We start from the raw sequence: 144,179 nt of genomic DNA, 5'->3' as shown, positions 1-144,179 counted from the left end.
ACTTTCGGGTTCCTCATTCTCCATGTCACGTCTAGGCCCTAGGCTTGGGTCGTGACATTTTCAGTGTAGGCAGATTGATGGGCAAAAACTTCATTTGCTAAATATTCAATTTGCAGGCCTAGACAAAGTTTTGTCTTTCTGAGATATTTTATTTCAAATTCTTTCTTTAAATATTCAATCGCCTTTTGGACCTCTTTAGGGGTTCCAATGAGATTTATGTCATCAACATAAACGGCGAGTATCACAAACTCTGATTCCCTTTTCTTAATAAAAACACATGGACAAATGACATCATTTATATAACCTTCATTTATCAAGTACTCACTGAGGCGATTATACCACATACGCCCTGATTGTTTTAAACCATATAATGATCTTTGCAGTTTTATTGAGTACATTTCCCGAGACTTTTTACATGCTTCAGGCAATTTTAATCCATATGAAATTTTTATGTAAATTTCATTATCAAGTAAACCATAAAGGTAAGCTGTAACTACATCCATTAAATGTATTTCAAGATTTTTATGTACAGCTAAACTGATGAGACATCAAAATGTTATTCCATCCATAACAGGTGAATATGTTTCTTCATAGTTGACTCCGGATCTTTGAGAGAATCCTTGTGCAACAAGGCGTGCCTTGTATCTTACAATTTCATTTTTCTTATTTCATTTTCGCACAAAAACCCATTTTTAGCCAACTGGTTTTACACCTTCAGGGGTTTGGACTACAGGTCCAAAAACCTCATGTTTAGTAAGTGAGTCTAATTCTGATTGAATTGATTTTTGCCATTCTGGCCAATGACATCTACGTCAAAATTCTTCGACGGATTTAGGCTCAATACTTTCACTATCTTGCATGAGGTTTTTTTTTTTTTTTAAATTTTGAAATTTTTATTATCTTGCATGAGGTTAATTATAACATTATATGCAAAAACATTATCCACCGTAATTTTCGATCGATCTAAATTTATCTCATCACCGATAGAACTTATTGAAAGTTCTTCATTCACTTGATTCTCGAGTTCACTGATTTCTTCAAGAATATCAGCAATACTCAAACCTTGATCTTCTTCAGGAAGTTTGTGTGTAGTATCATCTTTATTATTTCTTACGCTTCTTTTTCTAGGATTTTTATCCTTTGAACCCAATGGTCTACCACGCTTCAGGCGTGTTTGGGATTCAGAAGCTATGATACTAGTAGATGGTCCTTTTGGGACATCAATCCGGATAGGCACATTTACTGCAGGGATATGTGACTTAGTTATCCTTTTCAAATCAGTAAATGCATCTGGCTTTTGATTTGCTATTTTTTGTAAGTTGATGATTTTATGGACCTCCTGCTAATGGCGGGAAAAGTGTTTCATCAAACCGACAATCAGCAAATTGAGCAGTGAATAAATCTCTAGTCAACGATTCAAGGTATCGAATTATGGAGGTTGAGTCAAACCCAACATATATGCCCAACCTTCATTAAGGGCCCATTTTTATACGTTGCGGTGGTGCTACAGGCACGTATACCGCACAACCAAAAATTTTTAAATGGGCTATATTTAGTTCATGACCATATACTAATTGTGATGGAGAATATTTATTATAATGTGTCGGTCTGAGACGTACAAGTGTTGCTGCATATAAGATAGCATGACCCCAAACAGTAATTGACAATTTTGTTTTCATTAGTAGAGGTCTTACTATCAATTGTAGGCGCTTATAAATGACTCTGCAAGTCTATTTTGAGTATGAACATGAGCAACATGATGTTCAATTTTTATCTCAATTGATAAGCAATAATCATCAAAAGCTTGGGATGTAAATTCTCCAGCATTATTAAGGCGAATGACCTTAATTGGATAATCTGGGAATTGCGCTCTTAATCTTATTATTTGTGCCAAAAACTTCGCAAACGTCAGGTTGTGGAATGATAAGTGGCACACATGAGACCATCTAGATGATGCATCAATTAGGACCATAAAATATCTAAATAATCCACTAGGTGGATGAATAGGTCCACATATATCTCCATGTATACGCTCTAAAAAGCCAGGAGATTCGATGCCAACCTTCAGGATCGATGGCCTGGCAATTAATTTGCCTTGATAACAAGCATCATATGAAAATTCATCATTTGTAAGAATCTTCTGGTTCTTTAACGGATGTCCAGTTGAATTTTCAAGAATTCGTCTCATCATTATTGATCCAGAATGACCTATTCGATCATGCCATAACACAAATGTATTTGGATTAGTAAACTTCTGGTTTACGATCATATGTGCTTCAATTGCATTAATTATTGCATAATATAAGCCAGATGACAAAGTTGGTAATTTTTCCAAAATATATTTCTGGCCTGAGACACTTTTGGTTATACCAAGATATTCAGTATTTATTTCAGTTAGTGTCTCAACATGATATCCATTTCTGCGGATATCTTTAAAACTTAACAAGTTTCTTGGGAATTTAGAAGAGAATAGGGCATCTTCTATAATAATTTTTTTCCTTTTAGGCAGAATTATAGTAGCTCTTCCGGAGCCTTCAATCATTTTGGAATTGCCAGATATCGTAGTAACATTAGCTTTTCTTCTAAGCAAGTTGGAAAAATATTTCTCATCTTTAAAAATAGCATGAGTTGTTCCACTATCAATTACACTAATATGTTCTTGATTGATCATTGATCCAAATAAAATTTGAGGCATTTCCATATTTTCTTCAAAAGGAAAGAAAGTAAATATTATAATTAATACATGATTTATTATAAAAAATTTTATTTCCTTACATGGATCTTGAAAAATACAAACATAATATTTAATACAGACAACAACAAAGAGAATTATTTAAATATCATTGGGCTTATCAACATTCATATTTACTTCAGAAAAATTAAAGAAATCAGCTATATCTAGATGCATGGGCTCAATATTGTCCTCAGAAATAAAATTTGTCTCTAGATTATTTTCTGCCCTCTTTATCGATGCCTGATATAGCTGAACCAAGCATTTTGACGACCGGCAAGTCCGCGACCAGTGCCCCACACCTCCACATCTATGGCATACACTTTCTGAATTTTTCTTGGGTAAAGCTTCTGGCTTTTTACCCTGCCTTTTATACTGCTGATCATTTCTCGGTGCCAGCCGAGCATCATGATTATAATTTCTTTGTCGCCCATGACCACCACCATGACCATGACTGGGGCAATGACCTCTTTCTCGTTAGTTATAATTTTCTTGATTCACTTTAGGGAGCGGTAAAGAACCAACGGGCCGACTATCAAGATTTTTCATTAATAATTCATTATGACGTTCAGCAATAAGTAAGTGAGATAATAATTCATAATATTTTGTAAAGCCTTTTCCGTGATATTGCTGCTGCAAGAGCATATTCGCGGGTGGAAATGTGGAGTATATTTTTTCAAGTTTTTCTTGTTTTGTGATTTCATCTCCGCATATAGTTAACTGAGCTATAATTCTAAATAAAGCAGAATTATATTCAGTTATATTTTTAATGTCCATTAGTCTCAGATTCAATCAGTCATGACGTATTTGTGGAAGCATGACCAACTTCAGGTGGTCATATCTTTCCTTTAAATTTTTCCACAATTTCAGGGGATCTTTTAATGTAAGATGTTGTAATTTAAGACCCTCGTCAAGATGGTGGAGGAGGAAAATCATAGCTTTTGCACGGTCTTGACTAGATGCCATGTTATCATCTTTGATGGTGTTTGCCAGACCCATCGATTCAAGATGAATTTCGGCATCTAATGCCTATGAGGAGTAGTCTTTTCCAGAAATATCCAAAGCAACGAATTCAAATTTGGAAATATTTGCCATTTTCTGAAAAGAAAATTAAATAAAATTCTTATCACCTTTTGTTACCTTGAAATAATAGCCGGAGCCTCGTGCTGATAACGTGTTGTGAAATATTCTATCTTTAACAAAATAAAGTGGAGAGAGTAAGAGAAAAGAAAGGAAAACAGAGGAAGAAAAAGAGAACGAGAAGAAAATGTAATCGGTATTTACTTTGTTTTCTTTTTTATTACCTTATATTCTTCATGTCAATATGACATATATATATATATATAGGAGAAAATTAGTGGATTGCCCACTTTATTTAAATAATTTTGTGGACATTCCACTTAACAATTTCAACATTTTATATAAAATAATATATACATAGTTGGTCAAAGATCACTAATTCTACAAAGCACATGCTCATCCTAACACGTGGATCAGAAAGACAAAATATTTTTTAAAAGCAAGCTTTGAAAATCAAGTATCCAAAGTTTAATGTCTCATCACTTCAAATTCAAATTCTTTCGGATCCAATAAATTAAAATTACACTATAAAGTCTTTGGAACACCTCAAACTATACAAAAATGAATTTAGAAATGTCAAAATTTATTCAATGAATATTTTAAAAAAATTTAACTCAAGTCAATTCATTATCAAAGGTTAATCTGAAAATCCAACTCAGGCTAACATGTCAGAATTATCATACCATGACCATGAAAAAATTATCCTTGGCAAGTGGATTCTAGAATACTAATCAAAATCAAATTCTAATAACACGAATTTTCTTTTAAATCAGTGATTTGGGTTGAAGAACTCTGGATTAGACTACTTCAATTTCTCACAATTTTTTCATGTTTAGATCATAAAAATCTACTCATGATCACAAATTAAACTCAAATAAAAACTTAGAAACATTACCTTCATGATTAAGATTGAAAAAATCTCTTTTCTATTTTAAAACCTGTGTTTCAGCTTTTTTTCTCTTTTACTCCTTAGTTGTTTCTTTTTTTCCGTTTGACTAAATTACTAATTAACCCTTGAGTAAATTGGGTTTATTATATAACCTTTCAGTAAATTTAGGTTACTTGTAGCGATCCTCATAAACGCTTTATGATTTTGTGTATTTTTTCTATTTTATCCCTTTTGTAGGTTTTAATGTGGTATTTGTGGTCTGGGGATGGGTGATGTACGTCTGGGGCTAAATTGTTGAAGCGGTTGAAGCAAGTTGGTTCTATTCGAAAATATATGAAGGAATTCACATCGTTCTGGATGAATATTAGAAATATGTCATACGGAGATATGTTGCACAATTTATTTTTGAAATGCCAGGTTGGGCACAAAATGAATCACCCATTCAAAAAGTCCAAGATATGTTAAGTGCAATTTCTATTGTTGATGCCTTGGTCGACATTCGATCAACCAGTGTCACTTCTGATCCTACTCCTTCATCTAAGACTAAGATAAAGAAGAAGGACAAGGACTGGAAGAAACATAGTCATAGACATGACAAGAATGACAAGGGCAAGGAAAAAAAATGAAAATTGCTTCATCTAGTCAAAGTAAATAGGCTGGAGAAAACGTTTGCAAGACTTGCCAAAAATCAAGCCATCAGGCAAGAAACTATCCAAAGCAGGGGAAAATCAATACTTTTTTGGCCAAAAAGGAAAAATAAATAAAGAAACAAAGGCATGAAATTGCAGCCTATGTCAATCCATTGTGTTTATTAATGTCATGCCCCGATAGGGTACCCTAGGCATGACCGACACTCAGAAACCATCTCTGGCCTCTGAGAGAACCACTTGGTCTCATCACACATTCATTCATCAGCGAAAGACTTAAGTGAAAATAAGAATACTTATGTGGGCTCGCCATCATCAACATCAAATGAAAGAAATAATCCTTAAAAAAAGTAATTTTAAAGGAGAACTACTCCAATTGCATCATCAAACTCCGTCTATGAATTCTCTAACACTATCAGACGGTGCCAATGACATGTCCATGGATACCTAAAAAGAAACATAATATTCAATAATAATAAAAGGATAAAAAGTTCCTCTGAATACAAGGACTCACCAAATAGCTGGAAAGTAATGATCTTCAACGATGCAGGTCGAATGACGTTAGTACATGGAATGTACGAGTATGTAATATGGCAGGAAAGTAAGGACAAATATCAAGAAACTCTTGTCAAGAAGACTCGGCTCAGAACTCAACATCATCTCAACATCAATAGGTAATGCAAGTTTAAAAATAATAATAATAAGCAATACTTACTTAGTTGAGAGTTTCTCTAACCGACAACCATCACTTATGATCTAGTGATGATACAACGAAGCGATGTCGTTGCTACATCCATCCAATACCTTGCTAGGTTAAATGACGTCATCATCTTGGATTCAATAATCAAAGTCCTTTTTTGGGACTTAAGAGGCATAACCTCTATCCTATGATGGCTACGTAGTTTTGGGGTTTGAGTCAATTAAACTCTTACCCAACTCGGTGCTCAATACTACTCCCAAAATATGTGTTTATATTAACTTCATTATCTAGTCTCATAAGACTTTAATCTAAAATATCAAACTGATCTCAATGCATCATCATCATCATTACCTCTTCATCAAATCATTATACTTCAAAACATCTTACTCAAAACATCATTTAACCCAAAGAATCAAATTCATTTAAATTCAATTCTTTTTCTCTTTCAAAACTTAATAAAATACATATAGTATTAATTGAAATCACTCTTTTTGTCAATGAATATTAAAAGACAACATTTTTACTCAAAACATGCATAAAATAATATTCATGAACATCAAATCAATTAGGGTTCATGGGAAAGTAGCCACGAACAATAATTCCAATAATATGAGAGATAAAAATAATAATAATCTCAATGCATAAATATATCTAACTCAATAGAAGAAGAATTAACTCATTTAGAATTCAAAAATTAGGGTAAAACTCAACTATAAGTCAATTACGATGAATTTAAATATTTAGCGCATGGATGAACTCAATCCAATGCTATGAATAGCCTTACATACCTAAAATTCGAAGCTTTACTCCGAATAGAAGAACTCAATGACCACTCTTGAACCCCTAGCCTTTTCTCCTTGCCGGAGCATTTTGTGTTCTACCCGGAGTATAAGAATTACTGAAATAATATTTTTACATTACTAAAAACTGAAACTATATTTGATAATGAGTAAAAAAGTGTATAGAGAGAAGAATTTCTTGAAAAAGTTTGATGAATAAAATGAGAAAATAAGGTGGGTATTTATAGGTGTGGAGGAGGGACCTAACAATAAATAAAAATAATTATAAAAGATGATCTTGAAAATTCATTAGAGGATTGTGATCTAATGGATGATGTCAAATAGAGGACTATTGATGTCATGGGTGATGTCAAATGGATCTAGATCTTTCCGTGGTTGGTGAGATAAACTTTTTTTAATTGAAAGCCCTTTTTGGAGCTGCGTTTGAACAAGATAGCTTTCTAATTAGAATTTGGTGTCTCATATGAATTGTATATCTAGAAGTATACTTTCATTTCATTCAATAATGGACCGATTTGAAGCATCCTATTATGAGATATGATTTTTCTTCTACAAACAATCTATTTTGTCATAGCATCATGTCTTACAAAAATTAATTTATTTGACCTACGTATCCTTGAAATTTATCGGTAATGCCGTTGGGGTTATTCATAAATTTGAATTACCTAATTTGGACTACTCTATGAAAAGTTACGCCCAAAATACAAAAGAAGTATCATTTTCGTCGAGAATTAAAACACCACATACAATGTTTTAAGGGGTGTTACAATATCTCCCCTTTGGGGTCATTCGTCCTCGAATGAAGATGAAACTAGGGGACATGAATAACGAATATCATCAAGACATCAATTTCTCAAAAACTCCAATGTTCAAACAACACATATTGAAATAGTCAATGACTCAAACTTAAGAATACACATTAACTCAATGGTAGAAGTAATGAATATTACCTTAAACATCATCCTCGGAAGGCACGAATAGATGAGGGTATTTAGCCTTCATATTTTCTTCAATTTACTATGTTGCCTTTTTAACAAATTGATTTCGCCATAAAATTTTGACAGATGCCATTTACTTAGTTCTTAATTTGCGAACTTGACGATCAAGAATCTGGACTGGAATCTCTTCATAACTCAAACTCTCTTTCACCCCAATGCTCTCAGCCGGGACAACAAGTGAAAGATCTTCCAAACACTTCTTAAGCATAGAGATGTGAAACACGGAATGAATAACTGCTAATTCTAGGAGCAACTCTAATTCATAGGCTACGTTACCAACCATATTTTCAATCTGATAAGGACCAATGTAGCAGGGACTAAGCTTCCCTTTCTTTCCAAATCTCATCACACCTTAATGGGTGAAATTTTTAAGTATACCCAATCATACACTTCGAACTGCAAATCCCTCTTCCTAACATCAATGTAGGATTTTTGGCGACTCTGAGCAATCCTCAACCTCCTTTGGATGATTTTCACCTTCTCCATAGCTTGGTGAACCAAGTTTGGTCCAATAAACTTAGTTTCACCAACTTCGAACCAACCAATTGGTGATCTACATCTCCTTCCATATAATTCTTCATAAAGGCCATTTGAATACTCGAATGAAAACTATTATTGTATTCAAACTCAATAAGAGGTAAACGATCATCCTAATTACCTTTGAAGTCGATGACACAAGCTCTCAACATATCCTCCAAAGTTTGTATCGTATGCTCTTCCTAGCCGTCTGTTTGCGGATGAAAAATAGTATTAAGGTTCACTCTTGAACCCAAACCCTTCTAAAATGACTTCCAAAACTAAGCAGTGAATTGAGCTCCCCTATCTGAGATGAAAGACAAAGGAACTCCATGTAGTCTAACAATCTTTCTAAGATATACTTTGGCATAATCCTTTGTGGTGTCCACAACCTTAATCGATAAGAAATAATTCAATTTGGTCATCCTATCCACAATCACCCAAATAATTCGACAAGAAATGATTCGATTTGGTCATCCTGGATGGATGGAATACCTGAAATTATGGGCTTCTTCCATAATTCTCTCTCGAATACCATCAACACTTGGAACACATAATCTCCCTTGATATCTAAACACTCCATCTCCCCCTTTGGTTAAAGCTATTACCTTCTACTTGTGAACCTCGTCTTTCAGTTGAAGGAGAATAGGGTCCTGATCTTGCTTTTCTTTCACCTCTGCAACTAGAGATGATTCAGCTCTATTCCAGACTATTGTACTGCCCTAACTAGATTTAATAAGTTGAACTTCCAAATGCTCAAGTCTATGCACTTCCTTTGCCAACTCCTTATTTTTCTCTTCCGTACTCCCCATGGATAACCTGCTTAGAGCATCGACAATTATGTTTGCTTTACCTGTAGAGAATGCTCATATCATAATCCTTGAGAAACTCTAGCCATCTCATCTGCCTCAAGTTCAGCTTTTTCTGACTGAATACATACTGCAAGCTCTTGTGGTCTGTGAATACATCCACAATACACCATAAAGATAGTAATGCTAGATCTTAAGAGCGAATACCATAGCTGCCAACTCAAGGTCATGAGTGGGGTAGTTCCTCTCATTAGTCTTAAGCTATCTGGAGGCATAGGCAATGACCTTACATTTATACATCAACACACATCCCAACCCATTTCTGGAAGAATCACAATAGATTACAAAACCATTCATTCATTCGAGTAGGGATAGTACTGGAGCAGTAGTCAATCTAACTTTCAACTCTTGAAAGCTTTTCTCACAAACATCAGACCATTAAAACTTAGCCTTTTTATGGGTCAGCTTAGTCAATGGTGAGTATATAGATGAGAATCCCTCAACAAACCTCCTATAGTATCCAACCAAACCTACAAAACTCCTTATATCGGTTGGAGAGGTAGGTATGGGCTAGTTTTTAACTGCCTCAATCTTTTGAGTATCAACTCGAATTCCATCACTAGATATAATATGTCCTAGGATCGCTATAGACGCAAGCCAAATCTCACACTTCATAAACTTAGTATACAACTCTCTCTCCTTAAGAGTTTGAAGGATAATCCTAAGGTGGTTAGCATAATCACTCTTACTTCTAGAGTAGACCAAAATATCATCGATGAAGACAATCACAAATGTATCCAGGTATGGCTTGAATACCCGATTCATGAGGTCCATAAAAGCTGTAGGAGCGTTTGTCAATTGAAAGGACATAACAAGAAACTCAAAATAGCATGTTTGGAAAGCCGTCTTCGGGATGTCATATTCTCTCACTTTCAACTGATGATAGGCTGATCTGAGGTCTATCTTAGAGAAACATGTGGAATCCTAAAGTTGGTCAAATAAATCATCTATCCTGGGGAAAAGATATTTGTTTTTTATAGTGACCTTGTTTAGTTGTCGATTATCAATGCACATTCTAAAGGACCTATCTTTCTTTCGCATAAATAGGACAAGAGCGCCCCAAGGTGAGACATTTTTCCTAATAAATCCCTTATCTAAGAGGTCTTTCAACTATTTTTTCAACTCTTTCAACTCAGCGGGAGCCATCCTATAAAAAGGAATAGAGATAGGTTGTGTATCAAGAAGGACATCAATACCAAAGTCTATCTCTCTATCAGAAGGAATTTTGGGTAGTTCCTCAGGAAAGACTTTAGGAAACTCACTCACAACAGGAACTGACTCAAGATATGGAGCCTGATCATTTATATTTTTGACTCGGACTATTGATATATGCATCCCTTAGAGTTAAACTTTCTATACTTAAGGTAGGAAATAAATTTACCCCCAGGCACTACAGAACTCCCCTTTCACTCTAAGATAGGCTTATTTGGAAATTGAAATTTGACAATTCGGGTCCTACAATCAACTGAGACATAACAAGCATAAATCCAGTCCATGCCAAGAATCACATCAAAATCAACCATGTCTAACTCAACTAAGTCAGCCATGATATCTCTATGATAAATTGACACCGTACAATCTCTATAGACCCTCTCAGCTAAGATAGACTCACCAATAGAAGTAGATACGCTAAAAGGCTCAAGAAGACACTCAGGAAAGATCTCAAATTTACTAGCCAAGTAAAGAGTCACAAAAGATAATGTAGCACCCGAATCAAGTAATGCATACACATCAAAAGAAAGAACTTGGAGCATACTAGTAACAACATCGGGTGCATTCTCTAGTCTTGGAGACTACCCATAGCATATAGACGGTTTGTTCCCCCACCTGCACTTGAAGCTACACCTCTTTAATTACCTTTATTCTACAGAGTTGCAGAAGAAAACTGATCTCTACTACTTCTGTCTCCTTATCTCTTTGAAGGATACTCATTCTAGAAGTGACTTGTCTTTCCATATCTGTAGGAAGTATTGGTTCCCATACGACACTCTCCCAAATAGAGCTTCCCATATCTAGCACACGATGGCTTTTCTCTAGAAACTTGAGCCATACTTAATTGGGACTGAGAAACCTGAGCTCAGAACTTTTGGCGACTCAGCAACCTATGATTAGGTGTAAAAGCATTTGTTGAAGAAGGTGCATAATTAGAAGACCCCTTCTGAAAAAAGGACTTGTTACCCTTCCCTTGGTTCTGCTCATTCTCATGCCTAAGATACTTAACATTCTTACTTAAGTGTTCCTCTCGGTCCTTTTTCTTGTCATACTCAACTTGCTGAGCATACACCATCAATCTAGAAAAAGCCATGTCAGAAATCATTATCATTGCCTTATATTCTCTCTTTACATGTTTGCCTAGGCCAGATACAAACTTCTTCATCTTGGACCTCTTATGAGGAATACGTTTTGAGGAATATTTGGAAAACTGAATAAACTTCAAACTATACTCCTTTACAGTCATGCTCTCCTGGTTGAGGTTCACAAACTCCTCAACTTTTGCTTCCCGTAGTTCTTAGGGAAAGAAGTGGTCAAAGAAAGCACTTTCAAACTCATCCCAAACTGGAAGTCTAGCATCTTCGTTGTGAATTTGATCCCACTGGTCATACCATATGTTCTCCATATCCTTGAGCTGGTAGGAAACCAACTCAAAATGCTCAACCTCGGTAATATGCATCACTTTCAAGATCTTCCACACTTATCAATGAAATTTTGAGGATCCTCCTCAACCTTAGACTCTGTGAAGACTGACGGGTTCATCCTTAGAAAATCTATAATCCTTGTGGTAGAAGTCGAATCTTAAGAGCTAGAAGTTGGTGAACTATGGTTACCCATCTGGACAGCTACCAGTTGAGTGAGCATGGCAATATCTCCTCTAAATTCTACCTTCGAAGTAGGAGTGGTATGAACAGTAGGTATTTGGGGTACCTTAGTAGACTTTGCAGGTCGGCCCTTAGTTCTCGGTGGAGGCATCTCTGACTGTGGAACCTTAGTGTTGGCAGTGTTCCTCTGACTGATTGTACATTTAGGAGGCAAGGTCTATAATGTATAAACTGTCACGCCCCGAGAGGTTACCCTAGACATGACCGTTACTCGAAAACCATTTCTGACCCTCAAGTGAACCACCTGATTCAGTCATACTATCATTCAATCGCATTTACTCAAAGAAGGGTTCAATCATAATATATTACTCACAATATGGGGGCCGAATGCCAAACATCTATCAACTCAACAAATGGCTTTAATAAAACTTACTCAAAAGAACAATCTAACATTTCCCATACTCTACTCTATGAAGCCTCTATCAACAACCTAGGGGATGCCAATGACAAGCCCATGGCTACCAACAATCAAAATAAAAGGGATAAAACAAAAACTATACAGGAAACTCAATATCCTCCGGAACTAGGAGGACTCACCAACTAGCTGAGAGGGTGTGGATCTTCAATGATACGTCGGTTGATGATCTCTAGTACCTGTCTCTGCATCATGAAATGATGCAGGCTAAATGGCATCAGTACATGGAATGTACGAGTATGTAAAATGGCTGAATGAAACAACATCAGAAGGAACCAAATCAACTCGGAATCTCAACTCAAGAGAAATAACAACTCAATCAAGTATCCTAAGTCTAAATAAGAATATGGTTTAGACAGGACCAACCACATACCATTCAACTCAATACGACTCAGAGTACTATTAAGACCTATATGGGAGTTTCTTTTATCCGACAACCATCACTTATGAGCCAGTAAAAGTACAACAAGCCGATATTATTGCCGCGTCCGTTCATACTTTGCCAGGGTATGAACAAATCAACCAATTATGGATCCAATCCAACCAAGTCCTATAATGTCAGGATAAGAAATTTGGGGAAACATCCGACTTTAATGGTTTGATCCCCTCTTATATTTGGCGACGTAGTTATTGGGTTCGAGCATGGACTATAATCTTGCCCAATTCGGTGCTCGATACTCCTCCCAAGACTCAATGCTCATAAAACTCCATCCAATCAACTCAATCAAAACATATCGACAAGTCTCATTACAACCTTGTTAACTCATCAACTCTATCACAATCAAACCTCTCCCAATCATACAATCCGGTCAATCTCAATCATATTGCTTAAAGTAAATTTAAATGCACATTTATAGCAACATGTAAACATAACCAAACATTTCCTCTATCCATTTAATCAATCTTTGATACTCAACATAATTTCAAGGCTTTAAATCAACAATTTAAGATAAGACTCATTGAGACATAGGCCTATCAAGAAACTCCATTCCTATGGACATTTGACCTCAAAGAAAGAGTAGGGAACATGGGTGGACTCAACCCATGCTTTGAGTAGCCTTACATACCTTAGAATAGATTCTTGAAGAATCTTGTTGTTGGGTCTTCAATGGCAACTTTAATCTTGAAGCTCTTAGAACAAATCTTTGTTAGAAATTGAGAAGAAGAAGAAGAAGATGAAGAAGAGAGACGGATTTCTAGGGCTTTTTAGAGAGAGAGTGGGGCTGAAAAATATGTCTCCAAATGCTCGAGGAGGATACATATATAATTTGGGACAATTCCCAAATTGCCCCTTCTCAAAAGTTCTGAAAAATAGGCTAAAACGCTCCTGGCGCGATAGTGGCGCGTCGTGCCATTGCAGAGCTAGGCTGATTATGCCTAAAAACCTGTACAACTTTTAGTGGCGTGCCGCACCAAGGACCAAACTACTGAGGCATATTTTTGACACGATAGTGGCGCGTCGCGCCCTTACAGTGCCAAGGCTATATTTTCTGGGTTCTGGAAATTTGGCTTGAAAATCCTGCACACCTCGCAGTGGCGCGCCACGCCAGGGGACAAACTACTAAGGCTTGTTCCTAGTGCAATAGTGGCGCGTCGCATCCCTGTGGCGCCAAGCCCAGTTTTCCAGCAATTACAACCCAGGCCTAAAATCCCTGCCGTGCTAGTTTGTCTTAGGATTGCCATATCTTTTGACTCCGAACTTAAAAATTTACATTCTTGGTGGCGTTGGAAAGAAGACTCGACGACCTTTAATTTCATAGGTCATGAGCCACCCAGATTGTCGTCTTTCAAAAGATAAGGTCGTTAGAAGTCAACCCTTTATGCGAACTTGTCACGACCCAACTCCGTAGGCCATGACTGGTGCCCGAGTTGGGCACCCATACGTACCCTTAGCCCTACTTAGTACATTAATCGAATAAACATAAGTAATGATCAGAAGGGATCTCTAAACAGATATAATGCACGAGGGCCGATAGGCCATCACGAAACACAAAAAAAACCCAAAACATATATACAAAACCCACATCTCATGTATACAAATCTTTACAGAATGATATCCTAGTCATATGATGGGATAGGGCCCCGCCGTACCCCTGAACAACATATATATATACAATAGAAAGTGTTAGTACCAAAATAGGACTCCGAACAAAGGAGCACTGTCGACCAACATGGTGGATGTCCTAAGCGAGCGGATTAACAAACCAATCATTTGTACCTGCGGGCATGTAACGTAGCCCTGAAAGAAAGGGGGTCAGTATGGAAAATGTACCGAGTATGTAGAGCATGAACTGTAATAAGTAAAGTTATTTCAAGAGCAGAAAGTGCAAAAATGAGCAAAATATCCAGAAATATCAAATGCTTATCAAACCACATATAATGGGTTGTAATAAGTAAAGTCATTACCGCAATAGAATGTACAAAACTGAGCAAAATGTCCGAAGATATCAAATACTGATCAAAACCTCAGATAATATATGCAGAAAAACATATGCCATATCCGGCCCCATTATGGGACTCGGTGAACAAATGTGGTCGCCCTCTTGTCATTGGCGCCACAGCATAGCATAACATCAGAATAGGGAATATCTCCGTAACAAATCATATCATATCATATCAGATGGCCATATCAAATCATATTATATCACATCATATCATATCATAAGCATATGTGTACATGGCACAACATAACTCCGTGGCATAACATACACCACCCCATGTACATGTCATACCTGCCCCCTCACGTCGGGACACGACGAACAATACTGAGAAGTATGCATGATAACATATCCTGGCCCAGGCTCAATGAAGGAAGCATTGAGGCATCCACGAGTGGAGTAGTGAGAAACTATATGCAATTTAAATCATATTTAAGACTCAATGGAATAATCAGAATGAGCTATCATTTAAAATCGAGACGAGACTCATGTCAAGTACCTTTCGAAAGTTACCCTGGATTATATCAGAATAAATCTTCTAGAATCATATAAACGTATCAAAGCATAATAAAATACCTTTTGGAAATCAAGGAATTGGCCATCCTAATGGCTCTAGGAATAGGAACCTCTTTGAAATTATATAAAAGTCATATTTTTGTTTCATAAATACCATACCAAAACAAAGATTAGCTTTACATACTTATGTCAAAACATGAAAATCGAAAGAATATGCTTTACATACTTATGTCAAAAACATGCCAAAAGAAAGAAAGGTTCGCTTTACGTACCTCTTACGGATTACTCTTAACTATGCTCGCCTCGTCGTCTCTTGAACCTATTTAACATGAAATTAATACTAAGGTTAATAAAATTTCACTTTCCAATTTCCAACTCTACACCCAAGTAACCATAGGAATCATTTCCTTATCTATGTCTCTCGACTAGTTTATTACTAGCTCCGAATCTACCGAAAATCGGGCAGCATCTCCCCTGTAACTTGAACATCCCCGAGTTTTCAACTCGGCCACCATGTCAAAAACCATACCAACAACAACAACCAGCAGCATGTATACAAGTAAATCACTTCAACTTTACACAATACAAGCTCTATACAACTCATTCCAAACTACGATACCAAAATAGAGTTTTTAACCTTTATTTCATAAAATATGTAGTCATACCAAACGGAGGGTTGTGTGGCTGCAACCAGAAGCACCCATATCCATTTTTGAGTACTTTACAGCCCTGCAACACGCAATTAAACCACCACCAAACTGCAGCACCACAACAACAACACACTACGCGACTTCGATTTAACTACTACGACTTCCATTTAGTTTGTTTCCAACGTCAAACATCCTTATACATTTTTTTCCACTTCCAGCATATTTTAAGACATGTAATATACTTCATAACATCATCATAAAGTCCAGTTCAAAACAGAAAACTTTACCTTTCCCGAAATTCACCAAAACTCGCCAAAATTTGCTTCGGAATTTCCTTTAGCGCAGCTGAAACTTATGGGCTGTTTGGTAACGTTTTGGGCTGACTCAAACCCTAAAATTTCATTACTAACATCTTCATAACATCATGTTATAGCTCATATAATTAATTCTCGGCACGGAATCGGAAAACTTACCTTTTTTTCCTCCCAAAACCGTAGCTCTTTCTTCTTTCTAGCCTAAGTTTCTCTTCTCTTCTCTTCTTTCTTTCTCTTGTCATTTCGTTTTTCTTGTATTGAAATCTCTAGATGAGTGTGGAAATTAATGAGTCATAAGACTCATATATATATATATATACAACTTTAGGGGTGACACATGTCATCTCCTAAGTGGTGACACGGGTCAAGCCCTAAGTGGTAACAAATGTCAAGAGCTAAGTGGTGACACATGTCAAGGTTTCATTGGTCCAACACACCCCTTTTTTTCCAATCATGGGCTGCCATGTGGCATGTGGGGACCACATGAGTCTTCTTGAAGACTTTGTGAAATTCCCATTTTACCCCTAGCCTTCCACAATATTACCATAGTCAACTTTGCGAATTTTCCTTTTTGCCCTTTGCCTTTTCCAATATTTCCACACTATTAATGATCATAAATAATATTCATATCCAACTTGTATATTAAATAAATTTTAGAAGATGTTCATTCCCTTAACTTTATCACGGCTACCTTAAAACATCCAACCGTATAAAATACGGGATATAACATCCTCCATGAGAAATTCCAATTTAGTCATAAGAATTTTGTATCCAACAAGATCAACCATAGCCTTGCCCTTGACTTATTACCGTTATCCCAAAATGCCCTAATGTGCAAAATACGGGTTATAACAGAACTCCTCCTCAAACTTAGCCACGATGAATCTTTTGGATTTAATTTGGTCCTAGAGGTCCTTCATGACCCCACATCACCTCGAACGCTGCTCAATTTCTCAAAGACTCATCTTAACTCATGCAAATGCTCCTCAACACTCGATTTCGACCCTACCCGAAAACAAGAAGGGTCCAAATCTTAGGGAAAAATTTTGAGGGGTGTTACATAAATGCACAAATTAGAAAGGAAGTTTTGTAGAGTTAAACTCTATCGCACGAACTCAGATTATAAAAAAAGTGAAATAATTTCTAATGTCCTATAGCCTCCTGATTGTAAGTGTGGTGCATGACACACCTATCATGACCCAACTCTATAGGCCGTGACTGGGGTTCGACCTGGACACCCGTATACATACTTATCAGATGTAGTCAATCTGAACTATGAATAATATGGTAACTTACATAAGAACTCTAATGGATCATAACGTCTTCATATAAATATATCCCTATCATTTGTCTCTTGAGGAGTCTCCACGCAAGCCGACCAGACTGCCATTTCATATTAATATTCACAACACATCGTATAGATGCAGCTGAACAAAACTTATATACAACCCACACACATATGTGTACAGACTTCTAAGAGTATCAACGGTATCATATGGCGAGACAGGGCCCCCACCGTACCCCTGAATAAATAAATATATACATCAAAAAGATTAATACCAAAAATTTAGGCTCTAGTATAATGGAGCACTCCAAAATAGCTGAGTAGAAATCCTAAGATGACGGATCCCTGAAATGCGTATCTGTACCTACGGGTATGGAACGCAGCCCCCCGAAGAGAGGAGGTCATCACGGAATACGTACTGAGTATATAAAGAATAAAATACCACAAATGAGGTTACATTTGGAATAAGGATTCAAGAGACAAGTATAATAATTAATAAATCAAGGTACTTGCATCTTATGAAATGAAGTCATGCATATTATCATCATATATACCCGACCCATTTTGGTACTCGGTATTACAATTATACCAGTATACCATCATATTTATATATATATATATACCGTACCCCACCCCCTAGCAAGGGACTCGGTGAATCGAGTAGTGTACCCTTATATTGTACCTAGCCCATTATGGGATTCGGTGACATAACCATATCATTGCATCATCATATCATCATATATATGTATTATACTGTACCTGGCCCTCTAATAAGGGACTCGGTGAAGATGTAGTAAAGTTGTGCACGATAACATACCCGGCCCGAGATTCTGTGAAAGAAGTAATAACAACATGCACGAACAGAGTAGTGAATAACCATATGCAAATTAAATCATCATTTGAGACTCAATAGAATAAGTAGAATAAACTCGCACTTGAGTATTAAAGGCGATAATCATATTAAATACCCTTTGAATGTCACTATGGACCATATCAAATGGAGCCTCAAAAATCATAGACATGTATCACGATATTCGAAACAACTTATGGAATTAGAGACATTTATCATTGTAGAGTCTTTAGGAATAGGAGCTTATAATCCAATTACCATTCAACATATAGAAGGCTCAAGGGCAATAGCTCAACTACTTTAAGAGTTTTACTGTCAAGAAGTGAATAAGAGTCATGAATCATAGTTGAAGCTTATGAATGGAATTACCCCCAAAGCTCATATCACATATCACTTATATCTATGACACGCCAAAAAAAAGAAGGATAGCTTTACATAGTTGTTACAGATCAACCGTATCCAAGCTTGTTTTGTTACCCCTTTAGCCTATTTAATATGAAAGTAACACTATTATAAGTAAACTTCGACTTTCCAGCTTATAAATCTAAAACCAATCACGTATAGGAATTTTTTTTTCGTTCACACTTTTTGATTAGTATATTGATTAGTTAAGAACTTAACGGAAATCAGGCATCATTTCCCCTACATAACTTGTCTAATTCAAACTTCCAATTAACCTCCTATTAGTAAAGAAACACCAACAACAACCACCATCCGTATACAATAAAACTACTTCAATATCATTCAATACAAGTTCTAAACAACCCACCCAAAACTACAACATCAAAATACAATTTTTGATTTTTATTTCGTAAAATTACAACCACACAAAAAGGAGCATAACGTGGCTACGAATAGCAACATTTATACTCATCTATAACTATATTTCTAGCCCTTCAACATACACAAATTACCTTCAAATACAATACTATAATAATGACAACACTAATCAAACTTTAATCCAACTAGAACAACTTTAATTTTGTCCATTTACAACGTCAATAATACCCATGTAATTTTCTTACCTCCAACCCCACTTAATACATAATAATCTCTCCATTACAATATCATTAACTCTAGTTTGAAAAGAAGAAACCCTACCTTAGCAACTTGGCTTCTCAACATGGCTGAAAGTTGACGGCTTTAATTAACTCAATGTTGCTGCTCCTAAGATCACCCCACGTTGTTGTAGACTTTCTAAGGGTGGAATTACTTTGTAAAGATTACGTTCGGATCACTAATTTAGGCTGCAAGTTTAGCTAGCCATGGCTGAAGTTCTAAGTCTCTCTATCTCTCTATTTTTCTCTAAGTTAGGAAAAAGACTAATGAGCTAAAAATGAGCTCTTAGTCATTATTTTAGGTCTATATACACCACCCTTGAGAGTGACATGTGTCATCCCCTAAGGGTGATACATTTTCATCCCCTACACATGTCCATCCCCAAGGGTGACATATGTCTAGCTTCTACACGTCCATCCCCTCCATGCTCAAACCAGCTGCTGCCATGTGTCTTGGTGGGGTCTACTTTAGTAGTTGCATAACCTACTCATTCCAAGTAGGTGCATCACCTACTTACTCTCTTTTGTATGTTTATAATCTCGTCTCACTTTAAGAACCTAAGTGATCCTTGCTACTTAAGCTCGACATGTACTCAAGTAGCTTAATTATGTTAGACATCCAAACAGGTAGCTTACGCAAGTAGGTCGATTTCCAAGACTCATTATTCGGCCTCCAACTCCTTTCAAATCCTTCCAAACCTATTTTCAACCATCACTACTCAAACAAAACTAGTTTATGCAAAATATGGGGAATTACTTCCTCCCCTCCTTCGGATCATTTGGTAACATCATGGATAATTGATCACATGACAACTTTTAGAGAAACTAAACAAATGTTCCCATGTACAAAAGTGCGGGGTATAATAATACCCACACGCAAGACTCTACTAGATATGACTTCATAGATACCCTAGGACTCTTGAATTTTGTGCTCTGATATCAAGTTTGTCATGTCCTGAGAGGGTACCTTAGGCGTGGCCGACACTCAGAAACCATCTCTAGCCTCCGAGAGAACCACTTGGTCTAATTATTCATTCGTTCATCAATAAAAGTCTTAAGTGAAAATAAGAATACTTATGTGGGATCGTCATCATCAATATCAAATGAAAGAAATAGTCCTTAAAAAGAAGTAGTCCTTAACTATAAGTCAATTACTATGAATTTAAATATTTAGCGCATGAACGAACTCAATCCAATGCTATGAATAGCCTTACATATCTGAAATTCAAAGCTTTACTCTGAATTAAAGAACTCAATGACCACTCTTGAACTCCTAACCTTTTCTCCTCGCTGGAGCATTTTGTGTACTACCCGAAGTATAAGAATCACCGCAATAGTATTTTCTACACTACAAAAAAATGAAACTATATTTAAGAATAAGTAAAGAAGTATATAGAGAGAAGAGTTGCTTGAGAAAGGTTGATGAATAAAATAAGAAAATAAGATGGGTATTTATAGGTATGGAGAAGGGACCTAACAATAAATAAAAATAATTACAAAGAATGATCTTGAAAATTCAATGGAGGATTGTGAACCTATGGATGATGTCAAATGGAGGATTATTGATGTCATGAGTGATATCAAATGGATCTAGATTTTTCCATGGTTGGTGAGATAAACGTTTTTTAACGGAATACTCTTTTTTGGAGCTACGTTTGAACAAGATAAATTCCTCATTAAGATTTGGTGTCTTCATATGATTTGTAGATCTAGAAGTATACTTTCATTTCATTCAAGAATCAACTGCTTTGGAGCATCCTATAGTTAGATATGAATTTTCTTCTACAAACACTCTATTTCATCACAACACCATATCTTGCAAAAATTAATTTATTTGACCTACGTATCTTTTGAATCTTAAGATATAATGAAAGTTATCGATAATGCCGTTGGGGTTATTCAAAAATTTGAATCACCTAATTTGAACTACTCTATGAAAAGTTATGCCCAAAATACAGAAGAAGTATCATTTTTGTCGAGAATTTAAATACCAATGTTTTAGGGGGTGTTACAACTAAACACACTATCCTGTATTAGTGCGATGGACATAGAAGAAGAAGATGTGTTGTTTCCTACATAAGTGTCGCTGAATCGGTGGATGAATTATCATATACCTATGATACTTTAATGTCAATTGATATGAAAATTTGGGCTAAAAGCATGATCACAATGGTAAACATTGGTGCTACTCACACTTTTGTGGCCTCAAAGATTGTGAAGAAATTTGGGCTGAACGAAACATATTATGCAAAAACAAATGAAGGCTATTAATTCTGCAACACATGTAGGCTATGGTATGGCGTTGGATATGCCTCTAAAAATTAGGCACTAATCTAAAATTCAACAGCAAATCACCCATAAATTGATGGACGGACTAAAAAGATCAATCAGTTGCTCCGTTGAAGATCCGCTTCGTTGAAAATCCATGCCCACTCCCAGCTAGCAGTGAGTCCTCCTAGTTTCAGAGGATATTAAGCCCTTTTTGTATAGTCTTGATGTCATTTACTTTGTTTTGATTGTTGGTAGCCATGGGTTTGTCATGGGCACCTTCTAGATTGTAGATAGAGGCTTCATAGACCAGAGTGTAGAAATGTTGAATTGTTCTTTTGAGTAGCCCTTTTTAAAATTTCTTGTCGAGTTGATGATTGTTTGTCCTTTGGCCCTAATTTATGAACAGTATATCCTTAATTGAGTTTTCCGCTAAGAGAATGTGATTGAATGAATATGTGACTGGACCAGGTGGTTTGCTCTGAGGTCAAAAATGGCCTTCGAGTGCCGGCCATGCCTAGGGTACCCTTCCGGGGTGTGACAAATATGGTATCATAGCCCAGAGTTTAAGAGTCCTAGGGAGTCTATGAAGTCGTGTCTTGTAGAGTCTTGCTTATGGGTGTATTGTGCACCACAGTTATAAGCAGGAGGTTATAGGATATTAGGAATTGGTTCCCCTCTTTCATACTCTGAATTTGTGCGATGGTGTTAAACTCTATGAAACTTCTCTTCTAATTTGTGCGTTTATACGTTACAGATAATGCCTTTAAAACGTACTGCCAGCCAGAGAAATGCCAAAAATGCAGAGATGCCCCAGTCTGAGGTACGCCTGATAAGGGCTAGAGGCCGACCTGCGAGGTATGCGGAGGTGCCTCAAGTGCCTGCTACCCCACCTGCACCCACGTTAGAGGCAGAATTTAGAGGGGTGATTGCAATGCTCACTCAGTTAGTAGCTTCCCGAAATAGGAACTAGAGTTCGCCAACTCTTAGCTCTAGTCCTCAAGAGACGTCTACTGCCGCCAGAATTCGAGACTTTCTAAGAATGAATCTGCCGGCATTCACGGGTTCGAAGGTTGATGAAAACCTCCAAAATTTTATTGATGAGATATGGAAAATTCTGAAAGCTATGCATGCTACAGAAATTGAGGGGGTTGAGTTGGTGTCTTATCAACTCAAGGATGTGTAAAACATCTGGTATAACCAATGGGAGCAAGGTAGGGGTGAGGATGTTGAACCTGCTAGGTGGAATGAATTTGAGGGAGCCTTTATTGACCACTTCTTTCCTCGAGAATTGAGGAAAGCAAAAGTGGAGGGATTTGTGAACCTGAAGCAAGAAGGTATAACAGTTAGGGAGTATAGCCTGAAGTTCATCCAACTGCCCCGGTATGCTCCAGAAATGATCCCAGATATGAGGTCAAAGATGAGGAAGTTCGTCTCCAGATTAGGGAGGCATGTGAAGAAGGAGTGCAAAGCAGCATTGTTGATCTCGGACATGGATATTTCGAGACTAATGGTGTATGCTCAACAGGTGGAGGATGAGAAGAGAAATGACAGAGAGGAGCATCTGAGTAAGAAGGCAAGATCAGCTGGACATGAGAATGAGCAGAGGCAAAACAAGGGCAACAGGTCCTTCTTCCAGAATAGGCCTCCCAATTATGCCTCATCTACCGCAAGTGCACCTATACCGCAGAACAGGTATGACCAACAAGGACAGAGTCGCCAGAATTTCAGACCCCAGGTTTCTCAATCCCAAGATAGCATGGGTCAAGGTTCGCAATGGAAGCCACCATGCGTCAAGTGTGGTAAGCTCCACTTAGGAGAGTGCAGAGCGGGGAGGGCCGGTTGTTATAAATGCGGCCAAATGAACTATTTTCAGAGAGAGTGTCCAGCATGAGGAGACAGGGCCCAGTTCTCTACTACTGCACCACCGACTAGGGGTGATCAGAGGGGCACTACTTCAGGTACGAGGGGAGGTACAAACTGTTTATATGCCATAGGTAGTCGCCAAGATCAAGAGAACTCTCCAAACGTTGTGACAGGTATGATTCGAGTCTCTTCTCTTGATTGTTATGTATTGATGGATCCAGGTGCCACCCTATCTTTTGTGGCTCCTTACGTGGCTAGTAAATTTAATAAAATTCCTGAATGCCTTTTTGAGCCTTTCAGTATAGCTACTCCGTTCGGTGATTCTGTCTTAGCTGAGAGAGTCTATAGAGATTGTACTATGTCAATTCATTATAGGGATACCTTGGTCGACCTAGTTGAGTTGGACATAGTTGATTTTGATGTGATCCTTGGCATAGAATGGCTTTATGTCTGTTATGCCTCTATTAATTATAAAACTCAGGTTGTCAAGTTCAAATTCCCAAACGAAGCTGTCATAGAGTAGAAGGGTAGTCCTGTTATGCCTAAGGGTAAGTTTATTTCTTACCTTAGGTCTAAGAAGCTAATCTCTAAAGGGTGAATTTATCACCTTATTAGAGTGAAAGATGATATTATTGAGTCCCCATCCCTTGAGTCGGTTTCGATTGTCAACGAGTTTCTGGATGTCTTTCCTGAAGATCTGCCTAGAGTCCCTCCTGATAGGGAGATCGACTTTGGGATTGATGTTCGTTCTGATACCCAGCCTATCTCAATTCCTCCCTATAGAATGGCTCCAGCTGAGTTGAAGAAGTTGAAGGAGCAGTTGAAAGACTTGTTAGATAAGGGGTTTATTAGGCCGAGTGTCTCACCATGGGGTGCTCCAGTCCTATTTATACGAAAGAAAGATAAGACCCTTAGAATGTGTATTGATTACAGGCAGTTAAACAAGGTCACCGTAAAGAACAAATACCCTCTCCCTAGAATAGACGACTTATTTGATCAACTTTAGGGTGCCACTTGCTTCTCAAAGATAGACTTGAGATCCGGCTACCATCAGTTGAAGGTGAGGAAATATGATATTCCAAAGATAGCGTTTCAGACCCATTATGGCCACTTTGAATTTTTGGTCATGTCCTTTGGGTTGACAAATGCCCCTGCAGCTTTCATGGATCTCATGAACCGGGTGTTTAAACCATATCTTGATATGTTTGTGATTGTATTCATAGATGATATTCTGGTCTACTCCAAGAATGAAGAGGATCACGCCTATCGTCTTAGAATCATTTTACAAACTTTAAGAGACCATGTATTGTATGCAAAGTTCTCTAAATGTGAATTTTGTCTTGCATCAGTGGCCTTCTTAGCCACATTGTATCTGGATATGGTATTCAGGTTGATGCTCAGAGGATTGAAGCTGTGAAGAATTAGCCCAGACCCACATCCCTGACAGAGATAAGAAGCTTCTTGGGTTTGGCTGGCTATTGTCGAAGGTTTGTAGAGGGATTCTCATCCATATCATCACCATTGACTAAGCTGACTCAAAAGAAGGCTAAGTTCCAATGGTCCGATGCTTGTAAGGAGAGTTTCCAGAAACTGAAGGCCAAGCTAACCACTGCTCTTGTCCTGACCTTGCCCTATAGAATAGAGGGCTTTGTGGTCTACTGTGATGCATCCAAAATTGGTTTGAGTTGCGTATTGATGCAAAGGGGGAAGGTGATAACCTATGTGGTATTCGCGCTTAAAATCGTGACCTTGAGCTAACAGCTGTGGTATTCGCACTTAAAATCTGGCACCATTACTTGTATGGAGTGCATGTTAACGTATTTACCGATCACAAGAGCTTACAATATGTCTTTAACCAGAAGGAACTCAACCTGAGGCAAAGGAGATGGCTCGAGCTACTCAAGGACTACAACATGAGTATTCTCTACCATCTAGACAAAGCTAATGTGGTTGCTGATGCTCTTAGCAGGTTGTCCATGGGTAGTACTGCCCATGTGGAGGAGGGAAGGAAGGAATTGGCGAAGGAGGTACATAGATTAGCCCAATTGGGAGTTCGACTCAAAGAGAACCATGAAGGTAGAGTTAACATTCGAGATGGGGCTGCGTCTTCACTTGTAGCAGAGGTAAAAAAGAAATAAGATCAGGATCCCATCCTCCTCCGATTGAAGGAAGTTGTTCATAAATAAGAGGTGATGGTTTTCACAAAAAGGGGAGATGGTGTGTTGAGGTACCAAAGTAGATTGTGTGTACCTGATGTCGATGATGTTCGAGAAAGGATTATGGCCGAAGCGCATTGTTCTAGATACTCTATTCATCCAGGCTCCACAAAAATATATCATGACTTGAGGGAAATCTATTGGTGGAGTGGGATGAAGAGGGATATTGCGGAATTTGTTTTCAAGTGCCCGAATTGCGAACAGGTGAAGGTTGAGCATCAAAGGCCATGTGGTTTAGCCTAAAACATAGAAATTCTGGAATGGAAGTGGGAGATTATCAACATGGACTTTATCACTGGTTTGCCAAAATCCCCAAAGCAACACGATTCGATTTGGGTAATTGTGGATAGAATGACAAAATCATCTCACTTCTTGGCAGTTAAGACTACTGATACCGCAAAAGATTATGCAAAGTTGTACATTCAAGAGATCATCAGACTGCATGGGGTTCCCTTGTCTATCATCTCAGACAGAGGAGCTTAATTCACTTCCCAATTTTAGAAATCCTTTCAGAAGGGACTGGGTTCGAAAGTGAACTTGAGTACGACTTTCCACCCCCAACAGATGGCCAGGCAGAGCGCACCATCCAGACATTGGAAGATATGTTGAGGGCATATGTGCTTGACTTTAAGGGGAATTGGGATGACCACTTACCTCTCATAGAGTTTGCATATAACAATAGCTATCATGCAAGCATTCAAATGGCTCCTTATGAAGCCTTGTATGGGAGGAGGTGTAGATCACCCATTGGGTGGTTTAAAGTTGGTAAAGCCAAGTTGATTGGGCTCAATTTTGTTCATCAAGCCATGGAAAAGGTGCGAGTTATTCAAGAGAGGGTAAAGACATCCCAAAGCCACCAAAATCTTACACCGACGTGAAGAGGAGAGACTTAGAGTTTGAGGTGGGTGATTGGGTATACCTGAAAGTGTCACCCATGAAGGGCGTCATAAGGTTTGGAAGGAGGGGTAAACGTAGTCCCCGATATATCGACCCTTACTAGATTTCGAGGCGGATTGGGAGTGTTGCCTATGAGTTGGAGTTACCCTCAGAGCTAGCCTCTATTCATCCGGTGTTCCACATTTCAATGTTGAAAAAGTGCTTGGGCGATCCCTCGTTGGTAGTCCCCATTGATAGTGTTGGAATTAAGGATAGTTTGTCTTATGAAAAGGTTCCGGTCCAAGTTCTTGATCGCCAAATTTGCAAATTGAGGAACAAAGAGGTCGCCTCAGTCAAAGTTCTGTAAAGGAACCAATTTGTTGAGAAAGCCACATGGGAAGCGGAGGAAGCCATGAAATCTAAATATCCACATCGATTCGTGCCTACCGAGGAGAATGTTGAAGGTAATATCCATTTCCTTGACTTGAATTCATTTGTGCATTTTGGGTTTTGATTAATAATTATTTGAGAATTTGATTGGTTGAATGACTAAAAAATTTGAGTATGATTTGTACCCTGAGTCCATTCCTGGTTACTCGTCATTCGAGGATGAATGATCCTAAGGGGGAGAGAATGTAACACCCCTCAAAATTTTCCCTAAGATTCGGACCCTTCTTGTATACGGGTAGGGTCAAACCCAAGTATTGAGGAGCATATACATGAGCTAGGATGAGTCCCCGAGAAATTTAAGGATGTTGGAGGTGATGTGGGGTCACAAGGGGGCCCTTAGGACCAAATTAAATCCAAGATATTCATCGTGGCTAAGTCTAGGGATGAGTTTGTATAAGGGGTCAACTTCTAACAACCCTATCTTTTGAAAAACGACAATCTGGGTGGCCCACGACCTATCAAATTAAAGGTCGTTGAGTCTTCTTTCCAATGCCACCAAGAATGTAAATTTTGAAGTTTGAAGTCGGAAGATATGACGATCCTAAGATGAACTAGCCCGGCAGAAAATTCATTTTTGGGCCTGGGTTGCATCTGCTGGGGAAATAGCCTTGCGCTGTAAGGGCGCGACACGCTACTATCGCATCCAGAACATGCCTCAGTAGTTTCGTCCTTGGCGCGATGCGCCACTAAAAGTTGTGTAGGTTTTTCAACCCTAATTTCCAGAACCCAGGAGCAATGGCCTTGGCGCTGTAAGGGAGCGATGCGCCACTATCGCGCTAGTAACATGCCTCAGTAGTTTGGTCTCTGGCGCGGCGTGCCACTACGAGGTGTGCAGGTTTTTGGCATAATCGTCCTGGCACTGCAATGGCGCGATGCGCCACTATCACGCCAGGAGCATTTTTGCTTATTTTTCTAAACTTTTGAGAAGGGGCAATTTGGGAATTTGTCCCAAATTATATATGTATCTCCCTTGAGCATTTGGGGACATATTTTTCATCCTCCACTCTCTCTCTAGAAAAGCCCTAGAAAACTCTCTCTTCTTCTTCTTCTCCTTCTTCTCCATTCTCAACAAAGATTTATCCCAAGAGCTTCAAGACTCCAAGTTCCCATTGAAGACCCAACAACAAGGTTTTATTCAAAGTCTTCACTAAGGTATGTAAATCTAAAATGTGGGTTGATTCCACCCATGTACCCTATACCTTCTTTGAGGATAAATGCCCATAGAAATGGAGTTTCTTTCTAGGGTTGTGTTCAAATGAGTTTTTGTTGTCTATTAGAGTGATTCTTGCTATTTTGATGAGATTTAGTCAAGAACTTCCAAAAAGAGTCTTTGCGTAAGTATGAGTTGATGAAGATGAGTTGTTAAATATGTTTTATTGATTTTCTTAGCTATGTGGATTATGATAAAGGATGCTATTTTCTTAAAAATGATGCTTATCTTGAATTGTTGAATTAAAGCCTTAGAGTTGTGATGAGTTTCAAAGACTGATTAAATGGATAGAGGAAATGATTGGTTATGTTTACATGTTGCTATAAATGTGCCTTTAAATTTCTCTTGAAAGATATGTTTAGAGATGATTGATTGTGCTAGAGTGGATGAGTTGACAAGGTTTAAATGAGACTTGTCGATATGATTTGATTGAGTCGATTGGATGGAGTTTTATGATCATTGAGTCTTGGGAGGAGTATCGAGCACCGAATTGGGTAAGAGTAAAGTCCATACTCGAATCCAATAACTACGTCGCCAAACGTAGGAGGGGATTGAACCGTTAAATTCGAATATTATGTTTATCCCAACATTATAGGACTTGGTTGGATTGGATCCATGATTGGTTGACTCGTTCATGCCTTGGCAAAGAATGAATGGACGCGGCAACAACGTCGGCTTGTTGTACTGTCACTGGCTCATAAGTGATAGTTATCGGATAAGAGAAACTCCCACATAAGTCTTGATAGTACTCTGAGTCGAATTGAGTTGAATGGTATGTGATTGGTCCCGTCTAAACCGTATTCTTGTTTAGACCTAGGACACTTGATTGAGTTGTCATTTCTCTTGAGTTGAGTTCCAAGTGGGTTTGATGTTTCCTTTATGTCATTTCATTCGGCCATTTTACATACCATTACATTCTACGTACTGATGTCATTTGGCCTGCATCATTTCATGATGCAGAGACATGTACTAGATATCATCAACCGGCGCTCCGTTGAATATCCACACCCACTTCCAGCTAGTGGTGAGTTCTAGTTCCGAAGGATATTAAGCCTTCTTTGTATAGTCTTGATGTCATTTACTTTGTTTTGATTGTTGGTAGCCATGGGTTTGTCATGGGCACCTTCTAGGTTGTAGATAGAGGCTTCATAGACCAGAGTGTAGAAATGTTGAATTATTCTTTTGAGTAGCCCTTTTTAAAAAACTTTATCGAGTTGATGATTGTTTGGCCTTTGGCCCTAATTTATGAACAATATATCCTTAATTGAGTTTTCCGCTAAGAGAATGTGATTGAATAAATATGTGACTAGACCAGGTGGTTCACTCAAATATCAGAAATGGCCTTCGAGTGCCGGCCACGCCTAGGGTACCCTCCCGGGGCATGACAAAATGGGTGAAGTCAGTTACTGGTTTAATTTGGGGGAAAGACTAAAGATTCACCCTATATTCTATGTGAGCTTTCTGAAGCCTTTTCATGAGGATGTTGAGGATCTAACAAGGTCAGCAATGAGATGAACCTTCCTATTGTGCAAAAGCAGTTTGAGAAATAACTTGATAAAATTTTGGATCGTAGAACTTTGGGTCAAAGTAAGAAGAATTGACGAAGAGAGTTTCCGATTTAATGGAAGAGAAAGCAAGTGTGTGATGCAACTTGTAAAAAAGGATCATCATTGTGGTAGTTTGACAATGTGATTAGGATGAACTTATTACATTCTGCCTCATCGAAGACGATGAGCTTCTCTAGTGGGGGAAGTTTGTTAGCTCATAAATTTGATGGTTCGAGTGGCTCAGGCTTGACTAGGGATTTATATGATGAACCTAGATAAGTCCTAATGACTTCGGTCAATATCAAGTTCAATTGAAGAAAAATCTTGACATTGATGTGGCTAAGGCATGACAAGGACTGGACAAACCTAGGGCAAGACACGAATGTAATCGTGGTATGATCGTGGCTAAACAAGTTCGTGGACTAAGTATTAGAAAAGACAGACGACTCAGAATACTGAAGTAATGGCTAGCAGTATGGGGCAGGGCATGTGCATAGTGCATGCACGTGGTCACTTTCAAAGCTCCACGCACAAAAGCGAATTTGGGCACCAAATTTGAAGGTTGCTCGCATGTGCCTCACGCTTGCATGGACAGTTGGGGATGTCAACTGGATAAGATAGGATCATGTGCCTGGCATATGACGAGATTATATGGCCTATTTATTGGTATAGACAGACTTGTCACAGGCATATTGGCTTTTGATCGAATTTATAGGTTAAGTGTTTGTGTGCTTCTTTGTGGAACGAGTTTGAATACAAAGTTGAGAAGCAATTCATGTACGTGTCTTGTGTTGTGTTTTGTATGCATCTCTAAATGTTGAACTAGATTGAGGAAAAAAAGAATGGGGCTGAGTCTAAGGATGCTAGACTATCTAGCGGAGTCAAATCGGAAAAGATTGACCCCATTACAAATATTATGGTCTTAAAACACCATAACTATGGGGCATATCGTTACAAATAAGTAGCATATTATCTTTAGAAAAATAAAATATTAATTTTATATAAAAAATAATTAAGAGATAATTAGAGGCGGAGTTTTTCAAGCCTAACAAACTTCAAAAGAGTACAAAATAAGAATTGTAACACCTTTGATTTGAGTGAAAACTGTTGGCAAATGTCATGAACATGTCTACAATTAATACTCCTTAACTCTCCTTCTCCATTTCCTTCTCTTTTATACTTTACTCTTCTCAAATCTTTTGCTACCTGTGCAAAAAGAGAAAATTGAAACTCTCTTACAAAGGAAGCTATTGGAGTGCATCTTTCATCGTAAAGTAAGTGACCTCCTTCCATCTTTGATGATTGTTTCTATTTCAGTTAATAGCTGATTCACGATTTATGAGGGTTATCCTTATATGGTGATCATATTTCTTTTTATTATTTCAATTTTATGGAATGTTCCTAAAAGGGACTTAAAAATTTAATAAAATTATGATTTGATTTGGAAAAAAATTCCTTTTATGTTAATTCTATTCCCCTTCTCTTCAAGAATGACAAACGATAAGATTTTTATCGTCTTAACATCAAGCTAATATTTTTTTAACAAAATTCTCGATAAATAATTGAGTGAAGGCGTTTGTTGCGGATAATTTAAGTCAAAATTGAATTTTCTCTTATAGCTATAAATTAGTAGGATGACTTAACGATCGTGAATGTACAATTTTATTTTTATTTTATACTTTTGTAGCGATGTTCATGTTTTGGACCTGTTTATGAGTATCTCAACTATTTCACTAGGTGCCTAATATTTTTTATCGGAAAAACTATCAAACAACTTCATTTACTAATACTTGACAAAAAATATTATCTAGTGAATTTCAATCGGTCAACTTTACCCTTAAGGGTGGAAAAATCAAACCCAACCCGCTTAGTTCATTTAAGTTTGGGCGGATTATTGACCCGACCATTTATCAACTCAACACATTTCAATCCATTAAAAATTGTCTTAACTCATAAAAATTCTTGTCAAAATATTTTAGCTTAACTCATTAAAAATCTTGTCAAATTTTCTTAAAAAATATATAACCATAATAAAGAGAAAAATAATTCCATTAATTACTAAAATATTTTAATAGAACAAGTAAAAAAAAATATAGTAAAAATTGAGTTGGGTTGGGTTGGATCCAGATTCGGTTTATGGCCAATTTTGACCAAATACGTTTTGACCCAAGCAAATTTAAATTAGGTTAATTTTTGAGTCGTTTATTATCTTGATCCATTATGACCCGTCTAAATTTGTCCTAACCCTATGGATTGCCACCCTTACTTACCCCTATCCCAGCATGGCCACTTTCCTCTTCTCTTTGTTATTTTCGCTTCTTCAATTTTGGATTTTGCGACAACAAATTTATCACCTACATTAAATTCATCCCTTGTCATAAAATAATTATGGTGTACATATATTATGTATGTATCAAATTAAATTCTAAAGTAAAAAGAATTCAGCATTTATTATATATACATAAAAATATTATTCTTGTAAATATAATATACGTTTTCGGTGCAGGAAGTTCAAATCGAATGAATCTCTTTCTATACCCTAACTCCATTCAAAAATAGATTTTGATTTTCTATATACAATATAATGTCCTCTCTTTGTTGTTTTCTTTTCTTCGATTTTGACTTTTGTGACTACAAATTTATTACCCACACTAAATTCACCCATTTTCATAGAGTAATTGCGGTATGATGATGTTATGTAAGTATTAAATTGAATTCTGATAAATTTATCTCAATAACTTCTTTTGGTTCATTTGATTATCAGAATTATCTTTTACACATTTTTTTATAAACTACTTTTTCCGCACGTGCGTTGCACGTGGACCCTCATCATGTAGTACCTAATTTATAATTATTTTGACATTGAAACTTTGACACCTCTATTTTAATTTCAATGCTCATTTACACGTTTCTTATAAACTAGTTTTTCCGCATGTGCATTGCACGTGGAACCTCATCATGTTGTACCTAATTTATAATTATTTTGACATTGAAACTTTGACAACTCTATCTTAATTTCAATGCTCATTTCTTTTCCGTCCCTACACCCTCACCATCATTTCTAACATATAGAGTCATAAACATAGAGGCAAAAATAAATTAAGTTTTTCCCTTCAGGTTGGTTTTTAACTTATTTTAAGCAACCTATAAGTTGAAAACAACTTATAAGCTAAACAAAATAAGTTGGGGTAGATGAGCTAAGTCAAACAGAACCAATTATTTTTTGGGGTTTATTTTAATCACAAAATGACTTTAAGTTGATTAGTCAAACACTCAAAAAGCTGAAAAAGCTTATAAGTAACTTATAAGCTAATCCAAACGGGCTCTAAGTCCGGCTTACGAATTGCAGTATCATACTACCATCAATATTATAGATATTCCTCCTATTTTGATTTGTTTTTCTTACTTTCCTTTTTAATTTGTTTTAGAAAAATGTCTCTTTCTTTTTAACAACTTTTTTATTCTAACATTCCGCATGACATGTTTAAGACTATAAGATTAAAAAATTTAGTACATTCTACATATCTTTAATTTAAGACCACAAGATTTAAATATCTTAAATTGTACACAATGATGGAAAAAATTGTGGAATACTCAAATAATTAAGGGACAATTTCTAATATATACAATAAACTAATTAGTTTACAACAAATATAGTCATGTTTTAATTACACAAAAAATAGCTAAAATCATAGAAAATATACAGTGACTATACACTATAGCTTGCCAAAAGTCATACAATATAGATTACTTATATATGGGTTATACACTGAATATACATTATGATACACTCTATACATGAAATATACACTACGTATACATGAATATACACCAAATATATATGAATGTACAAAGAAAGATATTTTTTGATAATTTAAATGACCGAATGACCATCTAATAATTATTCCAATAATTAAATCAATAAACCGATAATAAAATGGTAGCAGCTTCTGAACCCAACTACTAAAATCTGTGACAATGAGAAATAAAGAAAACCAAAAACTGGAAAATAAAATAATCAAACTTCCATGTATATGTATATAATTCAGCTAAAACATACGGTGCAAAAAGGATTTTTCTAATGAAAAAAAAAACATAAAATCAAAGAACTTGTTGTTCAGATTTGGAAAAACGTTGGAAAATGTAAAGGAATTACATACAGAAAACCATTAGCATACCATTGTCAAAACTATTTAATCAAACAATATAAAAGAAAAGCTTGAGACTTTAATAATTTTTCTCTGAGTACAATTTTGTGCACTGATTTAACTGAAATCGAATAAGAAAATTTCCGCCTATGTAATCCAGTAATTTTTTTTACATCTTATCTAATTAAGAAACCTTTATATATTAGTCTTCTGTAACAATATTTTCACCAGTCAACAATTATAAAAAGTCAAAAAGGATTAAAGTAAATCAAAAATGGGTATTCCCTTTGCTGCTGAACACCAACAAACTAATAGATATATGATATCGTGAATTTGTATAGATAACATGTACTCCGTTCTTTATAACCATAGCTTAATTGATAGTCTTCGAAAAGATAAAAACTTGAGTATAGTTAGTATTGGTATATGAACTTTCCACGAATGTTAGAATGCACGTATGCCGTGATGTTGAATCATCTCTTCTCACTTCCTTTGATGTTCTTGACAGTATCTTAACCAACAAATTCCTTTGATGTTCTTGACAGTATCTTAACCAACAAATTCCTTTGATGTTCTTGACAGTATCTTAACCAACAAATATTATCTAAAGGCATGCCGAGAAATTCATACTTTGGTGTCAATAAACACATTGATAAAATTAAAAATCTCACGATGGCGTCAATCTTTAACCATAAAAATGGGTCTCAATATTCAGTCATATTCTTCCCTGCATATTTTGGTGCATGAGATCCCCGAGAAACAATCACGCAAAAACCCACTTCATTCCATATTGTCCAATAATAAAAATAGAAATGAGAGGAACAACAAAAAAGGAGGAGTGAGATATCTGTTTGTACGAGGAAATTTGCATACACATTTAGAGGTATAAATAAATTCAGCATTAGTAAGAGTGGAACTTTGTAAAGGAGCACAACCCTTCGTATGAGAGAATATATGTGCGTTTGACAGTGTTGGAAACGTTACAACTTTTTATTTCGGGTTATTAACAAGTGCAGGAGGTTTTTTTTTTTAGTAGGATATTATTAATCTTTAAAAGGGTATTTCGATAATTTAACTTTTAAGTTTAAGAATTCATGCTTTTAAGGTAATATAGATAGATTACTAATTGAAGGGGCTTTTTGAATATTATAATCTTATGCATATCTTTAATCATTCATTATACTAATCTTTTAAATGAATATTTCTCTATTATGTTTCATGTCCTTCAATTATGTGTTTGTACTCAACACATTTAAGTTTTCTATGTTCTGTATTCAATGTTTATTACGTTAGAGAATAATTAATGTTAAAGATAATGGGGAAAATCAATTATGTCTGTATATCTTAATTTTTTAAAATGACTACTGCTAATCGAGTGGCAGTAGTCATATGAGTATCGATTATTTTTGTATTATTCATCTGAAACCTCTTGAGCATCTCTTTTAATGTACTTTTGTTGTATCATCCTTTGTTTGTTTTACTTTTAACCTAGGAAGAAATTTAATTAGTTCTACCAAATGCATTCTCCATTAGCCTTGCAAATTCATTGCATAATGTTTTGTTTGTAGCACCAATGATAATATCATCAACATATACTTGAATGATTAATAGACTCTTACCTTGCCTCATTAGGAATAATGTGTTGTCAATTTTACCTCTTGTGAAAAGAAATTTTGACAACCTCTCGTACTAAGATTTTGGTTCTTGCTTCAACTTATATAGCACCTTGTCCTACTTTATATATGATTGGGAAACTCATGACTCTCGAATCCTGGTGATTATTTGCATATAAAAGTCAAGAGAAAAGGCTTTCAAATAATTAAGAAGGCCATTGCTTCTGAACTAATATTATAACTGCCAGACTTTGATTTTACATTTACGATGCACACTGATGCTTCTAATTATGTTGTTGCTGGTTTGCTGATATAGGGTGATCATCTTGTTGTGTTCGAGAGTAGAAAATTGAATCCTGCAGAGCAAAGATAATTTGTTCATGAAAAGAAAATAGTTAAAGTACTCCATTATCTTCAAATCTGAAGGGTGTATCTTCTAGGGACAAAGTTTATTGTCAAAACACAAAATATGGCTAATACATACTTCAAAATTTAATAGAAGCAGAGTTCGGAATAGGCTAGATGGAAAAAATATATTGGCTAAATTCATGTGGATACATAATCTAGGCAAGAAAAATCAAGAGTCTGATATGATAAGTCGCAAAGAGGTATATGCTAGATGGAAAAACATATTGGCTAAATTCATGTGGATATATAATTTAGGCAAGAAAATCAAGTCGTTGATATGTTAAGTTGTAAAGAGGTATTTGTTGCAGTTTATGCACTTACTACACTTGAATCTAGTTTTCTTGATAAGATTAAGTTTTGTGACGCATTCTATTCATTAGATGTTAAGTTAAGGATCAAGTGAAAGAGGGCAAAATTTGACGATATTGGATTGAGGACGATCTACTCTATTTCAGAAGGGACAGAATCGTTGTTTCTCAAGGTGATGGGCTGAGTAGAAAACTCATAAAGGAAATGCATGATATTATTTATGCTAGACATTCGGGTGTTGAAAGGATGATGGAATTATTATCCCAAAATTATTTTTAGCCAAAGATGAAAGATGACATTGAGGCCTATATAAAGTCATGTCTAGTGTGTCAACTTGAAAAGACTGAATAGAAGAAGTAAGTTGGATTATTACAACCTTTATCTATAGCTGAGCTTCTATTTTGATAGACTTTATTAAAGGATATCTAAGAGTGGATTGTAAATCATCACTGATGGTGATGGTTGGCAGGCTCTCAAAATACAGTATCTTTATTGTTGGTCCTACTTTATGTTCTTCTGAGATAGTTGTTGAGTTATTTTAAAAGTATGTTGTGAAGAATTTTGGTGATCTATTGGACATTGTGAGTGATCGTGATGCTAGGTTTACTGATCAATTTTGGACTGCTTTGTAAATATTATTCATTATTCATTATTATTTTTAAACTAAGTTTTATAGTCCGTAGACCATTGTATTGATACTTAAAGTACACAAAAAAAGGCCAACAACCTAGTCCACTGGGTCAGGCCCAACACCTGACTCTAATCCAAAAATGGAAACCTAATTTATACAAATCTCTAAAATCAAATGAGAGTTTGTTGTTTCTTCCTAAAAAATCTCTTCTGTTGTTTGAAAATACTCCTCATTGTTTGAAAATGCTCGCTTGTTGCTGTTTGTGGAACTCCAGGATGCAAAAGCTTCCCTTTTGGATGATCTTTGTATTTATGCCATGGATTTTTGCTCTTTCTTCGGCCATACCATTAGCTCAACAATTCTGGTATGCTTGATTTATCCTTCTTTGTTCTTTACACTGCTCCCTAACCATTTGTTTGTTGTAAATGGACTCTAGTACTTGAGACTCTCTTCTCCTTTCCTTGTGATATCTAATAAAATTGATTGTGTCGATCCAGTATATATTGCTGATTATTTTGTGATCTCTGCTGAAAGTTATTGCGTCTTGTTTGTGTGCGCTACTCATCGTTGATAATGTATGGCTTTATCTTGCATTTTCTTATCCTTAGATTAGGTAATTGAACCTTATCCATGTTGAGTGCACTTCTAATCCTAGTAGGAAGGTTATGAAAGGAAAGATACTGCATTACCAGTTGTGTTTCAATTACCTCATTAGCTAAGTAATCCGCCACGCTATTTCCTTCTCTAAAAATGTGAGTAATCCGAGCTTTAGTATACTCCATTCTTATACTTATATCCCTCACTATTTCCACTAATTCTCAAGGAACCCTCCATTTCTTCTGAATCATTTTTGTGAGGCTAAGAGAATTAGTTTCAATAGTGAATTCCTCCCATCCCTTCTCTTGGCAGTAAACAATGGCTTCACGAATGGCTAGAGCCTCTGCCTCAGTGTTAGTGACCAATCCTACTCCTTTAGCTTTAGCATAAACAAAAATTCCTGCATCATCTCTTATGCAAAATCCAAATGATGTCACAATCCAAAATTGGGTGTGATGACACCTGTCCTTTCCCAAGTAATTAACAAAAGCGGAAGTTTTTCAACTAAAATAACCCCCAAGACTATTGTCACATGTACAAGTCGCTAAAACAAGACTGAAATGAAAAATACAAGTCTCAATATGTCTTCAACTCTCAAATAGAGTAAAGTATAAAAGTACAAAAAATCAAAGAGTCCGCTGGATATCAATAACTATCTCTCTCAAACTCCTTGAAGCCTCAAAATGATCAGAAAGACGGATGATCAAAGTCTGGACTCAGAACCTACCCAAGTTTAGAAGCAAGGGATGAGTACAAAATAACATGGTACCCATCAAGCTAACTAGCTAAATGAAGTAAATATAGAAGGATACATGAACTTCTTTCTAACCCAACCGAACCTCCATAACTACAACCTGCATGGAAAATCAACCCAACCTAACAGCTCATGCTAAACAGTTTAATAATGCTCAAATCACAGCTCAATATCATAAGTCATAGTGCACAAGAAATTAGAAGTCACATGTAAGTATCAAGTATGTCACACACAAATATGCATAAATGTATATTTACACTCAATGATCATGTATGTGTGCAATCGCCGACAAAGACTTTGGTATGATAATCTTACCGAAAATTACATCAGCAACACCATCTCTGATCAAAAATGACCTCAGTCTCATAATCTCGCCAGAAATGACCTCAATAATATATTCTCACTGGAAAATGACCTCGACAATATAACCTCACCGGAAATGACTTTGGCATAATAACCTAGTCGGAAATAATCTTGGGTTGATAACCTAGGCAATATAACCTCACTGAAAATGACCTCGAACTAATAACCTCGCCAAAAAATGACATCGGCATCATAATCTCGCTAGAAATGACCTCGGCCTCACAATCATGTACTTCTCATCACAACGTTTCAGAACTAATGCAATCAGCATGCTCACATAAGTAATGACGAATAAATCAATTCAAATAATCCTAAATCATAATCAGACTATCAAGTATTTCATAAAAAACAATAGATATCTAGATCACGGTATATAATACTCAAATCTGTACAATAACATACATCATCTTTTATTAACTTCGTCGATCAATTTAGATTAGTTAATAACACGATTCAATCCGTAACCTCATCCCCATTACTCCCCAACATATATACAAAGGAAAATTTGGGATTCTAATAGATTCACAGAGTTTTAAGAGTCCACTTGCCTTAACCAAATCATGATCAATCAATTCACGTGAGCCTCCCCCTTTTGAATATACTCTAAATCGCTACAATCTAGTCAAATGGTGTTTGACAATCAGAAACCAACTCTAACGACACTAAGAATTCGAAATTCGGGAAAAATAGGTCAAAAGGCTCAAATTCCGATTTTTGAAAATGAGGGTTTAAATTCGGGATTTTTTTTACATGGGAATGTTCCTCATATCCTTAGGAACTCAATGGTGAAAATTGTTTCAAAAAATAAGATCAAATCAGGTCATAATCAACATTTGAAGAATTTCTCAATGTTCTTGAAAAATGGTCATTTTACCAATTGAAATCATCAATTTCCATGTTTAAAACTGGAATTCATCAATGGGTAATGAAGGTTTGAAGTTAAACGAGCTTACCCAATAGTTTCCACGAAAAAAAATCCTCTTTCAAACCACCTATCTCATGCTCAAGAACTCCAAAAATGGAGTAAAAAGCTAAAATCCCATCTAAAACCCTCTCAGGCGTCGCTTAAGTGACATAGGGTTCGCTTTAGCGGACATTCACTTTAGAAACTAGTGGTTCGCTTAAGCGAACCCCGCTTAAGTGACCCTACTCTCTAAAGAGGGCTCTCTTCGCTTAAGTTGAGTTGCTTAAGCGGCACTTCCTTCACTTAAGCAAAGGCACCAGATATCAGCAAACTCAAAATTCACCATTTCTCAAATGTCTCCGAAATGACCCTTGAGGATTCGATCAAAATCCCGTATACATAAACCATATATGCAACCCTACTAAATTTGACATTCCGGACTCAAATGAACTGTTAGAATTTAATTTCAAGCTCTTCTTGACTCGAAACTTGATAAATCGCAACCAAACCTTAAAAGACCAAAATGCCCTTAGAGCTTCCGAAAAATACACAGGAACTATTCTTAGACCTAAAATTACCCCTCTGAATCCAATGAAATTATCAAAATTTAATTCTAAGTACCCAATCCTCGAATGTTGACCAAAGTCAACTTTATGTCTAAAAGCTTAAAGATTTCCAACTCAGCACCTCAAATCCAAGATATAACCCCGAATCTGATTCCGTCAACTCTCTTAGACCAATTTCAATATTCCAAAATTAATGGAATCGATAGAATTGCGTTCCGAGACCCGAAACTCTGAATGACCTCAAATACAACTTTTAAGCCATTCCAACCTCTAAACTCAAAGTTTATCAAAAGTTTAGGTCATTACATCAACCACTACTTAAAACCATGTTCGTCCTCGAACATAAAGTAAAAGAAAGTACCTAAAGCCTCGAAAAGTTGTGGATATCGGGGCCGCATATCATCCTCTGAATCTCAAGTCGCCTTTCTGACTGAGTAGTGCCTCCACTATACCTTTATTGAAGCAATCTCGTTGCTCCTAAGCTTACAGACCTATCTATAAAGAATGGTTATGGGCTCCTTCTCGAAAGTCAAATCTTGTCCAACCTTTACCGTATCAAGAGAGATCATGTGAGACTCATCCAAAACATACTTTCGGAGCATGGAAACATGAAACACTAGACGCACCACTGATAAGCTGGGTGGCAAGGACAACCTGTAAGCCACCTCTTCCACTCGCCCTAAAATCTCAAACGGGCCAATAAATCAAGGGCTAAGCTTGACCTTCTTCTCGAACCATATCACGCCCTTTATGGGCGACACTTAGAGCCACACATATTCACCCTCTATAAACTCTAAAGGTCGAACTCTCCTATCTTCATAGCTCTTTTGCCTACTATGGACTGTCAAGAGCCTACCCTGAATCATACGAACCTACTCTATAGCATCTCTAAGCAAGTCTGTGTTTAAAGAGTCCATCTTTACTGAATCGAACCACCCAATAGGAAATCAACACCACCTACCATATAATGCCTCGAATGGGGCCATCTGAATACTAGAGTGATAACTGTTGTTGTGGGCGAACTCTGCTAAGGGAAAATATTGATCCCACCTTAGACCAAAATCAATAACATAGGCTCAAAGCATATCCTCAAACACCTGAATCGTCCGCTCAAACTGGCCATCAGTCTGTGGGTGTAAATCGGTACTCATATCAAGCTCTGTACCCAGAACATGTTGTAAGGCCTTCCAAAAGTGTGAGGTAAACAATGAACCCCAATCTGGAATAATAGATATCGATATACCATAAAGTCGAATGATTTGACTAATATACAACTGGGCTAGCTTTTCCGCATTGTACTTCACCCGAATAGGAATGAAATGGGCAGACTTTGTTAGTCTGTCAATAGCCACCCATATAGAATCATAACCAACTTTGAGACACACCTCCGGGCTTCTGGTGCTCACACTTGACCTGTTGATAGGTCAAACACTTGGACACAAACTCTACGATGTCTCTCTTAATCCCACACCACCACCAATGCTGACTAAAGTCATGATACATCTTTGTCGTGCCTGGATGAATAGAATATCTAGAGAAATAAACCTTCTCTAGTATCAATATGATCAAATCGCCCACCTTGGGTATACAAATCCAGCCCTCAATCCTCAAGACACTCACTTCATCAAGTCTAGCCTCCTTGGTTTCACCCTTCAACACCTTGTATCGAATGAGATATAGCTTCTCATCTTTAAACTGTCTCTCCCGAATCTGCTCAACTAAGGAAGAGTGAGCCTCAATGAAAGAAATAGATCCTCCAGTCTCCTCATAAATCCGCAATCGAACCAAGTTGTTGGCTAACCTATGAACATCTCTAGCCAAGGGCCTCTTATCAACACTAATCGCCATGAGACTCTCCATATTAGGAGCCTTCATACTCAAAGTATCGGCCATCACATTAACCTTTCTCAAGTGATACAAGATAGTCATGTCATAGTCCTTTAGTAACTTAAGCTATCTACGATGTCTCAAGTTCAGATCCCTCTGACTGAAGATCTACTAAAGACTCTAGTAATCAGTGAATACCTCACAATACACACCATACAAGTAATGATGCCAGAGCTTTAACACAAATACCACCGTTGCTAACTCTAAGTCATGGGTAGGGTAGTTCTTCTCATGAGCCTTCTATTATCTAGAGACATAAGCAACTGCCTTCTTTTTTTGCATCAAAACTCCACCCAAATCAACAACAAAAGCATCATAATATACAGTGAAATCCACACCCTCCTCGAGTAAGGTCAAAATTGGAGCAAAAGTCAATAAGGTCTTGAGCTTTTGAAAGCTCACCTCACACTCATCAGACCAATGAAAATCTACTACCTTCTGAGTTAGTCTAGTCAAAGGAGCCACAATAATAGAGAATCCCTGCATAAAGCATAGGTAATACCCATCCAAACCCACAAAACTCCTAATCTCGGTAGGGGAATTAGGTCTGATCTAGCCTCTAACTGCCTCAATCTTGGTCAGATCGACCCTAATACCTTCTTTGGACACCACGTGTCCTAGAAATGCCACAAAATTAAGCCAATACTCATATTTAGAGAACTTCGCATATAACTTATGTTCCCTCAATTTCTGAAGCACAGATCTCAAATGACAAGCATGATCCTCCTCAGTCTTGGAATACACCAAGATATAATTGATGAAAAAAATTACAAATAAGTCCAAATACGGCCTAAACACCTCATTCATCAACTCCATGAATGCTACTGGGGATTTGGTCATCCCAAAGGACATAAACAAAAATTCATAGTGGACATAACAGGTACGAAAAGCTGTCTTGGGAATATTCAATGGACTAATCCTTAGCTGATGGTACCCAAATCTCAAGTTAATCTTAGAGAACAAAGCCGCTCCCTGAAGCTGGTCAAATAAATCATCAATGCGAGGAAAAGGATATTTGTTCTTAACTGTCACCTTGTTCAATTGCCTATAATCGATGCACATTCTCATAGACCCATTCTTCTTCTTCACAAACAAAACTGGTGCACCCCAAGATGACACACTAGGGTGAATAAACCTCTTGCTTAACAGATCCTGCAATTGGTCCTTTAATTCGTTCAAATCTGTCGGAGCCATTTGATAAGGTGTAAAAGAAATGGGCTTAGTGCCCGGATCCAAGTCAATATCAAAGTTAATATCCCTATCTAGAAGAACTCTCGAAAGATCAGTAGGGAACACATCGGCGAACTACTTAATAATGGGAATAGACATCATAAGAAGTGACTTAGCACTAGTATCCCAAATAAAATCCAAATAGGACATACACCCTCCATCAATCAATCTCTGTGCACACATATATGAGATGATCTTAAATAATAAGAACCACTAGTTCCCTTCTACTCAATCCTCAATACATCAGGTATTGCTAAAGTTACAGTCTTAGCATAATAATCAAGAATAGCACGATAAGGAGAGAGCCAATCCATACCCAATATCACATCAAAGTCTACCAACTTAGTATAATCATGTCTACCCAAATATTATACCCGGCTAAAGAAATAAGATGGGATCGATACATTTGATCCACTACTAAGGGCTCACCCACATGTGTAGAAACATAAAAAGGCACGTGCATGTGATCACAAATCAAATCAAATCTAGATTCAAAATAGGTAGACACATAGAAGAATGTAGATCCAGGATCAAATAATATAGATGCAAGTAGATGGCAAACTAGGGCGATACCTGCAATAACGCATTAGAAGCCTCAGCCTCGGGTCTCCTCGAAAAAACATAGCACTAAGCTTCTATACCACCGCCTGCCTGAACTGTACCCCTACCATGCAGAACCACAACATCACTACTAGAGGCCCTACCATCTCTACCTGTCTGATCTCTGCCCAAACTCTAGCTGGATGTGCCTAATCTCTCTCTAGAGCCACTGAATAAGAATGATGGGGGCCCAAATGAGTCTGTAGAGGGCACTGGTGCATTAAGTGACTCGAATCTTCATAATTAAAATAAGACCTCGGAATAGAGGACTGGTGTGATAAACCCAAAGGGATGCCATAACCACCTCGGCCCTAACTCTGAGATCCACTAACTACCTGCCCACTCTCGACTGCTGACATAGAAGCATGAACACGTCTATGGCACTAAAACTGACTGCCGCCTTTGTGTGGACCCCTACCTCCATATGAGGTACCTAAAATTTGACCACTAGTAGAGGCCCTCTTGTGGTCTCTAAATACCTCTTAGACCATCAATTCCACCTCCTTAGCAGTGCTCATAATAGATTGGAAGAAAGCCCCCTCATGGGCCAATCTGAATATATAAGACCAAATGGAGAAGGTTAAATCCTTCACATATCTACGTACTCTCTCCGCCTAATCTGGGATCAATGTTGTTGCATGTCTCGATAACTGACAAAAACGTATCTCATACTCGGCAGCTGACATACCACCCTGAGTCAAACTCTCGAATCTCAATCTTCTCTTCTCTCACACACTCCATGGGATGAAATGATCCTCAAAAGCACTAGAAAAAACTCCCCACACCACTTGTGATGAGAATGGCTCTGATGATTAGTTTTTCAATTGAAGGGGATGAAACTGGTTTAGACCTCATGAATGTCCTCCACCACTCTCTGGCCGACCCACGGAGTTGGAGTGCATGAATCGAACACCCCAGGCATTAACTATACTCACTGCCTCCAATATCTCATGAGACATTATAAAAAATTCATGAACATCCTTGCTTTTACTTTCCTAGAATTGGGGTATGTTTCATCTTTTAAAACCTCTCATAGCACTGTTGATCTGCTATAGTCATAACCATATCTAGAGCAACTTGCGCACCAACAGCTAGTGTGGGAATAATTAGTTGCTGACCTACCTAATTCTAAACCATTGGGACCTGATGCTCCTTTAGATTTTGTGCACTAACCCTAGTTTGTGAACCATGTGGGGTGCCTGCAGCACCCTGAGTGGAACTCTCCAACATACCCAACATCCTTAATAAGGTCTCCTAAAGAAATGGTGATGTGGGCTCTGGAGTAACTTGGTCCTCAACAATCTCCACATATGGCTCTGGGAAGGACTCTCTAGCACGAACTTGGGCAGGTCCCGCTCCTCAGGCAAGACCTCTACCAGCAGCTGCTCTACGGCCTCATCCTCTAGCTTGGCACCTACCTCTACCCTTAGCCAGGTTCTCAACAACTACCTTCTCTCTACTAGTAGACGTAGATCTGGTCCTTGGCATTTATGAAAATAACATGTGACACTCAGAACTAGCGATAACGACTCAGTATAATAAGAAAGAATGAATAAAGGAAGTTTCCTAATAGACTTCAAAGCTCAAAGCCTCACAAAGATAAGTACAAACATCTTTGTACCGATCTTCGAGACTCTACTTAGATGTGGTTTGTACATGTGAGACCTATGAACCTAGGGCTTTGATAATATTTTATCACAATCCGAATCCAGGTGTGATGGCACCTATCCTTTTCCACAGAAACAGTCAGCCTAAAATCCAACAATTACAAAATTAAAGTGAAAAATAGTTTAAATAGGCAAGTAATTAACAAAAGTAGAAGTTTTCAACTAAAATAACCCTCAAGACTAGTTTCACATGTACAAGCCGCTAAAATAAGACTAAAATGAAAAATACAAGTCTCAATATGTCTTCAACTCTCAAATAGAGTAAAGCATAAAAGTACAGCAAATCAGAGAGTCTGCTGGATATCAATAGCTACCTCTTTCAAACTCCAAAAAGACTCAAAATGATCAAAAATATGGGTGATCAAAGTCTAGGCTCAGAACTTACACAAGTTTAGAAGCAAGGGGTGAGTATAAAATAACACGTTACCCAGCAAGCTAACTAGCAAAACTAAGTAAATCTAGAAGGATACACGAACTCCTTTTCAATCCAACCAAACTTCCATAACTACACCCTGCATAGAAAATCAGGCCAACCTAACAACTCATGCTAAACAGTTCAATAATGCTCAAATCACAGCTCAGTATCACAAGTCATAGTTTACAAGAAATCACAAGTCATATATAAGTATCAAGTATGTCACATACAAATATGCAAAAATGTATATGCAATGATCATGCATGTGTTCAATCACCGATAAATACCTCAGCATGATAATCTTATTGAAAATGACCTCGGTAGCACCTTTTTTGATCGAAAATGACCTCGTACTCATAATTTTACCAGAAATGAACTCAAGAATATAATCTCGTCGAAAATAACCTTGGCAATATAACCTCACCAAAAATGACCTTCATAATATAACCTCGCCAGAATAGCCTTGGCCTAATAACCTAGCCGAAAAATGACCTCGGCATCATAACCTCACCAAAAATGATCTTGACCTCACAATCATGTACCTCTTATCACAGTGTTTTAGAATTAATAAAATCAGCATGATCACACAAGTAATGAGGAATAAATCAATTCAAATAATTCACAATCATAATTAGACTATCAAGTATTTTATCATATACAATTAGATATCTAGATCACGGTATATAATACTCTAATCTCTATAATAACACATATCATCTTTCATTAACTACGTTGATCAATTTAGATTAGTTTATAACACGATTCAACCTGTAACCATAATTCAACCTGTAACCTCATTTCCATTACTCCCCAACACATATACAAAAGAAAATTTGGGATTATCATAGATTCACTGAGTTTTAAGAGTCCACTTGCCTTAACCAAATCACGATTAATCAATCCACATGAGCTTTCCCCTTATGCATATACTTTGAAATGCCACAATCTAGTCAAAAGGTGTTTCACAATCAGAAACCAAGTCCAACAACATTAAGAACTCGAAATTCGAGAAAAAAGGGTCAAAAGGCTCAAATTTTGATTTTCAAAAATGTAGGTTTAAATCCGAGAATTTGTATACATGGAAACGTACCTCATATTCTTAGGAAATCAATGGTGAAAATCATTTCAAAAAACAAGCTCAAATCAGGTCAAAATCAACATTTGAATAATTTTTCAAAGTTCTTAAAAATGGTCCATTTTTTACCAATTGAAATCATCAATTTCCACATTAAAATCCAGAATTAATCAATGGGTAATGAAGAAAATTGAATCCTGTGGAGCAAAGATAATTTGTTCATGAGAAAACAATAGTGGAAGTACTCCATTATCTTCAAATTTGAAGGGTGTATCTTCTAGGGACAAAGTTTGCTTCCAAAAAGAAAAAATGGCTAATACATATTTCAAAAATAAATAGAGGTATAGTTGGAAATAGGCTAGATAGAGAAACATATTGTCTAAATTCATGTGGATATATAATTTAGGCAAGAAAATCAAGTCGTTGATATGTTAAGTTGTAAAGAGGTATTTGTTGCAGTTTATGCACTTACTACACTTGAATCTAGTTTTCTTGATAAGATTAAGTTTTGTGACGCATTCTATTCATTAGATGTTAAGTTAAGGATCAAGTGAAAGAGGGCAAAATTTGACGATATTGGATCGAGGACGATCTACTCTATTTCAGAAGGGAGAGAATCGTTGTTTCTCAAGGTGATGGGCTGAGTAAAAAACTCATAAAGGAAATGCATGATACTATTTATGCTAGACATTCGGGTGTTGAAAGGATGATGGAATTATTATCCCAAAATTATTTTTAGCCAAAGATGAAAGATGACATTGAGGCCTATATAAAGTCATATCTAGTGTGTCAACTTGAAAAGACTGAATAGAAGAAGTAAGTTGGATTATTACAACCTTTATCTATAGCTGAGCTTCTATTTTGATAGACTTTATTAAAGGATATCTAAGAGTGGATTGTAAATCATCACTGATGGTGATGGTTGGCAGGCTCTCAAAATACAGTATCTTTATTGTTGGTCCTACTTTATGTTCTTCTGAGATAGTTGTTGAGTTATTTTAAAAGTATGTTGTGAAGAATTTTGGTGATCCATTGGACATTGTGAGTGATCGTGCTGCTAGGTTTACTGATCAATTTTGGACTGCTTTGTTCAATTTTTTAAAAAAATATTATTCATTATTCATTATTATTATTAAACTAAGTTTTATAGTCCGTAGACCATTTTATTGATACTTAAAGTACACAAAAAAAGGCCAACAACCTAGTCCACAGGGTCAGGCCCAACACCTGACTCTAATCCAAAAATGGAAACCTAATTTATACAAATCTCTAAAATCAAATGAGAGTTTGTTGATTTCTTCCTAAAAAATCTCTTCTGTTGTTTGAAAATACTCCTCATTGTTTGAAAATGCCCGCTTGTTGCTGTTTGTGGAACTCCAGGATGCAAAAGCTTCCCTTTTGGATGATCTTTGTATTTATGCCATGGATTTTTGCTCTTTCTTCAGCCATACCATTAGCTCAACAATTCTGGTATGCTTGATTTATCCTTCTTTGTTCTTTACACTGCTCCCTAACCATTTGTTTGTTGTAAATGGACTCTAGTACTTGAGACTCTCTTCTCCTTTCCTTGTGATATCTAATAAAATTAATTGTGTCGATCTAGTATATATTGCTGATTATTTTGTGATCTCTGCTGAAAGTTATTGGGTCTTGTTTATGTGCGCTACTCATCGTTGATAATGTATGGCTTTATCTTGCATTTTCTTATCCTTAGATTAGGTAATTGAACCTTATCCATGTTGAGTGCACTTCTAATCCTAGTAGGAAGGTCATGAAAGGAAAGATATTGCATTACCAGTTGTGTTTCAATTACCTCATTAGCTAAGTAATCCGCCACGCTATTTCCTTCTCTGAAAATGTGAGTATTCCGAGCTTTAGTATACTCCATTCTTATACTTATATCCCCCACTATTTCCACTAATTCTCAAGGAACCCTCCATTTCTTCTGAATCATTTTTTTGAGGCTAAGAGAATTAGTTTCAATAGTGAATTCCTCCCATCCCTTCTCTTGGCAGTAAACAATGGCTTCACGAATGGCTAGAGCCTCTGCCTCAGTGTTAGTGGCTAATCCTATTCCTTTAGCTTTAGCATAAACAAAATTTCCCCTGTCATATCTTATGCAAAAGCCAAATGATGTCATGATCCGAATTCGAGTGTGATGGGACCTATCCTTTTCCCACCATACAAGTCAGCCTAAAATCCAGTAATTACAGAAATAAAGCGGAAAACAGTTAAAATAGGCAAGTAATTAACAAAAGCGGAAGTGTTTTCAACTAAAATAACCACTATGACTGATTGTCATATGTACAAGCCGCTAAAATAAGACTGAAACGAAAAATATAAATCTCAATATGTATTCAACTTTCAAATAGATTAAAGCATAAAAGTACATGAAATTAGAAAGTCCACTGGTTGCCAATAGACATCTCTCTCAAACTTCTGGAGGCCTCGAAATGATAAGAAAGATGGATGATCAAAGTCTGGGATCAGAACCTACACAAGTGTAGAAGCAAGGGGTGAGTATCAAGCAACACGGTACCAAACAAGCTAACTAGCAAAACTAAGTATATCTAGAAGGATACACAAACTCCTTTCTAACCCAACTGAACCTTCATAACTACAACCTGCACAAAAATTCAGTTTAACCTAACAGCTCATGCTAAACAATTCAATAATGCTCAATTCACAACTCAATATAAGTCATAGTGCACAAGAAATCACAAGTCACATATAAGTATCAAGTCTGTTACCCACAGATATGCAAAAATATATATGCACACACAATTATCATGCACTATTCAATCACTGGCAAAGACCTTGGCATGATAATCTCATCGAAAATGACCCCGACAATGTAATCCCGCTGAAAATGACCTCAGGAATATAACTTTACCGAAAATGACCTCAGCCTAATAACCTCGGCAATAAACCTCATTGGAAATGATCTCAGCCTAATAACCTCACCAAAAATGACCTGACATCATAACCTCGCCAGAAATGGCCTCTGCCTCACAATCATGTACCTCTCATCAAAGTGTTTCCGAACCAATGCCATCAGCATGCTCACATAAATAATGAGGAATAAATCAATTCAAAAAATCAGCAATCATAATCAGACTATCAAGTATTTCATCAAATACACACATATATCTTGATCACGGTATATAATACTCAAATGTTTACAATAACACACATTATGTATTAACCACACTGATTAATTTAGATTAGTTCTTAACACGATTTAACCCGTAACCTAATCCCCATTACTCCCCAACACATATACAAAGGGAAATTTGGGATTCTAATAGATTAATGAAGTTTTAAGAGTCCACTTGCCTTAACCAAATCGCGATCAATCAATCCAAGTGAGGCTTCCCCTTCTGAATATACTTCGAATCGCCACAATCTATTCAAATGGTGTTTCACAGTCATAAACCAAGTTCAACGACACTAAGAATGTGAAATTCAGGAAAAAAGGGTCAAAAGGCTCAAAACAGTGTTAACTTGTCTATCTCTAAGGTAGAAAACGATTTACAAAATTTGTCTATTCCAAAAGAACCTTTTGAAAAGATTTACCAATTATGTAATTTTTCACTTTTTAAAAAATATAATATTAAGACTTGTGAGTCTACTATTGCTATCAATAATTGCCTTGAAACTATCAAGTTATTAATTGTTGCTGATATTAACAGATACCAGAAGGAGTTTAAGTTCCTTCATATTGGTCTTGTTCAAGTAGCTGTTAAACCTCTTTTCCGTAAAGGTTTAAATATTCCTATCTGTCTATTACTTAGAGATGATAGACTTCTCAACTTTGATGATTCTCTGTTAGGAGTCCTAGAAAGTAACCTAGCCAATGGCCCGGTATACTTTAACTGTTATCCCAATTTCTCGGTTGATATCCATGATCCAAACATTATGGATACTTTGACACTTAATGTCAAAACCAAGAATATGAACAGTAAAGCCGACACTAGAGAAATAGTTGTAATATATAGGGTATATTACAAGGTAATGAAAACCACTATAGCCCCAAAGGCTATATCCACTAGCGTCAAAGGAGTTACTATGCTCATGGAAGCAAACCAAGAGCATAGTACTACCTTCGTCCCCAGGCTTCTAAAATGGGACGACATCTTGACTGACGAAGAGTGGAAATTCGATTCCATTACCCATCCTTTGCCTATCCAACCTGATAGATCTCAAATCGACAGGGTAATTCAATTTCCAGATGGGTCTATTAACCTTAAGTTTTTAAGATCCAACTCTTACAGCCAAGCTTCTTCAAGTAGAAGAATGTCTTCGGCTAGACCTTCTTCTTTTTGCCCCCGAGAGGGAGATGATTCGTCCAATGAGCCTACTGATCAGGGAAAAGTCCATGGAGTAGATTTCTCCGGAACTATCCCAAAAGTCTATTATGAAATTACTGCTCCTGACAGCCCCACCTTTAGCGATATGAAACCAGGTCATAAGCGAAAAGAATCTCTAGGGGTCCTAACCGCTGATGATACCTTTGTCCTTGACAAAAGAAAGCTTAATAAGTGGTGGAAACTTCCTGAACACCAACAGAAGGTTGACTGGTACAAAGCCACTTACTCCTTAGAACAAAGAACCTCTTTTAGAGACAAATGGTTTAGGGACATGGAAAGATTCAAAACTGAAATTGAATTTTTCAAATGGTTTGAACACTCAGGACAAATAGATGACACCAAATCATCCCTTCAAGTCCTTATTAACAAATGGTATACTAGAGAATAGGTGATAGAAAGTGTCACTCCTCCTCTAGAAGGACTTAGTATTCCCTATAGGAAAAATATCCTCAAAGCTTCTCCTTTCAAAAAACCTATTAAAAAGGATACCTCTCTACCCACAGGAGCTGACATCAACAGCATCTACGAACAAAATAACTACACCAATCAGGTTCTTCACATAGTATCAAGACAAATAGAAGAATCCAAAAGTAGCAGTTTCAAAGGAATTTCCCAGATAGAAAACAAACCTAGTACCTCTTACACTAATCAAATTGAGACTAACCCCATATTTAAGATCCAGAATTTTCTAAGGAAGACTTTCCTAAATTAGAAAATCCTCTTAGTCAATCCAATGACATTCTTGAAAAAATCAATGACCAGCTCTCCAAACTCAATATCACCAAAGGAGACCAAGTCAAAGCCATCACTCTGAATTCTTCTGAGAGTAGATATCCCAATAGAAGGAATTACTACTCTAGGCCCTTCTTTCCTAATATGCAGTTCGAAGAAGATACTCTCCACCCTTCAGGGGCCACAGACGGCCATGGAATTCAAGAATGGAACATTGACGGAATAGCAGAAGGCCAAATCTATAATAGACTCCAAGAAATGAGGATGAATATCACTGCGTATAAAATGAAAGGTTGCACTGATAAGAATGCAGCCGTTCGTCTTGTTGCCGGTTTTACAGGAACTTTGAAATGTTGGTGGGATAATTATCTCACTGAGCAAAACAAGGCTGAAATCTTCAATGCAGTCACTACTAAAAGAACCATTAAAGTAGAACATGGAGTTGAAACTTCTTATGAAACGGTCGTAGAAGATGCGACAACCACTCTTGTTTATTGCATCGCAAAACACTTTGTAGGAGAACCTAAACTCTTCCAAGATAGGAGCCTTGAAATCCTTAACAATCTTTATTGTAAAAAACTGACTGACTTCAGGTGGTACAAAGACTTGTTTATCAACAAAGTCATGATCAGATCAGATTGCAATAATGATTATTGGAAAGAAAGATTTCTCAGTGGTCTACCTCCACACTTTGCCGAAAAGGTAAGATCCAAAATCAGAGATAGATGCGAAGGAAAAATCCCCTATCCTCATCTCTCCTATGGAGATCTCATTAGCCTCATAAATGTCACAGCTATGGAACTCTGCACAGATCTTAAGTTAAGAGCACAACTTAAGAAAGAACAGAAAACCTACTCCTCTGAACTAGGTAGTTTCTGTCAAGATTTTGGATTCCCAGCTTTAACACCCCCTTCCTCCAAAAAATTAGGAAAAAGAGAAAGAACTTCTTCTAGTAATTCTAGCAGGAGAAGATCCTCAAAGAAAAAGGAACATAGAGATAAACCTAAGAGAAGGTTCAAGAAAAGAACCTCTAAAGGATCATCTTCTGAAGATACCTGCTGGACATGTAGAAAGAAGGGACATAGATCTAGTGAATGTCCCAGAAACAAGAAGAAGAGAAACAAGGTAAATCTACTGGAAGTAGATGAAGAAACGAAGAAGAAACTCTTCTCCATCATTGAAGAAGAAGAATCTGAGTCTGGTTCGGACTACCTTTCTGAAGAAGAAAGTGATGATGAATTTTTAAATGTCGCTCACAATAGCCAGACAGAAGAAGATTCGGAATGTAATTGCAATGGAGCATTTTGCATGTGTGATAGCAAATCTATCAATGTTATATCTGAAAATTCGATAGAAACCTTATTTTCTACTATCGAACATATTCAAGATGAAGATGCTAGGAGGAAGTACCTCCTTGAACTACAAAAATTAGTTACCAGGCAAAAAGAAGAAAGACCTGAAGGAACTCCTTTTAGCATGAAACAGATCATGGGAAGATTTGAAACTAAGAAGGAAAAACCTTCTGTAGAATTATTAAGAGGAGAAGTAAAAATTCTCAAAAATGAAATCAGAGAAGTCAAAGCAAGACTTCACAAAATAGAAATTGACAATCTCTCTAATCAGCTTCAAAAGGAGTCTACCAGCCACGAAAAAACTTCAAAAGCCATTCTCACAGAAGATACTGATGATGAAAATATTGAAACAGATTCTCACAAATCTGACTCTAACACCGACGCAAGTTTGAAAGCTATTACTAAAATAAGACCTCAGAGTTCCCATATATTAATAAAACTTGTTATAAACAATGATTTTATTCTTAACAAAATTTCCTTGTTAGACAGCAGTGCTGATAGAAACTGCATTGTTGAAGGATTGATACCTAGAAAATACCTTACTAAGGGTAATACAAAATTATACAGCGCCACAGGTGAGCGTATTTTGATTAATTATAAACTCTCTGATGCCCATATTTGCAATAATGGCATTTGTCTTTCTAATGATTTTGTTATTACAAAAAACATTAATGAAGAGATTATTTTGGGAATACCTTTCATTACTCAAATCAAACCCTATATTTCAGATTTTGATGCCATACGGACAAAAATCTTGGGAAAAGAAATTGCATTTCCTTTTATCAAAACACTTTCTCAAGAAGAAAGTAAACTTCTTCATAAACAAACAGCTTTTAAAATAAATCTTATTTCTCAGCAAATTTGTTTTCTTAAAGAAGATATAAAAATTAAACAAATTGAGCAAATTTTAAAAATCCTGAGAATGGTTTCTAAGATTACCAACCTCCAAAAAGATTTTGAAAAAGAAATTTGCTCCGATTTTCCTAATACCTTTTGGGATAGAAAATCCCACATGATTGAACTTCCTTATATTGATGGATTTAATGAAAAGGCCATTTCTACGAAAGCTAGGCCAATCCAAATGAACCATGAATTAATGGAAATTTATAAAAAGGAAATTAATACTCTACTGGCTAATAAAATTATTAGACCTTCTAAATCTCCTTGGAGCTGTTCAGCCTTTTATGTTAATAATGCAGCTGAAAAAGAAAGAGGATCTCCTAGACTAGTTATCAACTACAAACCTCTTAACACACCTTTAAAATGGATCAGGTATCCTATTCCTAACAAAAGAGATCTTTTGAAAAGAACTTATAAAGCAAATGTTTATAGTAAGTTTGATATGAAATCCGGATTTTGGCAAATACAAATTGCTGAAAAGGATAAATACAAAACTGCTTTCAATGTTCCATTTGGACAATATGAATGGAATGTGATGCCTTTTGGGTTAAAAAATGCCCCTTCAGAATTTCAAAATGTCATGAATTCCATATTTAATCATATCAGTCATATATCTATTGTGTATATAGATGATGTATTAATCTTCTCTGAGGACATTGATTCTCACTTCAAACATCTTAACACTTTTTATAACATTGTCAAGAAAAATGGCCTTGTAGTTAGTGCTAAGAAGATCAAACTCTTTCAAACAAAATTAGATTTCTTGGTCATGATCTATACCAAGGGAATTATAAACCTATCTGTAGAGCCATCGAGTTCTCTGACAAATTTCCTGATATTATCACTGATAAAACTCAGTTACAAAGATTCCTTGGAAGTCTTAATTATATTGATGACTTTATCCCTAAAGTTAGACAAATTTGTAAACCTTTATATGACAGGTTGAAAAAGAATCCAGCTCCTTAGAACAAAGAACAGACTACAGCTGTTATTAACATTAAAAGAATGGTGAAAACCCTTCCATGTCTAGGAATTCCCAATCCTAGTTATTTTATGATTGCAGAAACTGACGCCTCTGATAATGGCTATGGAGGAATTCTTAAACAAAGAAGATCCCCAGAAACACCTGAACAATTAGTAAGATATACATCTGGAATCTGGAATTCCGCACAAAGAAATTATAGTACTGTCAAAAAAGAGGTCTTGGCCATAGTTCTATGTGTCACCAAGTTCCAAGACGATCTTATTAATAAAGAGTTTTTACTTAGAGTAGATTGTAAATCTGCTAAGGATATTTTGCAAAAAGATGTTAAAAATCTTGTCTCAAAACAAATCTTTGCCGGATGGCAGGCATTACTTTCTAGCTTTGATTTTCAGATTGAATATCTGAAGGGAGAAGATAATTCTCTCCCAGATTTTCTAACCAGAGAATTTTTGCAGGGTAAAACATGAGGCCTGGAGCACCAATAGCTAAAGGACCCTTTAAAGGGAAAGAAGTAGCCGTTAAACCTACTACGGCTAAACCTTTCAACATCCGACCTGAAATTACAGGTCCTTCCAATCGATATTCAGCCTTAGCCTAATTACCTCCCATAAATCCTTCTGTATTCCCTCCATTACCTCCAAGCACATCTTCAAACATGCTTGTTATGAAGAAACCTTTTGCTCAAACTCCAGAGCCAAGCTCCATCTCTCCTTCAGGAAAACAAAGATTTTCCCAAACACAAACCAAAGACAGTTATATAATGAAAACTCCTGAGAGTTTTGCCGAAGCAGTAACCCCAACCGCTTCTCCTTCCAAAACCAAAGAAAAGGAAAAATTCAATCTTATTTCTTTACAGGTTATCCCAATCTTGGCCCTGGATAAGGAGTACGAAAACTTTGAAATCAAACATCTCTTGAAACCTCTGTATACAAACAGAAATTATGTGGACACTGAGAGTCCTCTTAAAACCAGATTGTTTTATGAATTCATCTTAGTAGACACTGGATCTATTGAGATAGAACATGAACTAGCAGATAAAAACAATCCTGATAGCATCGCCTATTCAAAATTCACTATTAAAAAGATCTTGACCCCTTTTGAATGGCAGGTTGATCATCTACATACACCCATCAATTTTTTCAGAGAACATAGGCTACAGACTTATAACTGGTGGGACTATAAACAAGCTTGGTTTAACTTTATGTACTTACAACCTTCATCACATACATGGTTTGTAAAGTATAGCCCTGAATTAGCCAGATCCGTCATCCCCAAATGGTTTTATGAATGGTGGCAATGTTTCGGAGGAAATCACCAAACTTTACCAAAATTATTTTTAGAAAAGTTCAATCAATTTCAAATTGATCAAGGTATTTCTACTCTACCAGAACACATTCAATTGTGTAAATATTTTATTCAAAAAAGAATTTCTTACATTTTAAGTTGGACTTTTAAAATCAGTGAATTCGAAAGAATTAAATATTTATCCAAAGAGATCCTTATTAAAGGTTGGTCTCCGGCCCCTAAAGAAACTCAATCAACTTCCGTGAGAAGTTCTTCTATTATTCATAAATCACCAAAGAGTGATCTAAAGAAAAGACTTGAAAAAGCCTTATCAGAATTGGAAAACAGTAATGAAGACGAAGTCCTCCGGCTTCTTGAAGAAGCCTCTTCTCAAAGTGATGACAATGGAGACATGCTAAATCCCAAAGGAATTGCTAGGGCCTATCTAAATCCCTTTGATTAAAATCACTAATTGAGTGTTTTAAAACATGGAATAATTAGTCTTCCAAATAGAGATACAAAGTATCGGAATTATTATGGAAGAAAAGATGAATCTCTAAAAGAGATGGAATATCTTTTGATTTAATCAAAACGGACCCCACTACACTGAAAGTTATTTAACTTATTCGGAAAAGAAGACAGGCTCCCGACAAGCTTTTTTACCACTCAAAAGAAGTGGACCCCTGAAGAAAGACGTCCACCAACCAATGGACCCCTTCTAAAGATGAGGTAATCCGCAGCACCCAATCAGAAGAAGGCCTTTTGGATTCTCATTATCTCTTTGAGTCTATATAAAGACTTGTAATATTTCATTAAAGGACATCAGAAAATTTACACTACAAATTTCTCTTAGTCTTGCACAATCAGTAATCATGTTTGTAATGCTTCCGCTTCATCAATAAATCATTCAACTCTGTTATTCCAGTAAGTTTCACCTGTTGCACTTACTATTTTACTTATTGTATCTACGATCCTTTTTAAAACCTACTCCTTAGCTGATGGTACCCAAATCTCAAGTTAATCTTAGAGAACAAAGCCGCTCCCTGAAGCTGGTCAAATAAATCATCAATGCGAGAAAAGGGATATTTGTTCTTAACTGTCACCTTGTTCAATTGCCTATAATCGATGCACATCCTCATAGACCCATTCTTCTTCTTCACAAACAAAACTGGTGCACCCCAAGATGACACACTAGGGCGAATAAACCTCTTGCTTAACAGATCCTGCAATTGGTCCTTTAATTCGTTCAAATCTGTCGGAGCCATTTGATACGGTGTAAAAGAAATGGGCTTAGTGCCCGGCTCCAAGTCAATATCAAAGTTAATATCCCTATCTAGAGGAACTCTCAAAAGATCAGTAGGGAACACATCGACGAACTACTTAATAATGGGAATAGACATCATAAGAGGTGACTTAGCACTAGTATCCCAAATAAAATCCAAATAGGACATACACCCTCCATCAATCAATCTCTGTGCACACATATATGAGATGACCTTAAATGATAAGAACCACTAGTTCCCTTCTACTCAATCCTCAATACATCAGGTATTGCTAAAGTTACAGTCTTAGCATAACAATCAAGAATAGCACGATAAAGAGAGAGCCAATCGATACCCAATATCACATTAAAGTCTACCAACTTAGTATAATCATGTCTACCCAAATATTATACCCGGCTAAAGAAACAAGATGGGATCGATACATTTGATCCACTACTAAGGGCTCACCCACATGTGTAGAAACATAAAAAGGCACGTGCATGTGATCACAAATCAAATCAAATCTAGATTCAAAATAGGTAGACACATAGGAGAATGTAGATCCAGGATCAAATAATATAGATGCAAGTAGATGGCAAACTAGGGCGATACCTGCAATAACGCATTAGAAGCCTCAGCCTCGGGTCTCCTCGAAAAAACATAGCACTAAGCTTCTATACCACCGCCTGCCTGAACTGTACCCCTACCATGCAGAACCACAACATCACTACTAGAGGCCCTACCATCTCTACCTGTCTGATCTCTGCCCAAACTCTAGCTGGATGTGCCTAATCTCTCTCTAGAGCCACTGAATAAGAATGATGGGGGCCCAAATGAGTCTGTAGAGGGCACTGGTGCATTAAGTGACTCGAATCTTCATAATTAAAATAAGACCTCGGAATAGAGGACTGGTGTGATAAACCCAAAGGGATGCCATAACCACCTCGGCCCTAACTCTAAGATCCACTAACTACCTGCCCACTCTCGACTGCTGACATAGAAGCATGAACAGGTCTATGGCACTGAAACTGACTGCCGCCTTTGTGTGGACCCCTACCTCCATATGAGGTACCTAAAATTTGACCACTAGTAGAGGCCCTCTTGTGGTCTCTAAATACCTCTTAGACCATCAATTCCACCTCCTTAGCAGTGCTCATAATAGATTGGAAGAAAGCCCCCTCATGGGCCAATCTGAATATATAAGACCAAATGGAGAAGGTTAAATCCTTCACATATCTACGTACTCTCTCCGCCTAATCTGGGATCAATGTTGTTGCATGTCTCGATAACTGACAAAAACGTATCTCATACTCGGCAGCTGACATACCACCCTGAGTCAAACTCTCGAATCTCAATCTTCTCTTCTCTCACACACTCCATGGGATGAAATGATCCTCAAAAGCACTAGAAAAAACTCCCCACACCACTTGTGATGAGAATGGCTCTGATGATTAGTTTTTCAATTGAAGGGGATGAAACTGGTTTAGACCTCATGAATGTCCTCCACCACTCTCTGGCCGACCCACGGAGTTGGAGTGCATGAATCGAACACCCCAGGCATTAACTATACTCACTGCCTCCAATATCTCATGAGACATTATAAAAAATTCATGAACATCCTTGCTTTTACTTTCCTAGAATTGGGGTATGTTTCATCTTTTAAAACCTCTCATAGCACTGTTGATCTGCTATAGTCATAACCATATCTAGAGCAACTTGCGCACCAACAGCTAGTGTGGGAATAATTAGTTGCTGACCTACCTAATTCTAAACCATTGGGACCCGATGCTCCTTTAGATTTTGTGCACTAACCCTAGTTTGTGAACCATGTGGGGTGCCTGCAGCACCCTGAGTGGAACTCTCCAACATACCCAACATCCTTAATAAGGTCTCCTGAAGAAATGGTGATGTGGGCTCTGGAGTAACTTGGTCCTCAACAATCTCCACATATGGCTCTAGGAAGGACTCTCTAGCAAGAACTTGGGCAGGTCCCACTCCTCAGGCAAGACCTCTACCAGCAGCTGCTCTACGGCCTCATCCTCTAGCTTGGCACCTACCTCTACCCTTAGCCAGGTTCTCAACAACTACCTTCTCTCTACTAGTAGACGTAGATCTGGTCCTTGGCATCTATGAAAATAACATGTGACACTCAGAACTAGCGATAACGACTCAGTATAATAAGAAAGAATGAATAAAGGAAGTTTCCTAATAGAATTCAAAGCTCAAAGCCTCACAAAGATAAGTACAAACATCTTTGTACCGATCTTCGAGACTCTACTTAGATGTGGTTTGTACACGTGAGACCTATGAACCTAGGGCTTTGATAATATTTTATCACAATCCGAATCCAGGTGTGATGGCACCTATCCTTTTCCACAGAAACAGTCAGCCTAAAATCCAACAATTACGAAATTAAAGTGAAAAATAGTTTAAATAGGCAAGTAATTAACAAAAGTAGAAGTCTTTCAACTAAAATAACCCTCAAGACTAGTTTCACATGTACAAGCCGCTAAAATAAGACTAAAATGAAAAATACAAGTCTCAATATGTCTTCAACTCTCAAATAGAGTAAAGCATAAAAGTACAGCAAATTAGAGAGTCTGCTGGATATCAATAGCTACCTCTTTCAAACTCCAAAAAGACTCAAAATGATCAAAAATATGGGTGATCAAAGTCTAGGCTCAGAACTTACACAAGTTTAGAAGCAAGGGGTGAGTATAAAATAACACGTTACCCAGCAAGCTAACTAGCAAAACTAAGTAAATCTAGAAGGATACACGAACTCCTTTTCAATCCAACCAAACTTCCATAACTACACCCTGCATAGAAAATCAGGCCAACCTAACAACTCATGCTAAACAGTTCAATAATGCTCAAATCACAGCTCAGTATCACAAGTCATAGTTTACAAGAAATCACAAGTCATATATAAGTATCAAGTATGTCACATACAAATATGCAAAAATGTATATGCAATGATCATGCATGTGTTCAATCACCGATAAATACCTCAGCATGATACTCTTATTGAAAATGACCTCGGTAGCACCTTTTTTGATCGAAAATGACCTCGTACTCATAATTTTACCAGAAATGAACTCAAGAATATAATCTCGTCGAAAATAACCTTGGCAATATAACCTCACCAAAAATGACCTTCATAATATAACCTCGCCAGAATAGCCTTGGCCTAATAACCTAGCCGAAAAATGACCTCGGCATCATAACCTCACCAAAAATGATCTTGACCTCACAATCATGTACCTCTTATCACAGTGTTTTAGAATTAATAAAATCAGCATGATCACACAAGTAATGAGGAATAAATCAATTCAAATAATTCACAATCATAATTAGACTATCAAGTATTTTATCATATACAATTAGATATCTAGATCACGGTATATAATACTCTAATCTCTATAATAACACATATCATCTTTCATTAACTACGTTGATCAATTTAGATTAGTTTATAACACGATTCAACCTGTAACCATAATTCAACCTGTAACCTCATTTCCATTACTCCCCAACACATATACAAAAGAAAATTTGGGATTATCATAGATTCACTGAGTTTTAAGAGTCCACTTGCCTTAACCAAATCACGATTAATCAATCCACATGAGCTTTCCCCTTATGCATATACTTTGAAATGCCACAATCTAGTCAAAAGGTGTTTCACAATCAGAAACCAAGTCCAACAACATTAAGAACTCGAAATTCGAGAAAAAAGGGTCAAAAGGCTCAAATTTTGATTTTCAAAAATGTAGGTTTAAATCCGAGAATTTGTATACATGGAAACGTACCTCATATTCTTAGGAAATCAATGGTGAAAATCATTTCAAAAAACAAGCTCAAATCAGGTCAAAATCAACATTTGAATAATTTTTCAAAGTTCTTAAAAATGGGCCATTTTTTACCAATTGAAATCATCAATTTCCACATTAAAATCCAGAATTAATCAATGGGTAATGAAGAAAATTGAATCCTGTGGAGCAAAGATAATTTGTTCATGAGAAAACAATAGTGGAAGTACTCCATTATCTTCAAATTTGAAGGGTGTATCTTCTAGGGACAAAGTTTGCTTCCAAAAAGAAAAAATGGCTAATACATATTTCAAAAATAAATAGAGGTATAGTTGGAAATAGGCTAGATAGAGAAACATATTGGCTAAATTCATGTGGATATATAATTTAGGCAAGAAAATCAAGTCGTTGATATGTTAAGTTGTAAAGAGGTATTTGTTGCAGTTTATGCACTTACTACACTTGAATCTAGTTTTCTTGATAAGATTAAGTTTTGTGACGCATTCTATTCATTAGATGTTAAGTTAAGGATCAAGTGAAAGAGGGCAAAATTTGACGATATTGGATCGAGGACGATCTACTCTATTTCAGAAGGGAGAGAATCGTTGTTTCTCAAGGTGATGGGCTGAGTAAAAAACTCATAAAGGAAATGCATGATATTATTTATGCTAGACATTCGGGTGTTGAAAGGATGATGGAATTATTATCCCAAAATTATTTTTAGCCAAAGATGAAAGATGACATTGAGGCCTATATAAAGTCATGTCTAGTGTGTCAACTTGAAAAGACTGAATAGAAGAAGTAAGTTGGATTATTACAACCTTTATCTATAGCTGAGCTTCTATTTTGATAGACTTTATTAAAGGATATCTAAGAGTGGATTGTAAATCATCACTGATGGTGATGGTTGGCAGGCTCTCAAAATACAGTATCTTTATTGTTGGTCCTACTTTATGTTCTTCTGAGATAGTTGTTGAGTTATTTTAAAAGTATGTTGTGAAGAATTTTGGTGATCCATTGGACATTGTGAGTGATCGTGATGCTAGGTTTACTGATCAATTTTGGACTGCTTTGTTCAATTTTTTTAAAAAATATTATTCATTATTCATTATTATTTTTAAACTAAGTTTTATAGTCCGTAGACCATTTTATTGATACTTAAAGTACACAAAAAAAGGCCAACAACCTAGTCCACAGGGTCAGGCCCAACACCTGACTCTAATCCAAAAATGGAAACCTAATTTATACAAATCTCTAAAATCAAATGAGAGTTTGTTGATTTCTTCCTAAAAAATCTCTTCTGTTGTTTGAAAATACTCCTCATTGTTTGAAAATGCTCGCTTGTTGCTGTTTGTGGAACTCCAGGATGCAAAAGCTTCCCTTTTGGATGATCTTTGTATTTATGCCATGGATTTTTGCTCTTTCTTCAGCCATACCATTAGCTCAACAATTCTGGTATGCTTGATTTATCCTTCTTTGTTCTTTACACTGCTCCCTAACCATTTGTTTGTTGTAAATGGACTCTAGTACTTGAGACTCTCTTCTCCTTTCCTTGTGATATCTAATAAAATTGATTGTGTCGATCCAGTATATATTGCTGATTATTTTGTGATCTCTGCTGAAAGTTATTGCGTCTTGTTTGTGTGCGCTACTCATCGTTGATAATGTATGGCTTTATCTTGCATTTTCTTATCCTTAGATTAGGTAATTGAACCTTATCCATGTTGAGTGCACTTCTAATCCTAGTAGGAAGGTCATGAAAGGAAAGATACTGCATTACCAGTTGTGTTTCAATTACCTTATTAGCTAAGTAATCCGCCATGCTATTTCCTTCTCTGAAAATGTGAGTAATCCGAGCTTTAGTATACTCCATTCTTATACTTATATCCCCCACTATTTCCACTAATTCTCAAGGAACCCTCCATTTCTTCTGAATCATTTTTTTGAGGCTAAGAGAATTAGTTTCAATAGTGAATTCCTCCCATCCCTTCTCTTGGCAGTAAACAATGGCTTCACGAATGGCTAGAGCCTCTACCTCAGTGTTAGTGGCTAATCCTATTCCTTTAGCTTTAGCATAAACAAAATTTCCCCTGTCATATCTTATGCAAAAGCCAAATGATGTCATGATCCGAATTCGAGTGTGATGGGACCTATCCTTTTCCCACCATACAAGTCAGCCTAAAATCCAGTAATTACAGAAATAAAGCGGAAAACAGTTAAAATAGGTAAGTAATTAACAAAAGCGGAAGTGTTTTCAACTAAAATAACCACTATGACTGATTGTCATATGTACAAGCCGCTAAAATAAAACTGAAACGAAAAATATAAATCTCAATATGTATTCAACTTTCAAATAGATTAAAGCATAAAAGTACATGAAATTAGAAAGTCCACTGGTTGCCAATAGACATCTCTCTCAAACTTCTGGAGGCCTCGAAATGATAAGAAAGATGGATGATCAAAGTCTGGGATCAGAACCTACACAAGTGTAGAAGCAAGGGGTGAATATCAAGCAACACGGTACCAAACAAGCTAACTAGCAAAACTAAGTATAGCTAGAAGGATACACAAACTCCTTTCTAACCCAACTGAACCTTCATAACTACAACCTGCACAAAAATTCAGTTTAACCTAACAGCTCATGCTAAACAATTCAATAATGCTCAATTCATAACTCAATATAAGTCATAGTGCACAAGAAATCACAAGTCACATATAAGTATCAAGTCTGTTACCCACAGATATGCAAAAATATATATGCACACTCAATTATCATGCACTATTCAATCACTGGCAAAGACCTTGGCATGATAATCTCACCGAAAATGACCCCGACAATGTAATCCCGCTGAAAATGACCTCAGTAATATAACTTTACCGAAAATGACCTCAGCCTAATAACCTCGGCAATAAACCTCATTGGAAATGATCTCAGCCTAATAACCTCACCAAAAATGACCTGACATCATAACCTCGCCAAAAATGGCCTCTGCCTCACAATCATGTACCTCTCATCAAAGTGTTTCAGAACCAATGCCATCAGCATGCTCACATAAATAATGAGGAATAAATCAATTCAAAAAATCAGCAATCATAATCAGACTATCAAGTATTTCATCAAATACACACATATATCTTGATCACGGTATATAATACTCAAATTTTTACAATAACACACATTATCTATTAACCACACTGATTAATTTAGATTAGTTCTTAACATGATTCAACCCGTAACCTAATCCCCATTACTCCCCAACACATATACAAAGGGAAATTTGGGATTCTAATAGATTAATGAAGTTTTAAGAGTCCACTTGCCTTAACCAAATCGCGATCAATCAATCCAAGTGAGGCTTCCCCTTCTGAATATACTTCGAATCGCCACAATCTATTCAAATGATGTTTCACAATCATAAACCAAGTTCAACGACACTAAGAATGTGAAATTCAGGAAAAAAGGGTCAAAAGGCTCAAATTCTGATTTCCAAAAATGGGGGTTTAAATCTGGGAATTTTTTTACATGGAAACGTTCCTCATAAAACTCAATGGTGAAAATTATTTCGAAAAACAAACTCAAATCAAGTCACAATCAACATTTGAAGAATTTATCAAAGTTCTTGAAAAGGACCTTTTTTACCAATTGAAATGATCAATTTCCATGTTAAAATCCAGAATTAATCAATAGTAATGAAGGTTTGAAGTTAAAAGAGCTTACGCAATAGTTTCCATGCAAAAATCCTCTTTCAAATCGCCTATCTCATGCTCAAGAACTCCAAAAATAGAGTAAAAAGCTAAAACCCTATCTAAAACCCTCTCAAGTGTCGCTTAAGTGACACAAGATTTGCTTTAGCGACTAGTGATTCGCTTAAGCGAACCCCGCTTGAGTGACCCTATTCGCTAAAGCGAACTAACTTCGCTTAAGCAGCATTCTCGTCACTTAAGCGATGGCACCAGATATTAGCAAACTTACAAATTCACCAATTCTCAAAAGTCTCTGAAATCACCCTAGGGATTCGATCGGAATCCCATATACACAAACCATATATGCAACCCTACTAAATTTAATATTCCAGACTCAATGGAACCATCAGAATTTGATTTTGAGGTATCCTTGATCTGAAACTCGATAAGTCGCAATCAAAACAAATCCAAACCTCAAAAAGACCAAAATTCCCTCTAAGCTTCCAAAAAATATACAGGAACTCTTATTAGGCCTAAAATCACCCTATGAATCCAAAGGTCATCAGAATTGAATTCTGAGTACCCAACCCCCAAATGTTGACCAAAGTCAACTCTATAATCAAAAACTCAAAGATTTACAACTCAACACTTCAAATCCACGCTATAACTTTGAATCTGATTCCGTCAACTCTTCTAGATTAATTCAACATTTTGAAACTAATGAAATTGATAGAATTTCGTTCAGAGACACAAAACTTTGAACAACCTCAAATACCACTTTTGAGCCATTCCAACATCTAAAATTCAAAGTTTACCAAAATTCTCAACTTTTCAAGAAAATCCACAAAACCGACATCGTATATCAAATCAAATATGACTCAGAAAAACTATCAGGAGGGGTGAAATGGTCATTTTATAAAAATTATCAAAAATGACATTCAGGGTCATTACAAATGAACTCATACCTAGATTACCTCTACAAGCCCTATCAGTTTTGCGCTTAAATTTACCCAGATCTGGTGGCCTCCAAGTTACACTATAAGAGTGTAACTTAGGTTTGTATCTCTTCAAAGCTTCGATTAATTAAGGCCATCTCCACGATTCAAGCTTAATCCACTGGTACAAACTTTTGATCAGCTTCTTTACTAGATCCTGAATCTGCATCACAATATCACTATAATTATTATTTCCCCCATGTTTTTTATTGTTCCTCCTTTTCCAAAGTGACCACATGATCAATGTTGGCATTGCTTTGTATATCACCTGTAGTTTTGGTGGTGCTGTAAACTTTCACCAGGTGATTATGAGTTGCTGTAAATGTACCCTATCCATGTTTAGTCCTGCAAAACTAGCAAACTGCCTCCATAGCCTAGTGGCTATAAGGGCTATTAGAAAATGATAGGACATGGTCTCCATTACATTATTCTCACAACACCAGCATCTAGAGACAATGTGAATTTTCATTTTCTTGAGGTTATCATCAGTAGCTATCCTTTTCTTCCATACTCTCCATAGGAAAAAACTGATTTTTATTGATATTCGCTTAGCCTATATTAGGTCATAGTCCTTTATTTGCTCTTGCATTTGCCTCATTATCTCCCATGCATATTTATCTATAAATCTTCCTTGAGTATTTCCCATCCACCAGGGAACATCATTAATTTGCACATCCGACAAAGGTTTTATGCATTCAGTAATGTAATCAGTCATCTCTTCTGAAATTTTTGTTAGTAGCTTTTGTTTGTTCCATCCATTATTATTACAAAATGACCTAACTTCCAATTCTTCATCTATATCATTTTCTCTTTCTATATAGTATAAAGCACCTTGTTTAGTCTAATTATCATGCCAAAAGATTAAAGTACCTGATGCTACCTGCCAATCTACTACCATATGTTATGATCCACTTCTTACCTGACTGTTGTCGTCTTTCTCTATACATGAGAAGCTTCATATCCCTGAGTAATAATAGGATGTAACTTCTTGCAGTACTTATTCCATATGAAAGTGCTCCATAAGGATGATGTCTGTGTTCTAAAATTCCACCAAAGTTTTGCTAACAAAGCCCTTACCACATCATGTAGCGATCTAAAACCAAATCCACCTTTATCATTGGGGTAAAACATTTTATCCCATGCCACCCAATTTTTATTCATAGCCCCAGTAGTGTTTCCCCAAAAACAACTTGGCAAATATTTTATGCAACTGATCAATGACACAAGCTGGTGGATTCATAGCCGACAACATATGTACAGACATTGATTGTAAAATATGAGAAATTAGGATGTATCTTCCCCCAAAAGATAGTAACCTATTCTACTAGGAAAGCATCCTTTTCATTATTTTCTTGATCAAATCTTCAAAATGACCCTTATTATTCCTCCTATAGAAAATAGGGCAACCCAAATAAGTGAAAGGGAAAGAGCCTTATCGCACACCTGTAATTCTCTTTATCTTGTTGCATATTCCTATAGGAATTTTTTCATGCAAATAAACAAGACTCTTGTCTAGATTAATCATTTGCCCTGAAATTGATTCATACCTTCTCAATACCTTCATCATCTTTCTCATTGATGTAGGATGGCCTGAGCAAAATAGGATAGTATCATCCGCATAAGACAAATGATTGACTTCAGGGCTCCATTTAGGCATACCATAACCTTTGAAGTGAGTCTCACTATATAAACTATTTAAACTTCTGGCTAAGACCTTTGCAGCTATAATAAACAAAGTGGGAGATAAGGGATCACCTTGCTTTAATCATCTAGATGATTGGAAAAATCCAAAAGACTGTCCATTTAATAAAACAGTGTACCAATTATTACTAATTAGCTTCACCACCATATCGATTATTCTTTTAGAAAAAATAAAACCCTAAAGCACTTTGGTTAAGAAGATCCAAGAAACCCTATCATACGCCTTAGCCATATCCAACTTGACCACTGCATTATGAAATTTATTCCTTCTATTAATGTCCCTAATAATCTCCTAAGCTAGAAACACATTTTCAGTTATACTTACTCTTTTCACAAAATCAGATTGATTAGCTAAAATAATATTAGGTAGAACTGTAACAATTCATCCATGTACCACTTTAAAAATGATTTTATTTGTGAAGGTACTTAGACTGATGGGTCTAAGATCACCAAAATTTGTCACCGCCTCATTTTTTGATATAAGAACCAAATTAGTATGAGTAACATATCTCGGTAACTCCTGACTACTAAAGAAAGCCTTAACCATTCTAGTGATATCCTTCTTTATAATATCCCAGCTTCTTTAAAAGAATTGCCTTGAAAAAACATCCGACCCACTTGCACTATCCCCGTTTAGAGAATAAACCACATGTCTCACTCTTCTTTTGTTAGAACCCTTTCAAGCTCTCTATTCTGTTCCGCATTAATCAATTGAGGAATGCACTAAAGCATGGAAAATTCTCTATCTTTTTGAACTTTCTTGAATTGATCTCTGAACACCTCAATCGCTTCTTTACCAATGTTCTGAGTGGATGTAACCATGTCCCTTTGCCTTGTATGTATCTCCGATATCATGAGCTTTCTTCATCTCCCCTTCAAATAAGCATGAAAAAAAATTGTATTTTTATCTCCATCCTTGAACCATCTCATTTCTGCTTTTTGCCTCCAAAATTCCTTCTCAATATGTAAATACCTCCTAAGATCAGCTTCTACCTTACTAAGGGCTACTTTGTTTTCATCAGTTGTTGAAATTTCCAGTTGCAGCTCATTGTTTTGATAACATCCTCTAATGTCGCTACTTGCTGGAAAACATTTCCAAAAGTGTTTTTGCTCTATTGAGACAGAGTAGACTTAACATTCTTCAACTTTGCATGTAAAATAACAAAAGGGGACCATGTGATATTTCCATCTCTCCAATTCTCTTCCACAATCTTCTGATACTCATGATGTTTGGTCCAGAAGTTAAGGAACTTGAAAGTTTTCACTATTTCCTTTTGAGTAGAGTCGCAATTCACCTATAAGGGTGCATGATCAGACCCCCGTCTAATCAAGTGATGCAACTCACTGGCAGGTAGCAAAGACATAAATTCATTGTTTCCAAACATCCTTTCCAGCCTCTCAAAAATACAAGCATCCTCAATTATTCCATTTCACCAAGTAAAACTTCTTCGCGTAAATCTTAATGCATAAAGAGCACATGAGCTGATGCACTGGAAATATCGACAATATCATTTTGAGTGATTGGAAAGCCTCCCAATTTTCTGATGCATCTAAAATAGTGTTCAAATCTCCCCTTACAAGCCATGGACAATGGGTTCTGCTGGATAGCTCCTCCAAATCTTCCCACAACTCTAGTCTTTCTAAGACACTACATCTAGCATATACCACTGTTACATTGAAAACATTGTTAGACCCTCTCAACTTGAACTGAATTGTCAAGTGCGGGATAGTGTCTATTATTTCTTGCTCCTCCCATTCGTCATCCTAGAACACCTATATCTGTGCAACACCATTTACCTTTGCATTAGTCATTCCAGCTTCCTTTTATATTCATCTAGTAAGTCAGGACTCTGAAATGGCTCAAAGAATGCTATGTATGTGGAATGATTTCTTCCCTTAAAATCTATTAACCTCTCAAAAGATTTCTGAGATTTAACAGATTTGATGTTGCAAAACAATATTTTATTAATCATTGATTAGATGTGTTGATGTTCCCCATCTTACTCCTTGTGATGATATTAGAAGTTTGTGAAGAAGATTTATGTCCTTTTTTTATCCTTTATTTCATTTGGCTGGTCTACCTTGGGGATAAATCCCTTTTTCTACTGATGTCTTCAATATTTTCCTCCTAATTCTCATCCTTTTTTGTATCTTTCTTCTATTTTTTCTTCTGTTCCATCATTTTCACAATTTTAGGGGACTCTTTAATTACATTCAATTGATTTTTTGTCACCTCTAACATCTCTTGCTCTCCAGTTACTTTGACATTATACTCCTCATGTTCCTTGTGAACGAACGTCTCATTTGATGTGTGGTCCTGATCCTGTTCGTTGATATTCAGTGAATATGTGGTATTAATTTTTTTTTCTTAGTCTTCCCCTTCAATTTTTTTTGGTGTCCCTCCAATCTTTGTATCTGACAATTATTCTCCAGCGGTCTGCTCTTTGAATTGTATACATGATCCTACTGAACCTCATTTGCTTTGTTCTTAGAGCTAGAGCTACCAGAGTCTTCCCCCCTTCTTGTCCTTTCTGCTAAAAACTATTTTGCTTCTCTTCATCAGTATTTATCTCTTCCTCAATTTCTTGTTCTTTCTCTAAAGCTCTAAATTCATTTTCAGTCTGCAAATCTTGTTGGTTATTTTTTAATTGTCTTGAATTCCATACCTTTTCTTAACTTCTCCCTTTTCCACCCCTATTCCTTCCTTTTTGTTCGTGAAAACCATATTTATCAACTTGTTTATCTTTTCCCTTTGTACTCTATTCCTTCTTTCCCCTATTCCTCTTCATTCTTCTCATCTTATTTCTCCTCATCTATTTCTTTCTCTACCAGTGAATACAATTCCAGATGAATGACAAAACATTCATTTTCATTATGCCCTTGTAGCTTACATGTTTTACAATATTTTGGAACATAATCATATTTAATGGTGATTTATTCCTCTTTAATTTCCCTTATCTTCTTCCTCATCCCTACATTTATTCTCTTTGGAAATTCTCCCAACAAATCCACCTCCACCTTGACTCTAGTACAACGAGGTCTAGTTTTATTCTATGTAGCCATGTCCACTTGAAGTGGCTTTCCAACTGCAGCAGCTAATGAGAAAACTGCCTCCTTACCATAGAAGTTTGGAGGCAATAAGGGAAACGAAATCCAAGCAATCGCTTTTATTATCTCTTCTGCGGGATCAAAGAGAGGATCACATTGAAGGGTTCTCATAGGATACGACCAGTGGTTGTGGGTAATATAGAATTGAGGTTTGGATAATAGATGTACATAATCTTCCAACTTTGAGGCACAAATCAAAATATATTTATTTCTCAAAAGTCCTATGTTCACTTCTCTCTTTAATTCACAAGTGTTTTGGCACAATTCTCCTCAGATCCTGGATCTTCGGCCATCCACAGGAAAACTTTTCTATCACTGCATATTATAAATTTTCATTTGTTGTAGTTCCTCTTCTTCTCAAATTATCCTTGGTTCCCCGTGTAACACAAGAACAAGTTTGTAATGCAAAGGCAATGGTGGTGCTAAATTGAGAGAATTGGCATAATTACTCATTGAAGGTTGAGCATTATTACTTTGTGATGTTCATCGTTGGACTAGCCTCCATCGGCGGAGGCTATCTAACGGTCGGTGTGGCCATGTTTATCGACGACGATGGTATTTTTGGAAATTTAGGGTTGTGATGGTGGAGTTTGAGTAAATTCTAATTCACTATTAGAATTTTGATAGGCGCTAATTTGAAAATTTTAAAACGATAGGCACTAATTTAAAAGTTTCAACAACAAATCACCCACAAACTGATGTACTAACTAAAAGGATCACTCATTTGATTAAAGAATATCTCAGACTCTATGTGATAATAAGTCAGAAGAACTGGATTGAGTTGCTAGACAGTACTCCATAATTTTGTTACAACTTGCACAGGTCTTCAGCAATAGAGAATAGTCTGTTTGAGTTGGTGTTGGGCATTCAACCTAATATGCCACTGGAAGTCACTAAGTTTGAATCATAGGGAAAGTGTCTTGTTGCTTATAGTTATGAATGAAACAGGCAAAAGTTGCTGGAAGAAGAGCAAGATAGCTTGAGAAAGGTAGCAAATGAATAAGTACACAGATAAACATTGGCATGCTTTAGAATTCCAGGTTGGGGATAAATATTGCTAAAGCTTAATCCACAGGTCTGGAAGAAAATCAGTAGCAAGATAATTCATCGTGGATTGATTTTAAAATATAATGGACCTTTTAAAGTTATAGAAAAAATAAGTGAAGTCGCTTATCGATAACATCGTGGACTGAAGATTCACCCTATATTCCATGTGAGCTTTCTGAAGCCTTTTTCTAAGGAAGTTGAGGATCCAACAAGGTGAGGAACATAATGGACCCTCATATTACGCAGAAGTAGTTTGAGGAATAACTTGAGAAGATTCTGAATAGCGAAACTTTAGGTCAAAGCAAGAAGAATTGATGAACAAATTTTTTGGTTTAATGAAAGGGAAAGCAAGTGTGTGATGCAACTTGGAAAAAAGGATCATCGGATGTGATCAGGACATACTTACATCCTGCCTCATTGAGAAAGATGATCTTCTCTAGTGGGGGAAAGTTTGTTAGATCATCAGCTTGATAATTCGAGTGGCTCAGGCTTGGCTAGGAATTTACATGATGAACCTATACAAGTCCCAATGACTTCGGTCAATATCAAGTTCAATTAAGAAAGACCTTGACATTAACGTGGCTAAGGCGTGACAAGGACTTGGCAAAGCTAAGGCAAGACAAGGCTGTGATCGTGGCTAAAGAAGTTTGTGGGCTAAGTGTTGGGCAAGGAAAAAAATTCAAAATACTGAACCAATGGCTAGAAGTAAGGGGTAGGATTTGTTCACAGTGCAGGAATGTGAGCATGTGTAAATCTGCTCACACATAAGTGAATTTGGACACCATATTTGAAGGTTGCCCGTGTGTGCTTCGCACATGCGTGGGTAGTTGGGCAGTTTTTTAATTTTTAGTCATTTATGGCTTTGTCAGCATTTTTAATAAGACTTATAATTTGAATTTTAATTATGCCTATCAGTTGGGGATGGAAACTGGAAAAGTTAGGATCATGTGCCTAACATGTGACAAGGTGATATGACCTATTTATTAGCAGAGATAAACTTGTCACAGAAAGATTGGCTTTTGATCGAATTTTTCAGGCTAAGTATTTGTGTGCTTCTTTGTGGAACGAGTGTGAATACAAAGTTGAAAATTGATTCATGTATGTGCCTTGTGTTGTGTTTTATATGCATCTATAAGTTTTGAACTATATTGAGGAAAAAAGAATAAGATTGGCTCTAAAGGAGCTAGACTACCTAGTAAAGTCAGATCGGGAAGGGTTGATCCCTATTATAGGTACTATGGTCTTAAAACACCATAACTATGGGGCATGTCGTTAAAAAATAAGTAGCACATTATCTTTAAAAAAATGAAATGAAATGTTAATTTTTGTTAAAAAATTAATTAAGAGATAACTAGAGGCGGAGTTTCCCAAGCCTAACAAACTTCAAAAAAGTACAAAGTAAGAATTGTAACGCTTCAAATTTGAGTAAAACTTATTGGCAAGTGTCATGAACATGTCTACAAGTAATCCTCCTTAACTCTCCTTTTCCATTTTCTTCTCTTTTATACTTTACTCTTCTCAGATCTGTTGCTTCCGGTGCAAAAAGAGGAAATTGAATCTCTCCTGCAAAAGAAGTTATTGGCGTGCATCTTTCATCGTAAAGTAAGTGATCTTCTTCCATATTTGATGATTGTTTCTATTTCAATTAATAGTTAATTCTCAATTAATGAGGGTTATTCTTATATGGTGATGGAATTTCTTTTTATCATTTCAATTTTATAGAATGTCCTGAAAGGGACTTCAAAGTTTGATAAATTCTGATTTGATTTGTAAAAAATTCCTTTTATGTTAATTTTGTTCCCCTTCTCTCCAAGAATGACACACGATAAGCTTTTCATCGTGTTAACATCAAGCTAATTTTTTTTAAAAGGAAATCCTAGATATATAATTGAGTGAAGGCATTTGTTACGGATAATTTAAGTCAAAATTGAATTTGTTCTTATATCTATAAAAATTAGTAGGATGACTTAACGATCGTGGATGTATAATTTTATTTTTATTTTATATTTTTTATAGAGATATTCATGTTTTGGATCAGTTTATGAGTACCTCAACTATTTACTAGGCACCTAATGATTTTTATCGGAAAAACTATCAATCAATTTCATTTGCTAATACTTGACAAATAAAAATAATTATCTAGTGAATTTCAATCGGTCAACTTTACTTTAGGAGTAGAAAAATCAAACGCAAACCGCTCAATTCATTTAAGTTTGAGTGGCTTATTGACCCGACCATTTATTAGCTCAACTTATTTCAACCAATTAAAAACTAACTTATCTCATGAAAAATCTTGTCAAAATACTTTAGCTTAACTCATTAAAAATCTTGTCAAAATCTTTTTTAAAAACTTTTTTTTGTTTAATTTGAGATGTTAGGTATAGCCATAATAAATAGAAAAATAATTCATTAGCTACTAAAATATTTTAATAGAACAAGTACACAAATACAGATCTCCTTTGCCTTGGTGTTCTTCCGAACCGCTTTGATATCTTCCTTAGTAAGTTGTTCCCTAGTCTTAGGATCATTTTCGTTACCTTTCTCATCCTTGTCCATGGAAACCTTTCGATCATCTATAATTAATGATGTCACAAAACTCCAAGTCTTCACCTGCTATGAAATCCTATATCCTTACTTTCCATGAATCATAATATCTTTCATTGAAAGATGGTGGCCTTGTGGTTGATTGTTCTTCTTGAACTCTCGGTGTTGTAGCAGTGTGGGGCAGGAACTGTGCACAGTACACGCACGTAGGAATGTGCAAAGCTACACGCACAAAAGCGAATTTGTGCACCTGATTTGAAAGATGCTCGCTTGTGCCTCGCACGTGCGTGGACACTTGGGTAGTTTTTCAATTTGTAGTCAGTTATGGCTTTGTCAGTATTTTTGATAAGACTAGTAATTTGAATTTAAATTATGTCTATCAAGTGGGGATGTCAACTGGATAAGATAGGATCATGTGCTTGACATGTGACAAAATGCTATGGTCTATTTATTGGTACAAATTGACTTGTCACAGGCAGATTGGCTTTTGATATAATTTTGTAGATTAAGTGATATGTGCTTCTTTGTGGAATGAGTTTGAATACAAAGTTGAGAAGCGATTCATGTGTGTGTCATGTGTTGTGTTTTTTATGCTCTCTAAATGTTCAACTCGATTGAGGGAAAAAAATAGGGCCAAGTCTAAGGATGCTAGGCTATCTAGCGGTGTCAGGTTGGAAAGGATTGACCTCATTACAAATACTATGGTTTTAAAACACCATAACTATAGGGAATGTCGTTACAAATAAGTAGCATATTATCTTTAGAATAATGAAATATTAATTTTAGTAAAAAAATTAATCAAGAGATAATTAGAGGCGGAGTTTCCCACGACTTCAAAAGAGTTCAAATTAAGATTTGTAACGCCTTTGATTTCAGTGAAAATTGTTAGCAAGTGTCATGAACATGTCTATAAATAATACTCCTTAACTCTCCTCCATTTCTTCTCTTCTATACTTTACTCTTCTCAGATCTTTTGCTTCTAGTGCAAAAAAGAGAAAATTGAAACTCTCCAACAAAGGAAGCTATTGGAGTGCATCTTTCATCGTAAAGTAAGTGATCTCCTTCCATCTTTGATGATTGTTTCTGTTTCAGTTAATAGTTAATTCCCAATTTATAAGGGTTATCCTTATATGGTAATCATATTTCTTTTTATCGTATCAATTTTATGGAATGTTCATGAAAGGGACTTAGAAATTTAATATAATTATGATTTGATTCATAAAAAAGTTCCTTTTATGTTAATTATATCCCCCTTCTTGAAGAGAATGACAGATGATAAGCTTTGATTGAAAGCGTTTGTTGTGGATAATTTAAGTCAAAAGTGAATTCGCTCTTATAGCTACAAAATTTAATAGGATGACTTAACGATCTTAGATTTACAATTTTATTTTTATTTTATATTTTTATAGTGATATTCATGTTTTAAAACAGTTTATGAGTATCTCAACTATTTCACTAAGTTGTCTAATATTTTTCTATTGGAAAAACTATCAATCAACTTCATTTACTAATATTTTGCAAAAAAAAAATATCTAGTGAATTTCAATTGGTCAACTTTAGCCCTAGGGATGGAAAAAGCAAACCCAGTCCGTTCAATTCATCTAAGTTTGGGTGGGTTATTGACCCGACCATTTATTCGCTCATCTCATTTTAACCCATTAAAAATTGGTTTAACTCATGAAAAATCTTGTCAAAATATTTTACCTTAACCCATTAAAAATCTTGTCGAAATATTTTTAATTTTTTTTTAATTTGAGATATTATATATAGCCATAATAAAGAGAAAAATAATTTTATTAGTTACTAAAATATTTTAATAGAACAAATAAAATAATTAAAACTTTGTAAAAATTATGTTGGATTGGGTCTAGACCCGATTTATGCCCATTTTGACCAAACATGTTTTGACCCGAACAAATTTAGATTGGGTTAAATTTTGACCAATTTATTATCTTGACCCATTATGACCAAAGTTGCTTTTGTGCGTGCAGCTTTGTGTGTTTCTTTGTGGAACGAATTTGAATACAAAGTTGAGAAGTGATTCATGCATGTGCCTTTTGTCGTGCTTTTTATGCATCTCTAAGTGTTGAACCAGATAGAGGGGGGAAAAGGGCTGAGTCTAAGGGTGCTAGACTACCTACTGGAGTCAGATGGGGAAGGGTTGACCCCATTACAGGTACTATGGTCTTAAAACACCGTAACTATGGGCATGTCGTTACAATCAAGTAACATAATATCTTTAGAAAACGGAACAATTTTAGTTAAAAAATTAATTAAGAGATAATTAGAGGCGGCCAGAGTTTTCCAAGTATACCAAACTTCAAAAGAGTACAAAGTAAGAATTGTAACACTTTTAATTTGAGTGAAAATTGTTGGCAAGTGTCATGAACATGTCTACAAATAATCCTCCTTAACTCTCCTCCATTTCTTCTCTTTTATACTTTAATCTTCTCAGATCTTTTGTTTTCAGTGCAAAAAAAAGAAAATTGAAACTCTCCAACAAAGGAAGCTATTGGAGAACGTGCAAAAAAGAGAAAATTGAAACTCTCCAACAAAGGAAGCTATTGGAGTGCATCTTTCATCGTAAAGTAAGTGATCTCCTTCCATCTTTGATGATTGTTTCTGTTTCAGTTAATAGTTAATTCCCAATTTATGAGGGTTATTCTTATATGGTAATCGTATTTCTTTTTATCGTTTCAATTTTATGGAATGTTCATGAAAGGGACTTAGAAATTTAATATAATTATGATTTGATTCATAAAAAAGTTCCTTTTATGTTAATTATATCCCCTTCTCTTCAAGAATGACAGATGATAAGCTTTGAGTGAAAGCATTTTTTTTGTGGATAATTTAAGTCAAAAGTGAATTCGCTCTTATAGATACAAAATTTAATAGGATGACTTAACGATCTTAGATTTACAATTTTATTTTTATTTTATATTTTTATAGTGATATTCATGTTTTAAACCAGTTTATGAGTATCTCAACTATTTCACTAAGTTATCTAATATTTTTTTATTGGAAAAACTATCAATCAACTTCATTTACTAATATTTTACAAAAAATAAATATCTAGTGAATTTCTATTGGTCAACTTTACCCCTGGGGATGGAAAAAGCAAACCCAGTCCGCTCAATTCATTTAAGTTTGGGTGGATTATTGACCCAACCATTTATTCGCTCATCTCATTTTAACCCATTAAAAATTAGTTTAACTCATGAAAAATCTTGTCAAAATATTTTACCTTAACCCATTAAAAATCTTGTCAAAATTTTTTCAATTTTTTTTTAATTTGAGATATTATATATAGCTATAATAAAGAGAAAAATAATTTTATTAGTTACTAAAATATTTTAATAGAACAAATAAAATAATTAAAACTTTATAAAAATTATGTTGGATTGGGTCTAGACCCGATTTATGGCCCATTTTGGCCAAACATGTTTTGACCCGAACAAATTTGGATTGGGTTAAATTTTGACCAATTTATTATCTTGACCCATTATGACCAAAGTTGCTTTTGTGCGTGCAGCTTTGTGTGTTTCTTTGTGGAACGAATTTGAATACAAAGTTGCAAAGTGATTCATGAATGTGCCTTTTGTCGTGTTTTTTATGCATCTCTAAGTGTTGAACCAGATAGAGGGGGAAAAAAGGGCTGAGTCTAAGGGTGCTAGACTACCTACTGGAGTCAGATGGGGAAGGGTTGACCCCATTACAGGTACTATGGTCTTAAAACACCATAACTGTGGCATGTCGTTACAATCAAGTAACATAATATCTTTAGAAAAAGAAATAATTTTAGTTAAAAAATTAATTAAGAGATAATTAAAGGCGGTCGGAGTTTCCCAAGCATACCAAACTTCAAAAGAGTACAAAGTAAGAATTGTAACACTTTTAATTTGAGTGAAAATTGTTGGCAAGTGTCATGAACATGTCTACAAATAATACTCCTTAACTCTCCTCCATTTCTTCTCTTTTATACTTTAATCTTCTCAGATCTTTTGCTTCCGGTGCAAAAAAGAGAAAATTGAAACTCTCCAACAAAGAAAGCTATTAGAGTGCATCTTTTATCGTAAAGTAAGTGACCTCCTTCCATCTTTGATGATTATTTCTGTTTATTTATGAAGGTTATCCTTATATGGTGATTATATTTCTATTTATCACTTCAATTTTATGAAATATCTTGAAAGGGACTTGAAAATTTAATAAAACTATAATTTGATTTGTAAAAAAATCCTTTTATGTTAATTCTTTTTTCCATCTCTTCAAGAATGACTGGCGATAAGTTTTTTATCGTCTTAACATCAAGCTAATTTTTTTTAAAAAAAAATCCTAAATCAAAAATTGACTGAAGGTGTTTGTTACAGATAAAAAATCCTAAATAAATAATTGACTGAAGGCGTTTGTTACAGATAATTTAAGTCAAAATTGAATTTTCTCTTCTAGTTGTAAAAATCAGTAGGATGACTTAATGATCGTGGATGTACAATTTTATTTTTAGTTTATATGTTTTATAGCGATATTCATGTTTTGGACCAATTTATGAGTATCACAGCTATTTCACTAGATGCCTAATGTTTTTTATTGGATAAACTATCAATCAACTTCATTTACTAATATTTGACAGATAAAAAAATTATCTAGTGAATTTCAATATGTCAACTTTACCCCTAGGGATGGAAAAATCAAACCCAACCCGCACAATTTATTTAGATTATTGACTGGTTATTTACCCGGCCATTTATTAAGGCAACTCATTCCAGCCCATTAAAAATTAGTTTTACTCATGAAAAATCATGCCAAAATATTTTAGCTTAACTCATTAAAAATCTTGTAAAAATATTTATAATTTTTTTTAATTTGAGATGTTATATATAGTCATAATAAAGAGAAAAATAATTTTATTAGTTACTAAAATATTTTAATAGAACAAATAAAAAAATTAAAACTTGGTAAAAATTATGTTGGATTACGTCTAGACACGATTTAGGCCATTTTGACCAAGCACGTTTTGACCCGAACAAATTTGGATTTGATTGAATTTTGATTCATTTATTATCTTGACCCATTATGACCAAATTCGCTTCTGTGCGTGCAGCTTTGTGTGTTTCTTTGTGGAACAAATTTGAATACAAAGTTCAGAAGTGATTCATGCATGCGCCTTGTGTCGTGTTTTGTATGCATCTCTAAGTGTTGAACTAGATTGAGGGAAAAAAGGGCTGAATCTAAGGGTGCTAGACTACCTAGTGGAGTCAGATGGGGAAGGGTTGACCGCATTACAGGTACTATGGTCTGAAAACACCGTAATTGTGGGCATGTCGTTACAATCAAGTAGCATAATATCTTTAGAAAAATAAAATGTTAATTTTGGTTAAAAAATTAATTAAGATCAAATAATTAGAGGCGGAGTTTCCCAAGCATATCAAACTTCAAAAGAGTACAAAGTAAGAATTGTAACGCTTTTAATTTGAGTGAAAAATTATTGGCAAGTGTCATGAACATGTCTATAGATAATTCTCTTTATCTCTCCTTCTCCAGTTTCTTCTCTTTTATATTTTACTCTTCTCTGATCTTTTGCTTTCTGTGCAAAAAGAGAATTGAAAATCTCCGACAAAGGAAGCTATTGGAGTGCATCTTTCATCGTAAAGTAAGTGACCTTCTCCTATCTTTGATGATTGTTTCTGTTTATTTATGAAGGTTATCTTTATATGGTGATTATATTTCTTTTTATCGCTTCAATTTTATGGAATGTCCTGAAAGGGACTTGAAAGTTTAATAAAATTATGATTTGATTTGTAAAAAAAATTATTTTATGTTAATTCTACTCCCCTTCTCTCCGAGATGACCGGTGATAAGCTTTTTATCGTCTTAACATCAAGCTAATTTTTATTTTTAAAAAAATCCTAGATAAATAATTGAATGAAGGCATTTGTAACAAATAATTTAAGTCAAAATTGAATTCTCTCTTATAGCTATAAAAACTAGTAGGATGACTTAATGATAGTGGATGTACAATTTTATTTTTATTTTATATGTTTTATAGCGATATTCATGTTTTGGACCAATTTATGAGTATCGCAGCTATTTCACTAGATGCCTAATGTTTTTTATTGGATAAACTATCAATCAACTTCATTTACTAATATTTGACAGATAAAAAAATTATCTAGTGAATTTCAATCCGTCAACTTTACCCCTAGGGGTGGAAAAATCAAATCCAACCCGCATAATTTATTAAGGTTATTGACGGGTTATTGACCTGACTATTTATTAAGCCAACTCATTCCATCCCATTAAAAATTAGTTTTACACATGATAAATCTTATCAAACCATTTTAGCTTAACTCATTAAAATTCTTGTCAAAATATTTTTAATTTTTTTTAAATTTGAGATGTTATATATATGCATAATTAAAAAACAATAATTTTATTAGTTACTAAAATATTTTAATAGAACAAATAAAATAATTAAAAGTTAGTAAAAAATTGAGTTGTGTTGGGTTGGGTCTAGACCTGATTTATGGCCTATTTTGACCAAACGTGTTTTGACCCGAACAAATTTGAATTGGGTTGAATTTTGACCCATTTATTATCTTGACTCATTATGACCAAATTCTCTTCTGTGCGTGCAGCTCTGTGTGTTTCTTTGTGGAACGAATTTGAATACAAAAATTGAGAAGTGATTCATGCATGTGCCTAATGTCGTGTTTTGTATGCACTAAATTTGAACTAGATTGAGGGGAAAAAAGGGTTGAGTCTAAGGGTGCTATATAGACTACCTAGTGGAGTTAGATGGGGAAGGGTTGACCGCATTACAAGGTACTATGGTCTTAAAACACCGTAACTACGGGCATGTCATTACAATCAAGTAGCATAATATCTTTAGAAAAATGAAATGTTAATTTTAGTTAAAAATATTAATTAAGATCAGATAATTAGAGGTGGAGTTTTCCAAGCATAACAAACTTCAAAAGAGTAGAAAGTAAAAATTGTAACGCTTTTAATTTGAGTGAAAATTGTTGGCAAGTGTCATGAACATGTCTACAGGTAAAATCCTCCTTAAGTCCCCTTCTCCATTTTCTTCTCTTTTACATTTTACTCTTCTCCGATCTTTTGCTTTCTGTGCAAAAAGAGAAAATTGAAACTCTCCGAAAAACAAAGCTATTGGAGTGCATCTTTCATCATAAAGTAAGTGACCTCCTCCTAAATGTGATGATTGTTTTTGTTTATTTATGAGGGTTATCCTTATATGGTGATTATATTTCTTTTTATCACTTCAATTTTATGGAATGTCCCGAAAGGGACTTGAAAGTTTAATAAAATTATGATTTGATTTGTAAAAAAAAATCATTTTATGTTAATTCTACTCCCCTTCTCTCCGAGATGACCGGTGATAAGCTTTTTATCGTCTTAACATCAAGCTAATTTTTATTTTTAAAAAAATCCTAGATAAATAATTGAATGAAGGCATTTGTAACAAATAATTTAAGTCAAAATTGAATTCTCTCTTATAGCTATAAAAACTAGTAGGATGACTTAATGATAGTGGATGTACAATTTTATTTTTATTTTTTATTTTTTATAGCGATATTCATGTTTTGGACCAATTTATGAGTATCGCAACTATTTCACTAGATGCCTAATGTTTTTTTATTGAATAAACTATCAATCAACTTCATTTACTAATACTTGACAAATAAAAAAATTATCTAGTGAATTTCAATCCGTCAACTTTACCCCTAGGGATGGAAAAATCAAATCCGACCCATTTGATTCATTTAGGTTATTGACCTGGTCATTTATTAAGTCAACTCATTCCAGCCCATTAAAAATTAGTTTTACTCATGAAAACTCTTGTCAAAATATTTTAACTTAACTCATTAAAAATCTTGTCAAAATATTTTTAATTTTTTTTAAAATTTGAGATATTATATATAGCCATAATAAAAAAAAATATTAGTTACTAAAATATTTTAATAGAGCAAATAAAATAATGAAATTGGGTCTAGACCTGATTTATGACCCATTTTGACCAAATACATTTTGACCCAAGCAAATTTAAATTAAGTTAATTTTTGTCCTGTTTATTATCTTTACCCACTATAACCAACCCAAATTTATCCTAACCTGCCAAATTACCACCCCTACTTACTCCTATCCCTGCATGGCCACTTTCCTCTTCTCTTTGTTATTTTCGTTTCTTCAATTTTGGATTTTGCGACAACAACTTTATCACCTACATTAAATTCACCCCTTGTCATAAAATAATTATGGTGCACAGATATTATGTATGTATTAAATTAAGTTCTAAAGTAAAAAGAATTTAACATTTATTATTATTATTATTATTATTATTATTATTATTATTATTATTATTATTATTATTATTATTATTACTATTATTATTATTATTATATATTTAAAATTTCTTGTAAATACAATATACTTTTTCGGTGAAGGGAATTCAAATCGAATGAATCCCTATCCCTTTCGATACCCTAATTCCGTCCAGGAATGGATTTCCAGTTTGAATATACAATATATTTTGCTCTTCCTCTTTGTTGTTTTCTCTTCTCCAATTTTGAATTTTGTGACTACAAATTTATCACCCACACTAAATTCACCCCTTTTCATAAAGTATTTGTAGGGGTGTACATGGATCGGGTTGGTTCGAATTTTTTACAAATCAAATCAAACCATTTGTGTCGGGTTATTAAATCTATAAACCAAACCAAATCAATAAAATTCGGGTTTTTCGATATCAATTTTTCTCGAGTTTTTCGGGTTTTTCTGGGTTTCTCGGGTTTTTGATAGTATCTAGTAAAAAGAACAAAGCAGTGCTTCTTAAAAAGAGTTCTAGTACAAAATATCAACATATAAGATGGAGGCAGAACACTGTTTGAAGTTTTAACTTTATAATATAACTTTATAAGATGGGCTTTATTTGTATATTATTTAGATGGGCTTCTCAAGTTCAAATCTAAATGTAAGAAAGAAAAAAAATGAAAAATTTTTAAAAAATATTTATAAATTACATTTTAATAAATATTTTTATGTATAACATAATTTAAAAGTAGTATATCTATAATCGGGTCGGTTTGAGTTCGGTTTGACTTTTTTTAGTTAAAACCAAACCAATCCTATAATGGTCGGATTTTTTTTCCAAACACCAAATCAAGTCAAACCAAACCACTAGTCGGATTTTTTTTCCGGTTTGGTTCGGTTTGTCGGTTTGGTGCGGTTTATCGATTTGCCATGTACAACCCTAAGTACTTGTGGTATGATGATATTATGTATGTATTGAATTGAATTCTGATAAATTTATCTCAATAATTCCCTTTGGTTCATTTAATTATCAGATTTATCTTTTACAAGTTTCTTAAAAATTAGTAATTGAAGGTGCTTTTTGACTATTATAATCTTATGCATATCTTTCATCATTCATTATACTAATCTTTTTGATGAATATTTCTCTATTTATGTTCCATGTCCTTCAATCACGTGTTTGTACTCAACACATTTAAGTTTTCTATGTTGTGTATTCCATGTTTATTACTTTTTAGAATAATTTATATTAAGGATAATGGGAAAAATTAATTAAATATATCTTAATTTTTTTAAATGATAAACTATTTTTGAACTAATTATTTTTAATAAGCACCATAATTAAAATAGACTGGAAGGAGTACTTTCAAACAGATCCCTGCTCAAAATTTTGGTAAATATATTTACAATCTTCTCCTCAGTATTGCATAGCTTCATAGAAATATGTCTCTTCTGCACATTATCTCTCATGACTAACATCAACATGTTTTGTCCTCTTATGATGAATTGGGTTCTCTATCATATTCACAACACTCGTGTTATCACAAAATACTAAAACCCTTGCAATCATTACACATAGTTTTTTAAGGCGGAATTCATCGGTAACCATCTAAAGTTGGAATCAATTTTTACTTAGACATATCAATTAGATTTTGTTTATTTTAAACATCACATGTCATACTCCGCTATGTTATTTGATACTTTTTTTATAATCAGCCAAATATGTAAGGTATGTGCAACACACCCGCACGTGTCAAAGTAGCAATTAAATGAGGATATGTGGCATAAATATCAAAAAATAATTCTTAAATAATGAATTTTGAGTAGAAAAAAAAAGGTCAATCACTCAATGACATTTAGCATTTTTAAAATTCAAATAATTAAAGAAAATAAAAAACAACACACAACTCACCCTAGATTGTCTTCTCTACTACCCCCACCCCCGAATCCCCAACCTCTCCCCCACTCAAATCATCTTCCCCACCACCCTCACCATTCGAACCCCCACCCTTCCCCCACCCAGATCATTTTCTCAATGAAACACTTCTTTTCGGGTTTATGATTAGTTCTTCACTCAGATGCAAGACTTATCTTGTTCAATCTTTCTCAGTTATTTTTCTCTACTGATTCTATGTTTTTTCATAAATCAAATTAATTATAGTTTGATCTACTACAATTTTAGTTGTTTTTGTTTTAACTAATTAGCACCATTGGATCTATTTTCCATGGAAAAAGTTTAAGTTTGGGAGATGATGGTTGAAAAATGGGGACGAAGAAGAAGAAAAAAAGTAAAATAAAAAATGATTAGAGGCGGAGTTTCCCAAGCATAATAAATTTTAAAAGAGTACAAAGTAAGAATTGTAACGCTTTTAATTTGAGTAAAAATTATTGGCAAGTGTCATAAACATGTCTACAAATAAACTCTCCTTCTCCATTTTCTTCTCTTTTATATTTTACTCTTCTCGGATCATTTGCTTCCGGTGCAAAGAGAGAAAATTGAAACTCTCCGACAAAGAAAGCTATTGGAGTGCATCTTTCATCGTAAAGTAAGTGACCTCCTCTTATCTTTGATGATTGTTTCTGTTTCAATTAATAGTCAATTCTCGATTTATGAGGTTTATCCTTATATGGTGATTATATTTCTTTTTATCGCTTCAATTTTATGGAATGTCCTGAAAGGGACTTGAAAGTTTAATAAAATTATGATTTGATTTGTAAAATAATTTCTTTTATGTTAGTTTTATTCCCCTTCTCTCCAAGAATTAACGGCGATAAGCTTTTTATCGTCTTAACATCAAGCTATTTTTTTTTTAAAATCCTAGATAAATAATTGAGTGAATGCGTTTATTACAGATAATTTAAGGTAAAATTGAATTATCTTTTATAGCTATAAAAATTAGTAGGATGACTTAACGACTGTGGATGTACAATTTTATTTTTATTTTATATTTTTTATAGCGATATTCATGTTTTGAACCAATTTATGAGTATCTCAACTATTTCACTAGATGCCTAATATTTTTTATTGGATAAACTATCAATCAACTTCATTTGCTAATACTTTACAAATAAAAAAAATTATCTAGTGAATGTCAATCGGTCAACTTTACCTCTGGGGGTGGAAAAATCAAACCGAACCTGCTCAATTTATTTAAGTTTGGGTGGGTTATTGACCCGACCATTTATTAGATCAACTCATTCCAACCCATTACAAAATGGCTTTACTCATGAAAAATTTTGTCAAAATATTTTAGCTTAACTCATTAAAAATCTTGTCATTTTTTGGTATCTTCTTCAAATTTCAAGCACTAAAACTAATCAACACTATTTTAATATAATTATATCAACTTATCAAATTCAGTGCAATATTATTTCGATATCATTATATAAACTTTTCAAATTTTCAAGTCAGGTTTTATTTATATTATATATTTTTTTTATTAAAAATTTACATTGTTTATATTGTTACTTCATAATGTCCATGTATATCCTACCTCTCCAGACCTCTTTGTAGGATTACATTTGAGTATATTATAATTATTCAATTTATATAGTCAGCAAAAAAAAGATCTTTTTATGAAGTTTGCCTTTAGGCCCCCAAACCTGTTGAGACGACCCTATGGGGTAGGACTTGTGCACGGTACATGCACGTAGGAATGTTGCACACACAAAAGTGAATTTGAACCCCAGATTTGAAGGCTGTCCGTGTGTACCTCGTGCATGTGTGGACACTTGGGTAGTTTTTCAATTTGTAATCGATTGTGGCTTTGTCAGTATTTTTTTAATAAGACTTGTAATTTGAATTTAAATTATGTCTATCAATTAGGGATGTCAATTGGATAAGATAGGATCATGTGCCTGACACGTAATAGGGTGCTATGGTCTATTTATTGGTACAAATAGACTTGTCACAGGCAGATTGACTTTTGATCGAATTTTGTAGATTAAGTGTTTTGTGATTTTTTGTGGAACGAGTTTGAATACAAAGTTGAGAAGCGATTCATGTGCGTGTTGTGTGTTTTGTTTTGTATACATCTCTAAATGTTTAACTAGATTTAAGGGGAAAAATAATAGGGCTGAGTCTAAGGATGCTAGACTATCTAGCGAAGTCAGGTCGGAAAGGATTGACTCCATTACAAATGCTATGGTTTTAAAATACCATAACTATAGGGCATGTCATTACAAATAAGTAGAATATTATCTTTAGAAAAATGAAATATTAATTTTAGTTAAAAAAATTAATTAAGAGATAGTTAGAGGCGGAGTTTTCCATGCCCACAAACTTCAAAAGAGTACAAAGTAAGATTTGTAACGCCTTTGATTTAAGTGAAAGTTGTTGGCAAGTGTCATGAACATGTCTACAAATAGTCCTCCTTAACTCTCCTCTATTTTCTTCTCTTTTATACTTTACTTTTGTCAGATCTTTTGCTTCCGGTGCAAAAAGAGAAAATTGAAACTCTCCTACAAAGGAAGCTATTGGAGTGCATTTTTCATAGTAAAGTAAGTGATTTTCTTCCATCTTTGATGATTGTTGCTGTTTCAGCTAATAGTTAATTCTCAATTTATGAGGGTTATCATTATATGGTGATCATATTTCTTTTTATCATTTTAATTTTATGGAATGTTCCTGAAAGGGACTTAAAATTTTAATAAAATTGTGATTTGATTCGTAAAAAAATTCCTTTTATGTTAATTATGTTCTCCTTATCTTCAAGAATGACAGACGATAAGCTTTGAGTGAAGGCTTTTGTTATGGATAATTTAAGTCAAAATTGAATTTGCTCTTATAGCTACAAAAATTAGTAGGATGACTTAACGATTTTGGATTTACAATTTTATTTTTATTTTATATTTTTTATAGCGATATCCATGTTTTAAATAAGTTTATGAGTATCTCAACTATTTCACTAGGTGTCTATTTTTTTTATCGGAAAAACTATCAATCAACTTCATTTACTAATACTTGACCAAAAATAATATCTAGTGAATTTCAATCTGTCGACTTTACCCCTAGGGGTGGAAAAATCAAACCCAACCCGCACAATTTATTTAGGTTATTGACTGGTTATTGACCCAGTCATTTATTAGTTCAACTCATTTCAACCCATTAAAAGTTGGCTTAACTCATGAAAAATATTGTCAAAATATTTTAGCTTAACTCATTAAGAATCTTGTCAAAAAGTTTTTAATTTGAGATGTTATATATAGCCATAATAAAGAGAAAAATAATTTTATTTGTTACTAAAATATTTTAATAGAACAAGTAAAATAATTAAAACTTAGTAAAAATGGAGTTGGGTTGGGTCTAGACCCAATTTATGGCCCATTTTGAACAAACACGTTTTGATCTAAGCAAATTTGAATTGAGTTAGATTTTAACCTATATATTATCTTGACCCATTATGATCCGCCCAAATTTACCCTAACCCGCCTAATTGGCACCCCTGCTTGCCCCTATCCGAGCATGGCCACTTTCCTCTTCTCTTTGTTATTTTGCTTCTTCAATTTTGGATTTTGCGACAACAAATTTATATTCACCCCTTGTCATAAAATAATTATGGTGCACATATATTATGTATGTATTAAATTAAATTCTAAACTAAAAAGAATTCAACATTTATTATATATACATAAAAATATTGTCCTCATAAATACAATATACTTTTTCGGTGAAGAGAGTTCAAATCGAATGAATCTCTTTCGATACCCTAACTCCATCGAGAAATAGATTTTGATTTTTTATTGTTGTATATACAATATAATTTCCTCTTCACTTTGTTGTTTTCTCTTCTCCAATTTTGGCTTTTGTGACTACATACTTATTACTAGGGGTGTACATGGACCAGGTTGATTCGGATTTTTTACAAACCAAATCAAACCATTTGTATCGGGTTATTAAATCTATAAACCAAACCAAATCAATAAAAATCGGGTTTTTCGATATCAATTTTTCTCGGGTTTTTTGGGTTTTTTCGGGTTTCTCGGGTTTTTCATAGTATCTAATAAAAAGCACAGAGCAGTGCTTCTTAAAAAGAGTTCTAGTACAAAATATCAACATATAAGATGGAGGCAGACCCCAGACCCCACGTTGTGGAATTTTACTGGGTCATTGTTGTTGTTGTATAAGATGGAGGCAGAACATTGTTTGAAGTTTTAACTTTATAATAGAACTTTATAAGATGAGCTTTTTTGTATATTATTTAGATGGGCTTCTCAAGTCCAAATCTAAATGTAAGAAAGAAAACAAAAATTATGAAATTTTTTTTAAAAATATTTATAAATTACATTTTAATAAATATTTTTATGTATAACATAATTTAAAAGTAGTATATCTATAATCGGGTCGGTTTGGGTTTGGTTTGACTTTTTTTAGTTAAAACCAAACCAACCCTATAATGGTCGGATTTTTTTTCCGGTTTGATTCGGTTTATCGATTTGGTGCGGTTTATCGGTTTGCCCTGTACACCCCTACTTATTACCCACACTAAATTCACCCCTTTTCATAAAGTAATTGTGGTACGGTGATATTATGTATGTATTAAATTGAATTCTGATCAATTTATCTCAATAATTTCCTTTGGTTCATTTAATTATCAGATTTATCTTTTACACGTTTCTTAAAAATTACTAATTGAAAGAGCTTTTTACTATTATAATCTTATGCATATCTTTTCAAGGTGTTAACCTTACTGGAAAGAGACTGATATGATACATATTGTTGTTTTAGCTACCACTTACTATGTTGAAGAACTGAGTTCTTCAAATACTAAACATGAAGTAAATTGCATAATATAAAAACATAAGGAATTTTATCGTGAAAAACCCCTTGGTCAAGGGAGTAAAAGTCACGATCTACCTCCAAACTTCACTACACTCAGAGTGATTTTAAGGTTACAATTCTATAACTAAAGAGACTAACTTTAGTACCTTTCATCATTTATCCAATTGCAATAACCCCTTTCAAGACTACACCATGTGTTTATCTCATAAACCTAGTTTCTCAGGAATCATTCTTGCACTTAGAATCTTCTTTGCAGCTTCTGATCAACAATTCATCTGGTTCTTTCACTATGTACGAATAACTTCTGCAACTATGTTCCTCCAAGAAACTTTCTAAGGACCTAATTCTTCTTTAGTTGTTTGTCAATCATAAACACTACAGGTTCTTTATTAAGACATGTTAAGGACCTTGTTCACCTATAATTATTTGACAATCATTAAAATTAATTTCAGCTCAGCTCAACACATAGGATCTACAATATATAAAAGTTGTAATGTCTAAACATAATCTCAACCAGTATCTAAATCACTTTATTTCAGTGTACCATATATTTTGCTAAGTTTGCATGAATTCGTAGAAATTGTAGGTAGGGCTTTCAAGACAACATAATTTCATGTAATTTTAAATCTACCTCTTCTTCTTAATTAATACATTCACTTATTATGGTTTCTGGTTGACACACTACCTATGCATTCCAAATTATCTCAAACAACCAGTTTCTTGCATTTTATATCTTTGAATTATGCTACTTGAACCTTCTCGCACTTGTATGACCATACATCTATCAGCATCACATTTCTGAAATATTCATCTCAATCTTGTGAATGTATTGAACTTTAACGACCCAACATTCACTTTCACACAACAATATTATTGGTCTTATAATTATTCTATAGTATTAAAGACAAACCCCTTTTACTTAATTTGCAGAGAGTTGTTACTAAGGTAATGGACGTGTCTGAGGACGAAAGTGTTGGTTCCTTTAAGGTAGAACCACCAAAATTGCAAGCAGGACCTTCAATTGCTTCATCAAGCAGGCAAAAAAACACTCCAATTTCACCAACTCAAGATAAATCTAATGACAAGAAGATGGAGGACCTGCTCAACAGTATTTTGGGCATGGAAGGAAATGAAGTTGGGTCCAATTCAAATCTAGATGAAGGTAACTTATATTTATAGTACTATACTTTTTATGTAATTTTTAATTATTTCTAATATGAAAAAAAAAACTAATGTTTGTATTCACATATGCTCTTTTCATCCCATTTTAACAGTGATTTTAGCTATTTTCATATTCATTAAGAAAATAATATATAGAAGGTATAATTTACTGAATTACTCTTATTTAATAAAAGTATAGCAAACTCTATACTATTAGTGTGCTTTAACATATTGCATCATGTTATTCATTTTAATTTTTAGTTTACTAACTCTTACTTAATTTAGACCATCACATGTAATGATTTTTCTTAACTAATGCGATATTAGTATAAACACATTTTATATTCTTTGCACTAATTAAGCTCTCACTATGCACAAGATCTAGGGAAGAGCTGGACCAAATGTCTATTGTATGCAGTTTTACCCGTCATTTCTGCAACAGACTGTTTCCACTGCTCGAATAAAATGAAACAGAAATAATGCATTTTTTTTCATGGAAGCAGGACTAAATTTTAGTTATGGTGGTGATCAACTGATCTTTGAACAAGCTGCTAGTGATTTCAATGGAAATGATCAAATTGCTCCCGCAAGAGAAAATGGTGAAAATCTCAACAGTGCTGGTAGTGAAGCAGCAATAGCAGGTAATGGGAGAAGAAGGACAGCTACATTTGAAGAAAGAATACTAGTTGAAAAGAGACAACGTCGAATGATTAAGAATAGAGAGTCTGCTCAACGATCTAGGGCTAGAAAGCAGGTCAGTATACCTTTTTTTTTTCATCTACAAATTAAATGTTACGAAATTTATTAAGAGTTATCTAATGCCTGTGTTGTGTTGTGATAGTAACGACCTAAAGTAATAAATTCCCAAATTATCGACTAAACTCTTGAATTTTACACTACAATGAGTATATTTATTACTAATATACATTGAAGTCCTAGACTAATAGTGTATGCATATAGCAACTAGGTGAGTTTTGCAGCGTTCAATGGCCAAGACTGAATTTTTTTTTATCCGAAAAAATCATCTGTAGTTGAGGATGTTCATGAAGGATTAAGAGGGGACTATCGACTAGCTCTTGTTCGTAAGTAGGATCATCATTTCAGTGGACATGCCATCACACCATTCACGATATTTAGATGCTTCTGTAAAATAGGTTGTTTCGATGAGTGAATAAGGAAAAGGCGAGATAGATGATAGAAAAATCTTATAGGATGGGGGTTTTCTTAGGTGAAGATTCTAAAAAAAATTAGTATCAGAAGGGGATGTATTTATGGTAGAATTTGTGAAAGTGAGCAAGCAACCAGATGAAGGAGTCGAGACCTAGCATTAGTTAGATGACAAGGGAGGACAATTTTTTTCATAGGATTTGTTGAGACACCGATGGTCATGGTGTGAGGAACTGTAACTAAGGAATACACAAGGGTGACTTTGGAAATCCATCTTGTGTTGATTATAAGGACGGATAAGATTTCTCCAATTTGACGATGTTTTCACTCTGCTTTTCCATGTTGTTCATGAGAATCGAAAAAAGATTCAATAAATAATTCCTAACTGTGTGCATGACGATGATAAAGATCTAAGTCAGTTTGAATAGATTTAAGACTAGTTCGAATTAGTGTTGACTAGAACATGAAATTGAGAAAAAATAAAGTAAAAACATTGGATTTGTGAAACATAGTATAACACCAAGTGTAACCATAAAATCATCCAAAAGGTAACAAGAAATTGTTTACGACAACAATCATGTGGTTAACAATAAAATTTATAAAAAAAAATTAAATGTAAATGAATTAAGATCGATCAAGTTCATTTTCTCTCAGCCAAATCTCCAAAGAGAGGAAGCAAAAGAGGTATCAAAAGAGAAGCATCGTTAGTGTTATGATTGGCCTTGGTCATTCCTACTTAGGTCAAATAAGTTAAGAACATTCTCATCATCCCCCCCCCCCCCCCTCCAATGCCCAAACTGGAGCGTGCGTAATCATGAACTGGGAGTATATTTACAATCCCGCATGACCTGAAGGCTCCATATCGGATCCATGAGCCTGACTATGATATTATGTTAAATGGATATTGGGCTCAACGCATACCTCAAAAGTTAGGTCAAAGACATAATGATTGTTGATAAAGAGTGCGATTGGAATCTTGTTATGATCTGATGTGGGACATTCTCATCACATCGCGCATATAAAGAGAGAGAAAGTTAGGGAATTTTTTGTTTCCTTTCTTAAACTCAAACGTATCTAGTTACTTGAATAGAGTAATTATCTTTGCTAATGATGCAGGCATATACAGCAGAATTGGAGGCACAGGTCGATCGACTGAGAGATGATAATGAGATGCTCACATTAATTGTGGTAAACGAAAACATAAACACACCTTTAATTATTACTAACACCTTTAATTAAACACTTAATCTTTTTTATTTTCTTAACATGACCAAGACTCAAATTGCAACCACAAGACAAGAAGAGGTATGACTATTTCCTATATAAAATTAGTATATATGTATATTTATGGAAGATAAATATGTTTAAGATTAGTTTTATATCATTTTAATCTATTGAGAATCTAGTATCTCAGTTGATTGACTACCTAAATTAAATCGTCACCTTATTGGTGAAGTTTGATTCCCCATATTATAATCCCCTCCCCATTCTCCTGTCCCCTACCCTCAACTTTAGAAAAATAACATAAAATACAATTTTTTTAGAGTATTATTTATTTATAGCTATATGTCTATGATGTAGGAGGAGAAAAAGAAAGAAACAACAAAAGCTCAATGTGTGACTAACAAACTGAAGAAACTTAGAAGGATCTCAAGTGTTACATGGTGAAAGAACCAACAAAATCTCAATGGATGGCTAATAAAGTGAAAACACTTAGAAGGATCTCAAGTGTTTCATGGTGAACATCTCTAGTTTTTATTATATTAAGGATTGCTAAAGGATTATGGTGTTGTTATTAAATATGTTTCCCTTTGATACAAGTCTGTTACTCAGTATGTAATAAGTTAAACTAATGCTTTACTTTCTGGATTTAGTCTTTAATATAATGGACATAATTTAAACAGTAATGCTCCTTTCTATATATCTCATTTTATGTGATGTTATTTTATGTATGAAATTAAGATTGAAAGAATGAGTTTTTGAAATTTATGATTTTATATTGGTCAAATTTTTAAAATTAGCTTATTTTGTCAAGTGTTACTTTTGAAAGTGTTTTTAGAAAAAATATTTTTGGTGAAAAGTAGTTTGTGTTTGATTGCTTGGTTAATAAATTTCAAAAAAAAAATTAAACAACAATTAGTGTTTGGCCAAACTTTTAAAAGGTTCTCAAAGTGTATTTTTTCAAAAGTGTTTTGAAGAAAAAAGTATTTTGGAGAAAAATATTTTCTTAGTTTCTGAAAAATGGGTTTTGCTATTCCCCTTTTTCTCAAAAGTTTGATCAAACAAATTATTTGTTTACAAAATAAATACTTTTGACCTCCCAAAAGTTTGATAAAACATTCTATGGAACAAGACATATATCTCATTGAAGATAAAATAAGAAATTTAAAGTTAAGTTATTTTTAAATATAAAAATACAAGAAAGTCATATTTGCCCTTGTACTTAGTGGCATACGCAGGATTTTTCACAAGCAGTATCACCTTTTAATATATATATATATATATATATATATATATATATATATTATTTTGTAATTATTTTTTTAACTTTTTCTGGATAAATTTTCGTTTTGAAAATAATCTCATTAGAAATAATTATGCTAAATATATTTTTATATAAAATACCAAAAAAGAAAAAATAAAAGGCAAAAGAAGAAAAGAGTCATATTTGCCCTTGTACTTAGTGGCGTACGCACAATTTTTTGCAAGCGGTGTCACCTTCTAATATATATATATATATATATATATATATATATATATATATATATATATATATATATATATATATATATATATATATATATATAATATATATATATATATAAAGTTAGTAAATTTTTTCGACAAAGATGTGTCACGTGACATCCCTTGGGCTTTACTAGATCCACCCTTGCTTTGTACTCTCACAAATAAGTCATATTTGCCCTTTTGATCTAACTTTAGGGTCATATTTTTCCTTGTACTTTCAAAAAAGGTCTTATTTACTCCTATGATGTCAAATCTTCGTGTCATCAATATATTTTCCTCCTATTCTTAAAAAGGGACATATTTGCTTTTGTACTCTAAAAAAGAGTTATATTTACCCCTATGACATTAAAATCGCATTTTCACCTTAATTTTCTTATGTAATTTAGGAGACATTGTTTTCAATTAAATCTATTAGCCCATTTATTGAAAAAAATATATTGTCTCATTTATTAAATAAGTTAGTAAATTAATTGGGAGAAAATATGTTCTCAAGGATCCACATATGGATGGGAAAATTAAGGTGAAGCATGAGGATTTAACGCAATAGAATTAAATATAATATTTTATAGAGTATAAGACTAAATATGATCCCAAAGTTGGATGGAGAAGACAGATATGTTAGAAAACATGAATTTGATGTCATAGGGATAAATATGACTTTTTTAGAGTAGAAGGACAAAAATATTGATGACATGAGAATTTTAACGTTGTAAGGGGTAATTATGAGCCATTTTGAGAGTATAAGGGCAAATATGACCCTAAAGTTGAATAAAAAGAGCAAATATATTTAAAAAGTATAACAAAAAATAAATATAACTTATTTATAAGAATATAAGGACAAATATGACCCTTTTTCGATAACAATAAGCTATGACTCCAGCATAAAAAAGAGCACATTAATCCCGAAGCTGTGGATGATTGAGTCCTTTCTTTGCTTTATTTTAGAAATCCTGCTTTTCAGGGGGTCGTTTTCTGGTTGAAATTGTTGTTCTTTTATAGTATATATTTTGGAGCAGGAAAAAAACATGAAATAATGTATTACCTAAATTGACAAAGAGAAAGTATAGTGAAAAAAAATGTACTAGAATATTTTAACATTTAATATTCAATCTTTTCCTTACGTGTGTTTGATTTGACATTCTTTTTTAACATCTCATTCTCTTGCTCAGGGGTGTATATGAATCGGGTTGGTTCGGATTTTTACAAATCAAACCAAATTATTTGTGTCGGGTTATTAAATCTATAAATCAAACCAAACCAATAAAAGTCGGGTTTTTCGATATCAATTTTTCTCGGTTTTTTTTTGGATTTTTCGAATTTTTTCGAATTTCTCGGGTTTTTCATAGTATCTAATAAAAAACACAGAGTAGTGCTTCTTAAAAAGAGTTATAGTACAAAATATCAACATATAAAATGGAGGCAGAACACTGTTTGAAGTTTTAACTTTATAATATAACTTTATAAGATGAGCTTTTTTTGTATATTATTTAGATGAGCTTCTAAAGTCCAAATCAAATGTAAGAAAGAAAACAAAAATTATGAAAAATTTTAAAAAATTATTTATAAATTATATTTTAATAAATATTTTTTATGTATAACATAATTTAAAAGTAATATATCTATAATCGGATCGGTTTGACTTTTTTTAGTTAAAATCAAACCAACCCTATAATGGTTGAATTTTTTTTCCAAACACCAAACCAAGTCAAACCAAACCACTAGTTATTTTTTTTCTGATTTGATTCGGTTTATCGACTTGGTGCGGTTTATCGGTTTGCCCTGTACAGCCCTACCCTTGCTATCTATTTTTTCCTTCTACTTTTTCCTAGTTTAGGTTTAACTTGGCCAAACTAGATTTTTGTTTTCTCATTTCTTTGCTTCTTAACAAGTTAGAATAAGAACAAGAACTAATTAAACTTATGATAAAATTGTTCTGAAAATAGATTTGCAATTTAATACCTCATAACTAAATAAAATACTATATTACTAAATATATAAGATTTTTCTTTATTTGCCGAATATGACAACATTGTATAAATGGTAACAATTTTTGCAACTCTTTCGATTGGAAGTATTCAATAATCCTTGAATTATTTATCTTATCGTTTTTACCATAGTAATTAAACGAGTCAACAAAGTTTAAAACAATGGTATAGTTATGAATTAAAAAAAGGGAAACTTACATAAATATACAATATTAAGAAAATATTTACCATTTATAGCAATAATTTTTTTTTCACTGAACACTTATAATACATTTATAATACAGTTTTAATATATATTGCAGAGAACTATTTATAAAACATATATAATACAAGTTTTATAGATGAATAATACATTTATCACATATTCTAATAGACTTATAATACATTATATCAGTTTCTTACTATACAAACATAATATATATTTTAAAACACTTATAATTCATTTATATTGTATGCATAATTCACTTTTAATACAAGTGTAGATTTATTATAATATTGATATGTATTACTATAAATGATAATAAATAAAAAATATCGCTAAAATCAATAATTAATTTTTAAAAAGCACTCAATCAAGTAATTTTTTTCCAAAAAAAACATGAGTTGGGGTCTCATTTAAAACATGTACAAATAACAAGCCCATGTATGTGGTAGCAGACCCAATAAGCCCATTCAGAACTTTGCTATAACCCTCAACTTTTTGCCACCACTTCGCCGCTCACTAAATTCTGCAGACAGAATTCTTCCCCTTCTGCTTTGAGCCATGAGGTATATACACAAAGCTCCAATCTTTTTTTGCTTTTCCCTCTATTTTATGCTCTATACTTTTTATTTTGCACAATTTGACAATGTTTTGATCCTTATAGTTTTTTTAAAATGGGATCTGGGTTGGTATGATAATTGTTGATTAAATATTTATTGACTTTATAATGAAACTAGAGATGGATAGGTTGAGCACCACGATGTCTCAAGTTAATATCCACACCTATTGCGGGTAGGAAGTGACATGTATCCTGTGGAATTAGTTGAGGTGGGCATAAACGGGGCCAGACACCATGATTATAAAATAAAGAATGAAACTAGAGATGTATAATTTCTCTTATTTTGCTTCTTTTTTTTTTACTTGTATGTATAATTGACATTTGCTGATGTGGGGTTATCTTGAATGTGCAAATGAATGTGATGTAAGAAAAAAAATCTGATTTTTAAAGTTAAAAACATATAGAAAGTCGAGTAAAATTCACTGCTTTTGCAAGGTTTCAAGTTAGGTGTAGAATTTGGATTATTTTAAATTCAGTTTTGATAAGGTTAGTATGGTCAGTGTTATTTCAGTGTAGGGAGAAGGGTGAGACTTAGAGAATCAGTAGTTTGGAGGAACCCGGATTTTTTTTAAAGGATGGATTGTTGAGTGTTGAAATGAATTGGGCCTAAATAATGCCGAATGGGTATGGCATGTGAGGTTGCTGCGGCTGCTGGCCTAGATGTTGAGTCGTGAAACAAATGGAACAGAGAGGAAAATGGCCACCATTGATTCAATAGGTAGTAGGTTCGAGGGTGGGGTTTACCATGTCTCAAAAAGGTATGAAGCAGGAGCAGAGCTAGCATCCCGATTATGGGTAGCTTTGATGCATACCCTATATGTGTTGCATAAAATGACTTATTACGTATAAATAATTTATCAAGAACCCATTAACTTTCTTTTTTTTAAAATTCAGAACTCATAAACTCAAAATCCTAGCTCCGCCTTTGGGGAAATGAAAAGAGAGGTAAAGGAATGTATATAGAGGATTTATATAGTCAGTCCCAACTAGTTTGAGTTGAGGTATAGTTGATTGAGTTGTAGAGTTAAGATTATATTTATTTCTCTGCCTTTAGCATGACATATTGGATAAGTACTTTATTAAGTTTGTTATTTGGGTTAATTACCTTCACTTAACTAGTTTGATGTTGATTCTGCTACAGTAAGCTTCAGAGTGATGCCCTAAGAGAAGCCATCACTGTGATTAAGAATGATTCAAATGAGAAGAAAAGGAAGTTCACCGAAACCATTGAGCTTCAGATTGGGTTGAAAAACTATGATCCTCAAAAGGACAAGCGTTTCAGTGGTTCAGTTAAGTTGCCACACATTCCTCGCCCTAAGATGAAGATTTGCATGCTTGGAGATGCTCAACACGTGGGAGAGGTAATCCGCTTGAACTAGTCACTGGAATAATAATTGATCTGCATTTTTCCTGTATTCCTTATCTTTTACATTTGGGGAAGCTACTGCCGTACATTTGCATAAGCATCCCTTCGAGATTACTGTTAAGTTTTAGGTAATGGATCCTTAAGAGTCTTATACTCAATTTGAATAATACTAACATTGATCCAGTTAGTTTTCCTGTATTCCTTATCTTTTACATTTGGGGAAGCTACTGCTGTAAATTTGCATAAACATTCCTTCAAGATTACTTCTAAGTTTTAGGTGATGGATCCTTAGAGTATTGTACTCAATTTGAATAATTCTAACATTGATCCAATTATCTTCTTCCAAGCTTTAGTGTGTTAAAGCATTTGTTATCAAAGAACTCTTGAAATATTTCTGGTCAGTGTGTAGCTTTGATTGCACATGTCTTGGTGATCCTGAGGTTTAATTTTTAGACATATAACACAAGTACCTTGTATATTAGATAGTGCAATTTCATTTTTTCGACTGGCAGTTTCTTAGCTATGAGGTAGCAGCAATTTTATATGGAGTGGACCTGCTTAATCCTCAAAACTATTTGAAATTTTGTGGTTGCTAATGTACCTAAAGGCTAAAGCTACTGCTATAGATGATTTTGTGCAAGTGTGATCAAAGCTTGTTGTATTTGTTTTCCAGGCAGAAAAGATTGGTTTGGAGTACATGGACGTAGAAGGCCTGAAGAAGCTTAACAAAAACAAGAAGTTGGTTAAGAAGCTTGCAAAGAAGTACCATGCTTTCTTGGCATCAGAAGCTGTTATCAAGCAGATCCCCCGTCTCTTGGGGCCTGGCTTGAACAAGGCAGGCAAGTGCAATAGACTATTTTGATCTTTTAAGTAGCTGTAGAGTTTGTTCCGTTTACTTCTAATGTCATTGGTTTATGGTTGTACATATTTGTGGTCGTGGCTTATTTTAGATGAGAACTACTTCTGTGAACTCATCTTGACTTGTAAGTGCATATGTAAGAGCTAAGGCTCAACAAATCACCTTGTCCAAAACACACTCAACACTCTTACCGGCCACACTGACTAGCCAGATATTGATTCAATTTCACCTCTCTAATTCATCGGATTTTCACAATTAGCATTTTCGCAACAATTAATGTAGTATCCAACAGTCACAGTTGTGTGAGGAAAGTTGGTACATTTTTTTACTGTTTGGTTCTCATTAAGCAATCATGCCTCGACTTTTCACAATTGCAGCAGTGTAATTTAAAGATCATAAATGCTGATCTCACCTTTAAGTGGTTCATTTATTAGATCATTTTGCCCCATCTCTTAACCAGCTTTCATATCTTTGAAATGCAGGTAAGTTTCCTACCCTTGTTTCCCACCAGGAATCACTCGAGTCTAAGGTTAACGAGACCAAGGCCACTATCAAATTCCAGTTGAAGAAGGTGCTTTGTATGGGAGTTGCCGTAGGTAATATGGATATGGAGGAGAAACAAATCTTCCAAAACGTGCAGATGAGTGTCAACTTTTTAGTGTCCTTGCTAAAGAAGAATTGGCAAAATGTGAGTTAATTTAATGTCCCACTACTTTGTTTATCTACGAGCATTTACCTTATAGTTTCTTCGAGTCTGATCACCTCATTCAGCCTTCAAACTTATTACTAATGCCTCTTTGTCGTTAATGCTCACAGGTGAGATGTTTGTACTTGAAGAGTACCATGGGAAAGACTCAACGTATCTTCTAAGGATATTGTATTACAATCTTGGCAGTTTCAGGCGTTTTGTCTTGTATGCGCTATAGATACTATTGAATTTTTTGTTTAGTTGTACTCCTGGATACTGTGTTGAAAACTTGATATCAGTTTTGTGATGATTTTGCTTTTATTTTCTCCTTTCCAATGTTACCATCACCACCACTACCAATCCTTCTGTTAATTTTCTTCAAGATTGTCAACTTTCATATCTAAAGGAAAACTCAAATTTTGTGGTTCGACTGCTATTTAGACCTTTTTGCTTTTCAACTTTGTAGAATGTGGCATTGCTTAAGGTCTGTCGAGGGTAACAAGTCTTTACCTTAACAAGGTAGGGTTAAAGTCTGTCAGACCCCACTGGGTCTTTTGGGATGGTAGAGGTAAATTGTGTAAACTTTATCCTCTCACTTTAGAGATTAGTTGTATGGTAAAAATTATTGTGAGAAGACACATAAGTGGTGTTATATTTTTGACATTTCATTTACCAAGTCATTGAAACTTTTATTAATACAATCCATCAATTGTTTTTCTTAAACAACTAATTATCCCTTCTTATGTTGTTTATTACAAAAGATCACTACTAAGTCTTGATGTGAGCAAAATTCAATTAAACCAGTTGAATTTCTTACTCCTATTGTAATTTTTTAGAAGAATTTCTTGCTACTTTTGGCAAGAACTCCATCAAAGAAACCACTTATACAATTTTTTGAAAAATTGAAACAACACCTTATTGATAATAGCCTGTTTGGTTACACTTTCAACATTTGCTTATTTATTGTTAAAGTTGATAGTTTTTCTTTAAAAAAGTGCTTTTTTTCCATAGAATTAGGTGTTTGTTCAATTTTTTGATAAACTAAAGAAATTTTTTGAATCTTGTAGTGTTAAATTAAAGATGTCTAACATCTCAAATTGTCTTTTAATCTTAAAGTGAAGGGTAAAAAATACCTAAAGTATCTCATTTGTTTTGAGTTTCCTATCTAAACTATTACCAAATGTTTATCGGAACATCCCAGACTATCAATTATTCACTTTTCCACCCTGAAATCATCCACTATTACCATCAATCTAAGTTGCTCGGACTCTCAAAAAATGTTGCCGCACCCATCTCGGATCCTTCAAAAATACACTATTTTTGAAGGATCTGACACACACCCATCAACATTTTTGAAGAGTTCGAATAATATAGCCACCGACAATCCTTTCATTGGCCTCCTTCCATTACAAGGAATCGAACCCCAATCTTTTCGCCCTATATAAGCCTCTGGCAATTCTAAAGCAGCACGTAAAGGAACGAAAACTTGCTTCCTCAATCGATCTTCTACAGAAGGAGGTCACGCACATATACTAAGTTGCAACTCTTGTAATCGGAGTGCTATTCCAGCAAATTTATTTTAGTGAATTTGTATCTAGTGTTATTAGGACTTGTAGTATATGAAATAGGAGTAATATTACTATAAGATAATGCAATTTTTTTTGCTAGTATCATATAAGATAAAATAAAAAATAAATAAGGTTATACTTCTTCCTAATTCCTATGTTATTCAGTCTATTAGAAACAAACAAGGTAAAAAATAAGAGAGTTAACTAGATAAGCAAATGACATTTTTGTCATGTAAGTTATATTATATTAATTTGTACATAGTGCTAGGGCCGTAGTCAAAATCTTACACATGAAGTAAGCCAAAAATTCTGTGAAAGGTGTTCAAGCATGGAATGATTTTATAATGTATGGATGAATCAAAAAATTTAAAATTATAGTACACAACATTAGTGAATAATCTTTTTATGAATAAATACACCAAAAAATTTAAAATCAATTTACGCAATATTTAGCTTTAATCAACATTAAAAAAGATCGAAAATATGTTCATATTTAATATAACATAAAGTGCACAGACATAGCAGAGGGAGGAAGAGAAGCTCTTTCAATTTAAAATCGAATCACTTATAAGCCTTAGACTTTTGTCGACCTCCGATGATGGGAACAATAATAGGGAGACACAAAGAACCAAGAGTTGAACTAGACGAGTTTTTTTTTTTATTTCATTGCAGAGCTTTTCTGCTTTCAATTATGACAGAAATAGGGAAAGTTTTTAGAAGGCATAATACATAAATAGGATCTTAAATTTGATTTCAAATTTTAAGTTGGACCTCCAACTTTCATAGTGCACAAGTAGGCACTTTAACTATCCACACTTAAACAAAAAAATATTCGAGTCCTACCTGACAGAATGCGTGTAAGACACTCAATTCGAACGCATCCGGAGTAAAATTCCAGGCCAACAACAGCAAAAATAAATGTTGAATTGACACTTATGCCCTTAATGAATCCCTTTTATATATATCCTTTATTTATTCAAATCAAAATCCCATTTTTTCCTCTTCTTTCTAATTCTATACTCAAGCTTTTTTTGCTCTTTTTTCCCACCATTTCTGATCTTTTTTTAATGGAAATGACTTCTAATTTTTTTTTTGTCATTGTGGAAAAAAGAGCTATAATGAAGATGACTCATATGACCAAAGTTGTAAAAAGGAACAAATTTACAGTCATGGTCTCAAAAAGATTCTGCAATCTATTAATAATAAATTTTCAAAAGAAAAAGATTAATCATACCTGGACTAAATTGATGAAGAAGAAAAGGCAAACATCCAAGAATATCAACTGAAAGAACAAATTTTGAACAAATTTTCCTTTGATTTGCGAAGAAATTATAGCTAGGGTTTGCGATTTTGAGAAAATAGTGAGTGAAAAGGTGAAAATATTTCTAAGTCTTTCACCCTACCCTTATCCTTATATATAATTCTATTTTATTTTTAAATTTTAAAATTTACGTGTAAATTAATTGGCAGCCATTGAATGACTAATAAATCAACGTCACAACATTTGCCTTACACGCGTTTAGGCTGCAGATGACGAGTATGTTTTTGATTAAGCATGGGATAGTTAAAGTGCTTACTTGTGCACTATGAAAGTTCAAGGTCCAACTTAAAATTTGATGTCAAATTTAAGGTCCTATGTATATATTATGCCCTTTTAGAATCTACTTATTAAGTAACCTTTAATTAAACAATTACCACTACTAAATGTCAAAATCCAAGGCCAAAATCGACGGCCAAAATCGATTTTCTGCCTAAAATCAACTCAATGGATTAATCCGACTATGTCAGAAAATAGCGGGCTAGTTTAAAGAGATCGAAGGTATCACGCCCCAATTTCTCAGGTCATAATGACACCTGCGAACACCCACTAGCAGGTGGGCCTAATCCTTAACCTATAGCCCAAAACCAAAGGCAATGAACTATCAAGGAAAAGATGAACAAATAAAGAAAAAAATAAATAGTAATGAGAATCACAAAATAATACAAAAGAAATCACCCCAAGACCTGGCATCAGTTAGTACTCAAGCATCTAAAACAAAATAGGAATACAAGACCTTTAAAATACAAATAGAAGTATAGATAGTCTTTAAAAGCAAGTAAAGACTAGTCCTAGCCCAAAATAGATGAAAATTGGCAACTCTAAATGCTAGGAGCTCACCCAATAGCCGAATCAAAAGTTACTTCGCACCAATTCAAATCAACGATGATAACCCATACTGTGATCTGCAGGATGCAGAAGTGTAATATGAGTACCAAATAAATGGCACACAATAGGCATAGGCCGACTGAGTTCCACAAATAAAGTAAGTATAAATAACATATAATCAGGTAAATACCGCACAAATAACTAATCAGGAGATAATACAAGATGGTACAAAAAATAAGGCAAAAAGATAAGATATATAGATGAAAGAGCAGAGTCAACAAATGCACTTGAAAGTGCAACCAACAATCTATTTACAATAAGAAGAAACCATGGGAGTCAACTAATTAAGAACGAAATACTAACTGTCATCGCTAATCACATAACTACCTAAGAATTAATTCAACTGAACCTAGCAGAAAAATACCAATAACAACTCCAAACTATGACACCCTGCAGACCAACTACAAATACAAAAAGAGATAAATACAAGTATAATCAAATAATAACCGATCGTATGCCCATACCCCCGAAAGGTACAAACAATGACAAACATACCCCTAGCCCCCATAAAATCGAGGGATCAAACAACAAACAAATATACTTATAATAGGCGATGTTGATGAATGCAAGTTTGTAGGTAAACCAGTAGCATCATTGGCAGCTCTCAGACATCATCAATAAGTGTATAGACCTACCCCGATCCTCTGCCTACCAGGTGGGATCCATGTAGCTCCCTCATCCAGTTCAGTGGTGTACCAGCCAAAGGGGCCCATAGGAGATTGGGGAAGTCTGTATACAATGTCTTGGTCTGAACTGGTCTTATATAAACATATAGCATCCCCATAGTAGTACCGGAGAATTAGTACCCAAGCCAATATAGAAAAGGGCAACGCCGTGCCGGATAGTCAAGTTGTCACGCCCCGGGAGGGTACCCTAGACGTGAACGGCACTTGAAAGCCATTTCTGACCTTCAAGCGAACCACCTGATTCAGTCACCTGATCATTCAATCACACTCACCCAAAGGAGGGGTCAATCATATCATACTATTCACATTGCAGGGCCGAAGGCCAAACATATTCAACTCCAACAAAACAAGTAAAATAGGACTCCTCAAAATAACAGTCCAACCTTCCCACACTCTAGTCTATGAAGTCTCTATCAAAGTCTAGAAGGTGCCGATGACAAGTCCATGGCTACCAACACTCAAAATAAAAGAAATGACAACAAAACTGTACAAGAAGGCTCAATATCCTCCAGAAACTAGGAGGACTCACCAACTAGCTGGAAGTGTATGTGGATCTTCAATGGAGCGCCGGTTGATGATCTCAGGTACCTGTCTCTGCATCATAGAACGATGCAGGCCAAATGGCGTCAGTACATGGAATGTACGAGTATGTAAAATGGCCGGATGAAACAAATATCAAGAAGACATCAACATCAACTCAACACCTCAACTCATATATATATATATATATATAAATATAGGACAACTCACTCAAATGTCCTAAGTCTAACAAGAATATTTTAGACGGGACTAACTCATAAACCACTCAACTCAACTGACTCAGAGCACTATCAAGACCTAAATGGGAGTTTCTCTTAACCGACAACCATCACCTATGAGCCGGTGATAGTACAACAATCAAACGTTGTTGCCACGTCCGTCCATACCTTGCCAGGGCATGAACGCCTCCCTAATCATGGATACCATCGATTAGTCAAGTCCTATCATTTCAGGACAATAAAAATAGGAAACATCCGACTTTAACGGTTCGATCCCAAGGGAAGCATCCGACTTTAACGGTTCCATCCCTACCTACGTTGGCGGCGTAGTTTCTAGGGTTCGAGTATGGACTATACTCTCACCCGCCGCAGTGCTCGATACTCCTCCCATGACTCCATGCTCATAAAACTTCTCTAATCATCTCAGACAAGCCCTCACGACTAGTTTCATGTGGTACATTGCCACCTCATCAACTCGGTTCTCATTTCAACTCAATTAAGTCATAATGGCAAGTCTCATTTAGGACCTTGTCCACTCGTCAATTCCATCCTCAAATCAACTCAATCAAGTCTCATTTATATAAACATTTATGACATCTCCTCAAGATTTAGCACAACTCTATGACTTCAACTCAACAATTCAAGTAGAATAGCACATTTAAGGAAATTGACTTAAGCAACATAATCACATGGCTAAAGAGATCAACAAGACGTAACAACAAGTCATCTCCATCAACTCATACTAACATGAAGGATTTTAGGGACTTCTTAGCTCAATAAAATCAACACGTATAACATCAAATAAATAGGAGATAAAGTTCATGCAAACATAAACCATACCAAGAAACTCTATTTTCATGAACATCTAACCTCAAGGCAAGAGTAGGGCACATGGGTGGACTCAAACCATGTTTTGGATAGCCTTACATACCTTAGTGAAGACTTGAAGAAAACCTTGATGTTGGGTCTTCAATGAAGAACTCAAATCTTGAAGCTCTTGGAACTCTTTTTGTTGGAAATGGGGGAGAAGAAGAAGAGAGAAAGAAGCTCCCAGGGCTTTTAGAGAGAGAGAGAGGCTGAGAAAATGTGTTCCCAAAAGAACCAAGGCAATACATATATAATTTGGGTAAGTTCCCAAATTGCCCCTCCTCAAAAGTTCTGAAAATAGGCTAAAAATGCACCTGGCACGATAGTGGCGCGTCGCGCCATTGCAGCGCCAGGCTGAATACGCCTAAAACCTACAAACCTCGTAGTGGCGCACCGCACCAGAGACCAAACTACTGAGGCATGTTTCTGGCGCGATAGTGGCGCGTCGCGCCCTTACAGCGCCAAGGCCATTGTTCTGAGTTCTGGGAATTTGGCCTGAAAAACCCTACACAAATTTTAGTGGCGCTCTGCGCCAAAGCCCAAACTACTGAGGCATATTTCTGGCGCGATAGTGGCGCGTCGCGCCACTGCGGCGCCAAGCCCAGTTTTCCAGCAATTGCAACCCAGGCTTGAAAATCTCTGCTTTGCTAGTTCATCTTAGGATCATCATACCTTTCGACTCCGAACTCCAAAAGTTTCATTCTTGGTGGCGTTGGAAAGAAGACTCAACGATCTTTGATTTGATAGGTCCTAGGCCACCCAGATTGTCGTCTTTCAAAAGATAGGGTCGTTAGAAGTCGACCCCTTATGCGAACTCCTACCCAAACTTAGCCACGATGAATCTTTTGGATTTAATTTGATCCTAGGGGTCTTTCATGACCCCACCTCACCTCTAACGCTGCTCAAATTCTCAAAGACTCATGCATACGCTCCTCAATACTCGAGTTCGACCCTACCCGTGTATAAGAAGGGTTTGAATTTTAGGGAAATTTTTTGAGGGGTGTTACATTATCTCCCCCTTGGAATCATTCGTCCTCGAATGACGAGTGGCCAGGAATGGACTCAGGGTACAGATCACAATCAACATTCAGTCATTCAATCAATCAAATTTTCAAACAATTATCAATCAAAACTCAAAATGCACTAATGAATTCAAGTCAAGGAAATGCCGTTACCTTCAACATTCTCCTCGGTAGGCACGAATAGATGGGGATATTTAGATCTCATGGCTTCTTCCGCTTCCCATGTGGCTTCCTCAACAAATTGATTCCTCCACAAGACCTTGACTGAGGCGACCTCTTTGTTCCTCAATTTGCGAATTTGGCGATCAAAAATTTGGACCGGAACTTCTTCATAGGATAAGCTATCCTTAATTCCAACGCTATCAATAGGAACTACCAATGAGGGATTGCCCAAGCACTTTTTCAACATCGAAATGTGGAACACCGGATGAATAGAATCTAACTCCGAGGGTAACTCCAACTCATAAGCAACACTCCCAATCCGCCTCAAAATATGGTAAGGACCAATATATCGAGGACTGAGCTTTCCTTTCCTTCCAAACCTCATGATACCCTTCATGGGTGATATTTTCAAGTACACCCAATCTCCCATCTCAAACTCCAAGTCTCTCCTCCTCACATCGGTGTAAGATTTTTAGCGGCTTTGGGCTGTCTTTAGCCTATCTTGGATAACTCTCACCTTCTCCATGGCTTGGTGAACAAGGTCAGGACCAATCAACTCGGCTTCACCAACTTCAAACCACCCAATGGGAGATCTACACCTCCTCCCATACAAAGCTTCATAAGGAGCCATTTGAATGCTTGCATGATAACTATTATTATATGCAAACTCTATGAGAGGTAAGTGGTCATCCCAACTTCCCTTGAAGTCAAGTACACAGGCCCTCAACATATCTTCCAATATCTGGATGGTGCGCTCTGCCTGGCCGTCTGTTTGAGGATGGAAGGTTGTACTCAAGTTCACCTTCGAACCTAACCCCTTCTGAAAAGATCTCCAAAATTGGGAAGTGAATTGAGCTCCCCTGTCTGAGATAATAGACAAGGGAACCCCATGAAATTTGACAATCTCCTGGATGTAAAATTTCGCATAATCGTCTGCGGTGTCAGTAGTCTTAACCGCCAAGAAGTGAGCTGATTTCGTCATTCTATCCACAATCACCCAAAGAATCGTGTTGCTTTCGGGACCTCGGTAGACCTGTAATAAAGTCTATGTTGATCATTTCCCACTTCTATTCTGGAATTTCTATGTTTTGAGCTAAACCACATGGCCTTTGGTGCTCAACCTTCACCTGTTGACAATTTGGGCACTTAGAAATAAATTCCGCAATATCCCTCTTCATCCCACTCCACCAATAGATTTCCCTCAAATCATGATACATTTTTGTGGAGCATAGATGAATAGAGTATCTGGAACTATGCGCTTCGGCCATAATCCTCTTTCGAACATCATCGACATCGGGTACACACAATCTACTTCGGTACCTCAACACACCATCTCCCCCTTTGGTGAAAACCATCACCCCTTGTTTGTGAACAACTTCCTTTAGCCGGAGGAGGATGGGATCCTGATCTTGTTTCTCCTTTACCTCTGCTACAAGTGAGGACGTGGCCCATCTCAAATGTTTACTCAACCTTCATTGTTCTCTTCGAGTTGAACTCCCAATCGGGCTAATCGATGTACCTCCTTCACCAATTCCCTCCTTCCCTTTTCCACATGGGCAGTGCTATCCATGGACAACCTGCTAAGAGCATCAACAACAATATTAGCTTTACCTAGATGGTAAAGGATGCTCATGTCGTAGTCCTTGAGTAGCTCAAGTCATCTTCTTTACCTCAGGTTGAGTTCCTTCTGGCTGAAGATATATTGCAGGCTCCTATGATCGGTGAATACATTAACATGCACTCCATACAAGTAGTGGCGCCAAATTTTTAGCACAAACACCACAGCTGCCAGCTCAAGGTCATGAGTTGGGTAATTCCTCTTATGAACCTTAAGTTGTCTCGAAGCATAGGCTATCACCTTCCCTCTTTGCATTAACACACAACCTAAACCAATTCTAGATACATCACAATAGATCACAAAACCCTCTGTACCATTGGGCAAGGTTAGAACCGGAGCAGTAGTTAGCTTGGTCTTCAATTTCTGAAAACTCTCCTCACAAGCATCGGATCATTGGAACTTAGCCTTGTTTTGAGTCAGCTTAGTCAATGGTGATGATATGGATGAGAATCCCTCTACAAACCTTCGATAATAGCCGGCCAAACCTAAGAAGCTTCTTATCTCCGTCGGGGATGTGGGTCTGGGCCAACTCTTCACTGCCTCAATTTTCTATGCATCAACCTGAATACCATCTTCAGATATAATGTGGCCTAGGAAGGCCACTGATGCAAGCCAAAATTCACATTTGGAGAACTTTGCATACAATACCTGGTATCTCAAAGTTTGCAAGACGACTCGAAGATGATGGGCATGCTCCTCCTCATTCTTAGAGTAAACCAGAATATCATCTATGAATACAATCACAAACATATCAAGATATGGTTTGAATACTCGGTTCATGAGATCCATAAAAGCTGCGGGGGTATTAGTTAACCCAAAGGACATGACCAAAAATTCAAAGTGGACATAACGAGTCCGAAAAGCAGTCTTCGGAATATCACATTCCCTCACCTTCAACTGATGGTAGCCGGATCTCAGGTCTATCTTTGAAAAACAAGTGGCACCCTGAAGCTGATCAAATAAATCATCTATTCTGGGGAGAGGGTATTTGTTCTTTACGGTGACCCATTTCAGCTGCCTGTAGTTAATACACATTCTAAGGGACCCATCTTTCTTCCGCACAAATAGGACCGGAGCACCCCATGGTGAGACACTCGGCCTAATAAATCCCTTATCTAATAAGTCCTTCAGTTGTTCCTTCAACTCTTTCAACTCGCCTGGGGCCATTCTATAAGGAGAAATTGAGATAGGCTGAGTATTAGGAAGAACATCAATCCCAAAGTCAATCTCCCTATCCGGAGGGACTCCAAGCAGATCCTCGGGAAAAACATCGGGAAACTCATTGACAATCGGAACTGACTCAAGGGATGGAGACTCAATATTGTCATCTTTCACTCGGACAAGGTGATAAATACACCCCTTTGAGATTAACTTCCTGGCCCTAAGGTATGAAATAAACTTACCCTTAGGCGCAACAGGACTACCCTTCCACTCTATGACAACCTCATTCGGGAATTTGAATGTGACAATCTGAGTTCTACAATCAATAGAGGCATAACAGACATAGAGCCAGTCCATGCCAAGGATCACATCAAAATCAACCATGTCCAACTCAACTAGGTCGGCCAAGGTATCCCTGTGATAAATAGATACAGTGCAATCTCTATAGACTCTCTCAGCTAAGACAGAATCACTGACAAGAGTGGCCACACAAAAAGGCTCAAGAAGACGTTCAGGAATTTTATTAAACTTACTAGCCACATATGGATTCACAAAAGATAGGGTGGCACCCGGATCCATCAAAATATAGCAATCAAGAGAAGAGACTCGAATCATACCCGTTACGACATTTGGAGAGTCCTCTTGATCTTGGCGACTACCCATGGCATATAAATGGTTTGTACCTCCGCTGGTGCCTGAAGTAGTGCCACTCTGATTACCTCTAGCCGGTGGTGCGGTGGCAGAATGCTACACTCTACTTCCCCCTGTCGGACACTCCCTCTGAAAATGGCCCATTTGGCCGCATTTATAACAACCAACCCTTCTCGCTCTGCATTCTCCCAAGTAGAGCCTACCACACTTACTGTATGGTGGCCTCCCCCTTGCACCTTGACTTACACTGGCCTGGGATTAAGAACCCTGGGTCTGAAATTCCGATGACTCTGTCCCTGGCGATCATACTTGTTCTGCGGCATAGGTGCGCTGGCGGTAGATGAGGCATGATTGGGAGGCCTCTTCTGGAAGAAGGACCTGTTGCCCTTGCTTTGCCCTAGTTCACCCTCAGGGCCCGCTGATTTTTCCTTCTTGCTCAGATGCTCCTCTCTGTCTTTTCTTTTCTCATCCTCCACCTGTTGAGCATACACCATTAGTCTCAAAATATCCATGTCCGAGATCAACAATGCTGCTTTGCACTCCTTCTTCACGTGCCTCCCTAATCCGGAGATAAACTTTCTTATCTTTGACCTCACATCAGGGATCATTTCTGGAGCATACCTGGACAGCTGGATGAACTTCAGGCTATACTCCTTAATGGTCATGCCTTCTTGTTTCAGATTCACAAATTCCTCCACTTTCGCTTCTCTCAATTCTCGGGGAAAGAAGTGGTCAAGGAAGGCTCCCTCAAATTCATCCCATCTAACATGTTCAGCATCCTCACCCCTACCCTATTTCCACTGGTTATACCAAATGTTTGCCACATCTTTGAGTTGATAAGACACCAACTCAACCCCCTCGATTTCCGTAGCATGCATAGCTTTCAGAATCTTCCACATCTCATCAATGAAGTTTTGGGGATCTTCATCGACCTTAGAACCCGTGAATGCCGGTGGATTCATCCTCAGAAGGTCTTTAATTCTAGTGGCAGCAGATGGCTCCTGGGAACTAGAGCTGAGAGCCGGCGAACTCTGGTTACCATTCCGGGCAGCCATTAATTGAGTGAGCATGGCAATCACCCCTCAGAATTCTTCCTCTGACGTGGGTGCAGGCGGGGTAGCAGGCACTTGGGGTGCCTCCATATACCTCGTGGGTCAGCCTCTAGCCCGTGCTAGGCGTACCTCCGATTGGGGCATCTAGGCGTTGTCAACGTTTCTCTGGCTAGCCGTACGTTTAGGAGGCATTATCTGTAACGTACAAACGCACGAATTAGAAATGAGTCTTAAAGAGTTTAACTCTATCACACGAAGTCAGAGTATGAAAGAGGTAAAACAATTCCTAATGTCCTATAGCCTCCTTCTTATAAGTGTGGTGCACAACACACCCATAAACAAGACTCTACTAGACACGGCTTCATAGACTTCCTAGGACACTTGAACTCTATGCTCTGAAGTCAAGTTGTCATGCCCCGGGAGGGTACCCTAGACGTGAACGGCACTTGAAAGCCATTTCTGACCTTCAAGCGAACCACCTGATTCAGTCACCTCATCATTCAATCACACTCACCCAAAGGAGGGGTCAATCATAGCATACTATTCACATTGCAGGGCCGAAGGCCAAACATATTCAACTCCAACAAAACAAGTAAAATAGGACTCCTCAAAATAACAGTCCAACCTTCCCACACTCTAGTCTATGAAGTCTCTATCAAAGTCTAGAAGGTGCCGATGACAAGTCCATGGCTACCAACACTCAAAATAAAAGAAATGACAACAAAACTGTACAAGAAGGCTCAATATCCTCCGGAAACTAGGAGGACTCACCAACTAGCTGGAAGTGTATGTGGATCTTCAACGGAGCGCCGGTTGATGATCTCAGGTACCTGTCTCTGCATCATAGAATGATGCAGGCCAAATGGCGTCAGTACATGGAATGTACGAGTATGTAAAATGGCCGGATGAAACAAATATCAAGAAGACATCAACATCAACTCAACACCTCAACTCATATATATATATATATATATATAAATATAGGACAACTCACTCAAATGTCCTAAGTCTAACAAGAATATTTTAGACGGGACTAACTCATAAACCACTCAACTCAACTGACTCAGAGCACTATCAAGACCTAAATGGGAGTTTCTCTTAACCGACAACCATCACCTATGAGCCGGTGATAGTACAACAATCAAACGTTGTTGCCACGTCCGTCCATACCTTGCCAGGGCATGAACGCCTCCCTAATCATGGATACCATCGATTAGTCAAGTCCTATCATTTCAGGACAATAAAAATAGGAAACATCCGACTTTAACGGTTCGATCCCAAGGGAAGCATCCGACTTTAACGGTTCCATCCCTACCTACGTTGGCGGCGTAGTTTCTAGGGTTCGAGTATGGACTGTACTCTCACCCGCCTCGGTGCTCGATACTCATCCAATGACTCCATGCTTATAAAACTCCTCTAATCATCTCAGACAAGCCCTCACGGCCAGTTTCATGTGGTACATTGCCACCTCATCAACTCGGTTCTCATTTCAACTCAATTAAGTCATAATGGCAAGTCTCATTTAGGACCTTGTCCACTCGTCAATTCCATCCTCAAATCAACTCAATCAAGCCTCATTTATATAAATATTTATGACATCTCCTCAAGATTTAGCACAACTCTATGACTTCAACTCAACAATTCAAGTAGAATAGCACATTTAAGGAAATTGACTTAAGCAACATAATCACATGGCTAAAGAGATCAACAAGACGTAACAACAAGTCATCTCCATCAACTCATACTAACATGAAGGATTTTAGGGACTTCTTAGCTCAATAAAATCAACACGTATAGCATCAAATAAATAGGAGATAAAGTTCATGCAAACATAAACCATACCAAGAAACTCTATTTTCATGAACATCTAACCTCAAGGCAAGAGTAGGGCACATGGGTGGACTCAACCCATATTTTGGATAGCCTTACATACCTTAGTGAAGACTTGAAGAAAACCTTGATGTTGGGTCTTCAATGGAGAACTCAAATCTTGAAGCTCTTGGAACTCTTCTTGTTGGAAATGGGGGAGAAGAAGAAGAGAGAGAGCTCCTAGGGCTTTTAGAGAGAGAGTGAGGCTGAGAAAATGTGTTCCCAAAAGACCCAAGGCAATACATATATAATTTGGGTAAGTTCCCAAATAATCCCTCCTCAAAAGTTCTGAAAATAGGCTAAAAATGCACCTGGCGCAATAGTGGCGCGTCGCGCCATTGCAGCGCCAGGCTGAATACACCTAAAACCTACAAACCTCGTAGTGGCGCGCCGCGCCAGAGACCAAACTACTGAGGCATGTTTCTGGCACGATAGTGGCGCGTCGCGCCCTTACAGCGCCAAGGCCATTGTTCTGAATTCTGGGAATTTGGCCTGAAAAACCCTGCACAACTTTTAGTGGCGCTCTGCGCCAAAGCCCAAACTACTGAGGCATATTTCTGGTGCGATAGTGGCGCGTCGCGCCACTACGGCGCCAAGCCCAGTTTTCCAGCAATTGCAACCCAGGCTTGAAAATCTCTGCTGTGCTAGTTCATCTTAGGATCCTCATACCTTTCGACTCCGAACTCCAAAAGTTTCATTCTTGGTGGCGTTGGAAAGAAGACTCAATGACCTTTGATTTGATGGGTCATGGGCCACCCAGATTGTCGTCTTTCAAAAGATAGGATCGTTAGAAGTCGACCCTTTATGCGAACTCCCACCCAAACTTAGCCACGATGAATCTTTTGGATTTAATTTGATCCTAGGGGTCCTTCATGACACCACCTCACCTCTAACGCTGCTCAAATTCTCAAAGACTCATGCATACGCTCTTCAATACTCGAGTTCGACTCTATCCATATATAAGAAGGGTTTGAATTTTAGGAAATTTTTTTTGAGGGGTGTTACACAAGTATAGGCTAAAGGCATCCCAAATGCAGCCAAAGTAAAAAAAAGCGACGTCGCGCTGGATATAAATAAAAACTAAGTGTATCCTCGATGCCTCTGAAACTTTAGTATAAAAAGGAGCACATTCTTGACGCCTCATAAGTCTCAAAATTAGTGTCTAAATGATCCAGGTGGTACGAATTCCGTTAAAACCAATTTAAAAAGTAGTAAATTTATGAGAAAGCCTTCTAAAAATAGGTAGCAAAAACCCATAAAGAAATCGAGATTGTATTACAAAACATGTGAAAATGCTCAATCAATGTAAGCATGACATCACCAATATCCAAACAAGACACACACAATCCGAATAGTAGCATCATGTCATACCATATTATCAAAGCAAAGGAACTAACCTGGGATCCAATCGCTTCTCGAATATGGCATCCGGCCCAACAACAGATAATAGATATAAAGGCATCTCAAGCCTACTGCTAAACAAAAGCAAAGAAATTGGGAAACAACTCAATCTCATATAGGGGGAGAAAAATATCTCTAAGGTCGACGCCTTACCCCAAAATATGCTATCTCAGTTCCAACGAGCACATCTAAACCAAACCAATGGGTATGACGAGCCACAGAGTTCTCAAGCACTAGGATAAACGTACACTATCCACAACTAGCCCTATCGGAAGCTACACCTAGATATAAGGGTGGTATATCACATGATGAAGCTTCTAAGGCTTAAACCTAGCGTAAGGACATCAATGTAAATCCTGAAGAGGATAATAATGCTAGGAAAATATCATAAATGAGGCTCATTACCTAATTAAGAATTTCACGAGATTATTCTACTCTAAGACTCAACTGGAAATCAAGAAAAATAGAATAGGAGGAGGAGAACTCTAATCTAGGAAAATATTGACCTAAATCGCATGCAATATATACTAAACAATATCTAATAAAACTCAGTCAAAGTGGGAGACCGTAGCCTACTTTGAAGTCGATCAAAGCTCTAAATCTACTAAATTGATGCTTTCCACCTCTGAATCACATTTATCTGCCACCACGTAGATAAAATGTTGATCATCTCGTCAATAAGGACGTTTTGACACTAAAATCACATTTTTCAGAGATGGATTCCAAATCGGATCTAAAATAGGATTGCGGAACCCACATTGAGAATCCCGAATTCAACTCTATAAAAATGTTCATTTGAGCTTACTGAACGTGTTTTCGAAAATACAACACAATTAGATGATTAAAACCAAGGAAAATAGTCCATGCAACAATTCACCATTTAACTCTAAAGAAAGAAAGAGACCAGTACCTTCGAGCATGAAATTACCTTGATACAGTCATTTCTGAAGTCCTCCGAACACTCCACAGCGTAACCACGATCAACACGAACAAATAACACTTAGAATTGCTCAAAAAAGAGTCTCCTAACTCAAGATATTAAATTTTGAAGTTTGAAAGAATGGTAGAAAAGCGGGTCTTAAAAGAACCCCCATGGGTCGCAAAAACCAACAAATGTTCACTAAAGTGGATATCGCAAAAGCCAACAAATGTTCGCTAAAGCGGACATCGCAAAAGACAACAAATGTTCGCTAAAATGGATTTCACAAAAGCCAAAAAATGTCTGCTAAAGCGAACTTCACAAAAGCCAACAAATGTTCACTAAACTGACATGGCACCAGAAGCCTTGCACCAACTTTTAAACTAAGACTTCCAAACTTCAAATGAACCCTCAGAATTCATTTGGAGTCCAAACTACACAAACCAAAATTGCAAACCACTTAGAAACGACATTCTGGACTCAACAACACAGTCAAAATTTTTATCCAAATTCATCTCAATAAAAGGTGGGTCCTACTATTAAAATTGATAAGATTCTAGTTGAATTAATGGAGATTTGGTAGGACGATAATTCTTCTTTGGTATAAAAAAGTCAAGGTAGGAAATTTATAGTTGAAATATTGATAAATCATTAAATGGTTTTACAAGATAAATATGATAATTTAACTCATAGTGATATCATGGATGATGTCAAGAGAAAGATTTCATTCCTATAAATAGGTAGTTTTTGATTCATTTGTAACACACCTCTCACTTGCCTTCTCATCTTCTAAGGTATTTGATTTTCTTTGTCTCTTGTAGTATTTCACTTATATTCTTTTGGAGTGAAATAAATATTGATTGATTGTGTCTGAGGATTAAGTAAAAGAAAATAAATTTTTGCCCAATCTCATAAATTTTTAGTGTTCCTTTTTGTTGTCTCATTACTATTTATTAGCTGTTTTTAGATATACTATTTGTGATTTCATCACTCTCTATATATTTAGCTTCTGCAACAACTAGTATTAGAACCAATATTTTATCTGAGTATGCTTTGTGGTTGTAGCACGGTCTGAACTTCCACGTCAGAAAAGATTTATTTTGGGTTTTTGCAATTGTTAGCTAATAAATAATATTTGTATAAAAAGTGGGAGATAAGAAAAATGATGAGTCCACATCTAATGTCAATAATACGTCATCGTTGGCATCTTCGCTTATGACAAGAATTGTGTCAAATGCGAAGTTTGCAATTGAAATTTTTTATGGGTCAGGACATTTCGAAATGTGGTAGGATGAGGTCCTTGATGTCCTTTTTAACAAGGACTAGATATTGCCATAGAAGAAAAGAAGCCAGACAGTGTAGGAGAAAAAAATTAGAAGATTATCAATCGTGTTGCTTGCGGTATCATTCGATCTTACCTTGCAAGAGAACAAAAGTATCCATACACAAAGAAAACTTTTGCAAGTAAAATATGGAAAGCACTGGAGGAGAAACTCTTGAAGAAAAATAGTCAAAATAAACTTTACATGAAAAAAAGACTGTTATGCTTCATATATATCCTCGGTTCTTACTTGGGCTTGAAATGGCCATTGATATGAAACAATTACAACTACAAGTTTTTAGGGATTTCAAGTTAGTGATCAATCAAGTCTTGGGTAATTATGAAGTAAAAAAGCCTAAGTTACTCCCATACTGTAATTATACTCTAAAGATAATAGGATGGCTTGGAGAGGTGACTATTCAACATGTCCCTAGAAAGGAAAATAAGAAGGTTGATGCATTGGCAGCTTTAGCCTCTACATTAGTATCGCCTGATGAAATGCAAGTTGTGGTTTGGCAAAGATGGATAACTCCGCCTCCAGATGAGCATGAAGAAGAATTTTGACAAGTTATCGCCACTTCGGAGGCTGAAATTAAAGATTGGCGACAATCAATAATAGATTACTTGTGTTATGGAATATTGCCAGAAAATCTTTGAAGAAGACCAGAAATGCGACGAAGAGCCATTCGTTTTCTTTATTATAAAAATACACTTTACAGGCGGTCGTTCGATGGAGTTCTTTTACGATGTTTGGGGATAGATGAATCTACTCAAGCTATGCAAGAAGCACATTCTGGAGTATGTGGAGTGCATCAATCTGGGCCAAAACTTTATTTTCACATAAAAAGGATGGGATATTACTGGCAACTATGGTGAAAGATTGTCTGGATTACGTTCGAAGATGTAAAGCTTGCCAATTCCATATGAATTTTATACATCAACCCCCAGAAGTATTGCACCAAACTATTGCCTCGTGGACGTTTGAAGGTTAGGATTTGGATGTTGTTGGACCATTGCCTAAGTCCTCTGGTGGACATTTGTACATCCTGGCTGTAACTGATTATTTCTCAAAATGGGCAGAAACTGTTTTTCTTAGAGAAGTGAAGAAAGAGAATGTTTCTAACTTTATTCAAGTCAATATTATCTACCATTTTGGTATTCCTCGATACATATTGACAGATAATGGCAAGTCATTTGATAACAAGTTAATGACAAAGATATGTGATCTTTTTGGCTTTAAGCAATGCAATTCCTCTATGTATTATACGGCTGCTAATGGTCTCGCTGAAGCATTTAACAAGACACTCTGCAACTTGTTGAAGAAAGTTGTTTACAAGTCTAAGAGAAATTGACGTGAAAAAATGGAAAAGGCTATTTGGGCATATAGGACTACGTATCGCATGCCAACACAAGAGACTCCCTATTCTCTTGTTTATGGAGTTGAAGCAATCCTTCCACTTGAGCGTCAAATCCCATCATTGCGCCTTGCCATTCAAGAAGGACTCACTGATAAAGAAAATGCTCGGTTACGTCTTGAAGAATTAGAGGCTCATGATGAAAAAATACTAGAGGCCCAACAAGTCTAGAATGTTATCAAGCTCGTCTAGCTCGATCTTTTAATAAGAAGGTTCGTCTTAGATGCCTTTAAGTGGGTGATCAAGTTCTTGTTGTAAAAAGGCCCATTATTACTTCTCGTCGGTTTGGAAGCAAGTTATCCGCTAAATGGGATGGACCATATGTGGTACAAGAAGTATACTCAAGTGGAGCTTACAAACCGATTGACTCAGAAGGATTGTGCATTGGCCCCATTAATGGAAAGTTCATAAAGAGATACTATCCTTGAAGAAAAGAAATACTCTCCTTAAGGTACGAACATAAACTACATGTTACTTCTAGCCCGTAAGAATATAAACTATGCACGGTATCAAAAAAAATTCTACTAGGTTGAAAATATCGAAAGAGGCGGCCTAGACAAAAGTTATGACACAAAAAAATACTCTTTCATAACTACGTTATGACTTGATCCTCTTCAATGAGGTACGTAGGCTCTTGGAATTACATTCTGAGTTCAGTCGCATGAGTATCCAAAAAACTCATAGTGTCTCTTGACCCTCTTCACCGTGGTCCGTGGTGCTTAGAGTTACATCCTAAGTTTAGTCTCATAAGTTCAAAAAAAATGGGGCACGCTATTATTTGAGCATCACAATGTTCTTGTAGATTGTCATATATAACGTGTGAATTAGAGAGGGCCAATTAAAACAAAATTTAAGCTGACTTTAAAGAAATATTCGTACAAATCCGTGAAGCTATTAGCTGTGATTATTGTACATGTTGTAGTTCTATGAATCTTTTTTCATTGGATCGAAAGTATTATCATTTCGACTTCTCTACGCTGAGATATGAGTATTTTTAATAACATCATGTGAAATTCATTTTTTTAGAACGATCCTGAGGGACTTGAGCTACGAATTTTGGATATGTTTTTGATGAAGAATTTTAGTTTTTGATGAATTAAGTCTCTCATGACTTTGGTGATCTCATACAATGATATATCTTTCATACTATCGAGACACACAAGGTGATAAATAATGATGTTTAGGGAAAAGTCCAAGCTTAATGAAATTACGTCAATACATAACTATGAGTAAATAACTCTTGAAACTGAAATGTAAAAGAAATACTTAAAGAAATGTGCAATATAATGCAATCAAAAGGATTTCTAAAAGAGTGACAACGAATCAATCAGAATGCTAAAAAAAGAAGCAAAAAAATATATATAATAGTTTATAATAAGCTAGTCTAAACGTAGCTTATAATTAGCTAAGTCTTGAAGAGAAATCTCTAAAAACTCTCTTCTTCTCTTCCACATCATTCGAGGCATTCTTAGTAGCTAGGAAAATATCAGCACATTTATTGTATTCTTTTTCAGCTGCTGAGACTTTAGATTCGACATCTTCGACTTCTTTCTTGGCACTATCTCGGAGGGCTTTTAACTCCTTCACATTTTTCCTCGCCTCCTTAAGGGATTGAAAGACGTTAGAAAATTCTTCAAATTTCTCATTCTTTTCATTCAAGACAAGATCAAGGTATTTCTTGGCATTTAGATATGACTCGAATTCTTCAATTTTTATGGCTTTATCAGCAAGGGATGATCGTACTTGGTCATAAAAGGTGGCAAGTTCAAAGAGAGACTCCAATAAATTCTTCAAAGGAGAAATATCCACCCCCATTTTATCTATATACTTAAGAATTACTTGGACCTCATCCTTAAGAGATGAAATACGGTCTGCAGTGAGATCGGCATGTTTAGAACGAATCTTATTCCAAGCTCACATGAAAAAATTCATTCGAAGTTCTGAGATGACTTGCTTTTCGTCAAAAATAGATACGGACATTGCCGGGTTCTTAGGGGGAGGATATTCTACATTTGATGTAGTCCTTTCATATAGGATAGAAGTAGCCTCTTGCTTTGATTTGGGTGCCAAAATTGATTTTCTTGAAGTCGGCCCCTCTACAGATTTATTCTATCTTGTGGTTTTTTGGATAAGAAGTATCCAAAATGCTAACATCGTTTGCCTGCATATATATACAAATAAATAAATAAAAGAAGAAATATCATAGTTAGTAGAATCATGGAATGAAAAAAAAATCATTACCTATTTAATAACTGTCAAAGTCCTTGAACAACTAACATTGTTGTCAAAAATCTCTACCGAATGTGAAATAACATTGTTTGGCATGTCAGAAGGTATTTTCAATTGCTTCCAACAATGATCACTATGGGTGCTACTACTTTCATATTGAGATGGCCGCTTGTGAGAGGTCCGTTGCATTTAAGTTGAATACTGTTCTTTTTGAACTTCTTCAAAAGAAGATCCCTTGATCTTGTGTGGAACAACAACTTTAGACTTCAAAATAGGAGGTTGATTCAAAATTAATACCTCATCGTCTTTCTTTTGAAGAACATTAGTATCCAGACCAATATCACTCACCAAGGACTGTATTTAATTTTCAAGAAAATTTCCATGCACCTTTTCCCACCATGACTTGTAATTAAGCGAAAAGAATTTCTTCAAGTTGGAGCCACTAGGAGGAAATATTGCTCTTGCCTTAAATTTTGTCAGCACATAAATCCGTGCAAGCCTTAAACCCTCGGCTGATAAAGCTTCGCAAAAATCTCGATCTAATCGACCAGAAATATCTTGAAAAAAGCAAAATTGACGACTGAATATATGGGGACTATAAGGCTCCAAAATAAAGATATTTTTGTCCCTTAAAGTAAGATAATTTGAGCGAAGGCTCATACAGAAATTTGATTGAAATTCCTTTTTTGTGACATCATCGCGGTAGTGGTGAGTATTAGGCCTTTTGATCAATGTTGCATTCCAGGCAATGGTTCCCCCTCCATGTATACTCTTCCTTGCATCTTCTCTTTCAAAATACCTAGCAGCACCTTTGCCAGAAAAGAAGCCATAAGAGGATCAATCGATCCACCTGCTAATGGGTAATGAGTTTTGAAGTAATAGGTCAACCAACCATACACGTAATGAATTGGAAAACAAGTTTGGATGAGATCAAGTAGTGAACATCTTGAAATTGTGTTTAGACCTTTGTAAATTGTAACACACCTCAAAATTTTTCCTAAGATTCGGGCCTTCTTTGTATACATGTGGGGCCCATCATATTTATTTTGAAGTATGTGCTTGAGTCAAGATGAGTCCCTGAGGAATTTAAGAGCGCTGGAGGTGATGTGGGGTCATTGAGGACCCCTAGGACCGAGCTAAGTCCAAAAGATCTGTCGTGGCTAAGTTTAGGACGAGTTCATGTAAGGGTCGACTTTTAATGACCCTATATTTTAAAAGACGTCAATACTGGTGGTCCACGACCTATAAAATTAAAGGTCGTCGAGTCTTCTTTCCAACGCCACCAAGAATGTAAATTTTGGAGTTCGGGGTCAAAAGATATGACGATCCGAAGACGAATTAGCATGACAGGGGTTTCATTTTCGCCTGGGTTACAACTGCTGGGGAAATGGCCTTGGCGCTGTAAGGGCGCGACGCGCCACTATCGTGCCAGAAACATGCCTCAGTAGTTTGGTCCCTGGCGCGATGCGCCACTAAAAGTTGTGCAGGTTTTAGGCGTAATTGGCCTTGGCGCTGTAAGGGCGCGACGTGCCACTATCGCGCCAAGGGCGTTTTTGCCTAATTTTCAGAGATTAGAGAAAGGGCAATTTGGGAAATTTCCCAAATTTATATATACACAATCCTTGTGTATTTTGGGATCATTTTCTTCAGCCCCTCCCTCTCTCTAAAAGCCCTAGCTTCTCTCTCTTCTCTTCTTCTCCACTTCTAACCAAAAAGGAGTCCATTGAAGACCCAACCACAAGGTTTTCTTCAAATCTTCACTAAGGTATGTAAGGCTATCCAAAACATGGGTTGAGTCCACCCATGTGCCCTATTCTTGTTTTGAGGTTAGATATCCATGAAAATGGAGTTTCTTGGTATGGTACATGTTTGAATGAGTTTTGTTCCCATCTTATTTAATTATTTATGTGTCAATGTTGTTGATCTAAGAGGTTCCTAAAATGAGTCCTTATGTGAGTATGAGATGATGAAGAAATGAGTTGCTAAATATGTTTTATTGATCGTCTTAATTATGTAGATTGACAAAGTATTTTATTTTCTTAAAAATATTGCCCATTATAAAAATGTCGATTTGAAGTCTTGAAGATGTGGTGAGTCACAAGGATTTTTATCAAATGGATGGAGGTAATGATTGATTATATCTAGAAGATGTTATACATGTGCTTTTAAATTTTCTTTTGAAAATATGATTGAGATTGAGCAAATAGTATGCTTTAAAGAGACTTGATTGTGATAGAGTTGATGAGTTGACAAGGTTGCAATGAGACTTGTTGATATGAGTTGATTGAGTTGAATTGATGGAGTTTTATGAGCATTGAGTCTTGGGAGGAGTATCGAGCACCGAATTGGGCAAGAGTATAGTCTATACTCGAACCCAATGCCTGTGTTGCCAAACGTAGGGGGGATTGAACCGTTAAAGTCGGATGCTTCCTCGAGAGCTTTTGTCCTGACATTATAGGACCTGGTTGGATTGGATCCATGAGTGTTCATCGTTCATGCCCTAGAAATGTGTGAACAGGCGTGGCAACGACGTCGTTTCGTTGTACCTTCACTGGCTCATAAGTGTGGGTTGTCGGTTAAGAGAAACTCCCAAATAAGTTTTGATAGCACTCTAAGTCAGATTGAGTTGAATTGTATATGATTGGTCCAGTCTAAATCATATCCTTGTTTAGACTTAGGACATTTGATTGAGTTGTCATCCCTTTTGAGTCGAGTTCCCGAGTTGATTGATTCTTCATTGATGTTCGTTGTATTCGGCCATTTTACATACTCGTACATTCTATGTACTGACGCCATTTGGCCTGCATCGTTTCATGATGCAGAGACAGGTACTAGGGATCATCAACCGGCGCTCCGTTGAAGATTCACTTACACTCTCAGCTAGTCGGTGAGTCCTCCTAGTTCCCGGAGGATATTGGGCCTTCTTGTACAGTTTTTGATTGTATTTTCCTTATTTAGATTATCGGTAGCCATGGGCTTGTCATTGGCACCTTTTAGACTTGAATAGAGGCTTCATAGACTGGAGTGTGGGAGGTCGAGCGGTCATCTTGAGGAGTCCTACTTTGATTATCTCCTTTGATTGTAAATGTTTGGCCTTCGGCTCGTATGATATGAGAAGAATTCCTTCAATTGAGTTTTCCGCTAAGAGAATGTGCTTGAATGAACGAGTGACTGTACCAAGTGGTTCGCTCGGAGGTCAAAAATGGCCTTCGGGTGCCGGTTACGTCTAGGGTACCCTCCCGGGGCGTGACATAAATACTGGCTAAGACTGAAACTGCAAGGCTAACTCTTCGTCCACATGCTAAATAGCAGGCAATTCTGAAGACGTCTAGACGAATAAAGCCATCCTCCTTCGTAAAAAGCACAAATACACACAATCACACGATAAAAAGGCTATCAAATATGTTTCATTTTTCTTATGACTCTTAACTTTCAACTTGTGAAACAAAGCTTCTTCAGTAGGAGACCAATTAACAGATTCACTAATTACGCCATTTGGGTTATGCGATGACTTGAGACGGTCGGAATTGTTTTCTCTTCTTGGTGGGGGTTGTCTATATTTTGTATTTCTACCCATCTTCCACAGAAATATTTGGGTCATGATTATTCTCTACTCGGATCCGGTGAAAGACATCAAATAAATGCTCACAAGAGTGAGTGAGAAACCTTTTTTCCTTATCAGATATGCCTAAAAGTTCTACAACATTTGACACGACTTTCTCGTAAAAACTTCCTGTAATGGGTAGACCACCAATCACGTGTAAATCCCAAAGTGGTATAGATAATTCTCCGACTGAGGTAAGCAGTGTATTTTTAACAGGACACCAAGCTTCGCAGAAGGCTTGCAAGATGTTAGTGTTACGATCATAAGTAAAAAGTGAACCATACACAACATCATATATTTTTGCATCGTTCAAAGTCTAGTGATTCTTACTAAGGATATCTTCTGCCTACTCCCAATAGCCTAGAATATAGTGAAACTCTCCATCAAGTGTGAAAGTATCATCACATCGAGTCTCTCCATTAATAATTCGTCACCCCAAACATGGTAAAGAAGTTGCAATATTTTTGATACGATGATTAGGAGTACAAAATACTCACGTCTTGGGAGGAAACTTGTTATATTTAAGAGTCCAATCATCTAAACAAGAAAGTTCCCCCAAAAATAGCCACGGAGCAGCATATTGGCCAGCTAATGGCGTACTTACAAGAAATTTGCTCTCCAACTCACTGTCTTTATGATCTGATATCATAAGGTATCACAACTCTAAAGAAGAAGAAGGCAAATCTCTAAAATAAACCATGATTCAATCTGCTAAAAAAAAGTTTTATTAGCTCTTAAATTAGTAATTCAATAATCATGGTCATGAATCTCAATAATGAATGATTATATTCTTTGAGCAAGAACTATGCCTAATTTAGATGGTGGAAAGTCTTTACAAATCACGTAAAGTCTTTGCCTTAGACGGTATAAAGTCTTTGACTTGGACTATGAGATGCCTTTGACTCATGCGGTGTAAAGTCTTTGCCACAAATCATGTAAAATCTTTGCCTTAGACGGTGTAAAGTCTTTGGCTTGGACCATGGGATGCCTTTGACTCATGCGGTATAAAGTCTTTGTCACATATCATGTAAAGTCTTTGCCTTAGATGGTGTAAAGTCTTTGGCTTGGATTATGGGATGCCTTTGACTTAGACGATGTAAAGTCTTTGCCACAAATCATGTAAAGTCTTTGCCTTAGACGCTGTAAAGTCTTTGGCCTGAACTATGTGATGTCTTTGACTCAGACGGTGTAAAGTCTTTGCCACAAATCATGTAAAGTCTTTGCCTTAGATGGTGTAAAGTCTTTGGCTTGGACTATAGGATGCCTTTGACTTAGATGATGTAAAGTCTTTGCCACAAATCATGTAAAGTTCTTGCCTTAGACGGTGTAAATTCTTGGGCTTGAACTATGTGATGCCTTTGACTCAGACAGTGTAAAATTTTTGCCACAAATTATGTAAAGTATTTGTCTTAGACAGTGTAAAGACTTTGGCTCGAACAATAGGCACCTTCGGGTCAAACGGTGTAAAGTCTTTGCCAAGAATAATGTGAAATTATTTCTAACAATGCAACACCTTTGGTTCAAATGATATAAAGATTTGCTGGATAAAAAGCAATGTTTTTTCACTTGCAAAAAACAAAATAGACCTACGTCCTAGACAAAAAACAAGAGGAACTTGTCTGTAAAGAAAATAAGTGCATATGAATTAAAAACTATTTATTTTAGTTGGCAATTCATATAAGACAAAATAAGCATGCATGCTGAATTTTTTTTTAAAAATAAAATAAAATAAAACAAAATAATGCATGGCTACAAAGTCAACAAAAATGAGTTTCTTCAACAGTATGCTTGAAGTCTTTAAATCATACCAAGTATGCAAATTGAAGCCTTTAAATCCTCTAAGTATGCAAGTTAAAGTTTTCAAATCGTCCAAATGTGCTAGTTGAAGTCTTTAAATCATCCAAATATGCAAGTAGATAACACAAAGAAAACACCAGTAGATAAAAAAAAATTATTACCTGTCAAGACGAGGAAGCCACACTAGACTAACTAGGCTCTACTTGAGACAAAATTTTCTTGGTGATAATGATGCCCTTGAAGTCTAGGTTCAATCCCAACCCTTTTCGGTGACGATGTTCCTACATCAAGATATAAAATATTTTGTGAGGCAACAAAAATCTAAAATTTTCAGCATGACAAAATTTAAAGTTAAACTTCAAAATATTATCTAGAACGATATTGAAGAAGTTTAAATCTAAATTTTGGAGATGTCGTAGTCGTTCTTGTCTAGTTTATGGAGAATCAAGCGAATTGCAATTTCGATACATCTACATTGAGATAAAAAAATTGGTGCCTTCACGCAAATCTGGAATTGTTGGTGCGCCAAATTCTAAAGTTGACTTTGTAATAATATCTAGAACAATTCCGAAGGTATTAAATTTTGAATTTCGTATATGTTGTATAACTTTGTGTCTAAATTCAGAATAATCAAGCATCTTATGATTTCGTAGTTTCTACATTAAGATACGAGAGTTTTAGTAAAATCACGCAAATCTGAAATTTTCAGCATGGCAGAATCTAGAGCTAACTTTAAAAAATTATCTGGAACGGTCATGAAGGTATTAAACTCTAAATTTTGGATATGTTGTAGATCGAGAAGTCTAGTTTCTAAAAAATTAAACCGTTCATGATTTCTACGTATCTACAATAAGATATGAATTTTCTACCACAGTATACCAAAGCTCTAAAAAAGTGACGAAAACACTGCAACCAACAATTGTACGAAGAACAATATACCAGAAACTTGGACAAATTTCTTTGGTCATTGATTATCTTTTCCTTTTGTATAAGCACGTGTATTGTACATCTGTACTTCTGTTTCAACAAAAAAAATAGAAGAAATTACCTTGTATTGTGCTCCCTCATTATAGCTTGCAACACTGCAATTGATGCAAAATACAAAGAGCATATCTCTATTTATAGAGATCCCTAAGATAGCTGTGGAGTATTTGTTTCTAGATGAAACACTTAAACAATCATACTCCTAAAAGGACTTGAATTATTAATGATGGTGGATTAAAATTGGACTATAATTATAGTCATTGACCGACATTAACTATCTCTCTAAGTGGATTATGATTTCAAGCTTAAAGAATATAATAATAATAATTATTATTATTATAACTTTGATTGTCATGCCTATATAGGTCCTTCAATTTTTGGTCTTTATCTGATTATGGCGTGCGAGGTTTACATGTATAATTTAATATTGATCTCAATTAAAATATTAAGTTAATACTTAAAATCCAGTCTTCAAAAAATAAAATATTTTGACAAGACTTGAAGCATGGGGCATTTGTAATCATTTAAAATTTATAAAATTATTCAATTTATATTAAATTCAAGATATATTAGTCCAAATAAATATTATGGATTAATAAAATTGGATCAATTATTTAAGTTCAACAAATGTAGATTTAATTAAAAATCCAAATTCATTGATTTGGGCTATAATGATGAGTCCACTTTGTTAAGCCCAATATCATCTCATCCTAGAGGCCTATTTTGATGCCACGTGTCAAGTCACGTATCATGTCAAGTCAAATTAAATAAATCACTAGAATTATGCCACGTGCCAAAGTTAGGTGGCAATCCAAGTCAAATTAAATAAGCCGCTAAAATCATGTCACATGTCAAAATTATGTGGCAATCCAAGTCAAATTAAATGAGCCACTAGAATAATGTCATGTGTATATTGACATGTTATGACCAATCAAATTGAAGCTTTTCACCAAAAACATCTGATTGGTTAGTTCAAACCGATCAATCAAATCACACAAGCATACCACTCTCTACAACTATAAATAGCGGTCCTCATTATTATCAGTGGGGGAATTTGGAAGAACAAGAAGCAAGAAGAGAGCTTATGGATCAAAGGCAGCAAATTCTCTATAAAGCTACAAAGTTCAAGTAATCAAATTCAAGTTCAAGTTCAAGATCAAGAATGAAGACAAATATCAAGGTGTTCAAGATCAAGTAACTTGTTCATATCTATTATTTTTCATAACCATACAAGTGTTCATCACGAATAATTCAAACCCAAATTTGAAGACGAAGATTCAAGATTAAGCTATTCAAGCCCTTGACCCAACATCAAATTCATATTCAACATATTTCATATTTTTTTAAGAATCAAAGGATTATCATAGAGATTGTAACACACACTATATTTTGAAATTAAATATAACACTTTGTTACTCCAATTTTCTGGTATTGATTATTTATTTATTTTCCGCTCAAAAATTTGTTGTTTACAGCGTGATTCCCATCCTGCCCCCTAGATCCATCCCTGACTGCGGCAACAGAGCAACCCAATCCATTTTCTGCTGAAATGGTCCCTTGTTACTGATGGTTTCATTGTTTGTCTTCCTCTTTGCATATACTATAGGACCACATATCGTGAATTTAATATTAGAATCAGAATTTTTACTAAGGAATATCAAAATATAAAAAAATAAAATAATATATTAATAATATATATATATATATATATATACATACATTAACAAATAATAAGGCAAGTGTCATCATGTTCACTTTTGGATTGTAACATTGATGAATTGAACTCTTAAAAATTGAAAACTTTCACTTGATATTATTAATTGCAAAAATAATAAGAGTTGAGGGTATTGTGAGCCCCATATACCAGATTTTTTCGTTGTCCCAACAATTGAATCAGATTTTAAATTCATTTTTTTTAAAATCGGATTGTGTCGGACTAGTGATCCATCTATTGGTCTACTACTAGGCCGAGCTCCAACACCTGGACGACCCAGCCTTTTACCCACCCATGAACCGGGTAGCCGATTTTGTCCACGTTGGTGCCGGGCCATCACTAGGTCGTGCTTATCAGGCGTGAACCGAATTGACGCGGTCCACTCGACCAGTTTAATGTAACTCTCAATTTGCAAAATATTCCAGCAACAAGTAACTCTTTAATTAGGGATGTCTTACATATATTATTTCCAAAAACATTAATTTAACACATAACACGCAATCAAAATAGCTTCGCCCCAAAAGTTTAAAGGTGCATTTGACTCAGTAAGCATGGCATTAGTCAACTCAACCAAAGTTCTATTTTTCCTTTCTGCTACACCATTAGATGAAGGAGAATAAGGAGTAGTAGTTTCATAAATTATTCTCAATGATCTAACAAAAAAATTAAATTCATTTGACTCATATTCACGGCCTCTATCACTTCTCATTCTTTTTATTTTCTTTCCAAACTGATTTTCAACCTTATGGAGAAAAAAATTAAAATTTTCAAAAACATCACTTTTATTTTTCATCAAGTAAACATATGTAAACTTAGAAAAATCATCAATGAAAGTAATAAAATATCTATTTCCTCTAAGAGTTAAAATTCCTCCAAGTTCACAAATATCAGTGTGAACTAATTTTAATAAATCAGTTTTTCTTTCAACTTGAAAATGAGGCCTTTTAGTGATTTTGGCTTTATTACAAGCTTCACACTTTTCAAAATTATTTTTAATCATTGGAATTAATCCTAAACTACTCATGATTCCAATTTAACGATCATTAATATGACACAAACAAGCATGCCAAAAATTAGTAGAAGAAAGCATGTAAACAGAAGTAGAAACTTTATTCATTTCAACATTCAGTTTAAACATCCCATCATAAGCATACCTCTTTCCCACAAAAATACCCTTTTTTCACAATTACATATTGATCAGATTCAATAATCTATTTAAAACCTGCTTTGTTAAAAAAAAAACTAGACTTCAAGTTTTTTCTCATGGAAGGAGTATAAGGTACATCTTTCAAAGTTAATATCCTTCCAAAGGTAAAACACAATTCGACATTTCCCGTTTCAAGCACTTGAGTAGTATGAGAATCACGAGCATGATGGTTTTGGGCTCTTCAAAAGGAGTATATTTTTTAAATCAATCTTTGTCATAAAAGACATGACGGTTTGCACCAGAATCAACCCACCATCCATCAATATTCTCAACAATGTTTATGTCTGTAATCATTGCCACAAAAGGCTCTTCGATAACGTTTGCTTGAGGTGTAGGACCACATTTTCGATATCTGCAAAATTGAGCAATATGCCTACTCTTGCAACAGACAAAACACGGTCCTTTATCATAAACTTGTTGATTTTGTTTTTGGTTATTTTCACCATTATTTTTCTTGGGAAGTCTACCATTATTTTTTTTGAACTTTTTCTTCTTAGGCTTCAAAAAGGTATTTTTGTTAGATTCAGGAGTAATATTTTTTGAAGTAACTAAATTTACCTTCGTTGTGATGTTGCTCTCTTCATTTTGTAAAAGTGCATATTGGCCCCTTGCCTCCTTTTCCATGCGGATTTTCATTATCAAAGTCTCAAAAGAGGTTTTCTTTTGTTTGTGGCGCATAGTTTTTTGAAACTCCTTCCATGAAGGTGGAAGTTTATCTATTATGCCACAAACAATAAGTTTGTCTCCAATTTTGACTTCCTCGGACCTGAGCTCTCCAACGATCATTATAAAATCTTGAGTTTGGTCTATCACTGATTTATCATCCACCATTTGGAAACGAAAAAATCGGCTAGCAGCATATTTTTTCGCTCCAGCTTCTTCGATATCATATTTACTCTACAATGCTTTTCATATTTTCTTTGCACTAGAGTAAGTTCTATCATAATAATCATATAAATTATCAGATAGACAATTAAGAATATAATACCGACACTTGTAGGAATCATTATTGTACTTTTCCACTTTCTCTTAATGAGAAATAAGTTCATCATTATCCATGGAGAGGATGTCAACTTTATTAGAATTTTTCTGAGTTAACACATAAAACATTGAGAAGACTTAAGTACAAAAGTATTTTACCCTTACATCTCTTGAAATGATTACCATTGAACCAAAATGGCTTGTTTAGCTCTCCCATCTTGATATCCGCGGATTTTTCAATTGTAGCCATATTGAATCTCCTTAAAATTATTGTTGATATTACAAGATTACAAATTACAATTAAAAAAATAAAATGAAGAAAAAAAATTTACTTCTTGGCTGAGGCGCAGATATCTCGCTCTCTTTAAGGAGATTCAAGCCCACTGCAGCAAATCTTTTCACCGGTCCAGTAGTAGTCATCTTAACTTGTTACCTCCAGGATACAACAGTCCTATCACAAAATGTAACTCAACAAACTCTGAACAAGAGTTGAGTTTAAAGCTCCACAAATAAGAACACCTCCCTTCAATATAAGAACTCTCTTTTTTTCTCTTCTTTTTTGTTAACAAACTTAATGCACTTAATCTTATCTTGTCTTTTTTTCAAAACAAAGAAGACCTCTCTATTTACAGGAGAGGAAATCATTCAAAGATGAAAAAATAATGGAATGTCATCATTATCATCAATATCATTTAGTGCACCATTATGATTTAGTGCACCACTTATTAGTGATAATTAGGTTAAAAATACATAATGGAATGAATAATCTTGTACTAACTAAATATGATAATGAAAGGCATTTTTATGCACTAAAGAGAGAATTATAACATAAGCCACTTATGTCAATTAATATCACTCAATATTGATATTAAAATGCTAAAACTAACAATATCTGTGACATTTATTATTAATATTTAAATGAAATACCGACATTATTTTCAATTAATACATCAAACTAGGCTACCCTCTACATTACATTATTATTAGTATGAAAAAAGGAGAGAAACTTAAAGACGAAGTAGATAAGATACGGCAAACAAATGGACAGCGCGCGCGCCGCAAGTGCAACCTGATAGGTGGAGATCGATGATGCATTCACTTACGAAAAATTCTGCGTATAGTGCAGACCTTATTTAATTTGCATAATTTTAATTTTATTCATCTTCTTCTGGCAGCAGTTTCTCTCTGGGCATTGAAGTAAACAGCAGCAACAGGAGAACCCAATCCATTTTCTGCCGCAAACTTTCGAGTGTTGAAATGATCCCTTGTTGCTGGTGGTATCACTGTTTGTCTTCCTCTATTTTGCTTATACAATAAGAATACATATCGGTGAATCCCGATTACTGGCTTTGGACTCTCGTAGCTAACTATCTCTTTTCCTGTATAATTAAGACGTATCAGATTATTTATTGAACACATAATTAAGTAAATGAAAAGATAACGAAAGAGTCAATTTTAATTTGCTTACCAAAAGAGGCATCAGTAGAACCAGGAATATCTGTAACAATCCTGAAAATCCATAAAACAAATTCCCAAATCCTATTAACGTGAATTTCAAACCCATGATGCAAAATAGTACAAGATAATGCTAGTGGTACGTACTAATAACTGTACCTGCAGTTAAATTTATGTGATGAAATTTAATTTGATACAAAATTTTAACTAGTTGTTAATATATTTCCAGTCACAATAAAAACATGTATAGTAAAAAAAATTAGAGTTAAATAATTTCTAAATTTAGAAATGTGTCATTTTGTTTTTTAACAATAACGTAATATAATTACCAGTGGAGATGTTCCCTTAAGTAAGGATCACTAGGACCTGGAACATCTGGGTCGGTCATCATCTTTTCCAAAAAAAAAAAAAAAAAAAAAAAAACAAGAGAAGACAACAACATAGTTAGAAATTTTAAATTTTAGAAAATTAACAAAAAAAAAGATAATCTGAAAATGAGACAAGAGTAAGACAACTAATGGCACTACGTAGGTAACAAGGTTTTGACTTGACCACCGCCCAGACTTTTTTTCTCCATGAATACTATGATAAATTTATGTTATAAAATATAATTTTCTATCTATTTTTTATTGAATTTCATTAGTAAAACGTGAAAAATAGATTTTTGTTCAAATACTGAAAAACATTTTAATTTTTTCGTGTGAGAATATTATTACTATTTTTTTTCTTATAAATTCGATCAAAATATATATGGGAATAACTACTGAATATTTCTTAGTGTGGAATTTCAACGGAAAAATGATGATTTTTAAGTAGTGGACACCGAATTTGAAAAAATAAAAAATTACTTTTCAATCTTGTAGTTTTAAGCAAATAAAAATATGTAGAACATATCAAAATGTCTTTTAATCTTAAAAATATCATATTGAAAATTTAAATTAAAGAATTACCAAAATAAGAAAACGACACTATTTTTGAAACTGACTAAAATATAAGTAGGACAACCAATTTGAAACATACGAGCGTGTAAGCAGATCTCATATCTTCTCCACCAATGTCCACACGAGGCTTAGCAGCAATGACAGGAGGCATGAGCTCATGACCATTAAACACTTGCTTGCTTCCATTGTTGCAGCAATATATCACATTCATTTTCACACTTGGGTTGAAACTATCTACTACTTCTCCTATCACTCTTGCAACAACAAGTGGTTCAATATCCCTACAAGACATATTGATCCTTCTTTTTTTGGTGACTAACTAATTATTGTATGCTTTATTGTATAAGCTATATGCAATGGAGGGAGAGATAAGCTAGTTGGTTTGAAGAATGTTACTTGCACGGAGGACTTTATTTATAGGATACCTAAGTGGGGGTGTCTATACGAGGAAGCACGTTCATTTAAATTCAGTATTTTCAAGTGGAATATAAATAATTTAATAAATTGATAACTCTTTAAATTTGTCAATGAATGTCACTTAGACATTCGAACTATGGTATGTGTTAATTGAGTATCTGGACACGTATTAAATTATTCTTATTAGACATTTTCAATTCAAATTTTGATTTTTTTTTTACGTACGTAGATAGGGGATAGTTCTTTGGTATTATTAGTTGGTTAATTTAATTAGGTGCCTCATAAACACATCAACCTCAATTGAAATGGACTTGAGATTTTACGGCTTATTGAGGCTATAATGCATATAATAAAGGAAGTGACACATTTTAAGTGATTAGCTTATATATCTACGTAATGCGACTTGAGAACATGCACATAAACTTTTCCAAAATTTCAATTGAAATTATCTAATAGAAACACTTTATAATGTGTTCGGGCATTCAATTAAAGTTTACTAATAATATTCATGTATTTTTCAATCTAACTATTACACACATGAATTAATAACTTTAAAATATAATAAATTTAATACTAAAAACTATTAAGATTAAGCCCATAAATTTAAAATTATAGATCTTTTCTTTATACCATGAAAGGAAGAGAAGGAAGGGTGAGGAATAATTTAAAGTGTCACAAATTGAAAGGCTGTTACATATGGAAAAATTCGAATGTTCCTAATAACAAAGAAATTACCAATATTAGCAATTCATTACGGAAAGAGAAAGCACTAGAGATGGTAGAGACTAGAAAGTGGGGATAACTTTACTTCCTTCATTTCCTCTTCCAGCCCTATAGGAAAGTTTAGAGTATCTAATTATTAAAAGATTATCTTGAAATTTAACTATTGAATAAAAAAATTGGAAAAGAGTCAAAAAAAGTCTTTGAACTATTAAATTGAATGAAAATGTACTTAGTTAATAGTTTGGTTTAAAATACCCTAATCGTTAATAGTTTGATTCAGAAATGCCCATATTGTTACTTATTAAGTCAGAAATGCTCTTTTTCTAATAAATATATCATTTAATTATTTTTAAAATATATTTTATTCTTAATAAAAATAATATTTTTAAAGAACCCTATTTTTATTTTTTTCTTTTAAAATCACTTTAACTAATAAATAAGTAGAAAATAATCATTCTTTCTTATTCATTTTATTTTATCAATTAAAATAGAATAACCACATATACCTTTTAAACTGGTAATATAGAGAGAGGTCATATATAAAAGAGCATAGTAATCCCATCATTAATTCCATATATTTTGATAACAATAAATAAGTTATGATAAAATAGAAAATATTGGTACTTCTTAATCTTTTTGGAATTGAAGTAGGATAATAATTTTCTAATAAAAAAATTATTATTAGCAATAGAATGTATTTAAAAAGAAATAAAATAATATATTTATTTAGAAAAAAGGCATTTTTGACCCGTTATATTTATTTGGAAAAAGGCATGCCCATGATTCTTTTCATGGAAAGTTATGAGAAATTTTGATGAAAGCATTTGAAGTAGTAGCTCTCCTCTCATTTTAGATCCAACACTTATATCATGTGTTTGAGTGTTTTAGATTCTACGTTTATGTTCGTGCCTTGTGGTTTCCTATTTGTGGTTATGACTTTAATAGTAAGTTCAATAAGAGAAATGAAAGATGAGATATTCTCCCATCCGTTCTTCTCTTGTTTGACTTCATTTGAGGACGAATCATCTCAAGGGGGGATATTGTAACACCCTGAAAATTCTTAAGCTAAGACTCGAATATTTTTCATATGCGTATAGGCCCAAATCCGATGAGTTATAATTGTAAATATGTGTTAGGATCAATTCCTAAGTATTTGAAGTGTACTAAATGTAAATTAGGGTTTACATTCATGCTTTGGAAGTAGTATTGAACACCGATTTGGGTAATAGTTCAGATAACTCAAACCCCATAAACTACGTACCCAACATAGGATAGGATAGTGCCGTTGGTTTGGGCGACTCCTCACTCCAATCCCCGATGAGAACTCTTTAGATGGATCCATGAGTTGAGTTGTGTCCCTTATCCTGCCAAGGTATTGGATGACTCTGACAACATGAGCAGTACATTGTATCATCACAAGAAGACTCATACTGATGATTGTCGGTTAGAGAAACTCCCCCAAAAAGTAAAGTTATTCTTTTCAATATATATATAACATTGTCTTTGTTTTGAAACTTTACATGTTTTATTTTACATTCATGTTTTACATTTTAGTCAAGTTATTTTCTGCACATTATCAGCATGATTATTCAGTTTAGTTATTGTTCAATTCTACATTTTTACATATCGTACATTTCATGTACTAACGTCATTTGACATTGCATCATTTTATTATGTAGACTCAGGTACTTTCGATCGCAGATGTTTTAGTTAGATATCTTTTCATAAGCAGCTGGTGAGACCTCCTCACTTCCTGAGGGCTCCAGTTTAGTTAGTTTAGTTCTTTTAATTATTAGTCATTTTTCTAGTAGAGTATTTAGGTAGCCATGGGTTTTGTCTCATTACCTACTCAGTTTAGTAGAAGCTTCATAGACAAGTTAGTGAGTCAGTTCAGTTTATTTCTTCTGATATTTTAAATATTATTACTACTTATATTTTAGAGTTATTTTCAGACTCTTGCATAAAGTAAGATTGAGATGTGTTTAAGTTTGTTTAAATGATTTTAAATGAGTATCTCATTTAAGCTTCAGCATAGTTATTCAGTCTTTTGCTCAATAGTCAGTCAGGTCAAGAATTTGCTTGGGACCAACAATTGATTTTGAATGTCGGTGACGTCCAGGGTGTAGGCTCGAAGCATGACATGAAAGTTGGAGAGGAGTACTCCAACACACCAACAAAAAAGATAAATGAGAGTTGGAGAGAAGTACTTCAACAATTGAAGGTTGAAGAGAAGTGTATAAAGAATTTGAAGATTGGAGAGAAGTGCTTTAATACAACAACAATGAAGACAAGAAAAACGCAAGAGTATACATGTCACGCCTCGAAAGGGTACCCTAGACGTGGCCGGCACTCAGAAATTATTACTGGCTCCCAAGCGAATTACTTGACCTGATCACACATCCGTTCGTTCATTCAATCAACGAAAGACTTAAAATAAAGAGATAATTAGGTGGGCAATTTCAATGAACAATCTAGCTCAAGGAAGAAAGGTCATGGGCCAACAAATCGAACTCCAATCTATGTTATTAAAATAGTCTGACAAGAACAATTCAAGGAAATAAAATTCCCAATCGACCCATCATTATCTAGACTATGAAGCCTCTATCACTACTATCTAATTGGTGTCAATGACAGGTTCATGGCTACCTCAAATCTGAATGAAAAGACTAAACTCAACGCAAGAATAACATAAGTGGTATCCTCCGAATGTAGGGAAGGACTCATCAATAAGCTAAGTGTGAACAGATCCTCAACGGTGTGCCTATTGATGATCTCTTAAATCTGTCTCTGCATCATGAAATGATGAAGGTCCAAATGGATGTCAGTATGTAGAATATACAAGTATGTAATATGAAAGAAAGGAACATGCATCAAGGTAGAATAATATCAGTTCAGATATCTCAAATCGGATGGTGAGAGACTCAATCAAGGTGTAAAGTAAGAATACGGTTTAGACATAGACTAATCATATATAATCCAATTCAATCATGTACAATCAAATTCAATCATATACAATCCGATTTAATCCAATCATATACAATTCGATCTAATCCAATCATATACAATCCGATCCAATCCAATCATATACAATCCGATCCGATCCAATCCAATCATATACAATCCGATTCAATCCAATCACATACCATCCAATCCAATCCAATCATATATAATTCGATCAAATCCAATCATATACAATCACCTCAATAATAAAGTCAAAGGACTCAACTCAATAGATATGCAAATTAGAATTTAGCAATGTTTTACAATTCGACTCAATCATCTACAATCTCAATCAAACCAATCATATCATGCATAATCCACTCAATTTGAGAATTTCTCTAACCGACAACCATCACCTATGAGCCAGTTATGCACAACAAACCAACGTTGTTGCCACGTCTATTCATAACTTACTGGGGTAGGAACGAATCAACAATCATAGATCCATAATCAATCAAGTCAATTATATCATGACATTAATTTGCAAAATATCTGACTTTAATGGTTCAATCCTCTCTTATGTTTGGTGACGTAGTTATTGGATTTGAGTCATTACTTACTCTTACCCAATTCGGTGCGCAATACTCCTCCCAAGACTCAATATGCTTATATCTATCAGGCAAAATATTCAAATCATCTCATCTGATCTTATTGGACCCTTTTCAAAACTCAATTTCATCTGGTCTCATTAGATCCTTTTTCAAAACTCAATCTATCTCAATCATCACTTCTTTCAATCAAACAATCCTTTCAAGACTCATTCATGACTCATCAGGACTCCGAATCAATAATTATTAATGTTTTTATTTAAGACATGCTTTCAAACTCAATCAATGCAGTCCCATCACTCTTCCTCAAAATGATTATTTATGTCGAGTAAATATTCATGTTTTAAAAGTAGTAAGATGCTTAAAGACATCAACTTGACTCATGTTTAATGCATCCTCTTTCAAGACATTCAAAATCATGCTTTCAAACTCAATTAATGCAATAACTATTAAAGCATTTAAAACATAATTTTAACTCATCAACTCATTCGCAAAATAGATATTTTAATGTAAAAATGCTTAACTCGTTTATACTCAAAATACTCATGCTTAAAATAAAAATTAAGGAACTTCTCAGACTCAAATCATACCTTTCCAAAACTCCAACTCAAATAATCATTTATACTCAAATGCTCATAAGACTCCAATCAAATTGAATTATGCACATCATATCATGTAGTCACATTAGACTCCTATCCATTATATCTCAAAACATCATCATCAACATTACCTCAAATACTCAACTCAAAGACATCATCAATAGATATAAATTTATATACAAAAACTCAATAAAATTTTTAGATAACTCAAGAACTCAATTCATGTAACCTCTAAACTCAACTCAACTCGAATCAATGAAGATGTAGAGCACGAGGACGAACTTAGTCCAACATTGTGAATAACTTTACATACCTTGAATGAAGATCATCTCACCGAAAATCAAAGTCCTCGCTTGAAGATCTTAAATCTTAGCTCTCCTTCTCCCAAGTTTCTTCTCTCAAGACTTTTATGTCTAAGATGAGGAGAAAACCCTCTTTGGGTATTATGAAGGGCTGATTTTTAGTCCCAAAATGGCTAGGGTTATACTTGAAATAAGTGGGAAAAAGTATGGAATGTCCTTTCTCAAGAAAAGATCTAAAAAATGGATTCAGAACCCTACAGGCACTATAGTGGCGCCCGACGCCAGAGCCAAAACTACTGTGGCTGATTTTGGGCGCTATAGTAGCGGCCGACGCCAGGCATGAAATCACTGCAGTGATAGTCTCTAGTAAAAAGGTCATAACATTTTACTCCAAACTCAAAATAAGGAAAACTTGGTGGCATTAGAAAGAGTATTCAAAGACCTTTAATTTGATAGGTCATGAGCCACCTAAAACTTAATATTCTGAAAGTTCTGATATTTTGAAGTTGACCCTTTTAAGATCTTATCCGAAAACTTAGCCGATAGAAATTTCTTGGACTCTGCTTGGTGTGAGAGATCTCTCCTGAACATAAACCATATCTAATACCCTTCAAATACTTAGAAATTGATCCTGACTCATACATAAAATTATAAGTCATTCAGTTCTAGTCTATATTCATATGAAGAATGGTTAGAGTCTTGGCGAAAAAAAAATTGGGGTGTTACAATACAACTTTAAATTATGGGAGAATGTTGAAATAATAACTCAAAGATGAAATAAAAATATTAAGTTATTTTGAATTTGGTATTTGGTATTTATTTAATTCATGTTTAGTTAAGATTTGTTTGTCTTAGTTTATATTGGAATAGATTTTCTAGTCCTAGTTAAATTTGGTTTAAACAATTATAAATAAGGGTATTGCTAGCTATTTTAATACCAAGAAATAGAGAGAACTTTTAGTGAGATACAAGAGTTTTTGAGTTATTAAGTAAAGCCTCCTACCTCTTTTCTCTAGCTTAAAAAATTTCTTCTATATAAGCTATAACCATTGTTGAGTCTTTCACTTGTGCATATATTGTTTCTTTGGGCACTTTTATTTCCTTCATTTATGTACCCTTAATTAAATGATTTATAGCCATACATAAGATTATTTTTAGGAATCAAAGTGGATTTAACAAGGATAGTGCTATCACTGAGAACATTCTTCTTGCCCAAGATATCATCAATGACATCAATAAACCAAATAGAGGGGGGATTGTTGTCATGAAACTAGATATGGCTAAATCTTGTGATGAAGAATTTCTTTGACCTTTTTATGTTTGGCTCACAGAAAAATGGGTTTTTGTAAAAATTGGGTTGATACTATATATAGTTACCTTTCTAATAACTGGTACTATATTATTATGAATAGTGAAGGGCATAGATTCTTCAAATCTTCTAGGGACTTGAGACAAGGAGATCCTTTATCCCCTAGTCTCTTTATCCTTAGTGTTGAGTTTCTATCCCAAATGTTAAATGGTCTTCAAGACTCTCCTAGTTATAAGAGATTTTACATGAACAATAGAGATCAGAATATCAATCATCTCACATTTACAAATGACACTATTTTTTTATGCAACAGGGGTAAAACATCTCTTCAACTGATCCTTAAGACTCTGAACAAGTATGAGAAGGTTTCCGGTCAACTCATCGACAAGAATAAAAGTTGCTTTTTCATGAATTTTAAAAATGGTCTATATGCCATCAAAGAGTAAAGTTTACCACAGGAATGAGGTATCAAGAGTTTCCTATTATGTACTTAGGATGCCCCCTGATTACTGGCAAAAAAAATCAACTATTATTTGGGCATTGTCAACAAGATCACTAATAGAATTAGGGGTTGGCACACTAAATTCCTTTCAACCAGAGGAAGATCTACTCTTATCAAGCATGTTTTGCTAGCTTTTCCTATCCATCTCTTAAGTTTTGTCAGCCCTCCCAAAGGGACCATGGAGCTGATTGAAAATGCATAGCTAGGTTTTTTTGGCCTGGCCAAGTTATTGGGGGAAAACATCACTGGATCTCTTGGGATAACTTATGTTACCCTTATGATGAAGGAGGAATAAACTTCAGAAGGAACAATAACATATGTGATGCTTTTAAGGCTAAACAGTGGTATAATATGAGAACTTCTAAATCTCTTTGGAGAGAATTCATGTGTGCTAAATACTTTGATGGCCAACATCCAATCAGTATTCAATTAGCCAAAAAAAGTACTCACTGTTGGAAAGCTCTTCGGGGAATCAAACACAACACTGAAGAGTATATTCTTTGGAAATTAGGAAGGGAGAAGTATCCTTTTGGTTTGATAACTGGTCCAACTTAGGACCTCTCTACCTGTTCCAATATAAATGGTCACACTCAAATCAATCTCAACTCTATTCTTAAGAATGGTACCTGAGAGTGGAATAGTATCCAAACTCAACTCAATATGAAGCTAAAAAATTAAGATTATTAGCCTAGGAATTATTCTTGAAAACAACAAAGATAATAAGGCTATTTGGACACAGATTACTATAGGGCTATTTGCATTGGTTTAGCTTGGAGAAATAAAAGAAACAATCAAAATATCACCAATAATATTTGGAACAACAACATACCTTTTTAAAATGTCTTTTCTCACATGGAGAGCCATTGATGATATATTATCTACTAATGATAAAGTGGCAAGATTAGGCATCAATATTCTCAAGGATGCCATTGTTGTGATGACGTTAATAGAATCAATATCATTGAGACAGTCGATCATCTTTTTTGTAGAGGCGATCATGTCGAGAGAGTGTGGAATTATTTGCGGGTCCTCTGAGAATCGCTTATAGGAACTCTGAAGATGCTCTTGATTAATTGGTGGAATTTGAGGACGCGTAACCTCATTGTTGTTTTCATCGCTAAAACTCTTCCCACCATTATTTGTTGGGAATTGTGGAGAGAAAAATATAGTAGCAAGTTTGAGGTTGATAAAACTTCACTCTACCGAATAAAAACTAATGTCATCTTTACTATTTTGCAGGTTACAAAGAAGCAGTTTAGCAAGGCCAGAATTGGATCAACATAGGATAGCATTTGCCAAATTTTTAAATCTAAAATCCAACAAAGGACTTTTATGATGGTTAGATGGCTCAAGCCACCTACTCTAATAGTAAAACTCAATAGTGATGGTAGCTGCCTTCGAGGAAATTATGGAGGAGGCGGGATAATTTGAGATAGTCAAGGCTTTATGATTTTTGCCTGCTCTATAAATCTCGGCAAAGGCACAAGCAACATGGCAGAAACTTCCGCAATGCTATTTGGGCTCAACTGGTGTAAAAACAGAGGCAACGACATGGTATAGGGGGAGACAAACTGTCACGACCCAAGCCTAGGTCCTAGACGTGACACGGCGAATGAGACCCCCAAAGGTACCTCACCCAAGCCTCTTAGCAATCATTAAGCATTTTATTGGTAACGGTAAATAATAATAAGCGGAAATAAAAACATTTCATTTCCATTTGTGTCCAAACATACCTCTACTAATAGACTTGGCGGGGGCTAAGACATATCCCTAGCTCACCCTCAATATAAGTATCAAGAAATGCCTTAATAAAAGTCTTACTATTCTACATAACACAAGCTTAGAATAAAAAGAATGTCGTTCCCGAAACATGGGAACTCACCACAAGAAATCTTCAACTAACTTGAGCTAGCCACGAGGAGGAGGTCGAGGAGTAACGTCAGTTCCTACATGGTGATATCATGTAGGCAAAAGTATGCGTTAGTACTTTGAATATACTAAGTATGTGAGTATGCAATGCAATATATCATTATACAATAAGGTGAAATAATGGACCATATTAGAACCTTGTATTCATTCGAAATACCATTTGGAGTTATGAAGCTTAGTCAATAAAATATAGAAACCATCGTGATTCATAAAAGAAACTTAAATATTTTAGAGGTAGTCATGAGTCGTTATAAGAAACCATATACTTGCAAAACACCATGACTAGTAAATAAGTAATCCATAAACCTTTTGAAAGAAATTATTAGTTTTGTGAGAGCACATACTTTACCTTG

The 144,179-nt window shown here is 35.3% G+C and overlaps 4 protein-coding genes across 5 annotated transcripts; 3 read left to right on the top strand and 1 right to left on the bottom strand.

Moving 5' to 3' along the window:
* Positions 1-37,390: 37,390 nt before the first annotated feature.
* On the top strand, positions 37,391-77,166 carry LOC129885103 (uncharacterized). Of its 2 annotated transcripts, none has more exons than XM_055959315.1 (6): positions 37,391-37,538; positions 48,613-48,702; positions 63,295-63,384; positions 73,987-74,066; positions 75,992-76,057; positions 77,000-77,166. In XM_055959315.1, exons 1-6 carry the CDS (start codon positions 37,491-37,493, stop codon positions 77,028-77,030), a joined length of 405 nt encoding a protein of 134 aa, XP_055815290.1. In that variant the 5' UTR covers positions 37,391-37,490; the 3' UTR covers positions 77,031-77,166. The 2 variants fall into 2 exon arrangements, with proteins under 2 accessions (XP_055815290.1, XP_055815289.1); XM_055959314.1 differs by having other exon boundaries at positions 75,977-76,057.
* Positions 77,167-78,995: 1,829 nt separating this feature from the next.
* Positions 78,996-94,349, top strand: LOC129887614 (ABSCISIC ACID-INSENSITIVE 5-like protein 1). The gene is made up of 9 exons (XM_055962779.1): positions 78,996-79,085; positions 80,107-80,290; positions 85,824-85,879; positions 87,754-87,833; positions 91,045-91,276; positions 91,779-92,029; positions 93,559-93,630; positions 93,718-93,747; positions 94,024-94,349. The coding sequence occupies exons 5-9, from the start codon at positions 91,063-91,065 to the stop codon at positions 94,108-94,110; spliced, it is 654 nt and encodes a 217-aa protein (XP_055818754.1). The 5' UTR covers positions 78,996-79,085; positions 80,107-80,290; positions 85,824-85,879; positions 87,754-87,833; positions 91,045-91,062; the 3' UTR covers positions 94,111-94,349.
* A 3,469-nt stretch (positions 94,350-97,818) lies between these two features.
* Positions 97,819-101,250, top strand: LOC129887613 (60S ribosomal protein L10a-1). Its single transcript, XM_055962778.1, has 5 exons — positions 97,819-97,943; positions 99,138-99,357; positions 100,036-100,201; positions 100,704-100,909; positions 101,038-101,250. The coding sequence occupies exons 1-5, from the start codon at positions 97,939-97,941 to the stop codon at positions 101,089-101,091; spliced, it is 651 nt and encodes a 216-aa protein (XP_055818753.1). The 5' UTR covers positions 97,819-97,938; the 3' UTR covers positions 101,092-101,250.
* Positions 101,251-133,159: 31,909 nt separating this feature from the next.
* LOC129885102 (CEN-like protein 1) lies at positions 133,160-134,854 on the bottom strand. The gene is made up of 4 exons (XM_055959313.1): positions 134,577-134,854; positions 133,886-133,947; positions 133,570-133,610; positions 133,160-133,480 (listed from the first exon to the last, which is right to left on the bottom strand). The coding sequence occupies exons 1-4, from the start codon at positions 134,787-134,789 to the stop codon at positions 133,260-133,262; spliced, it is 537 nt and encodes a 178-aa protein (XP_055815288.1). The 5' UTR covers positions 134,790-134,854; the 3' UTR covers positions 133,160-133,259.
* Between the last annotated feature and the right edge of the window lie 9,325 nt (positions 134,855-144,179).

This window comes from Solanum dulcamara, chromosome 4 (assembly GCF_947179165.1).
Source record: "Solanum dulcamara chromosome 4, daSolDulc1.2, whole genome shotgun sequence".
Classification (NCBI taxonomy): domain Eukaryota; kingdom Viridiplantae; phylum Streptophyta; class Magnoliopsida; order Solanales; family Solanaceae; genus Solanum; species Solanum dulcamara.
The sequence above is the reverse complement of the archived record's forward strand: the minus strand, read 5'-3'. Positions and strand labels throughout refer to the sequence as shown.

Bases quoted from the DNA above. Each gene is read 5' to 3' on its own strand.
- LOC129885103 (XM_055959314.1), top strand. From the start codon at position 37,491: ATGGATTTTTGCTCTTTCTTCGGCCATACCATTAGCTCAACAATTCTG. The intron at 63,385-73,986 runs GTATGCTTGATT...TACTCTTCTCAG, and splicing joins CCATTAGCTCAACAATTCTG to ATCTGTTGCTTCCGGTGCAA. The intron at 76,058-76,999 runs GTAAGTGATCTC...TTGTGCGTGCAG, and splicing joins AGTGCATCTTTCATCGTAAA to CTTTGTGTGTTTCTTTGTGG.
- LOC129887614 (XM_055962779.1), top strand. From the start codon at position 91,063: ATGGACGTGTCTGAGGACGAAAGTGTTGGTTCCTTTAAGGTAGAACCA. The intron at 91,277-91,778 runs GTAACTTATATT...TCATGGAAGCAG, and splicing joins CAATTCAAATCTAGATGAAG to GACTAAATTTTAGTTATGGT. The intron at 92,030-93,558 runs GTCAGTATACCT...CTAATGATGCAG, and splicing joins GATCTAGGGCTAGAAAGCAG to GCATATACAGCAGAATTGGA.
- LOC129887613 (XM_055962778.1), top strand. The intron at 99,358-100,035 runs GTAATCCGCTTG...TTTGTTTTCCAG, and splicing joins ATGCTCAACACGTGGGAGAG to GCAGAAAAGATTGGTTTGGA. The intron at 100,202-100,703 runs GCAAGTGCAATA...TTTGAAATGCAG, and splicing joins GCCTGGCTTGAACAAGGCAG to GTAAGTTTCCTACCCTTGTT.
- LOC129885102 (XM_055959313.1), bottom strand. From the start codon at position 134,789: ATGTCTTGTAGGGATATTGAACCACTTGTTGTTGCAAGAGTGATAGGA. The intron at 133,611-133,885 runs GTAATTATATTA...ATGGATTTTCAG, and splicing joins TTAAGGGAACATCTCCACTG to GATTGTTACAGATATTCCTG. The intron at 133,481-133,569 runs GTAAGCAAATTA...TTAATTATACAG, and splicing joins TTCTACTGATGCCTCTTTTG to GAAAAGAGATAGTTAGCTAC.